This window comes from Coregonus lavaretus (assembly GCF_964263955.1).
Source record: "Coregonus lavaretus genome assembly, chromosome: 15".
Classification (NCBI taxonomy): domain Eukaryota; kingdom Metazoa; phylum Chordata; class Actinopteri; order Salmoniformes; family Salmonidae; genus Coregonus; species Coregonus lavaretus.
In genome coordinates, this window is record NC_140002.1 from 27,955,226 (window position 1) to 28,077,121 (window position 121,896).

Genomic DNA, 121,896 nt, shown 5'->3' on the forward strand with positions numbered 1-121,896 from the left:
CCCCTCCAGCCTACCTCCATCACTGGATCAGAGCACACAGCAAGAGCAGAACAACGCACACACACAAACACACACACACACACACACACACACACACACACACACACACACAAACACACACACACACAAACACACACAACACCTGATGTATTGGATGATGCATCCTGGCTGGGAGACTTATTTTAAGTTCAACTTCATAATATATAAAAGCATAGAGCAAAGGGAAAAAAGCAAGGATTAAAAAAATCCCTGTCTCTTATTGTCCAGAACGGGATGGAAAATTATATAATGTACTATTGGTGTTTTGCTGATTGTCCTCTCAATAATTTATTCAGGTCATCAACCATGTCAAAGATTGCGTGGAAACGGTGACGATGTGCTCTGCTTGTCTCATGGAGGGGCTATAGCGCTGGGCTCCAGCTGGCCTGTACGGCAGTAAACAAACAGAATGGAGCAAAGCAAAAAGCACTCCACTATGATAACATCGCAGAGTGATTTGGTTATAAGTAAGCTGGGCGCTAGCTAATTGCGTTCATATAAAACGGTAAATGAGTTGTTGCGCTGAGCGCCTGGCTGGAGTTACGCTCTTCTCCTCCATCTCTGCGCTTTTTTTCCTCTCTCTCTTTCAAAGCAGACCAGGCTCAATCCACACGCGCCTTAGCGACACGCGCACAGAAAGAAGAGAGAGAGAGAGAAGAGGAGAGAGCGAAAGAGCTGCTGCTTCTCAGAAATATTTGTTGCTGCGCATCGCTGGCACACTGTGAGCCTTTTCTATTTAGAAGCCAATCAGGATGCCAGGCTTATTGCTCTTAATCTTCCCTCCTGGTAAGGAGCACAGGGAGGACAGACAGACTCATTAGGACTCATCATCAAGAGGCTCCTTTCCTCTGTTTATATAAATCATTGAGTGTAGCTAATGGTTATACTAGCATAGGCTACCACAATTCATGCCCCCAATACATACTGTAGCTTCATTTGAGTAAATAGCCGATTGCCAGTGTAGATATTAGAACACAGCAATAATGTATGGACTGTGACAGTGTACTTTCTGTGACAGTTTTACTGTAAACAATGTTGATATTGTACTTTTTCTTCTATGATATTGATATGCAGTGACAAACTGGGATTTATGCCTTCCATTCTTCTTCTGTGATACTGATACACAGTGATAAAGTGATATTGTATATTTGTCTCCATCTGGTTCCCTTCAGTCCCTCCCTGCCTGGCAACCTGTAGGCCAGTCTGTCTGCTGTATTTACACTGGGGTAATCACACAGGGATCTCAAACAGATTGGGTGTCTTATCTACAAGGGTGCTCGCTCTTGCCTGGATCAAAAAGCTGCCTACCAAAGACATGAGCCAAGTCTGATAAAATCCTCCCATTTATACAAACATGTCAAACCTAATCAAAGGAAAAACACCCAAAAAAGGCAACAAAAAAGTTAGTTGAAGTCATGAAAAAAAAGTCAAATGGAGCTGTGGAGTTTTGTGGTGAGAGAGTTACAAAACACAAATGGAATAAGGCCTGTGGTTTTTATCTGTTGTTTGGATAGTGTCTTGATGGCCCAAACTGTGTGGATCCTAACCAGGGTTTGGAACCGAAATAACTTTCCAATCGTTTCATTCTGAACAGAACCATTATTTGTTTCGTTCCGTTTCACTGTCCCGACCAGCAAAACAAAGTTCTGAACCGGTTTGAACCCCAAAAAGGACTGGTTTATATCGTTCCTTTCAAACCTCAGATTATATATATATATTTTTAAATTTAGCTCAACATTAAATTACTCCACCAATCAGTGCGGATAGAGCAGCTTGCTATGTAGCGGGCAGGCTATAGGCCTAGTTGTTTACATGCATTGGACAGACTAGTGTAGGGCGTGAGATGCGAGAGAGGGCGGAGGAGGAGGCTTGAAGAGCTGGGAATCTTGTTATGACATGCATTATCTGAATTAGGCCCACAGAATTATACCTACAGAGGAGTGGCTTCTATGAAGGAACTTTGAATGTCTTTGAACTTCCGAGAGTTGGCGTAACGTTGGACCAGAGCTAGCTAGATAGCTAGCTAACATGCTTGTGTGTGCAGAGCGGCACCAGAATTAAAATAAAAACACGTCTTACTCCACTGTGAAACATAATAACTATAGTATCCTTAACTAGCATTGAAAAAGTTAATCCATTCTTCTCTAATTAAAAACGTTTCTGAATCATGCTTGTAGGCTACTTGCCTATACTTCGGAGGGGGAGGGGTAGGTAGCCTACACACACACAGGCAAATATTTTTAGCTGGCAGGCAGACACTGGAATACGTCTCTGAATGACAGAGTAAGGGCTTTGCGTAGGCACTCTGTTGCGTTTTTTTGTGGGACTGAAAAAAAATGCCCGGAATGTAAAATAACGTTATTAACCGGTTCCCATGCTTTTAAAATATTCTGATTCTGTTCCTCTAAAAATGTAATTGTTTTCAGGTTTTCTGTTCTGTTCCCTGAACCGGTTCCAACCCCAGGTCCTAACTGAGTCATACAGTAACTGCTGCTGCGGCCCTCTGTAGGCAGCTCTTCCTCCTGCCTCTTCTCCGCTCTGCCAGCTAGACAAACACTGAGAGAGAACATGACATCATCCCTCAGTCATCCCAAAGATACGCTCAAGGCTTACAGTTCAGCAGGTTCAAACTCTGGCTACGAGCATGAAGGCTAATGTTAAGTCACTGAGACAACAGATCCCTCATACTGTACGCGGCACTTTTTCCCCAGTCGTCCCACCACCGTCCCGCTCAAACAGACCTTGGCAGTCATCACAAGGAGATCATGTTACTGCTTGGTCTGAGGCTTTTGACCCCCCTTCCCCCCTCCCCTAAGCCGCCATATGTCTGGTGACAGGGAGCGTTAGACGGCTCACCCCTGCTGCAGTCTGACCAGGCTGGACTGTAAGTGAGCAGTGAGCGAGCACAGTCTGTCTGTCTGTCTCCCTCTTTTCTGTCTGTCTGCCTCTGTGGACCCAGGGAGTAGGGCAGATGTTCTGTCTTTCTGCCTACCCCTCTGTCTAAATGACTGGGGCAAATATTCTTTCCAGGCTGGCTGGCTCGCTGGGCTGGGCCCTGCACTTTACTTTAAGTGAGACCAATCACAGCATGGGTAAACAGAGACAAAAATCTCTCTCCCCATGGAGAGCGAGGCCTTCTACGCCAGCCTTTCTTAAAGTATGGGTCGCGACCTAAAGTGGGTCGCGGACCTGTTAATGGTGGGTCGCGACGTGTCAGAGTAAATGTATAATTATTTCATTAATTACTGGAATTGATTTGGCCAAGTGCAACTTCGCTCTCTGTTCAGTGCGCTCTCTGCTTAGCAGCGGTGTCTCTGCTCAGTTTGGCAGCTGCGCAAGTGGGAGGGAGATGCCCGTGTGCTTTGCGGTTTAGCAGATTTTTTTTCTGCTGTTTTCTTGAATATCACTCCGCGACCCACACGCTGCAGCACTGTAGTTCAGCAGCAGATGATGCGCTGTCAGCCACTGATTTGTCATTCACACTCGCCAACACTCACTGGTGTCATCAAGTGACTCAAGCTAGCCACAAGTTCTGACTGAGCTCAATCGTCATGAAACGCAAATACAGCGATGAGTTTCTCTCTCCAACGAGGAGCGCCCACAATGTGTTTTGTGCGGGGGAGTGCTTAGTAATGAGTGTCTCAAAACGAATAAACTAAAATGACACGTCCTGACCAAACATCCACAGCATGATGGTAAACCCAGGGAGTTCTTTCAGAACAGGGCAGAATGCTTCAGGGAATAGTGCTTCAACAGTGGACGAGTAAGTCAACTAGCAAGGCATTGTTGTCATTTTATAACAGGTGATGATAAGCATAAATAAGGTAGTACTAGCTCTCATAGTAGTAGGTGTGAGTTTCTCTTGCAAACAATTCCCTTGTACACTGCTAATAGCTAGCTAGCTAACATTAGCCAAAGCAAGCTAGTAACCCTAAGCAACAGTACATTTGAAGATGAAAAATGATCAGGCCTTACTGTATAAATTATTGTTGAAAATAAGTCTAGGTTGGAAAATAGGCATGAATGATCAGTTCCCGAGGGAGATTGCAGAACGGCGCAAAGTGCTGTACCCAATCTTCAAGGAGAATAGATTAAAAGGGAAGCGTGTAGCTCTCGTAGTTGATAAACTGTATATTGACAACCAAATGTTCCGAGACACAAAGACTACTCCATGGCTATTCTCATAGGGGAGTCGAATAATGGAACACCCAATACTAGCCATGGTAGGGATTGTAATAATTAAACAATATATAGATAGAAAAGCAATAAAATAAAACAATTGTTAAATATAGTACAACTACACTGTATCTTTCAAGATAGGGAATTATGTAAAATAATTAGTATTCCATTTTCCATTTATAGTATTTCATAAATGGATAAGACGCATTAGAAGAAAGGATAACTAGCAAAATAATACATCTTCAAATATAACTAATTGGAACACAAAAGTACTCAATGAACATGGTGGAGATAAAAACACAGCAAACAGAAGACATAGAAGGCACAGTATGTGGGTATGTGTGGATGTATTGTGATGGAAGATGTAGTGTGTGTTTTTGTGTTTGGAAAAGTGTGGCATTAAGTGAGTGAGAAAGGAAATGGTTGCATATCCCAGAACCAATGTGTGTCTGTGAGCAGGGGTTGTGAGAGAGAGCTTTCAATTTTGTGCAGATGAGGGATATACATTTTAAAATAAAGTATACCTAGAATGTTTTTATTTATTGTCCTATCATGATGGAACGGTCCCCAACCCTATACCCTAGACACCCACCTGAGCAACCAATACACCAAAGAGAAGTCCCTATCTGTTTAATGGGCCTGCTGTAAGTTGCCTATATGCAACCAAAACAGAGACCTACTAAAGCAGCACCGCCCCCTCAAGACTCTGAGCCTGCCTGGCAGGGTTGGTCCTACAAAGCCAGAGCCCCCTGATGGGAGAGCAAAGCTGCTAATGAGAACCTTGATGACCTTGTACCTAGCCCACCCAGGTAGTGGCAGTGCTGGCAACACTGGCTGCAGTAACCCATGAGGAGGGGGTCACACTCGGACAATCAGAGAGGGAGCATATTATTGTGGCCCTGGTGGTACAAAATAATCAAAGGTCTGACTGAACAGAGATGCTTGGGAAAATGGGCACAACGGGGGACCAGAGTGTGTGTTTTTAAGGGGAAGAGGGTGGATCTGATCTCCATCACCTAGGACTTGACATTGGTTAATCAAATCTCAAATTGTTGACAATTTTTGCTCAATCTTGCATGCTTTCTCAAACAGCTGTAACTGTATTTGTACTCATAAATCAGGTTCTTTCTTGAGTTGGGCTCTGGGATGTAACAACCGTTGAGCATCTGAGCTTATGGTTGATTGTGGGGGAAAGGGATTGAGTGTGTAAGAGTGTGTGTGTGTGTATGTATCCCTATCTGTTGCAAGGGGGTAACGGGGGTGGTCTGCCGGTAACTGGGATGACAACACAACTTGGGATGGGGAACGGATTTAGCGGTTCGAATAGTGGAGAACAATTGGAGGGTTACTTAGTAGCAATGCAAATATCATGGTACAGATATATGGACACTCAATCACTATGGTACTTTTTAATGGTACATTTACAAACATATATTATGATAAATACATTTTAAACTTGTATCTCATTATAGTAAATGGTGAAATAAGTATAGCCAGTTATAATTGTAATGGCTTAGCAGATAATAAGAAAATAATAACTATGTTTACCTGGCTCAAAGAGAAGGAATATAATATGTATTGTTTACTGGAAACTCATTCAACAATTTTACAAATATATATTCTCCCATGGGCAAAGAAACTCAAATGGAGTGATGATATTAATTAACAGTCATTTTGATCCGAATGTGCAAATTGTCCAACAGATCCGCAAGGTAGATGGTTTTAAATATATTATTGGACCATAAACAGATATGGCTCATTAACCTTTACGGACCAAATAATGATGATCCATGCTTCTTTGAAAATATATTTAATAAATTATCAACTCTGCAAGCAATACAAGATTATAATACTGTGTTAAATTCCTCAATGGACCGTAAAGGAAATCACACTACAAACTATCACTCTCATGCTCTTAAGGAAATCATGAATGTCATGGATATATTGGAACTAGTGGATATATGGAGGCTTAAATATCCTGACCTAGTGAGATATACATGGGGGAGGCTCAATCAAGCTAGTCGTCTTGACTTTTTTCTTATGTCATTCTCGTTGGCACCAAATGTGTTCATAGGGGACAGAATGCGATCGGACCATCAGATAATTGGCATATACATTACTCTTACTGAATTTCCACGTGGGCGAGGATATTGGAAATTCAATCAAAGCATATTGGATGATAACTAGTTTTTAACTAGGACAGAGGAATTTATAACAGAATATTTCCGACATAACATACGTACAGCAAATCCCCTTATTGTATGGGACACTTTTAAATGTGCCTTTAGATGCCATGCAATTCAGTACTCATATCTAAAACAAAAGCAATTTAGGTCAAAAGAGTTCATACTAACAAAGGAAATAGAAGGTCTAACAGAACTGATAGATAGCAATAAAAACTGTACCATAGAGGCATAGAATAAGTTAGAGGAAAAACAAAAAGAAATGGAGGAACTTTTTCAAGAAAGATAAAGTGTAATATATTATAAAAATTAAGCAAACTGGATGGAATATGGGGAAAAATGTACCAAATTATTTTAAAATATTCAACATAGAAATGCTACCAAAAATAATTTACTGAAAGTGGTTACAAATGACGGAGTCACCCATGATTCACCAAATTATATTTAGAAAGAGGAAGCAAAGTACTTTAAGCATATGTTTTCATTTCAGTCTCCTCCATCTCCTCTAACCGAAGCTAATTGTATGGATTTTTTTTCTACTTATAATTTAAAATTAACAGCCGTACAGAAAGATTCATGTGAAGGCGAAATTACAGAGGAGGAACTTCTTGATGCAATTAATTTAAGTCTGGGAAAACTACAGTGCTGGATGGCATACCAGTTGAGGTATACCAAACCTTTTTTGATATACTCAGAGGACTGTTATTAGCATGTTTTAACCACTCCTATGTAAATGGTAGATTATCAGACACTCAAGAAGAAGGTCTGATTTAATTATGACTGAAACAGGATACAAGTGGGAAATATAAAGATCCAGTCCATCAAAAAAATTGGAGGCCCCTTACACTTCAGTGTTTTCTAGCAAAATGTATAGCACATAGAATTAAAAAGGTATTGTCGGACATTATTCATTCTAATCAGACAGGTTTTTTACATGGACGATACATTGGAGATAATATAAGGCAAGTACTGGAAACAATAGAACACTATGAAAAATCTGGGAAACCAGGCATGCTATTCATAGCTGACTTTGAAAAGGCTTTTGATAAAGTACGACTGGAGTTTATATATAAATGCCTGGAACATTTCAATTTTGGAGAATCTCTTATAAAAATGGGTTAAAATCATGTATAGTAACCCTAGGTGTAAAATAGTCAATAATGGCTACTTCTCCGAAACTGTCAAGAGGAGTAAAACAAGGTTGTCCACTATTGGCATATCTATTTATTATGGCCATCAAAATGTTAGCTATTAAAATCAGATCCAACAATAATATCAAGGGATTAGAAATCCAGGGCTTAAAAACAAAGGTGTCATTGTACGCTGATGATTCATGTTTTCTTTTAAATCCACAACTTGGATCCCTCCAAAGCCTCATAGAGGATCTAGATAGTTTTTCCAACCTCTCTGGATTACAACCAAATTAAGATAAGTGTACTATTTTACGTATTGGATCACTAGCTTTTACATTACCGTGTAGTTTACCAATAAAAATGTCTGATGGTGATGTGGTATACATATCCCGAAAGAAAGAAATGATCTCACTCCAATACATTTTAATAGAAAGTTAGCAAAAAAAGATAAGATCTTGCTACCATGGAAAGGTAAATACCTGTCTATTTGTGGGAAATCATCCTGATTAACTCTTTAGTAATATCCCAGTTTACCTATTTGTATATGGTCTTGCCTAAAATTAGCGAACAGTTTTTTTAATTATATGAGAAAAAAAGATTCCATTTTATTTGGAACAGCAAGCCAGACAAAATTAAATGGGCCTATTTATATAATGAATATGAATTCGGAGGGCAAAAATTATTAAATGTTAAAGCATTAGACCTCTCCCAAAAGGCTTCAGTCATACAAAAGTTATACTTAAATCCAAACTGGTTCTCTAGCAAATTAGTAAGAATGTCTCACCCTATGTTCAAGAATGGCCTTTTTCCCTTTATTCAGATTACAACCTCTCACTTTCAGTTATTTGAAAAGGAAATAATCTCCCAAATATCGCTATTTTTAAAACAAGCCATAGAAAGTTGGTTGCAATTTCAATTTAATCCACCAGAATGGACAGAACAAATAACGCAACACATATTGTGGTTAAACAAATATACTAACTGACAAAAAAACATTATTATTTGAAAAAATGTTTAAAAAAGGTATAATCTTCTTAAATGATATCATAGGTAGGACTGGTAGAGTTATTTCGCACATGCAGCTAACAAAAACATATGGAAATGTCTGCTCTCTCCAAAATTACAACCAACTAATTGCAGCATTACCACAAAAATGGAAGAGGAAAGTGGAAGGGGGGGAAAAGTAAGGAACTTGTCTGTCACCCTGCATTAAAAGACCATAACTGGTTAAAGAAAATTGTGATAAATAAAAAAGTATACCAGTTTCATTTAAGGACAAAATTGACAGCCATGCCATTTGATTGATTAATAGTTGGGAAGAGATTTTTGACGTACCGATTCCATGGCGCATGGTTTATGAACTAATATGCAAAACTAGGCCGGATTCAAAACTTATAATTTTTCTATTTAAATTATTATACAAAATTCTTGCAACCAATATAACGTTATTTGTATGGGGGATACAACCTTCCCAGCTCTGCAGATTTTGCTGCGAAGAGACAGAATCATTAGATAATTTGTTTTGGTACTGTCCATATGTAGCTTGTTTTTGGTCCAGGTCCAGGAATGGCTGAAGAATTGCAATATTTACCTGGAGCTAACCCTGCAGATAGCACTACTAGGTGATCTGAAAAGTCATAGTCAATCGATCAATGATATAAAATGTTTATTTTCAATTTACAATCTGTAGAAACAATGAGAATAGAAAAGTTCAGAACTTTTGTGAAACATCACAGCACAGTTGAAAAATATATGGCAAATAGAAATCCAATATGCATGGTGTAAAGAGATAGATGGGAGGGGTTGAATGGAGCTGAAGGTTGGGACTAATAACAACAAGATAACTAATGTAAAACATACTGTGTCCGTAAAACGTATATAGGTTATAGGTTAAGAACTTTTGTGAAAGAGCACAGTTTGAAAGATATGGCAAATAGCAATCAAACCAGATGGACATCAGAAATAGATGGGCGAGGTTGAGGGTAGAGAAAGGACAGGAGTAAAAACAAAAAACAAAACTATTGTAGAACTATTGTAAAATAGACTGTGTCCATAAAATGTATATAGTATGTATAAGCTGGAAGTAGAGGCCTAAGCGTTGTTGTTCACTAGTTTACTCCAATTAGGGCAGGGGTGGTAGGGTTAGAAAGTAATAAAGGAAAATATATTTACTGCTTTTACTGCTAACCTACAAAGCATTACATGGGCTTGCTCCTACCTATCTCTCCGATTTGGTCCTGCCGTACATACCTACACGTACGCTACGGTCACAAGACGCAGGCCTCCTTATTGTCCCTAGAATTTCTAAGCAAACAGCTGGAGGCAGGGCTTTCTTCTATAGAGCTCAATTTTTATGGAATGGTCTGCCTATCCATGTGAGAGACGCAGACTCGGTCTGGACCTTTAAGTCTTTACTGAAGACTCATCTCTACAGTAGGTCCTATGATTGAGTGTAGTCTGGCCCAGGGGTGCGAAGGTGAACGGAAAGGCACTGGAGCGACACACCGCCCTTGCGGTCTCTGCCTGGCCGGTTCCTGTCTCTCCATTGGGATTCTCTGCATCTGACCCTATTACGGGGGCTGAGTCACTGGCGCTTTACATGCCGTCCCTAGGAGGGGTGCGTCATTTGAGTGGGTATAAACTCCCAGTAATTTATCGGGTAAAATACCAACGTTTCGGCATCATTGTGCCTTCTAAATTACTGGGAGTTTGTAAATATAGAGTGTGCGACTCTATTTATTTATTTTGATAGATTACAGTTAATTCGCAGATAGTCAGCACCTCTACACAAAATAATTTCTCATGTGTGCTCCAGCTCATGCTTTTTATTATTCACTCATCTTAAAATAGAGTTTTCACCAGGTTTCTGGTTTTGACAGTCTTCCATTTGGCCCTCCATCTAGCCTATTCATTGGCTCTGTTTAATTTGGCTCTGCATAATCCTTTCACTTTCAATGGCAAATGTAACAGTCCCCAAGACCTACACACCAGACTGGTCAATAGAAAACCAGACAACTAATTACAGCGCGCACCACACCCTTTCTCTCTCTCTCTACCCTTCTCTCCCTACATCTCTCTTTACCTCTCTTTACCCCTCTCTATCTCTCTTTACCTCTCTCTCAACCTCTCTCTTAACCCCTCTCTTAACCCCTCTCTTAACCTCTCTCTTAACCTCTCTCTTAACCTCTCTCTTAACCTCTCTCTTAACCTCTCTCTCAACCTCTCTCTTAACCTCTCTCTCAACCTCTCTCTTAACCTCTCTCTCAACCTCTCTCTTAACCTCCCTCTCTCACTTTTCCACTCGCTCTCTCCGGCAGCTATAGGGTTCATGTACACAGAGCAGCAGCCAAGCAGTATTAGGTTTCCACTTCCCAGATCTCCCTTAAAAGCCTCTAAACCTGTCCCATAACATCACTTCAGTCACACAAACATACGTAGAATAACACACACAGACCATCACAAACGTTTCAAAAATAGAAAATATTATTTTTTTGTTCTGTGTTCTGTCTCTGAAATGAAAATGTCCCCAAAACGTATAAGATGCTTAAAATTAACCCCAATTACCCATTGAGTAGTATTACATTTAGTAGTACCTACTAGCTAGACAATAGTTGAGGGGATAATCTAGAAACAATAGCAATAATGTTTTTATCCTCTAGCTTTACTACCATAAAATAATCACGTAATTTAGAGCTCATTGTAATAAATGGTGGTATACAAGTCATTACTGAACAAATTGTTACTACTGTTTTTGTAAACACTCAACTAAACTAGCATCATTATGGGGCAAACACCGGTAATTATGTCAGAAGCATATTTTTTGAGAACTGTAGCCTTTAAAAACTATTCTAAATGCAACTGCGTGATATTTTGTCTTACCAAAAACAAATGAAACCACCACTTTTTACTCAACAACTGACATCCATACTTCATCAGATAGATGGGAAGGGATGGGAATGCTTTCCCCCTGGCCTCCCCTGGTCTGAGTAAATAGCCTGGCTGTGATAATACCATAGTGAGGATCCAGGCTCTGTGCTAACCCAACCCCATGTTGTGTGGTGTTTGACGGACTGCTAGTGATGGGGTGAAAAAATCAATAGTTACATATCGCAATTATTTTGGACGACATTATATAGATACTTTGACTCCAAGTATCGATTTGTAATTTAATAATCTCTGGTATTTTTCATTCTATAGCTTGTTCTCCATCTTCTTCTTAGCCAGCATGTTTTCAGCACTTTTATTTCCATGTGATCAAAACTCATTTTCTCATGCTCTCTCTTGTCGTTCTGCAGCAGACATATAGTGAGCAATATGTTTGGAACACCAAATCTCAATATCGAATCGCATTACATATCGTATTGGCACCCAAGTATCATAATAATATAATATTGTGAGGTCTCTGGCAATTCCAAGCCCTACTGACTGCTGTCCTAACTTTACAGCCTTCCTTCCTTTCTATCCGCCAGGCTTTGACCATGACCCTACCCTACCTCCCAGTGTCTCAGCACTCAGTAGCAGACTTCCTAATTTGCCAGAGGGGTTTAAAACCTCCCTTAATTAAGATAACTTTTATCAGACAATGGGACGAGTCAGCCTCCCGGTGACCTGCAAGGGGCAGTCCTTTGTCTCACAGCTAATGTTGGCCTTAGCATATTGTGCCGGCATTATCCTCCACCTCTACCCCACCCCCTCCATACACACACACACACACACTGACTGCATCCCCCAAGATGGAGACAAAAAATATATATATGGAAGCCATTTCCGAATGTAGCCCCTGACCACAACACGTCCACCCCTCCCCCCACAGTCTCCTCCAACCCACCCCTACTTCTGTATGTCTGTCTGTATGGCTGGCCCATCAAAAGGCTGGCCTGGCGCTGAGGTGGTTAAAGAACCCCAGCCGGTTTAAAGTGGTCCAGAGGCTAGCATCACGTGGCTCACACCATTCAGCCCAATGAGACAAGCTCCTCTTAGCTTGCAAACAAGGAGGACGAGCTCCTGTCGGCTCCAAAGGCAAGGAGACAAATTGCTCCATGATCTCTTGACCCTCAACAGCACCAGTCCAAAACAAACTGATGAAAATGTAGTTTATCTGCCAATTGGAGAATATGTAAATCGGCAAGCATACAGCCACAGAAAAAAGATCAGCACTTTTCATAAATAAGGTGTTGGAATCGTTAGTCTCTTAGTCTGGCCCCAATCTCTTTTATTAGTGGTGAATGGCTGAATAAAAAAGAGATACATTTGCTTGAGAAAAATACACCCCCACCTCCCCCTCTGTCTCTCTCCCTTTCTTTCTCTGTTTTGTGTCAGGAGAGCTGAATTATTTTATTTTATTTCACCTTTATTTAACCAGGTAGGCCAGTTGAGAACAAGTTCTCATTTACAACTGCCAAGATAAAGCAAAGCAGTGCAATAAAAACAACAACAACTACACAGAGTTACATATGGAATAAACAAAAACGTACAGTCAATAACACAATAGAAAATATAAAATATATATACAGTGTGTGCAAATGTAGTAAGTTATGGAGGTAAGGCAATAAATAGGCCATAGTGCAAAATAATTACAATTTAGTATTAACACTGGAGTGATAGATGTGCAGAAGATGATGTGCAAATTGAGATACTGGGGTGCAAATGAGCAAAATAATATGGGGATGAGGTAGTTGGGTGGGCTAATTACAGATGGGCTGTGTACAGGTACAGTGATCGGTAAGCTGCTCTGACAACTGATGCTTAAAGTTAATGAGGGAGATAAGTGTCTCCAGCTTCAGAGATTTTTGTAGTTCGTTCCAGTCATTTGCAGCAGAGAACTGGAAAGAATGGCGGCCAAAGGAGGTGTTGGCTTTGGGGATGACCAGTGAGATATACCTGCTGGAGCAAATACTACGGGTGGGTGTTGCTATGGTGACCAATGAGCTAAGATAAGGCGGGGATTTGCCTAGAAGTGATTTATAGATGACCTGGATACAGTGGGTTTGGCGATGAATATGTAGTGAGGGCCAGCCAACGAGAGCATACAGGTCACAATGGTGGGTAGTATATGGGGCTTTGGTGACAAAACGGATGGCACTGTGATAGACTACATCCAATTTGCTGAGTTGAGTGTTGGAAGTTATTTTGTAAAGGACAGTCCGTTTTACGAGGGCCTGTTTAGCAGCTTGAGTTGCGAAACAGGAAGCCGATTCTAGATTTAACTTTGGATTGGAGATCCTTTTAATGTGAGTCTGGAAGGAGAGTTTACGGTCTAACCAGACACCTAGGTATTTGTAGTTGTCCACATATTCTAAGTCAGACCCGCCGAGAGTAGTGATTCTAGTCGGGCGGGCGGGTGCAAGCAGCGTTCGATTGAAGAGCATGCATTTAGTTTTACTAGCGTTTAAGAGCAGTTGGAGGCCACAGAAGGAGTGTTGTATGGCATTGAAGAAGGGCCAGATGTATATAAAATGGTGTCGTCTGCATAGAGGTGGATCTGAGAGTCACCAGCGGGGGGGGGGGGGGCATGGGCAAGTTGCAGCGGAGGGTGCAGAGCTGGTGGCCGGGGTAGGGGTAGCCAGGTGGAAAGCATGGCCAGCCGTAGCAAAATGCTTATTGAAATTCTCGATTATCGTAGATTTATTGGTGGTGACAGTGTTTCCTAGCCTCAGTGCAGTGGGTAGCTGGGAGGAAGTGCTTTTATTGCAGTGATAGAGTTTACAGTGTCCCAAAACTTTTTGGAGTTAGTGCTACAGGATGCAAATTTCTGTTTGAAAAAGCTAGCCTTTGCTTTCCTAACTGATTGTGTATATTGGTTCCTGACTTCGCTTGAAAAGTTGCATATCGCGGGGGCTGTTCGATGCTAATGCAGTACGCCACAGGATGTTTTTGTGCTGGTCAAGGGCAGTCAAGTCTGGGGTGAACCAGGGGCTATATCTGTTCTTAGTTCTGAATTTTTTGAATGGGGCATGCTTATTTAAGATGGAGAGGAAAGCACTTTTGAAGAACATCCAGGCATCCTCTACTGACGGAATGAGGTCAATATCCATCCAGGATACCCGGGCCAGGTCAATTAGAAAGGCCTGCTCGCTGAAGTGTTTTACGGAGTGTTTGACTGTGATGAGGGGTGGTCGTTTGACCGCGGACCCATTACGGACGCAGGCAATGAGGCAGTGATCGCTGAGATCCTGGTTGAAGACAGCAGAGGTATATTTAGAGGGTAAATTAGTCAGGATAATATCTATGAGGGTGCCCATGTTTACGGATTTAGGGTTGTACCTGGTAGGTTCCTTGATCATTTGTGTGAGATTGTGGGCATCTAGTTTAGATTGTAGGACGACCGGGGAGTTAAGCATATCCCAGTTTAGGTCACCAAGCAGTACGAACTCTGAGGATAAATGGGGGGCAAGCAATTCACATATGGTGTCCAGGGCACAACTAGGGGCTGAGGGGGGTCTGTAGCAAGCGGCAACAGTGAGAGACTTATTTCAGATTTTTAGAAGTAGAAGCTTAAACTGTTTGGGCACAGACCTGGATAGTATGATAGAGTTCTGCAGGCTATCTCTACAATAGATTGCAACTCCGCCCCTTTGGCAGTTCTATCTAGACGGAAAATGTTGTAGTTCGGGATGGAAATGTGTGAATTTTTGGTGGCCTTCCTAAGCCAGGATTCAGACACTGCTAGAACATCAGGGTTGGCAGAGTGTGCTAACACAGTGAATAACTCAAATTTGGGGAGGAGGCTTCTGATGTTAACATGCAAAAAAACAAGGCTTTTACGGTTACAGAAGTCAACAAATGATAGCGCCTGGGGAGTAGGAGTGATACTGTGGGCTACAGGGCCTGGGTTAACCTCTACATCACCAGAGGAACAGAGGAGGAATAGAATAAGTATACGGCTAAAGGCTTTAAGAACTGGTCTTCTAGTGCGTTGGGTACAGAGAATAAACAGGGAAGATTTCTGGGCGTTGTAGAATAGATTCAGGGCATTATATACAGACAAGGATATGTAAGGATATGAGTACAGTGGAGGTACACCTAAGCATTGGGTAACGATGAAAGAGATAGCATCACTGGAGGTACCGATTGAGCCGGTCTCCACGTGTATGGGGGGGTGGGACAAAGAAGTTATCTGACGCAGGTTGAGTGGGACTGGGGGCTTTACAGTGAAATAATACAATAACAACTAACCCAAACAGCAATAGACAAGGCATATTGACATGGGAGAGAGGCATAACGCAATCACAGGTATTATTCGAGAGGGCTTAAACAACAACTGGTAATGGCGACGAAAGTTTGGGCTGAGGCTAAACAGATAGACAGGATGGGGTACCGTGTAAATGAACAGTACAGCGGGCATCAGATGTGTAGCTGAGTGATCATAAGGTCCAGTGAACAGCAATAGGTACATCCGGGAGCAGTTCGTAGGCTGCTACAGCACAGGCGAGCAGGAGGCACGGCTGTTGATTGCGCGTGCTAGCGGGCCGGTGCTAGCAGATGGATCTTCGTGGTCGTTGCCTGTTGAAACCACATCAGACGATTACGACGGCAGACCAGTCGTGATGGATCGGCGGGGCTCCGTGTCGACACTAGGAGGTCCCGTCCGGTTGACAGAGAGGTGGATAGCCAGGAGATGGGCCTGGCTCGAGGCTAGCTCAAGGCTAACTGGTGCTAGCTTTGGGACAAGTGGTGATTAGTGGTGATTAGCCAACAACAACATCCATTCGGTTGCAGCTAGCTAGTTGTGATGATCCGGTGTTAAGGTCCAGAGATTCAGTGATTCCGGCCGAAAATCCGAAATGCTCTGGGTCGATAGCACGCTGTGCAGACTGGCCGATAATTGTCCAGGCTAGAGCTGGCTGGTAGGTAGTGCAGGCCACGGACAGTGGTGAAGACCGCGAACGGTGGCTAAAAGCAATAGCTAATAGCAAGTAGCTAGTTAGCTGGCTAGCTGGCTAGTTTCAGCCGTGGGTTCTTGATAAAAGGTATGAAGAAATAATAGAATCTGTTCCACATTGGGTGAGGCGGGTTGCAGGAAAGTATATTCAGTTAAGGATGGAAAGTGAGATAGAGAAATATATACAAAAAATAAAATAAAATATAAAATAACAGGCTATTTACACGAGGACACAACATAATACACAACCACAGTGCTATGCCATCTTGGAATGTTCTTTCTCTTTTTTCTCTCAAAACAATCACAATGTTTCAATATATAATGATAATAATTAATATGAACCATAACAGATTACAGTCAGGTCCTGCTCTGGCCGCCTGCGGCTGGAAAAGGACCCTGGTATAGAGGTTGCTCATAGACACAGCTCTAGGATCAGCTTACCCTTACCATTTGGGTGGAAAAATAAGAGACGGTTCAGTGGTGAAGGGACACACAGTTGTCATCGCAGACATGACATCATTCTCTTTAGGACCAACCCGATGGGGGCCGTTAGTGGGAGAGCTCTATCCTGTGCAGGTCCAATAATACAAACGCATGCACGCGCGTGTTGGTCTGCACATTTGACAAGTGTATTGCATATATTTGATGGATTTGGATGCCCTATTTTTCTATACAATTGACAGACCTACAGCACCAATTACTTGCAGTAAGATATGGAATATGGGCTTATAACATATATCTGATATGTACAAGGTCAAATCAATGAGGGTAATGATGATATCAACATTCACATTTGGTCATGTGTTTAAACCCCCCTAACTTTGGCTCATTGGACCTGCTTCAAAGATGACATTAATAAAAATCAGTCCATACACAAAATAACTCATAACACCTTCAAACCATGGCAACATACAGTATACTACACAACTCTCTCTCTCTTTTACCTGCTGTTCTGAGAAAAGCCTCTTTGGGCCTTAGTACCTGTTAGGGTCTCGGGGTGGTGTTTTCATCCTGAATGGCACCTCTGTCAGTAACGTAGCACTGGGGCTAATTGAGATTTTCCTTCCATTCCCCGCTAACATCAATGGGGCTAATTTACTGCCGGATCAAATCAAATCAAATCAAATGTATTGGTCACATACACATGGTTAGCAGATGTTATTGCGAGTGTAGCGAAATGCTTGTGCTTCTAGTTCCGACAGTGTAGCAAGATCTAGCAAGTAATATCTAACAGTTCTACAACAAAAACCTAATACACACAAATCTAAGTAAAGGAATGGAATAAGGCTGAGACTGAGTAATTGGTCACAGACAGACGGACAGGGGCGAGACAACATTATAGACAGACAGATGCCTAGCTATGGCATAAAAGCAGACATTACCTGGCACAGATAACATTTTTTTCACAAAGACAGGAACATAGACAAACCTGCCACAAGCTCAAGGTTCAACGCTTATGTGTATTTTTGAAGAGCAAAACTTAATGTGGAAGGTACTACACAGCGCACAGACCCCTTTGCGCACTCAACGTTGTCGAGATATATCGAGTTTCCCTGTAGGTGTGGCTATTTGGCGGGGAAACTGTGAAGCCAGCTGTATAGCCTATTGCCTGTTTCTGTTTGAGTCTTTTATTAAAGAATGTGAAATAATGTTGTATCTGTTTGCTACTTTTCATTAAATCATGAATAGCTGTTCTTTATATGGCCTAAAATAAATGTGTTCATATGGGCAGAATATTATCTATAGCATACCGAATTTTGATTAGTTATGAAAATAGAATAGATGCGAAACAAATGTATCTGGTAAAAGGTCGACATTTGGACTGTCACATGACTATAGAAATTGAAACATTGTGATTTTAGAGACACAAAGTAACAGCCTATGATTAAAGGGTTAGGCTATACTGGGCTCTCAACATCATCATCATTATCATTATTCACATCATTCCAATTTAATCAAGTCACAATTATTAGCTTTGGTATTGACATCAGTGAGCAGGCTTTCCGAGTGAGGAGAGACACATGGGTAGGCCTAGCAAAGGAAAACATCTGAAAAAGAAAATGATTATGAAATTCGAGCCACAGAAATCCAATGTTTATATAAAATGACTGCCTTTCCCCCTACATTTTAACAGTCTAATAAGTCCATTTAATATAGGAAAACATCACCAAATCAATTTGGCCTATGTCGCTTCATTTAGTCTCATTATGATATGGAAGATTTAGGCTATTTCAAAAGAACTAAATACCATATTTTGAGTTTACTCTATAGGCTATTATACTAAAGATCTACCTGAGGTTCAACTTTAAGGCAAGGGCATCTTTTAAAACTATTTTGATACTCACCTCATGTCTTGATAATATGAATGAGAATGTAGTCCATTTTGTTTTGAAATCAGTATTTGTCCATCTCTCCCATTGTTCCCATTTTCAATCAAAAAATATGTCTGAGATTCATAAGAGTATAACATTGGAATGCTGTAAAGTTCTGCCCTACCCTGGCTGGCAAGGACACTTAGGTGAATACTAATAGGCACACAAACTAAAGAAGACTACTTTAGTATTTTATTAACTCACCAAGACAGACAGACAGTCCAGACAGACAAACAGTACAGTAGGCTATACATTGCACAAGAAGAGAATAGGCTATTTTAAGAGCTTTAAGAGAATTAATGCAAATGTATGCTGCTAACGAACAATAACTAGGCCCAGTCCATTACCTTTGAAACTATCCTATTTGAACTGCCAGATCTGGATAAATGGGTTGGATGGATGGCTTCGATTGTCCAGCAATCAAATTGCAAGTCCTTCATATTCTAATAATCCAAATATTCTGCTTAAAAAGACCTTGCACTGCTACCCTCAGGATTAATTATTCTTACAGGTTAGAACAAGCAACAGGGACATCACCAGAGTTTCATAACCAGGGGCTCAGCCCTGAAAAGCAGGGACTGACAGGGGACCCCCAAATAATCGTATTTGCAGGTTTGAGAAAAACATAACCTTTTCTAAAATAAAAAATCCTGCTATTCTAGGTCATTTTACATGACTGGAGACATTACAGGAATATTTACATTTTACATTTACATTTTAGTCATTTAGCAGACGCTCTTATCCAGAGCGACTTACAGGAGCAATTAGGGTTAAGTGCCTTGCTCAAGGGCACATTAACGTCATTTAGCAGACGCTCTTAGCCAGAGCGACTCACAAATTGGTGCGTTCACCCTATAGCCAGTGGGATAACCACTTTACAATTGGGGGGGGGGGGGGGGTAGAAGGATTCCTTTATCCTATCCCAGGTATTCCTTAAAGAGTTGGGGTTTCAAATGTCTCCGGAAGGTGGTGAGTGACTCCGCTGTCCTGGGATAGCGGAGTCACTCACCACACAAATGACCAAAATGACAAGATACTCTGACATTGACATACTGAGATCAATAAAACGAACAATCCCATGTCTTAAATTCAACCAATAGCATAGGCCACAATATGTGGAGGAAATTTTAGTCCACCAACTTTCCCGTGGCACTCACTTATCCAAGGTCCTGGTGACGTCCCTGACAAGCAATGGAAACCGAATGTATCCTCTCTGTGCTTAAAAAAATATATAATGGCGCTTGAAGGCTACACCTACAGACAGGTACGACAGACTGCAAATAAGTTATTCTGGAAGTGTACCAAATATGATGCTTTCGAATGCCGAGGTCGCATAATGCTCACTGACGGGGTTATCTCCAAGTTATGCTGGATACGAGGTTATTTTAGCGCCCGGACATCAACTGGAGGAGCTCGTGACATACTTTCAGGCAACATGGGTTGGGGAGTAGGTCAGACACATTGGAAGAAATACAATGTTTCCCTTAGTCTTGTTTAATATAATAATGGCTTTATTATTCTTATTCTTGATGACATCATGCCCAAGGCCAATAACATGGTTGCTAATCTGTTTCCCTTTTTTTATTTTCAGAATTTTGGAACTGCTACGATGCTGTCCTTCAAGACTTGGCGAAGACCAACAACGGAGTGGAGGGCTGGCATTCCAACATTTTTGGCAAATCCTGGCGCTACCCACCCCACCATTTGGAAGTTCATTGAGGCATTGCAATGACAGCATCAAAGAGGTGAAATGAGAATGGAGCAGCAACTTGCTGGCGTTTCTCCGCAATGCAAAGACCCCGCTACCGCAAGCAACAGAATGATCTGAAGTCACTGGTTCAGAATTGTAGGTGTTAATTAATGCTGTAAAAACTAGATAAAATGAAAATACATTATTTAAAATTAAAATACATTGTAGAAACTAGATATTGGCTTCAGCCTTTATATAACCATATGAACGAATTTATGTACAACATTCTGCCCATATGAATGAATTTACAGTATACGTCACACCCTGATCTGTTTCACCTGTCTAGTGCTTGTCGCCCATTTTCCCCCATTATCCCCTATGCATTTATACCTGTGTTTTCTGTTTGTCTGTTGCCAGGTCGTCTTGTCTTGTCAAGCATAACAGAGTGTTTTTCCCGGTACTCGTGTTTCTCACTAGACCCTGTTTTTCTAGTTTTTCCGGTTTTGACCACTCTTCCTGCCCTGACCCTGAGCCTGCCTGTCGTTCTGTACCTGTTTGACACTGCCCTGGTTTACTGACCTCTGCCTGCCCTGATCAAATCAAATCAAATGTTATTGGCCACATGCACCGAATACAACAGGTGCAGACATTACAGTGAAATGCTTACTTACAGCCCTTAACCAACAGTGCATTTATTTTTTATTAAAAAGTAGAATAAAACAACAGCCTGCCTGCCGTTTGGTACCTTACTGACTCTGCCCTGGATTACCGACCTCTTCCTGCCCTTGACCTGTCGTCTGCCTGCCCCGTTTTGTTAATAAACATCTGTGATTCGAACTGTCTGCATCTGGGTCTTATCTTGAGTTCTGATAGTATATAGGCCTAGGCTTCAATATTTGTAGCCATACATGATTTCATGAAAAGCAGTAAACATACACATTTAATAACAGACTCATGAACACAATCAGGCAATAGTTAACATACACAACATTGTTTCACATTCTTTAATAACCGACTCATAAACACAATCACGCAATAGACTACAGCTGGCTTCACAGCTTCCCCGGCGCTTCCCCGGCGCTTCCCCGGCGCTTCCCCGGCACTTCACAGCTTTCCGGGGAAACTACTTTATTGCAGCCTCACACGGAGGAAAGAGTAGCGGAGGAAGGAGTTTGCTTCGGGTACAACACAGGTTAATAAGACACCCCTACCGGATCCAGGTAAAAGACACAAGATTTCTATCTACACCAAAACAGCCAGAAAGAAATCAATCTTCCTTCACAAGTCTTGTGGTTATTGCCACTGTGTTTCCAGAACTTAGATGAAGCCATTCTTATAATAGAAACTCTCCTGCTTTATAATAGAAGCGTTACTTTCCCACCCAGAATAGCTGGTAGGGGGGAGGAGGACAGATTGAAAGCAGAAAGCCATGCGATGAGAGAGAGTAAGGGAGAGAGAAAGAGAAAGCGAGAGAGAAAGAAAGAGAGAGTGAGAGAGAGAGCAATAGAAGGTAGAGTAGAGGTGTATGACTGAAGGGCCTGTAATGACTTCATCATCAGGACTCGTTAGGGACGGTGTGTGATTCTGCTACTTCAGGAGATAGTGACCTACATGCCCAAAATAGAGAACTAGATTCTGTAGAGGTCATACTTTGTGTGTATTTATAAAGTGCAGGGATAACAGACAGTCAATGCCCCTGATGTATCTCCTTGCTTTATACGAACACTGGAAAAAAAAAATCTATAACTTCCACAGTGACAACGTAAAAAGCGGAGGCCAAAATAAAATAATGCTAGCACTACTCTATGCTACTCGCCAGTTTTTTTTGTGTGTGTTTTGTTATGCCGGGGGCCATGTTCTGAAATACCAACTTCCACTGGCGAAAGCAGTCCATTAATGGCTGTCAAAACACTTCATTCCTGTGTCACGGGGACGTTGGATGGACAGACACTCAGAAGAGAGAAAGGGGAGAGGGATAGAGAGAAAGAGAAAGGCAGAGAGAGGGGGAAAGATGCAGAGAGAGGCAGAGAGAAAGAAAGAGAGAGAGGCAGAGAGAGGCAGAGAGAGAGAGGCAAAGAGAGAGAGAGGCAGAGAGAGGGAGGCAGAGAGAGCGAGGCAGAGAGAGAGGCAGAGAGAGACAGACAGAGACAGACAGAGAGAGAGAAGTGAGTGAGCTAAAACACCCAAACATCCCAGAGACAGACCTTCAAAGTGAGACCCAAACGTCAAAGCAGTGAACTCCAACCCGTACCTGGGTAGCTTGGGGCAGTTCAGTCACTCACATACGGTTGTGCTATTTCACCACAGTAGCATCGAAGAGACCTCCCTCAAGGAGGCTAGTTATTCTGTGTACATGCTAAAAGAAAATCGCTGTGTCATTCAGAGTAAAATCTACTATAATTCCTGGAGTATTGCTAGTATTTCACATTAAAAAGCCTGTGTCTACATATCAAATTAGTTTTGAATGGTAATAGTACCCTTGTTATAGTCTAATGAGAAGTGGGAAGAGCCAACTCAACCCGTTTCATATGTCAAATCAGTCAAACAAATCAGATTTATTGATCCCTTTGAGAGAGGATAGAGTAATGTGATAGATATTCTAAGAATCAAACCCTGTTATAATATTGGGAAGTTAAACAATGTCACAAGCTAGATTTCCATTCAATTGGCGACAGATTTTCATGCGAATATTCTAAAATCTGCATTAAGAAAATATGCGCATTTTCCCACCAGTGGCATGTTTCCACCAAATGGACAGATAAAAATCACATGATGACGCAGTGCACACAAAATGTACTTTTTCGCTTAAGTTTTCATATAACTAATAAAAATCAAAAGTTCAATGTGTTTCCATCGTATTTTCAACTCTACCAATAGTTTTGTCCCAAAAACTGTTGCGTTAAATAGCAAATGTGCCTACTCTGGTCTTGGCACCTGTGCTCTAGCCAACAGATCGCAGATACAGTGCGGTTTGGCTAGTCTACATGATGAAATTATTATGGATAAGAGAGAGAATATTTGTAATTGTCAAACGGCAGTCAAGCATCGATCATCATCGTCACCAGAATAAGACCCACGATATTTATTGGAAAGCAGCATCAAGTTCATCACCGTGCACTTGCACCACCTTGTGAACTTATTTCATCTGTGGCCTAATAAACTGCATCGTTTCCCGAGTCGTAGTGGGAGGACCACACACCATATCATCGCGTGACTCCAAATTTACTTCAATATCATGGTTTTTTAATCAATATTTGCGCATAAAGGAGATTCCATCGCCATTTCCCGCATTATACATTTTACAGACACAAAAAGATCCCACTATGTCGAACGAACAAATGATCTGTCAGCATTTATAAAATTACACGGAAACGTCCTGTCTCCATCACAGCTGTCATGATTTTTTTTTTTTATACGATATTACTTTACTCGTGGTTAATATCAACTTATAAGTTACAATATTTAAAAATATCTTTATAAGGCTATTTTATCCTTCAGTAGTTGAATTCTCAGACTTCTATGATATAATGTTAAAATATAATCCTTTAATGACAAAATAGCCAAGTTCCTCTGAACAGTTGCACAACAACCCATATTTTCTCATGATAACCAGTTAAGAGATGCTACTATAAAGAGATCAGGGTTTTTTCTGGATAACAAAAGGTGGCTTGGGTGGTGGGCATGGCAATAGGCGCAGTCAGCCCACATTCATTTTAGAGAACATTTTAGAGGCCTCATCTTGCCGGTGTAGAGACATTTTTGAATTTTTAAGCCAATTCTAAATTTTCTAAAATAAGCCAATTCTAAAATTTTCTCCATGGAGCTAAGTGAAATCTTGCTGTACGAGATCTTCAGTTTCTTGGCAATTTCTCGCATGGAATAGCCTTCATTTCTCAGAACAAGAATAGACTGACGAGTTTCAGAAAGAAAGTTATTTGTTTCTGGCTATTTTGAACCTGTAATCGAACCCACAATTGCTGATGCTCCAGATACTCAACTAGTGTCAAGAAGGCCAGTTTTATTGCTTCTTTAATCAACACAACAGTTTTCAGCTGTGCTAACATAATTGCAAAATAGTTTTCTAATGATCAATTAGCCTTTTAAAATGATAAACTTGGATTAGCAAACACAACGTGCCATTGGAACACAGGACTGATGGTTGCTGATAATGGGCCTCTGTACGCCTATGTAGATATTCCATTAAAAATCAGCCGTTTCCAGCTACAATAGCCATTTACAACATTAACAATGTCTACACTGTATTTCAGATCAATTTGATGTTATTTTAATGGACAAAATAATTGCTTTTCTTTCAAAAACAAGGACATTTCTAAGTGACCCCAAACTTTTGAACAGTAGTGTATATATACTTTTATTGTAAATAAGAATATCATTTTTCTAAACACTTCTACATTAATGTGGATGCTACCACGATTACGGATAATCCTGAATGAATCGTGAATAATGATGACTGAGAAAGTTACAGAGGCATAAATATCATACCACCCCAAAAATGCTAACCTACTGTTATTGTAATGGTGAAAGGTTAGTTAGCGTGTCTTGGGGGTATGATATTTGTGTGTATGTAACTTTCTCACTCATCATTATTCATGATTCATTCAGGATTATCCGTAATCATGGTAGCATCCACATTAATGTAGAAGTGTTTAGAAACATTATATTCCTATTTACAATAAAAGTGACTCCATTGTGTGCTATGAATATGGGACCAAATACTTAGCTTTTTTACTACTTTAATACACATAAGTGAAATTGTCCCCAATACTTTTGGTCCCCTAAAATGGGGGGACTATGTACAAAAAGTGCTGTAATTCCTAAATGGTTCACCTGATATGGATGGAAATACCCTAAACTTAAAGCTGACAGTCTTTACTTTAACCTCATTGTATCAAATCCAAATTGCTGGAGTACAGAGCTAAAACAACATAAAATGTGTCACTGTCCCCAATACTTTTGGAGCTCACTGTATATTACACTGCATAGGCGGTCCGACCAAGCGGCCCGACAATGGCAGAAAAATCCCTGGAGATGAACCACAAACAAACTGCCAAAAAGCAGCCTTTCAGCAACTTTTTCATTGAATCAGGATTTATGGGGCATACTAGCGGTGCAGAGCCTGACAAAGTCTGAATTCTGCCTCTGTCTGTGGACAAACAGTGAAACCACACACTGAAAACTGCACACTATCAATTAGCTCAACGAGCTACCACCACAATGACCTACAGTTGAGGCTCACAGTCATTTCCAAGTTTAAGTCAGGCACATGCTTCACTAGAACAAGCAAAGTCCCACACGAAGAAGACAAGCAGCACTTTTGCTGAGTTTATGCCATTGTTCTTCACCTGACAATTATGAATTTGGTTTGTTTAAACACACAACCCCGCCACACACATTCCCTTCCTACCCCATCCTTGTACCCCCCCCACCTTCTACCTTGACCCTCCATCACCATTCAAAAGCACAAAACCCTCTTTTCATTTTAACACTGCATTTGAAATGCATTGATGCCCACTAGAGACAGAGAAATGCTCACCAAATGTAGTCAACATAGAAATGGAAAAGATTGAAAAGTATGATTAAAAAATAAAGATAATAAACAAGTACAACATAAAGAACCAAATAATAATGAACAACAAGAATACGAAGCATCAGTTCGTAACCCGCGCATTCCTAAGAGCACAATTAGGCATGTAGGTAACTTTTCCAAAGAGTAAGAGAAAGAAGGAGAAGGAGAGAGACAAACACTCACCACCACGCAGAGCAGAGCACGACATCCAGCGCCAGGAGTGAAAAGATTCCTCTCTCTCTCCCTCCTCAGATCCACTCCATGTTTCTGAGCTCCCATATGGCGGCCACTCCTTGGAGAGAGAGAGAGGGAGAGAGAGGCGGTAGTCCCGTTGTGGGGATGGGGAGGTGCAGAGGGAGAGGGGGAACCTGCTTCTGCTCCCTCCGCACAGCTGTGCAACCCCATCAGTATCTTCACAAATCCAATCCTCTCCACCGTGTGTGTCTGCGGCACCGCGGAAAAAGCCAACGGAAACAAAGTGATCCCCTTACACACACACACACCCAACACACACAACAGCAGCCCAGAGAGAGCGGGAGAGAGAGAGGAAGAAAGAAATCAAGTGTCAGTGAGAAGGCTGTGGCAGCTGGAGAATAAACGCAGGTTTAAGTTTTCGCTGTTTCCTTAAGTTTGTGGAAGAACGAGGCAAGAGCTTCCAGGCAAGGAAACAGCACATAATCCCTGACGGCAGAGACTTCCTTCTCTCCCTCTCTGTTAATAAGCCTGGCTGCGACCCCCTCCTCAGGGCACTGGAATGTAAAGGCCAGAGTTTCAAGAGGCCCAGTTAGACAAGCCTCAGAGTCACTGCACCGTGACCCAGGGGTCAGACACAGCCAGCAAGTGTGTGTGTGTGTGTGTGTGTGTGTGTGTGTGTGTGTGTGTGTGAGTGAGGCAGGGTGGGAGAGGAGGGGGTTGAAGTGTGTGTGTATTGGGGGGGAGGGGGGCAGTTTTGCCCCATGAGATCACATAACCAGACCAAGAGCCACTTAACAAAGATAAAGCTGTATAATTACTCTCACAGCTGCAGCGGTAAATACTAGTAGCATCAATCACATGGTTATAGCATGGTTACTGCAAGATAGTCATTGTAACAACACTGTGATTCACAATTCAACTTCACTTCCTATTACTAAGATTTGCACAAACTCCTTATGACCATTGCTTTCCATTGAGCAGTTACGGAGGGAGCATAGATACAACAGAACAGAGTAGTCTGGAGTTTGTAGCCATCTCCACAAAACTAGGCGTTTACTTTACGAACTCTCTGAACTGGGGTGAGGGAGGCTCCTCAGTCCTGCCTTTCTTCAGTCTGATCTATCAAAGTCATACACAAGACAGAAACACACATGCTTCCAGCCAAGAAGAAATGTGTTGCTGATAGACTAATAACACAGCTCACTGGGTATGAAGGAATGACGCAGACACAGGGCTCAGGCTGCATCCAAACCTTCTGATGAAAATAAGGGACATTACAAATGGCTGCTTGACTGAGCTCAGCTAACTCACTAACCCCATAGTCTCTGTGCTGTTTGGATGACATGTCAACTGCAAATTAGGGAGAGGAATGATGGCAAACTTCTTTCTCCATTTGGCCACAACTGCAGTTCCTTTGCAGTTCAAGTTGGCTGTACTACAGTATGTAGAGTTATTTTATAATATAAATCATACATCTGATTGGCAAATACTTTAATTATATGCTACTTAAAAGACAGATAGACCACCAATATATAAAACAGACAAATTGTAAACAAATAAGTCATGATTTAAAGCAGTGATTCTCAACTGGTGGGTCAACTGGTGGGATGTCTGTGTAAATGTTTTTTTTAAATGTACATAACAATATACTCTAGTCTGAACTTAAACAACTAAAAGCAGGTAGAAAGTGGTGGAAAGTGAATAAATAATTTAAATCGCTGAACATTATTTCTTCAAACACAGTATTTTCAATATAGATCTAATAGCAGCGCTATTTAGAGGATTTGGTTGATTTAGTGGTCTCAAACCAGTGATCTTATTAACATTATTCATCAAGAATATGGGCTGAATTGAATTGTTGACAATGAAAAAAAGGTGTCTTTGTCATATATAATTGCTACATTTGCTATCAATAAAGCATTCAAAATAGTTTTCCAGATTGCACTTTGGATTTTTTTATTTTTTGATGCGAATATTGGGTCACAACTGAGACAACCTGGTTCAATTTGGATACCGAGGCAAAACCGGTTGAGAACCACTGATTTATGATATGCTACAAATAATATGTCCAAAGTTCAATATGTATCATTCATTTTACAACTTTTCCCCTCACAGACAAAAAGCTTAAAGTCACTCAACCACAATATAGTTATTTTCAATATTCTCTGCTTTGAATTCTATTACATTTCACGATGACATTATTCCAGGGCAAATCAACGCTCAAGGCAAGGGAGAGACATAATCAAATCGAATATATATTTTGATTTAATTAAAACTTGGTTGGGAATTGTAATACATAAGAGTGTGGGCAGAACCACTAGGGTTCTGTTTGTCTTGTTTGTTGTATGATGATGTGTTAGATGGAGTGAGTCACCATGGCTGTGTTTGCACGGGTGGCCCGGTTCTGATCTTTTGACACTAATTGGTCTTTTGACCAGTCAGATCAGATATTTTGCCAGTGATTGGCCGGGGGATCGGAGTCAGGCTGCCTGTGTAGAGGCAGCCTATTATCACCAGGTTAGATACAAAACATATGTTTGATATTAATAAAATAATTTGATATTATATATTACATGTATCATATTTAGTATTGTATTGTTGTGGTATGATTTTTGAACATGTGTTTTGATATCTCATGTGTTTTAGTAATTCTATTTCAAGGTACAACTAAATAACAACTTGAAATTGTTATGACATTGTTATGCCTGTCCAACTACTGCTGTAATCCTGCTATAAGAACCTGTGTGACATTTTTGTGTGGGAAAATTTAATCAAATACATATAATTTTAAAAAAAAGAGTGTGGGCAGTGAAGAAGACGGCAATCATTGATTTATTCGATTTATTTAATGGAGAACGCATCTGTTTGAAAATGTATCTTAATTAAGACATTTTGGTTTGGCACAGACACAACTGACATCACTCACCGGGGACAAGTTCTTTAAAACCATCTCCAAAATATGGTTCACTGTCACATAGATCAGTCAAACGGTTGATATAAAGAAAGGTTTCTTGAGGACAACCTCATAAATACCTTTAACGCAAGTTAGGCTATTCGCTCTTCCTGCCAAATCGCTCAGGGGTTATACATAAAACTAGATAGGCCTATGCCAAGGGATTTGGCAGGGGAAACAATGCTCTTAGTGAGTCCCTCTATGATCTAGGGCAGGAGCTAGAGGAGTGCGAATTAAAGGAGTTGAAAAGAAAACACATTGAAGGGGCTTAAGATTTATATTTTACAATTTATAACCCTGCAGTTTGAAATAAATGTTTCTTCATATGTTAAATACATCTCTTGTTTGCTGGATTGACTTGAAGCAGCAGATCGAGGCACTTCTGCTGAATATGACTGGCTTTGGATGCATGGTTAATGGCATGCCTGAGGTCTGGAGCAGCCCTCTGCTCTCTGCCTGCAGCCTACCATGACAGAGCCTCTCTATTACACCTATCAAACCAAGACGTTTTGCCGCCAACTTTTTTGCTGACATTTATTTCTGTCTTAAAGGTATTCCCTACAACAAAACCTGTATTTTTATTTCCGCCAACAGACCTATTCATGATTGCAGTAATATGTTTAAAAGTCCCGGCAAGCCCTCAGTATAAACGTCCCCTATCATCTTACCGGCTTTGGCACGGATTAAATCATGAACATTCTATTAAAGATTTGTATATCTAACCCATTGTTCTATCTGTGATTTTACTGTTGTTGTCCGACATCAAACTTGTCCTTGTCATTATGAAAAAGTTTAAACAAAACAGCTGTCTGCATAAAGCAGCCTGGTCCAAATAGCAACATGACCTGCTCTATTTTCTGCACAAAAAAAACCATCCGTTTAAAAATTTATGCGGGATATGTAAATCTAGCAAGTCAGGCAACTGAAAGCAACTTTCTAGACAATATTTTGGTTTGTTGCTAGCTAGCTTGTTTGTTAGCTATCTAGCTGGCTAGCAATTAATATTATTATGTTTTATTATTATTATTATTATTATTATTATTATTATTCAAAATTATCAACAACTTACATCCCTACATCAAACATGTCTAACAAAACAAAATACAGGTATAAACAAGAAAATACTAAATACAGTGGGGGGAAAAAAGTATTTAGTCAGCCACCAATTGTGCAAGTTCTCCCACTTAAAAAGATGAGAGAGGCCTGTAATTTTCATCATAGGTACACGTCAACTATGACAGACAAAATGAGAAAAAAAATCCAGAAAATCACATTGTAGGATTTTTAATGAATGTATTTGCAAATTATGATGGAAAATAAGTATTTGGTCAATAACAAAAGTTTCTCAATACTTTGTTATATACCCTTTGTTGGCAATGACACAGGTCAAACGTTTTATGTAAGTCTTCACAAGGTTTTCACACACTGTTGCTGGTATTTTGGCCCATTCCTCCATGCAGATCTCCTCTAGAGCAGTGATGTTTTGGGGCTGTCGCTGGGCAACACAGACTTTCAACTCCCTCCAAAGATTTTCTATGGGGTTGAGATCTTGAGACTGGCTAGGCCACTCCAGGACCTTGAAATGCTTCTTACGAAGCCACTCCTTCGTTGCCTGGGCGGTGTGTTTGGGATCATTGTCATGCTGAAAGACCCAGCCACGTTTCATCTTCAATGCCCTTGCTGATGGAAGGAGGTTTTCACTCAAAATCTCACGATACATGGCCCCATTCATTCTTTCCTTTACACGGATCAGTCGTCCTGGTCCCTTTGCAGAAAAACAGCCCCAAAGCATGATGTTTCCACCCCCATGCTTCACAGTAGGTATGGTGTTCTTTGGATGCAACTCAGCATTCTTTGTCCTCCAAACACGACGAGTTGAGTTTTTACCAAAAAGTTCTATTTTGGTTTCATCTGACCATATGACATTCTCCCAATCCTCTTCTGGATCATCCAAATGCACTCTAGCAAACTTCAGACGGGCCTGGACATGTACTGGCTTAAGCAGGGGGACACGTCTGGCACTGCAGGATTTGAGTCCCTGGCGGCGTAGTGTGTTACTGTTGGTAGGCTTTGTTACTTTGGTCCCAGCTCTCTGCAGGTCATTCATTAGGTCCCCCCGTGTGGTTCGTTTCTGGTGTCCTTTGACACCTCTTTGGTCTTGGCCATAGTGGAGTTTGGAGTGTGACTGTTTGAGGTTGTGGACAGGTGTCTTTTATACTGATAACAAGTTCAAACAGGTGCCATTAATACAGGTAACGAGTGGAGGACAGAGGAGCCTCTTAAAGAAGAAGTTACAGGTCTGTGAGAGCCAGAAATCTTGCTTGTTTGTAGGTGACCAAATACTTATTTTCCACCATAATTTGCAAATAAATTCATTAAAAATCCTACAATGTGATTTTTTGGATTTTTCTTTCTCAATTTGTCTGTCATAGTTGACGTGTATATATGATGAAAATTACAGGCCTCTCATCTTTTTAAGTGGGAGAACTTGCACAATTGGTGGCTGACTAAATACTTTTTTTCCCCACTGTATATAATATTTTTTTTTTTTAAGGGTGTTATTGTACAAACCATAGGCAGCTCATGAGTTTCATGGTTGGGGAAGCTTACAGTTTATCCTACCATTTCTACCTATGTGCATGAAAGTTATGATTTTTTTATGTGCATTTTCGTGGAACAGTTTCATTTCAATAATAACGTTTTTGTTTCTCAAAATCATTGTCACCTGGTTAATCATAAAAATCTTAAATCAAATTATAATCTTAAAGGCGAGAGCACCAGCCTCTGCCATATGGACACATTGATACACTGTGGTCCATTGGCAGCTAAAGAAATTAGTGCATAGAACTCAGAGAGCCTATATGCCAATGCAGCAGTAGGCCTATAACTTCCATCGTCAACTAAGTAATATACATAGGCCTAAACCCGACAAATAAAAACAGTAGATCATATCCTGATGAAAATTGTTTATTTCAATCACATTCATCTCTCTACTCCGTCTGTCTGCTACCCTTTCTATCTGCCTTGACTTGAGCTGTTGCTATTGAAGTGCAACATTGTATCAAATCATCAACTGGATCCAGAGCTGAAGCTGTCACTAGCAAACTTGCAACATTGTATCTACTAGCCTATTCCGGGCCCTCAGTTTCCAGCGCCAGTGAGCTCGGGACAGACAGCTGTTTTATGACGTTTCCACTGGATATATGGGATCATCAGATCATGATATTTTGCTCTTTCACACCGAGGCTTGGTGATTATCGAAGCCGGGTGTGTTGCGAAGATTTTTCAAATACTGAGAAACTATAATTTGCAATGTATGTTTAAAAAACCAGACTTTGTTTACAATGTGTGAGGTGAAGAAAAAATGACTGCTCAGCTTATTAGTGGTGGACGTGGTGAGTTAAGACATTCAGAAATCAGACTGGCAAATGGGCACTTTCCTACAGTTGCATGCAGCAGGCCAGGTAGGTCTACTTCTATGCGTGCTCAGGCATGCACAGTCCCTCAATGTTATCAGGACAGAGACACCAGACACATGCTTATTGCTCAAGGAGCACTCCAAACAAAAGACGATGAAAAGATTGAAAAAACTCGGAATGGTTATGAAATAAATCAAAACTTTTTAAGTGGGAGAACTTGCACAATTGGTGGCTGACTAAATACTTTTTTCCCCACTGTACATACAACATATATATATAATATTTTAGATTCTTCAAAGTAGCCACCCTTTGCCTTGATGACAGCTTTGCACACTCTTGGCATTCTCTCAACCAGCTTCACCTGGAATGCTTTTCCAACAGTCTTGAAGGAGTTCCCACATACGCTGAGCACTTGTTGGCTGCTTTTCCTTCACTCTGCGGTCCAACTCATCCCAAACCATCTCAATTGGGTTGAGGTCAGGAGATTCTGGAGGCCACGTCATCTGATGCAGCACTCCATCACTCTCCTTCTTGGTCAAATAGCCCTTACACAGCCTGGAGGTGTGTTGGGTCATTGTCCTGTTGAAAAACAAATGATAGTCCCACTAAGCCCAAACCAGATGTGATGGCGTATCTCTGCAGAATGCTGTGGTAGCCATGCTGGTTAAGTATGCCTTGAATTCTAAATAAATCACAGACAGTGTCACCAGCAAAGCACCCCCACACCATAACACCTCCTCCTCCATACTTTACGGTGGGAAATACACATGCAGAGATCATCCGTTCAACCACACCACGTCTCACAAAGACACGGCGGTTGGGACACATTTCCACCGGTCTAATGTCCATTGCTCGTGTTTCTTGGCCAAAGCAAGTCTCTTCTTCTTATTGGTGTCCTTTAGTAGTGGTTTCTTTGCAGCAATTCGACCATGAAGGCGTGATTCACACAGTCTCCTCTGAACAGTTGATGTTGAGATGTGTCTGTTACTTGAACTACGTGAAGCATTAATTTGGTCTGCAATTTCTGAGCCTGGTAACTCTAATGAACTTATCCTCTGCAGCAGAGTTAACTATGGGTCTTCCATTCCTGTGGCGGTCCTCATGAGAGCCAGTTTTAAAGTAACGATGGACTGTCATTTCTCTTTGCTTATTTGAGCTGTTCTTGCCATAATATGGGTTTGGTCTTTTACCAAATAGGGCTAACTTCTGTATACCAACCCTACCTTGTCACAACACAACTGATTGGCTCAAACACATTAAGAAGGAAAGAAATTCCACAAATTAACTTTTAAGAAGGCACACCTGTTAATTGAAATGAATTCCAGGTGACTACCTCATGAAGGTATGCCAAGAGTGTGCAAAGCTGTCATCAAGGTAAAGGGTCTAAAATCTGAAAGATATTTGGATTTGTTTAACACTTTTTTGGTTACTACATGATTCCATGTGTTATTTCATAGTTTTGATGTATTCACTATTATTCTACAGTGTAAGAAATAGTAAAAATAAAGAAAAACCCTTGAATGAGAAGGTGTGTCCAAACTTTTGACTCATACTGTATATAAAAAATTAATAACAATATGACAATTCTAATGTAATTGTATTCACTCAGAAAAAAACTCATTATAATGATTCAGGAAGATGTTATTCTTTATGTTATTCACTATGGATAATGTCTTAACAAGATGATTAAATTCAATCAAATATATTTGTAAATTTGATATAGAATTCTGAAATTTTTGTTTGTGTATAACGTATTTGGCAACAAGAATAAAAAAAAATCACAATCATTTCAATGGTCTTGTTATCATTGCAATAGTAAAATATTATATTATTCATGTCAAAAACATGGGTAGTGTTCAAAATGGTAAATAAGTATTCTGTAAGGTTTTTCAGTGAGTCAGATTTTCACATTTTCTGCATAAAACGCAGATATCATCAATATCAACAAATTTGGACAACATAGAATTACATGGATATATCTTATGTAGGATCTTAAAGTGCACTTCCTTAAATTTGTTTGGTATACAACATTTGTAAGGCATCAACCAAGCTTTTTTTCCAGACAATGGTAGGAATAAGCATGTTCCAGAAAAATGTTCCTCTAGGCGTAAGTTGGTTCCGTGAATGGAAAATGTGTCTTATGTATTTGTTACAACAAGATTTCTCAAGTAAGCCCATGCCTTCATGGCTGAGTTCTGGATAAGCTCTGATCTTCACCAAAGCTACAGTCCCCTGTAACTCAGTTGGTTGAGCATGGCGCTTGCAACGCCAGGGTTGTGGGTTCGTTTCCCACAGGGGGCCAGTATGAAAACAATGTATGCACTCACAAACTGTAAGTCGCTCTGGATAAGAGCGTCTGCTAAATGACTAAAATGTAAATGTAAAGCTAAGATGAGTTATCATTAGTATAGTTATACCACTGGAAATGGCTTTGATCACAGAAATAAACTCTCTGAAAGGTATTGGAAACTAATTCATATGTTAGAAATTGTTCATATGAAAGAATATTACCCCTGTTGCTGAAAACATCAAGAACAAAGTCAATATTCCTCTCATGCCAGCTAGGGTAGAACAATGACTTATTCCTTACAGTTATGACTGAATTATTTCACAAAACAGCTTTATGTGGGGATAAATTGTGCAGGAAACATATTTTCCAGGACATTAAAGCTTGTTGGTTAAACCTAGCCAATTTAGCGGGTAATCTTTCAGGAATATAATTACATTTCAGTAAAAGTTGAAGACCTCCAAACTTATTAAACACATAGTTTAGAATGAAATACCAAATTGATTCTGTATTGAACAAGCATCTTACCAACTAATTGATCTTGAAAGTGTTATTTATGTCAACAAAATCCAATACTTCCAGACCTTTCATTTGAGAGGACTGACTTTTTTAGTTTGTGAGACGTATTATTCCAGATGAAGTCAAGAAAGGTCTTGTTGATCCAGAGGCGGCACTCGTAGTGGCCGGGGACTTCTGACCATAATTCTATCCTACTGATTCCTGCTTACAAGCAAAAACTAAAGCAGGAAGCACCAGTGACTCGGTCAATAAAAAAGTGGTCAGATGAAGCAGATGCTAAGCTACAGGACTGTTTTGCTAGCACAGACTGGAATATGTTCCGGGATTCTTCCGATGGCATTGAGGAGTACACCACATCAGTCACTGGCTTCATCAACAAGTGCATCGACGACGTCGTCCCCACAGTGACTGTACGTACATACCCCAACCAGAAGCCATGGATTACAGGCAACATCCGCACTGAGCTAAAGGGTAGAGCTGCCGCTTTCAAAGAGCGGGACTCTAACCCGGAAGCTTATAGGAAATCCTGCTATGCCCTCCGACGAACCATCAAACAGGCAAAGCGTCAATACAGGACTAAGATCGAATCGTACTACACCGGCTCCGACGCTCGTCGGATGTGTCAGGGCTTGCAAACTATTACAGACTACAAAGGGAAGCACAGCCGCGAGCTGCCCTGCGACACGAGCCTACCAGACAAGCTAATTTACTTCTATGCTCGCTTCGAGGCAAGTAACACTGAAAAATGAATGAGAGCATCAGCTGTTCCGGACGACTGTGTGATCACGCTCTCCATAGCCGATGTAGGTAAGACCTTTAAACAGGTCAATATTCACAAGGCTGCAGGGCCAGACGGATTACCAAGACGTGTACTCCGAGCATGCGCTGACCAACTGGCAAGTGTCTTCATTGACATTTTCAACCACTCCCCGTCTGAGTCTGTAATACCAACAAAACCTATTGTCTCTCAGGAGACTGAAAAGATTTGGCATGGGTCCTCAGATCCTCAAAAGATTCTACAGTGGCACCATCGAGAGCATCCTGACTGGTTGCATCACTGCCTGGTATGGCAACTGCTCGGCCTTCGACCGCAAGCCACTACAGATGGTAATGCGTACGGCCCAGTACATCACTGTGGCCAAGCTTCCTGCCATCCAGGACCTCTATACCAGGCGGTGTTAGAGGAAGGCCCTAAAAATGGTCAAAGACTCCAGCCACCCTAGTCATAGACTGTTCTCTCTGCTACCGCACGGCAAGCGGTACCGGAGCGCCAAGTCTAGGTCCAAGAGGCTTCTAAACAGCTTCTACGCCCAAGCCATAAGACTCCTGAACATCTAATCAAATGGCTACCCAGACTATTTGCATTGCCCCCACCCCCCCTCTTTTACGCTGCTGCTGCTCTCTGTTAATTATTTATTTGCATAGTCACTTTAATAACTCTACCTACATGTACATATTACCTCGACGAACTGGTGCCCCTGCACATTGACTCTGTGCCGGTACCCCCTGTATATAGCCTCGCTATGGTTATTTTACTATTATTATTTTACTGCTGCTCTTTAATTAGATGTTACTTTTATTTCTTATTTTTTTTAGGGTATTCTTTCTCAAAACTGCATTGTTGGTTTAGGGCTTGTAAGTAAGCATTTCACTGTTGTATTCGGCGCATGTGACAAATAACATTTGCAAATGAATTCATCCTCCTTGGCGTTTTCCCCATTTTTTTGCATTACAACCTGTAATTGAAATTGATTTTTATTTGGATTTCATGTAATGGACATACACAAAATAGTCCAAATTGGTGAAGTGAAATGGAAAAAAATAACTTGTTTCAAAAAAGTATAAAAAATAAATAACGGAAAAGTGGTGCGTGCATATGTATTCTCCCCCTTTGCTATGAAGCCCCTAAATAAGATATGGTGCAACCAATTACCTTTAGAAGTCACATAATTAGTTAAATAAAGTCCACCTGTGTGCACTCTAAGTGTCACATGATCTGTCACATGATTTCAGTATATATATACACACCTGTTCTGAAAGGCCCAAGAGTCTGCAACACCACCAAGCAAGTGAAGACCAAGAAGCTCTCCAAACAGGTCAGGGACAAAGTTGTGGAGAAGCACAGATCAGGGTTGGATTATTTAAAAAAATATCAGAAACTTTGAACATCCCACGGAGCACCATTAAATCCATTATTAAAAAATTGAAAGAATATGGCACCACAACAAACCTGCCATGTGGGCCACCCACCAAAACTCACGGACCAGGCAAGGAGGGCATTAATCAGAGAGGCAACAAAGAGACCAAAGATAACCCTGAAGGAGCTGCAAAGCTCCACAGCGGAGATTGGAGTATCTGTCCATAGAACCACTTTAAGCCGGACACTCCACAGAGCTGGGCTTTATGGAAGAGTGGCCAGATAAAAGCCATTGCTTAAAGAAAAAAATAAGCAAACACGTTTGATGTTCGCATGTGGGAGACTCCCCAAACATATGGAAGAAGGTACTCTGGTCAGATGAGACAAACATTTAGCTTTTTGGCCATCAAGGAAAATGCTATGTCTGGTGCAAACCCAACTCCTCTCATCACCCGAGAACACCATCCCCACAGTGAAGCACGGTGGTGGCAGCATCATGCAGTGGGGATGTTTTTCATCGGCAGGGACTGGGAAACTGGTCAGAATTGAAGGAATGATGGATGGCGCTAAATACAGGGAAATTCTTGAGGGAACCCTGTTTCAGTCTTCCAGAGATTTGAGACTGGGACGGAGGTTCACCTTCCAGCAGGACAATGACCCTAAGCATACTGCTAAAGCAACACTCGAGTGGTTTAAGGGGAAACATTTAAATGTCTTGGAATGGCCTTGTCAAAGCCCAGACCTCAATCCAATTGAGAATCTGTGGTATGACTTAAAGATTGCTGTACACCAGCGGAATCCATCCAACTTGAAGGAGCTGGAGCAGTTTTGCCTTGAAGAATGGGCAAAAATCCCAGTGGCTAGATGTGCCAAGCTTATAGAGACATACCCCAAGAGACTTGCAGCTGTAATTGCTGCAAAAAGTGGCTCTACAAAGTATTGACTTTGAGGGGGGGGGGGAATAGTAAACCCCCCAAAAATCCATTTTAATTCCAGGTTGTAAGGCAACAAAATAGGAAAAATGCCAAGGGGGGTTAATACTTTCACAAGCCTCTTTAGATTATCTTTCTTTAGAAAACTGTCAAGCTTGCTCATCAAATCTTTTTCTCTAAGGTTATTCAGGTGCTTCAGCTCTTTGGCATGTTTAATGGCTACAACTCTGACTTTATTTTTGAAGAATTCCCATCTACTTCCATGACCCAAGTATTTTCTTGCTAAAATATCTTTGTCTAACGATTTGATGTTTCCAATGAATATAGGATCTTTAAGAAGTGTGTTTTTTTAGTAGCTTGTCAATTCATGGAAATCAAATGACGATCAGAATAGGGAGCCCACTGATGATCTACATCTATAACACATTGTAACAAAAAGAGGGAAATGTAGTAATGTGAACAATAAAACAAACAGTAAACCTTGAGAGGGTTACTCTGACGGAAAACTACGCTCAGCTGAGGTAGCAGTGGTTAACATTGTAACAAATCCCTTTTATTTTTTTCGTTGGCAAGTATTCATAAATTGTAGTTCCAATGGTACATTTACTTGTGGCAGTACAGCAAATGTACTCTTGGCAGTACTCACAGTTCAAGTGTGGATCATGTCATCAGAGTTAACCAGTAATCTTTCTTCCTTCGATGAACGCGTGTGGGCCCTTGAACCCAGCCTTCTTTCCCTCTTGTCGTGCCTTCTGTATAAGTGGCCACAGTTTCTCCCTGGCAGTCTGATCCTGCGGTATCAAAGCCTGTTTGATGCAGCGCTTCTTCTCGTCCATAAACTTGATCCCCTTGGCCATTTTCCAGATGATGTCCCTGTAGTGGCGCATAGTGAAGCGCAGGATGACATTGCGAGGGGGTCCATCAGATCTTCGTTTCCCAAGTCGATGTACCACGTCGATCACGTCTCTTAGCTTGTCTTTGATGCACAGAGCCACCTTTCCCAGGATATTGATCACTGCTTCCCTAATGTCCTCTCCCTCTCTTACACCTTGGATTTTCAGATTCCACCTGCGAGAGTTCTTTTGAAGTTCAGCTACATTCTCACACAGCTCATTATTTTGGGATTTAAGTTTCTTCAGTTTCTTCTCTAGGAACGTTATCTTTTCCTTGTTCTCGCTCACAACTGTGTGAAGCTGACGGACAGTCTCTGACAAATTATACATCTTCTTTGATCTTTCTTCGGTAGCCCACTCTATGATGGACACTTTGGAGAACGTGGTGTCTTGTTTAGTAGTCAGGGTCTGGATTGCAGAGAGAAGTTCAGACATGGAAATGTCCTCTTTCACTTTTGTCTCCGGTGGATTTTTAATTGGGGTCTGAGGTAAAAATGTTGCAAGGATCTCGTCCTGGTCCGTCTTGTTCTTTCTCTTGCTTGAGCCCGCGGCATCTTGTGTATCCATGCTGCTCTGGCTCTCGTCGTAGCTAGCTAGCATGCCTGCCGTCTTCTGTGAGGCTTGGATATTCCGTCTTCTGTTGTCTTTCTGTCGTGTTCTTCCCATTCAACTTGACAAAAACAAACTCTAAACTTGCCATATGTAGCTAAAACAAGTTATAGTTTCTTGCTACATTGATAGCCAATATCAGACTGTTAACCACCTAACCCTCAAAATTGCTTGGACAAGTGAGGAAACACTCCCTCTCACAGCTGGCTAGCTCGAGTCATATTCATGGTTGCACGTTGTGTCACAATATTGATTTGGATGTTCATTTTAGGACTGACGCCCAACTGAGCATTCTACTCAATGCATCCTCATTGGACACTGATGAAGACTGTGGCTTGAAAATACGATGACATTTCTAAAGGCGACAAATAATTAGTAGGAATACTTTTTGTCATCATTTCTATGTTGCCATATTGACTTTAGTTGTTAGAGTTAGCTAGCTAAGATTGAGGGGAGACCTACAGATTTTAGCTAGCTACTTTAACGTTAGCATTGCTAGCCATTTTTGACGAACATTGATATGTAGCTAATGACAACATTGCCATCTGTCTAAAGTAAATTTGACAACATGATGATGATGGCAAAGTTGTTTCCTACTAAATCTGTGCAGACTTTAGCAATGTCATCGTATTCCCAAGCCCGTATAGTGTAATTTAGACAAAACAGTAATTAACCCCGGGTTAAAGTTATTAGCTAGCCCATTCTACTTTTGAGCATCAATATTCTGTGGCATCGCATTCTGTCCTATCTGAGGAATTTACAACTTGATCAATGCTGCTTGCTGCTTCAGGTTACCATGACAACTGTCGCAACATCAGGGTAAAAGTTGAATGTTTCTTGCTCAGTCACCGCCTAAGTAATGGCTATATAAAAGGTGAAAGAAGAGGTAAAGATGGGGCTGTTTGAAAGGTGATCATATAAACATTGCCCAATTGTTTTTACAGGTGAATCCTGTGTGAAAGAAGTATAAATCGCTCCCTTTCCCCTCTCCTTTTCTCTCTTTATCTCGGTCAATACTCATGAGCAGGGTGAAAGCTGAGAACACTGGAAGCAGCACATAAAGACACCAGTGCCCTTGTCGTCACAAGGTCGGGAAACATGCACATCTAGATAAAAGAACACAACAATACAAAACCAAAAAGATGGTGCAGATGGTGCCTAAACCACATAATTACTGCCAGTAGAATGGTCCTAGTCAGTTAAAATGTCAGTTTTCAAAGGCAAGTACAAATACTGCACTTAACAAAAATATAAATGCAAAGTGTTGGTGCCAAGTTTCATGAGCTGAAATAAAAAATCCCGCAAAATTTCCATACCCATAAAAAGCTTATTTCTCTCAAATTCTGTGCACAAATTTGTTTACATCCTTGTTAGTGAGTATTTCTCCTTTGCCAAGATAATCCATCCACCTGACAGGTGTTGCATATCAAGAAACTGATTAAACAGTATGATCATTACACAGGTGCACCTTGTGATGGGGACAATAAAAGGCCACTCTAAAATGTCCAGTTTTGTCACACAATGCCACAGATGTCTCAAGTTTTGTGGGAGCATGCAATTGGCATGCTGACTGCAGCAATGGCCAACAGAGCTGTTGCCAGATAATTGAATGTTCATTGTTCTACCATAATCCACCTCCAATGTCGTTTTAGAGAATTTGGCAGTACGTCCAACCAGCCTCACAACCGCAGACCACGTGTAACCACGCCAGCCCAGGACCTCCACATCCGGCTTCTTCACCTGTGGGATTGTCTGAGACCAGCCACCCAGACAGCTGATGAAACTGTGGGTTTGCACAACTGAAGAACTTCGGCACAAACTGTCAGAAACCGTCTCAGGGAAGCGCCTCTGCATGCTCGTTATCCTCACCAGGGTCTTGACCTGACTACAGTTTGGCATCGTAACCGACTTCAGTGGGTAAATGCTAACCTTTGATGGCCACTGGCACGCTGGAGAAGTGTTCTTCACGGCTTAATCTCGGTTTCAACTGTACCAGGCAGATGGCAGTACAGTTTCATCAGTGTGGGTGAGCGGTTTGCTGATGTCAACATTGTGAACAGTGCTCCATGGTGGAGGTGGGGTTATGGTATGGGCAGGCATAAGCTACGGACAACCAACTAGGGCTGTCCCCAACAACAACAAAAATCTTGGTCAACCAAGAGTCAGTCGTCTGTTCTTCCGACCAAGTGATTGCTCAAACGTGTATTTTTCCAGACTTGCTCCGCTGTGTGACTAGCATCCGTTGTCTCTCTCTCCTCCCTACAGCAGCGACCACCACAGAACATTAACAATGTGTATCGCGCTGTCCGTATTGCTGAAGCTGCAACATAATTACAGCCATTTCTGACTGAAAAGTTATGTTACCGAAATCCCTAATTTGTTTAGCAAAAACATTCCCCATTCCCGCAATCCTTACTCTCTTTACATGACACATGTACAGTGAGAGAAAAAAGTATTTGATCGCCTGCTGATTTTGTATGTTTGCCCACTGACAAAGAAAAGTATCAGTCTATAATTTTAATGGTAGGTTTATTTGAACAGTGAGAGACAAAATAACAACAAAAAAATCCAGAAAAACGCATGTCTAAAATGTTATAAATTGAAATAAGTATTTGACCCCCTCTCAATCAGAAAGATTTCTGGCTCCCAGGTGTCTTTTATACAGGTAACGAGCTGAGATTAGGAGCACACTCTTAAAGGGAGTGCTCCTAATCTCAGTTTTTTACCTGTATAAAAGACACCTGTCCACAGAAGCAATCAATCAATCAGATTCCAAACTCTCCACCATGGCCAAGACCAAAGAGCTCTCCAAGGATGTCAGGGACAAGATTGTAGACCTACACAAGGCTGGAATGGGCTGAAAGACCCTAGCCAAGCAGCTTGGTGAGAAGGTGACAACAGTTGGTGCGATTATTCGCAAATGGAAGAAACACAAAATAACTGTCAATATCCCTCGGCCTGGGGCTCCATGCAAGATCTCACCTCGTGGAGTTGCAATGATCATGAGAACGGTGAGGAATCAGCCCAGAACTACACGGGAGGCTCTTGTCAATGATCTCAAGGCAGCTGGGACCATAGTCACCAATAAAACAATTGGTAACACACTACGCCGTGAAGGACTGAAATCCTGCAGCGCCTGCAAGGTCCCCCTGCTCAAGAAAGCACATATACAGGGCCATCTGAAGTTTGCCAATGAACATCTGAATGATTCAGAGGAGAACTGGGTGAAAGTGTTGTGGTCAGATGAGACCAAAATGGAGCTCTTTGGCATCAACTCAACTCGCCGTGTTTGGAGGAGGAGGAATGCTGTCTATGACCCCAAGAACACCATCCCCACTGTCAAACATGGAGGTGGAAACATTATGCTTTGGGGGTGTTTTTCTGCTACGGGGACAGGACAACTTCACCGCATCAAAGGAACGATGGACGGGGCCATGTACTGTCAAATCTTGGGTGAGAACCTCCTTCCTTCTCTCAGCCAGGGCATTGAAAATGGGTTGTGGATGGGTATTTCAGCATGACAATGACCCAAAACACACGGCCAAGGCAACAAAGGAGTGGCTCAAGAAGAAGCACATTAAGGTCCTGGAGTGGCCTAGCCAGTCTCCAGGCCTTAATCCCATAGAAAATCTGTGGAGGGAGCTGAAGGTTCGAGTTGCCAAACGTCAGCCTTGAAACCTTAATGACTTGGAGAAGATCTGCAAAGAGGAGTGGAACAAAATCCCTCCTGAGATGTGTGCAAACCTGGTGGCCAACTACAAGAAACGTCTGACCTCTGTGATTGCCAAAAAGTGTTTTGCCACCAAGTAGTAAGTCATGTTTTGCAGAGGGGTCAAATACTTATTTCCCTCATTAAAATGCAAATGAATTTATAACATTTTTGACATGCGTTTTTCTGGATTTTTCACTGTTCAAATAAACCTACCAATAAAATTATAGACGGATCATGTCTTTGTCAGTGGGCAAACTTACAAAATCAGCAGGGGATCAAATACTTTTCCCCCTCACTGTATGCATCGCATGCACGTGACCAATAGGGCCTGACCTATAGCATATCATAATCAGTAAATTGGTTATAACAAACTCTGAACACCGTAACACGTGACAGCAAAATAGATGCAGAGGACGTGACAATAAACTCGAAATGGGGGAATGTTTACTGTTTGCGCAGGAGGTAAAGGGGAAGTAAGGTATGGAGCAAGCGTTGCGTGCATATTATGTGTGCCAAACAGGTGCTGTTAGATTACAATATCATTTTTTTGACCATTTGGAACAATGTAAACAACACTCAATAAATTATAAGCGTACCAGATAGTTTGTTGTGACATTTTTTCGGAAAGCCTATATTACAGCAAAGACTAAAAACAGTCGCATTCATTTGTGAATGCAATTTCCAAAATGGAACGGTTTATGCCTATTTATTGTTTACGCTAATTATTCAATGCTCACTTTATTTTATTTTAAAACTAAAATGCTTGATTACATTTCACATCATGAATGACTCACATGTTGTGTGATGACATGAACGAATAAATGATTGATTGATACAGTAGTCTATATAAGTATTGAAATATAAGCCTAAGTAAGTTACGGTATTAAGACTAAACAGGATGCGCTCTTAGGCCTACAGCTCGATGGTGGTTATACAAGGCTGCTATATTAAGCCTACTAATGATAATGACATTACTTATTATTATAATGATGATCATAATAATAATAGTAACAATAACAATAAGGAGATCAAGGAAAAGATAGGGTTATTATTATTATTAGAAATATACTTTTTTGAAACAGTGTAAACAACACTAAACAAATTTTAAATAATACCAGAGAGGCTGGTCTAAAGAAAAAAAGTGTAAAGCCGTTATTACAGCATAGCAAAGATTAAAAACAGCCATATTTATAGAATTGTTGAGGCCTGGTGCTCACGGAATCAGTAGGCTATTAAACAAACACTCAAGGCAACAGGCAACAGAAGCAGGATCTGTCTTATTTCTATAGATGCATATGGATGATTTATAAAGCCAGGCACATTTAACAGTTAGGCTGTTGATTATAGACCTAATTAAGTTGGGGTTTCCTCTCACTTTTCTTAGACGATTAAGGCAAGAGCTGTTTTCTTGTCTCCTAACTCTGCTGCTGCCTCCGCCGCATTGTTCTCAACACCAATATGCTGGTCAACTTTGCTATTATGCACATAGCAACTTGGTCTAGGAAAAGGTGCCAATTCAACAGCGTACTAATGTGTTTCAGAATCGCGGACAGCGACCACTATCCAATGCGGTAGAAAGCGCATTTGTTATAAAATAATATTATTTTTATTTGTGTTGCACCATGGTTATTACATCATCTAACCATATACAATTTCAGTAGCACGTCTTAGACTGATGGACTGTGCCATCCCCACAGCCTCCACAATGGATGAGTCCACTCAGACAGGCGTGAATCAGAGAGGTGTCATTTATTTTTTTTTGCTACTGCTCGACTAGAGAAATCTCGGTTGACCAACAGCCTACTGACCAAACAATCGACCAGTCGACTAAATGGGGTCAGCCCTACAATGAACCCAATTGCATTTTATCAATGGCAATTTGAATGCATAGAGATACTGTGACGAGATCCTGAGGCCAATTGTCATGCCATTCATCTGCCACCATCACCGCATGTTTCAGCATGATAATGCACAGCCCCCTGTCGGAAGGATCTGTACACAATTCCTGGAAGATGAAAATGTCCCAGTTCTTCCATGGCCTGAATACTCACCAGACATGTCACTCATTGAGCATGTTTGGGATGCTCTGGATCGACGCGTACGACAGCGTGTTACAGTTTCTGCCAATATCCGGCAACTTCGCACAGCCATTGAAGAGGAGAGGGACAATATTTCACAGGCCACAATCAACAGCCTGATCAACTCTATGCGAAGGAGATGAGTCGCGCTGCATGAGGCAAATTATGGTCACACCAGATACTGACTGGTTTTCTGATCCACGCCACTATTTTTGTTTTTACGGTATCTGTGACCAACAGATGCATATCTGTATTCCCAGTCATGTGAAATCCATAGATTAGGGCCTATCAATTGACTGATTTCCTTATATGAACTGTAACTCAGTAAAATCTTTGAAATTGTTGCATGTTGCGTTTATTTTTGTTCAGCATGTTTTGTTTAACATTGGCTCAAACTCTTCAAATAGTTGCCTAACATGTTTCTATCTATGAGATCAAATACATGGAAAGGAGTACACAACACAGTGTGAAGATACTGATGGACTCCCCATTAGACTAGAGGTGACTGACTATCAAACATAGGAGCCCCTGACCATCCACTGGTGTCAGTGCTGCATCCTGTGGCTAGGGGCCCCTGACCATCCTCTGGTGTCAGTGCTGCATCCTGTTGCTAGGAGCCCCTGACCATCCTCTGGTGTCAGTGCTGCATCCTGTTGCTAGGAGCCCCTGACCATCCTCTGGTGTCAGTGCTTCATCCTGTTGCAGACTTATTTGGAGGACCACCTGCTGCCTCTCTTTCTATATAGACTGATTGCATGCAGAGCATGAACAGTGTATAGGCAAGCATCCCTGGTGGCACTTTTATACTCTTTCTTTTTTAAAGCAAGCTCCCATAGTCCAGACAGAGAGAGAGAGAGAGAGAGAGATGGTGGAGGAGAGAGAGAGAGAGTGAAAGAGAGAGGGGAGAGAGGAGAGAGAAAGAAAGAGAGGGAGAGAGAGAGAGAGAGAGAGTGAAAGAGAGAGGGGAGAGAGGAGAGAGAAAGAAAGAGAGGGAGAGAGAGAGAGAGAGAAAGAAAGAGAGGGAGAGAGAGAGAGAGAGAGAGAGAGAGATGGTGGAGAAGAGAGAGAGAGAGAGTGAAAGAGAGAGGGGAGAGAGGAGAGAGAAAGAAAGAGAGGGAGAGAGCGAGTGAGCGAGCGAGAGCAAGACCTCAAAGTGCCACTCATTTCCCTCCTTCCTGAAACTGAGAAATAAGGTTATTGTCATTAAAAGTTCACCAACTATGCTGATACTATGTTGAGACTGAGCCATTGAGAGGAGAAAATTAATTCTAAATGTCAATGTAGCAAGAAACAAATCAAAACAAAACCAGGGGGCACATTAGAGGCTGCTGCTGCCTATTGAAATCCCTGGCCACTTTAAGAAACGCACACCTATTTAGGCGAGGTGCTGGCTAACGGAGTAGAACACTTGAAAAATAAAAGGAGAGCCGCACACTCTAGGAGCTCAGATGCAATAATTTAATATCCTAATAACCAACGTTTCGACAGACAAGCTGTCTTCATCAGGGTATAATGACAAACACTGTGGGTCACTAGTTTATATAGTGTCAAAGGACACACGCAGGTGTCTGTAATAATGGCCGGGTGTGGCCTAATAGCATTGGTTAATTCACAGATAAACAGAACATACAAAAAACATGGATAGCATACGATCATAGATACAACTTGGCTACATAGGCCCACAAACATTTACAATGAATAGCAAAATCACAATAATCACAAGAATGGCTTGAAATCAAAGTCTACGTTGAGACCGAAGGGAGCAAGGGCCTTTAAATTAAAGATCCAGGTAGCCTCTCATTTTAACAATAAGTTGTCGAGGTCATCCCCTCTCCTAGGGAGGGTGAAATTGAGTGGTTTGCTTCCAAAAAGTGGGCAGCGGCTTTGATTTGAAGCCATTGTGATTATTGTGATTTTGCTATTCATTGTAAATGTTTGTGGGCCTATGTAGCCAAGTTGTATCTATGATCGTATGCTATCCATGTTTTTTGTATGTTCTGTTTATCTGTGAATTAACCAATGCTATTAGGCCACACCGGCCATGATTACAGACACCTGCGTGTGTCCTTTGACACTATATAAACTAGTGACCCACAGTCAGTGGCGGTTCTAGACACATTTTACTAGGGGGGCCAAGGAGGGGCCAGTGTTTAATCAGGGGGGCACACATAAAAAAACTGGCAACACATGATATTCAAAGATTATAAACGTTATTTTACTTTAAAATCATATGACATTTATTATAACACGTATTTTGTACAAGAGTGCAGATGCAAGAGAGATAGTGCCATAAAAATGCATTGTGTAGACCTAGCAAGGATAGCCTACTAACATTTGGATATTTGCTTCTGCTTCGATGAGTTTGCTTAGATATGATTACATTTCTAAACAAATCGAGACCAGACATTTAAAAACTTGATTTGATTTATGTGTGAGGAACAAAAGGAACATGTAGGCTATGTGCAAGAACAACAAGTCACTTATGATATTAAATCGTTTTTCTTACCTTCGACTCCTGCAAATCGTAGCTCCTCTCGCAAATAGTAGTTGCTGAGCTCTCATTCACCGAAGCAGCACCACACGTGGCAGGCAGGCAGATGGCAGGATACAGTTTTTGGGTGCGCCACTCTAATTTACCCGTGTAGAACATTGCCGTGTAGAGCGTTGCATTAGTTCTGCTTTTGGCGCTCGCGTGTAAAATAGTTATAAATTCATAATTTTTTATTTGGTCAGCACGGGGGGGCCACAGGGGTGGCCAGGGACATTTCCAGGGAGGCACGGGCCTCCCCCGGCCTCCGTGTAAAACCGCCACTGCCCACAGTGTTTGTCATTATACCCTGATGAAGACAGCTTGTCTGTCGAAACGTTGGTTATTTGGTTATTAAATTATTGCATCTGAGCTCCTAGAGTGTGCGGCTCTCCTTTTCTTTTTCAAGCACTTTAAGAAATGGAACACTAGTCACTTTAATAATGTTTACATATCTTGCACTACTCATCTCATATGTATATACTGTATTTTATTCTATAATATTCTACTGTATCAGTCTATGCCGCTCTGTCATTGCTTGTCCATATATGTATACATTCTTAAATTCCATTCCTTACTAGATTTGTGTGTATTGTATGTTGTGAAATTGTTAGATATTACTTGTTAGATATTACTGCACTGTCGGAGCTAGAAGCACAAGCATTTCGCTACACCCGCAATAACATCTGCTAAACACGTGTATGTAACAAATAACATTTGATTTGATTTGAGTGATAAAAAAGTACAACAGACAATTATCGGTTTCGAGACTGATGCAAACAACAGTCATGATAGAGCGAGAGACAGACAGAATAGACAGTGCAGACCACTGCTTTGAAGAATGACAATGCTGGTTTCCCAGACCAGCAGGATAACTAATAGACACAGAGTGTAATCTACATGAGCAAGGCAATATGCTGAACATAATTAATTACCGCTAGATGTAAATGAGCTTGCTCCTCAGTGACGTCAGTGATTGGCTGGGATGGACGCGGAGCAGCGCGTTGGGTTGGAGCAGGGTGCCGGCCCGTGTAGCTAGATTGGTTGCCACCAGACTCCCAGTAACGGGGTAGCTATAGACAGTGCCGCCTCGCCTCCTGTTTGTCCACTGAAGAGAGTCTTGTTCAGCCCAGCTGCGTCTCCATGGAAGTGGCACCTTGAGAGGCTCCACCGCTCCCCCCCCAAATCCCCCCTTTGCCCATGCAGCTTCCCAGCACACCCTGGTGCGAGGCAGTGTTTGTCAAGATACACCAGCCCCTGGCACAAAGCCCAGATGGCATTTTTCCCCATGTGCAACTTCTATCCAACGTAAAACAGAAGCCAATGAGGGTGGGGCTCTTAGAAAGCATCATTAAGCACCAAGTGAACAGACAGCAATTTGAGCTCCCTTTTCCCTCCTCGTCTTTTTTTTGGTTGGGTTCTTTTCTTAAGCTTTATACCGACTAAAGAGGTGTCTGTTGATTGATATTCAGTTCACGGAAGTAAAAGACGTCTGTGAACAAAAAAGGGAAAATATCGGTGCTGAATGGTTTTGAAAAGAATGTCCTCTGCTGCTTTCTATTTATACAATCTCTGCAGATTGCAAGCAGCGTGAACCCAGAGTTGCCAATATTAGCCTTTTGCTCCTACAAAAGAGACCACCACTACTGGTGCTGCTAAGGGCTGAATTCATAAATCTCATTATTTGCTAACTTTTCAGCTAGGCGTTGGACAAGATGGAGGGTGACTCATGCACAAATAAATGCATTAATAAAAAACAATTTTGAATCCTTGTTGAGCGGTTCTGTTTTTTTGGAACTTGAGTGAATGAATAGGAAGAAGAAGTGGTATCACATTTTCAGACAGACAATAGAATAGAACACCTAAACTGTTTTTTCCTGTAATCTATCAGCAACATGAACCATCTGCCTCTGTATCCTCCATTCTCTGGCCAATCAGTGCTTGGCTCACTGCGTTAGGAAGCAGCACAATAGGTAGGTTAGGTGGCAGCCATGATGCAGCCTGTCTGGTGGCCAATGTTTTGGAGCAGGTGGGCAACAGACCAGGGTTTATTTACTGCTCATTTACTCAAACACGAAGTGGCCATTAAAGGCCCAATGCAGCCATTTTTATATTCTGGAAGTACCTTACTGTAATACAATTACATTAAAATGGGCAAAAATAGTGTTTTAGCAAAAAACTATTTATTGAGCAAGATTTTTGCTAGGACTGTCTGAGAGTGGTCTGAGTGGGGAAGGGAAAATGGAAAACAAGCTGTTATTGGCAGAGAGGTTTGGAACTCTGTTATTGGTCTATTAACCAATTTACCACATGGTGACGTCGCCATGCAAACCTGCTGATTAGAAGGTACTGCTTAGATTGTATTTTCAACCAGCAACTATCAGGAAATAACACTTTTCAAATTTGTTCACACTTTTACAGTGTTAGTTTCATCAGCTGTTGAACAATGATATAAAACACAGGAAAAACTGCATTTTGACTACACTGGGCCTTTAAACCATATCGTGATACTCTCGTGGCAAGGAAACAAAACACAAAGCGGATTTAACTTCATTAGGAAAACAGCCCTAATGTTGGACACAAACATAATTATGTTGTCATCCAGTCACATGTATTTATATTCCAAGCTATAGTACACAATATTTTACATACAGCAGGTTTTTAAAGGACCAAAGAGGTATGCTTCGTGTTTTCCATTAAAAAAAATATTGCGATACTGCCAAGTCACTGTCTGTCTGACTGAGGGAGGGTCCTGTTTCATTGCAGCAGATTAATTACAACGTGAACTATTCACTCTGGAAAATAAACAGAGAAACAAGTGGCAGCCAGGCAGCATGCACCATCCTCCTCCTCCTCCCACACAGTAGGTATTATTATGCAAAAACTCAGCCAGTAATGCAAACCAAATGTGTAAATGATAACAAAACCGTCAACAACAGGAAGTGTTCCAGGAAGTGTGGTTAATCCCAGACCCCATAAACGCAACACAAAATCACTAGCGGCAACAGTGCAATATTTATCTTTATATAAAATAGAGTAATAATAATGTCAATGTTTAACCACACACATAAAAGCACAACTGTTTCATTAATGAATTGAGATCAAAATAATGAATGTTTTTCACTGAAACGAATTATCATTAAATTCACAAAAGGAAAGATGTAGAACCAGCCATTTAGGCTGTTCAGAGAGCAGATAACATCCCTTTCTTAGGCGGTTACTTAAATACGCTCCTAGTGTAGACAAAAGTAAATCACGAGATAATTATGTGGGTAACGTGAGTGCTTGGATGGGAGTAGTTTATAGATCCAATAAATATTCGGAGGATTAAGACAAGAATGTGTGCGATGCACGCTGAAATAAGATGAATGATGATTACATCATTATGTCCCTCAACAAATATACATGGACTTGTGAACGAACACACACACTTACAGAGTAAGTACGTGTGTAGGTTATTGTTTGAGAGCAGAGGGTAAAATAACAGACTGACAGCTTGCATCTCCACCTCATATCAGTGTTGGGTCTTATGACAACGGTCGCTGCAAATCAGAGCCAGAGCCAGAGCAGTAGCTCATTGATTTTGAGACAGATGCGATCAACCTCGACTATGGGATGGAACAGCGTGTCAGGTGTCACAGGACGTCTAGACGGTCAGAACAATAGAAGCATCGCCATGGAAATGGCTTTCTTATCAGCGGAGTGTGACGGTCAACAATAGAGAGAAGTCATTTTTAACTGATACATTCTGGCTGGCCCTTTGAAAGCCAGACCAATTTTAAAGAAAGTGCCCAAAAGGGATTAAAAGGCAATAATTCACTGAATGGAGTGATGGATGCTTCCGTTAACCTAATAGAGTTTACGCAAGGTTATCCTTTCAGGATTATTTATGTATTCAATTTTATTTGAGAAAAAGGAAAATGTGACTTTGTAAGCTAGGCCTACCTCATGGAGTTGTCATTACAGTAGCCTAGCTTTTTGGTGTTCATTTAAGGTCAGGCATAAGGTTAACAGTGTGGTTAATGTTAATGTGGTCCTCTGTAGCTCAGCTGGTAGAGCACGGCGCTTGTAACGCCAAGGTAGTGGGTTCGATCCCCGGGACCACCCATACACAAAAAAAAATTATGCACGCATGACTGTAAGTCGCTTTGGATAAAAGCGTCTGCTAAATGGCTTATTATTATTAATGTTAGGTTTAAAAATCACATTTTAAGAAGAGACATTGTAGAAATAGGCGGGCTTCATGACTTTGTAGCTGTGCTAACTAGTGACGACCCTAATTGTAAATACTTAACTTATAATTTTTCCCAAATATAGATCAGCTTGATAGGTAGGAATCAAATATTTTGTCCTTCCAAACTTCAAATATCCAAGCACTTCTACATAAAAAGACATGACTTGAGAAATATGGCAGTGCAGCTTGCCCAGTGGCCACAATTGCTAAGCCTAGCTAGCCAGGATATCATTACATTACATTACATTACATTATTTAGCAGACACTCTTATCCAGAGCGACTTACAGTTAGTGAATGCATACATGTTTTTTTTTTTTTTATACAGGCCCCCTGTGGGAAACGAACCCACATCCCTGCCGGCCAAACCCTCCCCTACCTTGGACGATGCTGTACCAATTGTGCACCGCCCATGGGTCTCCCGGTCGCGGCCAGCTGCGACAGAGCCTGGACTCGAACCAGGATCTCTAGTGGCACAGCTAGCACTGCGATGCAGTGCCTTAGACCACTGCGCCACTCAGTTACCTTGGTTAGCCTGGGCTGGGTTTCCTAAAAGCATCATAGCACTAAGATCATCTTTCGTCCATTTAGTTTTAATGGAATTAAGATGATCTTCGTGTTACAATGCTTTTGAGAAACCCAGCCCAGGTATGTATTGGAGGTCTGTTTAGGCACACTTAAGATAAAGTGCATTCGGAAAGTATTCAAATTTTTGCAAATGTATTAAAAAACAACAACTGAAATATCACATTTACATTAGTATTCAGACCCTTTACTCAGTACTTTGTTGAAGCACCTTTGGCAGCGATTACTGCCTCTTCTTGGGTATGACGCTACAAGCTTGGCACACCTGTGTTTGGGGAGTTTCTCCCATTCTTCTCTGCAGTTCCTCTCAAGCTCTGTCAGGTTGGATGGGAAGCGTTGCTGCATAGCTATTTTCAGGTCTCTGCAGAGATGTTTGATCGGGTTCAAGTCGGGGCTCTGGCTGGGCCACTCAAATCTGAGGTCCTGAGCGCTCTGGAGCAGGTTTTCATCAAGGATCTCTCTGTACTTCTCTCCGTTCATCTTTACCTCGATCCTGACTAGTCTCCCAGTCCATGCATCTGTAAAACATCCCAACAGCATGATGCTGCCACCACCATGCTTCACTGTAGGGATTGTGCCAGGTTTCCTCCAGACGTGACGCTTGGCATTCAGGCCAAAGAGTTCAATCTTGGTTTCATCAGACCAGAGAATCTTGTTTCTCATGGTCTGAGAGTCTTTAGGTGCCTTTTGGCAAACTCCAAGCGGGCTGTCATGTTCCTTTTACTTAGGAGTGGCTTCCGTCTGGCCACTCTACCATAAAGGCCTGATTGGTGAAGTGCTGTAGAGATGGTTGTCCTTCTGGAAGGTTCTCCAGGCTCTGTCGTAGCCGGCCACGACCGGGAGACCCATGGGGCGGCGCACAATTGGCCCAGCGTCGTCCAGGGTAGGGGAGGGAATGGCCGGCAGGGATGTAGAGCATGGCGTTTGCAACGCCAGGGTTGTGGGTTCAATTCCCACGGGGGGCCAGTATGAAAAATAAAAAGATAATGTAAGTCGCTCTGGATAAGAGCGTCTGCTAAATGACTAAAATGTAAATGTAAATGTTCTCCCATCTCCACAGAGGAACTCTGGAGCTCTGTCAGAGTGACCATCGGGTTCTTGGTCACCTCCCTGACCAAGGCCCTTCTCCTCTGATTGCTCAGTTTGGTCGGGTGGCCAGCTCTGGGAAAAGAGTGTGGTTCCAAACTTCTTCCATTTAAGAATGATGGAGGCCACTTGGAGACCTTCAATACTGCAGACATTTTCTGGAACCCTTCCCCAGATTTGTGCCTCAACACAATCCTGTCTCAGAGCTCTACGGATAATTCCTTCGACCTCATGGCTTGGTTTTTGCTCTGACATGCACTGTCAACTGTGGGACCTTATAAAGACAGGTGTGTGCCTTTCCAAATCATGTCAAATCAATTGCATTTACCACAGGTGGACTCCAATCAAGTTGTAGAAACATCTCAAGGATGATCAATGGAAACAGGATGCACCTGAGCTCCACTTCGAGTCTCATAGCAAAGGGTCTGAATACTTATGTAAATAAGGTGTCTGTTTCACATTTTTAAGACAAAATTGTCCTTATGGGTTATTGTGTGTAGATTGATGAGGGAAAAACATAATTTAATCCCTTTTAGAATAAGGCTGTAATGTAACAACATGTGGAAAAAGTCAAGTGGTCTGAAAACTTTCCGAATGCACTGTATGTAGCCTATTTCTTCCCTAAACGTTGTTATGAGTCTAAACATTTTACCACCAATTCAAACCAAGCCTAAAGTAAACTGCCCATAAAAAAGTATGTTGTGTGCAGCCAGTGCTGTTTACCTTACTCATGACTGTGCTCATGGCATCTCGTGCCATCTCATCCTCTCCACGTGTTCCCACACCTGCACACCAACAACTATTTTTCAAACACTAACCTTCTTTCATGAGAAAATATTTTTAGCTGTCTCATAATTATGTTTAAACTATCGTTAAAGCTGTCGGCTTCATGCAAACTTACAGTGACCAATGGTCAGGAAAACATCTCTCATCCCTGTTTTAGACCCGGCTGATCAGTACATTGTAGCCACGAGGTGATCTGAAACCCCCACCAAAGAAATCAGTATCATATACAGTACCATAGCTTTGGGACACAATATCGGGAGATATACAGACTCCCAATGTTGTGTCCCATAGCTAACAGTACCACTGATGCTAGCTTGACATTTGTGATTACGAAAGTTTGTGTCACATTACCTTCCGAATTCTTTGTCAGACAGGCAGTGCTTGACTTGGACTGAAATAGGTGCTGGTAGGCTACTCATTTTGGTGCCTGTACTGTTTACATTTAACATTAGGTACAGAAGTGTCACAAGACTTTTGAGCTAATATTCTATAAGAGGAACAGGAGCTTAAGCAGTAGAACATTATAGGTGCTGGTATTCAGCTCCGGTGAGCTCCTGCCCAAGTCAAGCACTGCAGACAGGTAGCCTAAAGCAGACGATGTTCTTCATGGTTAGCCCATGAATGAAGGACTTAGCTTATTATAGCTCAGTGTTCCCCGTAGGGAGAAATAATCACCCGGAAACTTCACTCCCCTTGCATACTGATGTGCATGGATATGAATGTCCAACATCACGAAAATGATGTGTGACAATCGGTGGAGGCCGGGCCAAAGCCGTTCTTTGTTATGATTCTGAACCGTCAGATAGCTTTCAAATAGGCAGGTTTAATCGACAAAAACAATGTCACAAATTTTTTTTGGGGAAACGGGCAGATAAAGGAAAACATTTCTAAACATCAACCACATTTTTATCCATTTGACAGGGGTGGATTTTTATTTTGTAGAACTTTCTTTATTGCGACAAATTATGGAAACAAATTATGGAAACATTTTGAAGGTATGCAGGGCACGTGATGTCACCGCAAAACTATAAAGCTCCACTCCACAATTAATTCTAAATGTCTGCTGCTGACAATTTTTTATATTTTTTTATATATAATAATAATAATAATGTTTCTTTGTTGGACAAGGATTGTCCTGACTTTCAAGAATGCCTGAATTGCTTCACCTTGCTTTTCTGGTTGGCTGGCAAGTTTCACCATCCAATTATTTCAGATCTACAGGAGTGCAAGTTTCAACATGGCACGGACCATGGTGATATATTGGCACATGAGAATTATTAGAATATGGCAAATATTAGTCAATTATTACATTTTATACCATGGCTTTGTTGAATACTCGTTTCTGATTGGCTTGAAGGGCATTCTAGAGAGTGCATTATTTAAGCAATAAGGCCCGAGGGGGTATTGTATATGGCCAATATACCATATACAAGGGCTGATCTTAGCACGACGCAACGCGGAGTGCGTGGACACAGACCTTAGCCATGGTATATTGGCCATATACCATGACGCAACACGGAGTGCATGGACACAGCCCTTAGCCGTGGTATATTGGCCGTATACCACAAACCCCTGAGGTGCTTTTTGCTATTACCGTAATTTTCGGACTATAAGCCGCGCCTTTTTTCCCATTTTTCGACCCTGCGGCTTATATAACGGTGCGGCTAATCTATGGATTTTTACAGATAACGGCCACTAGAAGACCTCCTAAATCTATGGATTTTACAGGTTACAGTCCACCAACTTTAACTCTATGGGCTCGATGACCGGTCCGCGCCCCCCACCTTTAAGCGGCGGGCTCCAGCAGGAAAAGCTGGAGGCCTGGAAAAGAGTGAGACAGGTAGCGCGCAAAAGTAAAAGTGGAACCGAGAGTGGTACGAGAGACAGAACGAGAGCAAGACAGACAGACATTACGAGAGCGAGACAGTTTGTCTCTTTCCCGACAATCCCCTCTGTGCACGAACCCTTACATATGGTAATTATACATTAAAACACCTGCGGCTTATAGTCCAGTGCGGCTTATATATGTACACATCATTCAATATCATTCAATTTAGCTGCTGCGGCTTATACTCCGGTGCGCCTTATAGTGCGGAAAATACGGTATTAACTGGTTACAAATGTAATTAGAGCAGTAAAAACAAATGTTTCTCATACCCGTGGTATAAGGTCTCATATACATTTACATTTTAGTCATTTAGCAGACGCTCTTATCCAGAGCAACTTACAGTTAGTGAGTGCATACATTTTTCATACTGGCCCCCCGTGGGAATCGAACCCACAACCCTGGCATTGCAAGCACCATGCTCTACCAACTGAGCTACACGGGGCCATACCACGGCTTTCAGCCAATCAGTATTCTGAGCTCGAACCACCCAGTTTATAATCCACAAATTACCACCGGCTAAACCTATGACGTTGAAATGCCTATTTACTGTGTTCCATCTCACTCTGCAATCCACTGTCTCATCAGCCCTGCCAGGCAATTTATAAACTCGATCTCCACTATAAAAAGCACCTAGACATGATCTCCCATTTCTTTTAGACTAGCATTAGGTTTTCTACAGCGGAGATTTGTATAAACCTTTCTGTCTGTCTCTCCAACATTTGCAACATTGTTTCAATATTGAAATTCGATCTCCAGCTGTCCCATAGTAATAAAGCATTGGGAGTCTGGACCAGACAGGCAGGCAGCTTTTCTCAGCCAGTCGAAATCATGAATCAGCTGGCATAATTTGTATGGACATATACAAAGAAACGTCAATAGAAAACAGGTAAAAAAGGAAACAAAATGCAGCTAGTTTGCGGTCTTTCCAGCTTCAGTTTGAAGTGATTATGTTAGCTGTGTTGTTGGCTAGCTCCTCTGAACAATAGTGTCCTGACGAGAGCTCACTTTTCTATGCCAGGCGAAATCGCGCATCATTAGCTCATGGATGTATCCAAATAAATGTCACTAGAAAACAGCTTAAACTAACGCAAATGCAGCTACTTTGCTGTTATTCTGTCTGTACTGTTTGACGTGACTGTAAGTTAGCCGTAGTTGGCTAGATAGCAAGCAAGATATAAGAACGTTGCCAGCCAGTACGGCAATGGAACATTTAGAACAAACGACTGGGTCGTGTCCATAGATACAGAAGAAAAAGACAACGACTGGGTCACGTCTCTGGCAACTGAACCGATACATTTTACATTTACATTTTAGTCATTTAGCAGACACTCTTATCCAGAGCGACTTACAGTTAGTGAATGCATACATGTTTTTTTTTTCTCATTCTGGCCCCACGTGGGAAACAAACCCACATCCCTGCCGGCCAAACCCTCCCCTACCTTGGACGACGCTGGACCAATTGTGCGCCGCCCATGGGTCTCCCGGTCGCGGCCGGCTGCGACAGAGCCTGCACTCGAACCAGGATCTCTAGTGGCACAGCTAGCACTGCGATGCAGTGCCTTAGACCACTGCACCACTCGGGAGTCGGATATATGCTGTCCATTCCACTCACCAGCTCTCCCCCGGGCAGATTGACAGAGGACAGCAGCAACACAGAGTCCAGTCTGGAGAACGAACGAACGACCAGCCGGCTTGGGTAACATTAGCAACCTCAGATTTGTATCAGGACAATATCTTGTGGAAGGATTAAATAGTATGAATAAATTAACTAAAATAACATTATTTGAATATGTTGGTAACCCGTTATATAAAACCAGTGTTTGGGGCATATATTGGCACAGTTTGCTGGCCCTCGACTTAGTCTCCAGCCTAACACCGTGCCAATATCCTCCAAACACTGGCTTCTCTGGCATTATCACTTAAATAACGCACAGCATATCATCACAGTAGAATTCAATGGCTATAGTTCATTCTTACATGTTTTGTTTGAGCTGCTTTTGAAAGCAAAAGTCGAATTGCTTTTGAAAGCCTCAGCTGTTACGGACGACTGTGTGATCACGATCTCCGTAGACGATGTGAGTAAGACCTTTAAACAGGTCAACATTGAAGGCCGCAGGGCCAGACAGATTACCAGGACGTGTACTTCGAGCATGCGCTGACCAACTTGCAAGCGTCTTCACTGACATTTTCAACCTGTCCCTGACTGAGTCTGTAATACCAACATCTTTCAAGCAGACCTAGCAGAACTTAGTGCCCAAGAACACTAAGTTAACCTGCCTAAATGACTACAGACCTGTAGCCATGAAGGGCTTTGAAAGGCTGGTCATGGCTCACATCAACACCATTATCCCAGAAACCCTAGACCCACTCCAATTTGCATACCGCCCAAACAGATCCACAGATGATGCAATCTCTATTGCACTCCACACTGCCCTTTCCCACCTGGACAAAAGGAACACCTACTACAGCTCAGCGCTCAACACCATAGTGCCCTCAAAGCTCATCACTAAGCTAAGGACCCTGGGACTAAACACCTCCCTCTGCAACTGGATCCTGGACTTCCTGACGGGACGCCCCCAGGTGGTAAGGGTAGGTAACAACACATCTGCCACGCTGATCCTCAACACGGGTGCCCCTCAGGGGTGTGTGCTCAGTCCCCTCCTGTACTCCCTGTTCACACATGACTGCATGGCCAGGCATGACTCAAACGCCATCATTAAGTTTGCCGACGACACAACAACGGTAGGCCTGATCACCGACAATGATGAGAGCGCCTATAGGGAGGAGGTCAGAGACCTGGTCGTGTGGTACCAGGATAACAACCTTTCCCTCAACGTGATCAAGACAAAAAAGGAAGACGGGGCTGTAGTGGAGCAGGTTGAGAGCTTCAAGTTCCTTGGTGTCCACATCACCAACAAACTATCATGGTCCAAACACACCAAGACAGTCGTGAAGAGGGCACGACCAAGCCTATTCCCCCTCAGGAGACTGAAAAGATTTGGCATGGGTCCCCAGTTCCTCAAAAAATTATACAGCTGCACCATCGAGAGCATCCTGACTGGTTGTATCACTACCTGGTATGGCAACTGCTCAGCCTCCAACCGCAAGGCACTACAGAGGGTAGTGCGTATGGCCCAGTACATCACTGGGGCCAAGCTTCCTGCCATCCAGGACCTCTATACCAGGCGGTGTCAGAGGAAGGCCCTAAAAATGGTCAAAGACTCCAGCCACCCTAGTCATAAACTGTTCTCTCTGCTACCGCACGGCCAGCGGTACCAGAGCGCCAAGTCTAGGACTACTTGCATTGTCACTCTGTTTATTATCTATGCATAGTCACTTTACCTACATGTACATATTACCTCAATTACCTCGACTAACCTGTCAAGGTAATTCAATACAATTTGATTTGAAAACATTCTTGGCATTGTTGAATTCGATTTTCATAATAGCAAGCTAGAACTGATGGTTTGGTTAGCTAAACTAGCAAGTATGTTTGTTTGGTTACCAAGGCAACTACTGTAGCTATCTAGTAAACTTATTTGCGAGCTACTTCAGTGGATGTTGAACACATTTCTAGTGGCAAATGTGTTAAAATATAGCCATGGTATAAAAGGGATAATCAACTCTGGGTGCTATGCTTTCTCTGGAAAATAACACAACTACATGGAAGGTCAGTTTCACTCCACTAGTGGGTCGTGGAACACACCTTCCATGTCATTTTCCATAGAACGCATATCCCTTACCTCTCCATGCTGGCTTTCGCGGGCTACCTGAGATAAGAAACAGCTGGTGGGAGGTCATACAGGCTGTTGCCAATTTATTAATGCGCAACTTGCCTAAATTGGTAATGGAAACACCTTTCTATGCAATCTTTCTAAATGTTGAGAAAACATTTTTAAAATCACTGGACAAGTTAATGGAAACATAGCTACTGACAAGAAGCTACAATGTGGGGAATCGTTGGTGGCTTGTTTCAGCAAGTTTGTTCTTGATACCATGTCTAGTTGTGATTTTTTAAACTGATTTCATGTCAACGCTAATATGGTTAAAATTCACTAGCTAACCAACAACTGTACCGATGTATTTGAAAGACAATTGCTCATTGTGTAAATGTATTTATGTTTTCAATAAACATTTGGAGACTAAATATTGTTTACATGTTGTCAACAATCTAAGGCAACCTTGTCTGTTTTGCCCCACAGTTCCCAAGCTTCGGTATTGTTGCTAAATGACCGACCCGTCTATAGGCTATCCTTGGTGCTCTGCACTGCATAGTTTCTGATGTATGCAAGTCATGATCCGAGGAACCAAAACACAATGGCTGACAAAACATAAAGTGCATCTAAAAACAAAATCATGGAGATACGTAGTTGACAGAGGTGTAATACATGATTGCATCGTGATTGCATTATGTCACCTCAGGAATAATGGAGGACATTGTGGTGTTTAGTGTTAGTGCAGAAATAAAGACATGGGACATCAGACAAAGAAAATATGTATTTGGCGTAAAAGGGCCATAAATAAAATGGTATTCTCTCGATTTATTAACAAGCCACAGTGTCCATGGATGTCTACCATAGCACTCAAAACTTCTAATTCTGGTACAGTCCACAGACCCACTCGAGGTTCTCATTTCGTCACTTCTTTTAGAAAAAAAAACGAAACAATGTGATAATACTGTACCAAACTGGTGGCAAAGCAGCAGGGCGATCCTTCTCACACAGAGAAGGGGTGCTTTAAGAAAGGAGTGGGGGTGGGCAACAAAAGATAACTACAAAAAACAACAACCTCAACCTCGTTTAACAAAGCTTGGAGCAGCATGCGCTGGCTTTCAATCACTGCAGGATCACCATTTTCACTACTTCCCCCACTCCACTTTTTCCTTCTCCAACTGTCCGTTCATTCATGAATTTTTCTGTTGCGTTTTGCTTAAAAAATAATTAAAATAATTATTATTATAATGATAAAACCTTTAGCAGCAAAAGAGAAACAGAGGAGTAACGGCGAGCGACCCCTGGTTTATAAGGAAGGCATGGGTTAAAAGAGACATCCATGGGTGAGTGCCCTGGGGGGCCGTATAGGGCCGTGGGGCTGCTGCCCCCTCAGCTCATCTCCCGTCTGCAGGCACCCGGCTCAGGGAGGCCATGACACGGCCGTAGCGCTCAACCAGCTCCAGGGTGGAGTAGGTGGGCAGCTTGGGAGGGTCGCGGAAGCTTTTGATCTCTGTCGAGCAGTCGAGTAACTTGGGGAGGAAGTCCGTCAGCTTCTCCTGAAGGTTGGCTGCAGCAGGAGGGGGAAAACAATGACGGAGAGATGTCAGACAGAAAATTTTTGATTATTTCAATGTCCTTGCTTGTGTCACTCTCCAGAGTCACATCCAGTTACCAAACAGAAATCATAAGCTAAATATTTTCACTGTGATAGCACAAGCTCTTGGTAAGCATGCTCCTCTAGGAAAACACAGATTGAGAAAATAAAATGAAAGAGGCCCTAGTTGGTTGTTGTTCTAAGAAGATGCTGCTTGGTCAGTTTTCTGAACCCAATCTAACTTTTTCCTGGAGCAGAGGCTAGGACTCAACTGAACCATTTCTCTGAACTAACAATTTGGGTCAAATTCTGCCAACACAAAGTGGGTATTTCCTTGGTTGTTATGGCTTGGCTGGTCTGACTGCTAATATCAACTATTTTGACCATGTCCCTGACCACGTTTCATGTACCTTCCAAATTAAACTAGAGCAGAAAAACAACCAAACATCCAGTAGATCTCCAGTACCACAAATCTATCCCCCCTGGCCCTCTAGGCTCTTGTACCCCTTTCACACTATTGTGCCAACCCAAACAATACTGTGCTGCCTCGGATATGTTATTTTCATATTGCAGCATGATTCAAGCAACTACGGAGGCTGCCTAACCAGGTCAGCACAGTACACAGCTCGGCTCAGTAGTGTGAAAATGCTCTTAGTTCCCTCGGTCATTGGACTTTTATGGACTCTTGGAAGATCAGCCCCTTAAGCGTTTAACATGGGCTAAAAGAGATGCAAATAAACAAACACACTAGAGCTGTCCCCGACCTAGAGTTGTCGGTTCTTTTGACCAATCCATGTTAAAACGTGTATTTTTCCCTATATAGACACACCCTATGTGTTTGAATAAAATCAACTATATGTAGGCTACTGAGCTTGTCTCATGCTTTAAGCACAATGTGAATAAATAATTAAGAAACACAAATGACTTGAGGGAGCCAGAGATCAAGAAAGCAGAAGAAAATCCTGTTCCCGACGCTCTTCCTCCCACTGCTGCTGGCCTTCGCAGATTCTGCTGTTACGTTCCTAATACTGTAGGCTACACCAGGGGTCGGCAACCTTTTCCATTTGGAGTGCCAATTTATCTTACCATTTCTACCGATCTGTGTGCCAGTTATGATTTTTATTTGCACATTTTCGTGGAACAGTTTCATTTAATTTATAATAAAGGTTTCGTATCTCAAAATCATTATCATATGGTTAATCAAAATTGTAAAAGTAACTTCTATTGCTATTGCCAACTATGTAAAAAATAGCCTACATAAAGCCAACAAATAAAAACATTGCAGCCTGCAGGTAAAAAATATCCTGATAAAATAAATATCCTATAAATCTGGGGCGGCAGGTGGCTTAGTGGTTAAGAGCGTTGTGCCAGTAACCGAAAGGTCGCTGGTTCTAATCCCCGAGCCGACTAGGTGAAAAATCTGTCGATGTGCCCTTGAGCAAGGCACTTAACCCTAATTGCTCCTGTAAGTCGCTCTGGATAAGAGCGTCTGCTAAATGACTAAAATGTAAAATGTAAATGTAAATCACATTGACTACGCATGGCCTGTCTGCAAGGAACTTGAAACATTGTATCAACCAGAGGCGCAACGTTCACTGGGGACGGGGGGGACATGTCCTCCCCACATTCTGAAATTACATTTTTGTCTGCCCCAGTTTTATCATTGGAATGTGATACAAAACGAGGCAACGGTGTGCTTTAGGACCGTGCGGACGTCTTTGAGCAGTCGGGTAGGCAGTTTGGAGTGATTATCCGACTGGATATTTTTTCTTAAATAATAATAACTATGTCCCCCCCCCACTTCTAAAACCAAAGTTGCGCCCCTGGTATCAACTATTAACTTGGGTCCGGCCTGAAGCTAGTGCTAGCAAACTTGCAACATTGTATAAAATATTCTGGGCCCCCAGAGTTTCCCAATACACTGAGCTCTGGACAGACATATGGCCTTTCCACTGGATCAGAGCATGACAATTTTTTTCCCCATTTCACGCTGAGTGGTTATCGAAAGAGAGCTGGAAAGATTTTTCAAATAGGCTTTGTTGAGGAACTATTGTCATTCTCAATGGATGTAAAACAGATTTTGTTAACTTGCTGTTTGAGGTGGGGGGAAAAATTGTTTGAGAAGTTCCACAGTGGTGGTGGGTTAAGACAATCTGAAATACTATCAGATCCCCAAATGGGCACATGTATAGGCCTGCATTTGTATAGGCCTACTTCTACGTATAATCAGTGTGTGTATCCTTAAATCAACATTAAACAGGAGCGTTACAAACAAACGACAATTAATAAACTGACAGAGATCAAGAAAGCCAAGAAACTAAATGGAATGAAATAAACATTTACATTTCAGTCATTTAGCAGACGCTCTTATCCAGAGCGACTTACAGTAGTGAGTGCATACATGTTCATATTTGTTCGTACTGGTCCCCCACGGGAATCGAACCCACAACCCTGGCGTTGCAAGTGCCATGCTCTACCAGCTGAGCCACACAGGACCACACACTTGTCCCAAAACTTGTTCCTCACAAGTGTTTTTACCGCAAACAACGTGTCCACTCCGACAATGAGAACGGTAAAAGTGATAATTATATATTGAATACATTAACAGAAATGACTGTAACCAAACATTATAGATTAGAAATTATGTGAATTAACGGAAATTGTACTACTGGTGTGCCATCCCCGCGGCCTCCGAATGGATTAGTCCATTGAGACAGGAGTGAATCAGAGTCTCATGTGCCATAAAAAATATATATACACTACCGTTCAAAAGTTTGGGGTCACTTGGAAATGTCCTTGTTTTCAAAATAAAAGCAATTTTTTTGTCCATTAAAATAACATCAAATTGATCAGAAATACAGTGTAGACATTGTTAATGTTGTAAATGGCTATTGTAGCTGGAAACGACTGATTTCTAATGGAATATCTACATAGCCGTACAGAGGCCCATTATCAGCAACCATCAGTCCTGTGTTCCAATGGCACGTTGTGTTTGCTAATCCAAGTTTATCATTTTAAAAGGCTAATTGATCATCAGAAAACCCTTTTGCAATTATGTTAGCACAGCTGAAAACTGTTGTGCTGATTAAAGAAGCAATAAAACTATGCTGACCTTCTAGGCAGAGTTGCAAAGAAAAATCCATATCTCAGACTGGCCAATAAAAAGAAAAGATTAAGATGAGCATGAGATATGGCTTTTTCTTTGCAACTCTGCCTAGAAGGTCAGCATCCCGGAGTTGCCTCTTCACTGTTGACGTTGAGACTGGTGTCTTGCAGGTACTATTTAAATGAAGCTGCCAGTTGAGGACCTGTGAGGCATCTGTTTCTCAAACTAGTTGTGCACCGGGGCCTCCCACTCCTCTTTCTATTGTGTTAGAGCCAGTTTGTGCTGTTCTGTGAAGGGAGTAGTACACAGCGTTGTACAAGATCTTCAGTTTCTTGGCAATTTCTCGCATGGAATAGCCTTCATTTCTCAGAACAAGAATAGACTGACGAGTTTCAGAAGAAAGTTATTTGTTTCTGGCCATTTTGAGCCTGTAATCGAACCCACAATTGCTGATGCTCCAGATACTCAACTAGTCTCAAGAAGGCCAGTTTTATTGCTTCTTTAAATCAGCACAACAGTTTTCAGCTGTGCTAACATAATTGCAAAAGGGTTTTCTAATGATCAATTAGCCTTTTAAAATGATAAACTTGGATTAGCAAACACAACGTGCCATTGGAACACAGGACTGATGGTTGCTGATAAATGGGCCTCTGTACGGCTATGTAGATATTCCATTAAAGATCAGCCGTTTCCAGCTACAATAACCATTTACAACATTAACAACGTCTACACTGTATTTCTGATCAATTTGATGTTATTTTAATGGACAAAAAAATTTGCTTTTCTTTCAAAAACAAGGACATTTCTAAGTGACCCCAAACTTTTGAACGGTAGTGTATATTTTAGACTGCTCGACAAAAAAAAAATCTCAGTTGACCAACAGTCTATCCACCAAACAATTGACTAAATGGGGTCAGCCCTAAAACAAACAAACTCACGCTCCATCTCTTGTCCCAGGTAGGAGCACCAGCGGTTCCTCATGTCCTCCACAGACAGCAGGTCCTTCTCTGTGTCGTGGACCAGCAGTAGGGGGATGCACGGCACGACCAGTTCATTCATGATGCTCAAGCCGTTGCTCACCTCCGGCTCCTCACCAGACTCAAACATCCCCGCCGCATTCTCATTCAGTTTCTATAGGCAAAGCACATACATATAGATCGATGACTTAGGGATTAGCTTCAAGTGGTATTCTAACAAATTTACCAGTATTAGCTACTCTGTCAAAACAGACTTACAGGACAGCCAGGTATTACTTTTCATATATTGCTATTGTATATGTCTTTACATTAGAGACCACCTCTGTATGAAAGGCTGCAGCCCAGGTAAGTCTCAGACCATTTGCATTACCACTATCTGGTAGTCATCTATTAACACTGTCAACGTCAGAGGATGTTTTCAAGGCCTGTGTTACTGACGTGGGCAGTGACGTACAAGATGATGCAGACACTTCGCTCTGTTCTCCTTAGCTAAGTCCTGCTCTGCTGCAGACACAAACTCCCTGACCTTAGCTGTGGAAAATACCTTACACAGACGCAGGCGGCCACTCCGGACTAGGTGGGGATTCACAAACAACATCCCAGTACATTAACTGTGTCAATGTTAGCAGTGTTTTCAATTAAAACAGGGCAGAAGGTAAACAGCGGGGCTGGAGAGAGTGGGACCGAGCAGGGAGCCAGCGGTTTGTTCTGGCCAGAGATCTGAGATGGTGGCTATAACTCTAACTGTAACAGAGCCCTGACGGAGCAGAGCAGAGGTTAGCTCAGGACACGGCCGTGTCTCACGGTAATGTGTTTACACTCGCTGGGCCTCCTGCTTCCTATTCCCACTCGGATGATTACATTAGGAGCACAATGCTGGTGTAAGGTTACTGAGTGCAGGAGCAGCAACAGGGCCGACGAGGAGGAACAGGGTTCCTCTCCCTCTCTCGGTTCAGACAAGACCAGTCACAGCCTGATCCGACCGACCGGGGAATCATTCCCTCTATGCCCTAACAGATAGAACCAGAGCACAGCTTGGAGATGGGATAGTAAACAAAATGAAACTGTGGTCTGATCAGAATATTGAATGGATTTTTCCTCCAAACAAATACAGTGGCTTCAGAAAGTATTCATACCCCTTGACTTGTTACAGCCTGAATTCAAAATGGATTAAATATATTTATTTTCTCACATCTACACACAATACCCCATAATGACAAAGTGAAAATATGTTTTTAGACATTTCTGCACATTTATTGAAAATGAAATACAGAAATATGTCATTTACTTAAGTCAATACATGTTAGAATCACCTTTGGCAGCGATTACATCTGGGAGTCTTTTTGGGTAGGTCTCTAAGAGCTTTGCACACCTGGAATGTACAATATTTGTACATTATCCTTTTAAAAACTTTTTTAAACTCTTCAAGCTTTGGCTGTTGATCATTTTGAAGTCTTGCCATATATTTTCAAGCCGATTTAAGTCAAAACTGTAACTAAGCCACTAAGGAACATTCAATGTCGTCCTGGTAAGCAACACCAGTGTATATTTGGCCTTGTGTTTTAGGTTATTGTTCTGCTGAAAGGTGTATTTGTCTCCCAGTGTCTGTTGGAAAGCAGACAGAACCAGGTTTTCCTCTAGGAGTTTGTCTGAGCTTAGCTCTATTCTGTTTTCTTTATATCCTAAAAAACTCCCTAGTCCTTGCCGATGACAAGCATACCCATAACATGATGCAGCCACCACCATGCTTGAAAATATTAAGAGTGGTACTCATGATGTGTTGTGTTGGATTTTCCCAAACATAACACTTTGTATTCTGGACATAAAGTGAATTTCTTTGCCACATTTTTTGCAGTTTTACTTTAGTGCCTTATTGCAAACAGGATGCAGGCTCCCTTCTTTTCACTCTGTAATTTAGGTTAGTATTGTGGAGTAACTACAATGTTGTTGATCCATTCTCAGTTTTCTCCTATCACAGCCATTACATTCTGTAACTGTTTTAAAGTCACCATTGGCCTTATAGTGAAATTCCTGAGCGGTTTCCTTCCTCTCCGGCAACTGAGTTAGGAAGGACACCTGTATCTTTATAGTGACTGGACGTATTGATACACCAGCCAAAGGGTAATTAATAACATCACTATGCCCAAAGGGATATTCAATGTCTGCTTTATTTTTTAACACATCTACCAATAGGTGCCCTTCTTTGCGAGGCATTGGAAAAGGTCAAGGGGTGTGAATACTTTCTGAAGACACTGTAGCATCTGCTGAGAAAAATTATGTTGGATCTTTATGGGCAATAAAAAAGGCAATGTAATATCTCAGCTAGAACAGGAACAAGCCCTGCATCAATTCTAGAGATTATGGGGTGGAGGGATGGTCTCGTTCAACATTAGTCACTGTGAATAGCAGGACGGCATAGATGAGTTAGGAGGTCAGAGACCGAGAGACTTGCTGATGATGAGACAGAGGATAGTGGTATTAATTCTTCAAAGAGAATGACTTGAACTACTTCCACTGTGACCTATTGATTTGATTGGAAACACGTGATGATCTTTGAAACACAATGGACTAACTTTGATCACTTTCTTTACATTTAGGCTGAAACTTTGTTATGTACCAAATGCTAAATCTGCTGTAGCATAAGAAAATCATACCGCATCTTACATGAACTAACTACATAAGGTCAATTGACAGACACTTCCAATAGTACAGTGGTTCAGTTGTTGTATGATTGTGAGTGATGTCAGGGGAGGGTTGTCTCACCAGCAGGCACTCTCTCCGGTAGAGCCCTATGAGCTCATCGTCGTGACCTCGGTACAGCCCTTTGACCAACAGCTCTCTGTTGTACTGGTATGAATAGATCAGGTACATCAAGGCCTCCACAAAGCTACAGAGAAACAGACACAGTCAGATACATTATAGTAGCATCAGGGTGCAACAAACTTAACCACAAGGGCTGCGTTTACACAGGCAGCCCAATACTGATTGTTTCCACTAATTGGTCTTTTGACCAATCACATCACATCTTTTCACATCTTTTTCAGAGCTGATCTGATTGGTCAAAAAAGTGGAACAAAAAGTCAAAATTGGGCTGCCTGTGTAAATGCTACCATAGAGAGGCAGAGGAGATCTAAAATCAGGTTTAGCTGTGTCTACAAGGGATAGTAGAGTAGGAACAGTCAGGCCTTTTTCATTAAGAGGATTTAAAACAGATGTATTGGAGGGAGAATTAACAGAAGAAACTGAGGAAATAACCAAGTACATGAACAACCATCTTGATCTATGCCAGACTGACTGAGATCCAGACATAAGGATAGGGGGATGTTAAAGGACCTGCTTCCCTCTACAGGTGACTTTAGGAAGTTCACATGCTTAACAAAGCTGCACTATCAGGTGCTTCTACTAATAATGCAATAATCTAGAGAGTATTTTAATCTAGATTTTAAATGTATTCTATACTGAAATGGTTGGGCAATGTGAGTTCCCATTTGTTTGCAGTAAGATTGGAAATAAAAGCTCTGGGTCGTGAAGAGAAGAACGTGACAACAGTCCAGCCAATTGGCAGTCTCACCTTCTCTTCTGGAACAGCTCCAAACCAATCATCAGGAAGATTGTTGTCTCGCGGAAATTCCTGTAGTCCTGATGCCACATCTGTGAACATTGTAGGGAACAGAGTTCACGAGAAAGAGCTTGAAAGGATTTTAAGGAAAGATCTATAACATTTGGATCTAACTGTTAGTACATAAAAGCGTAATTACATCTTCCCCATTGGATTATCCATAGCAGAGGTTAGTTGGGTCAGTTACAATTTAGAGATTGTAATGATTTAAACCTTATACTCAAATGTAAACAATTCTAATACTAGTTTATTCTGTTTCATTTCAACTGTCAAAACATCCTGAATAAGATGTTCCAGACAAAACATTGTAAATCAGTCAAAACCAGAGTGTTTCAGAATGCTGACCTCATACTCCTCCATGTTGATCTCCTCTGGCTTAATGAGATCTAGTTTGGCACGGGCCACCTTCATAATGCTCTTACACCTGAGAGAGAGATGGGGGGGGGGGGGGGGGGGGAATGGAAAGAAAGGGAAAGTGAAAGAGAGAGGAGAGTAAGGTAGAGAGAGTGCTGTTGGTATGATGAATCATACTGGTGAGTTACTAGCTACTCCAGGAGATGAACCAGTACACAGTGGTCCTGGGGCTGCGACACACAGGCCCCATGAATCACTGCTTACTGCAGAGAAACACTACTACTGAACCACACACTCCTCTCCAGAGCTTCTTATTGAGGCCACATGCAACACAGAAATCGTATTAAAACCGGGTAGTTTGACTCCTGGATGCTGATTGGCTGAAAGCTGTGGTATATCAGACATTATAAGACTGTATACTATGGGTATGACAAAACATTTATTTTTACTGTTCAAATTACGTTGGTAACCAGTTTATAATAGCAATTAGGCACCTCGGGTTTGTGGTGTATGGCCAATATACCACAGCTAAGTGATGTATCCAGGCACTCAGTGTTGTACCTAAGAACAGCCCTAAACTGTGGTATATTGGCCATATACCACACCCCCTCAGGCTTTATTGCTTAATTATACCTGCTCAGAATAGAGGAAAATCAATTCACTGATGAAAATGGATTATGACTACCCTCTGCTGGTGAATTTGTGAAGTTCAGAGGTAATAAACTGGTGTTTTCCTTTTTATCAAAGAAAGATGAGACAAACTCATCATTCAAATAGGAGTTACAGGAAACACGTTTTGGTGGTGTAACCCATAAATACCGTTCGTCAAAGCCCAGGTTTCTGTCGGCAAACTGCATGAGGAGGGTTCTCTCCAGGATCTTCTTGGGGGCCTGGTTCTGGATGAAGTAGACGATGACGTGCTGCAGTCGGTAGTCGTTCTCCGGGGCTGTGTCCTCCTGGGCAAACCTCAGCAGACGGGTGTACTCCACCTTAATGGCCTGAGACACACAGATAGAGCATGCGGTGAATGGACTTTGATAGACCAAGCTAACATTAGCACTTCAGAGTGTAGGCCTAGATTAGAACACTGATAAACATCTGCAGCAGCAGGAGACAAAACCATCCTCTTCCACGTAAGAGTTGTCAAGATCATCCTCCTTATCCTTGTAAACAAAACTCAAAGAGTTGATTCAAGTTCTCTTTCTTCAAATGAACCTCATTGTCTATGTGACACCAAGTCCCATTTCTGGAGGATGCTTTTGATGAGAACAACTGACTCAAAAAGAGAACACAGAACTGAGGAATGCCAGGTAAAACGGGATGGGAGGATGGTTGTTGAGAGGAATGCAGTAGAAGTACAGCATCAGAGAAGGAGTGAATAAAGGTGTGAGAGAGAAAGAGAAAAGAGATGAGATCGGGATGTACCTTGAAGAAGGCCGCTTCAGGCCCAAGCTCTTCAAACACAGTCCTTGCTTTGCCAATGGACATTATAATACCCTGCATGTTTGGAGTCATCATGGCCTGCAGTACCCAAGGAGTGGAAGCATGTTACAACAGTAGAAAATAAATCCCCTTCGAATGGAACGAGCCCAGCAAGCCCCCAAAATAATACACCTTTCTGGTACAGCCCTATGTGAGCTGTCCTGGGCATAGCGTATAACAGTCAGCAGACCATGCATATGTTAGAGTCACTCCACTACTGTGAGGTACACACACAACCCGTCATGTGAAGGACACAATGGATGCTTTAAAATACATTGTCATGTGAAGGACAGTCTCTGTGAAAGGCAGCCCTGTGAAGGTAGAGGTCCTTATTGTAAAGACAGTCCCTACAGACAGCCTTGTAGAAAGTCCTAGTGTGGTACAGCAAGCAGACAGTCTTTGGTCTATTTAAGGGCATATAAACTAAACAACATTGATTCTACTACAGCACTTTGACAACATTATTACAAAACCAACTAATTTATTGATAGGATCAGTGAGACGATGCAGTTACATTCAGCTTGTATTTTTCCCCTCCCAATGGGTTTTTATATGATACATATTTGTATGAATCAAAAAGGATGTTATAAATAGTAAGACATAACTGTGCAAATCACATTTACTTTTCACATTTGCTGCTGAGCTGCAGTTTATTTCTCTGCAGCAAAAATAAACACTCTAGACAACTGAGTCGATGTTTAGGTGAAGTTTCTGTACAAATATCTCTGATGAGAACCGAAGGCTTCTGTGTAGAGTAGAGTGCTTCTGTTGCAAGATGCAAGTAGGCTTGACAGGGATAGGCTTTTCACACACTATGTTTTTAAAGCTAGCCCAAGGCTAGTTTCATCTTCTAGGATAGTACACTGGCTGTAGTATAATATAGCACCCTATCTTAGTCTGCCAAGACGTTTGGTTGAAAATGCCAACTGTCCTGAGCTAACCATGACTCTTGTTTGAAAACTACTCTGAATTAAGATTTACTCAGGTGTGAAAAGCCTATAGTAGAGACAAGAGGATTAATCTCCTCATCCTAATCACCAAACAGGCAAGATACTTTTTAGCACACCAAAGAAGAGTCAGCTGGGTGAGCCGAGTGTCGAGCGCTACCTCGTCATCGTACCCCCCCTCCTCTGACTCGATGACAAAGGTTTCCACCTGGGGGATGGCCACCTTTAACATATGGTGGGCAGGGGGCTCATCCTCCACAGGGGGGTCAGTGTCAGAGGGAGGGGTGAGAGAGGTTTCATGGTTCACCTTTATCTCAGGCTGAGGCTGGGGGGGAGGGCATGGGGAGACACTCTCTCCACTGGACTGTGGAGAGAGCTGGTGAGAGTGAACAAGCAAGAGAGAAAGAGCAAGAAACATAGCACAAAGTTAAACAGAAATAAAAAAGGAAAAAGGGTGAAAATAACTTTACTGGGGTTGAGTGGTAGGCCTAAGTGGTTCTTTGAAGTGAGCGTAGTAGAAGCAGTTGTATGGTGTGTGTCAGAGGTGGATTATGTGTGTGTGTGTTACAGTGAGGGAAAAAAGTATTTGATCCCCTGCTGATTTTGTAAGTTTGCCCACTGACAAAGAAATGATCAGTCTATAATTTTAATGGTAGGTTTATTTGAACAGTGAGAGACAGAATAACAACAACAAAATCCAGAAAAACGCATGTCAAAAATGTTATAAATTGATTTGCATTTTAAAATGAGGGAAATAAGTATTTGACCCCCTCTCAATCAGAAAGATGTCTGGCTCCCAGGTGTCTTTTATACAGGTAACGAGCTGAGATTAGGAGCACACTCTTAAAGGGAGTGCTCCTAATCTCAGCTTGTTACCTGTATAAAAGAGTCCTGTCCACAGAAGCAATCAATGAATCAGATTACAAACTTTCCACCATGGCCAAGACCAAAGAGCTCTCCAAGGATGTCAGGGACAAGATTGTAGACCTACACAAGGCTGGAATGGGCTATAAGACCATCGCCAAGCAGCTTGGTAAGAAGGTGACAACAGTTGGTGCGATTATTCGCAAATGGAAGAAACACAAAATAACTGTCAATCTCCTTCGGCCTGGGGCTCCATGCAAGATCTCACCTCGTGGAGTTGCAATGATCATGAGAACGGTGAGGAATCAGCCCAGAACTACACGGGAGGATCTTGTCAATGATCTCAAGGCAGCTGGGACCATAGTCACCAAGAAAACAATTGGTAACACACTACGCCGTGAAGGACTGAAATCCTGCAGCGCTCGCAAGGTCCCCCTGCTCAAGAAAGCACATATACAGGGCCGTCTGAAGTTTGCCAATGAACATCTGAATGATTCAGAGGAGAACTGGGTGAAAGTGTTGTGGTCAGATGAGACCAAAATCAAGCTCTTTGGCATCAACTCAACTCGCCGTGTTTGGAGGAGGAGGAATGCTGCCTATGACCCCAAGAACACCATCCCCACCGTCAAACATGGAGGTGGAAACATTATGCTTTGGGGGTGTTTTTCTGCTAAGGGGACAGGACAACTTCACCGCATCAAAGGGACGATGGACGGGGCCATGTACCGTCAAATCTTGGGTGAGAACCACCTTCCCTCAGCCAGGGCATTGAAAATGGGTCGTGGTTGGGTATTCCAGCATGACAATGACCCAAAACACACGGCCAAGGCAACAAAGGAGTGGCTCAAGAAGAAGCACATTAAGGTCCTGGAGTGGCCTAGCCAGTCTCCAGACCTTAATCCCATAGAAAATCTGTGGAGGGAGCTGAAGGTTAGAGTTGCCAAACGTCAGCCTCGAAACCTTAATGACTTGGAGAAGATCTGCAAAGAGGAGTGGAACAAAATCCCTCCTGAGATGTGTGCAAACCTGGTGGCCAACTACAAGAAACGTCTGACCTCTGTGATTGCCAACAAGGGTTTTGCCACCAAGTACTAAGTAATGTTTTGCAGAGGGGTCAAATACTTATTTCCCTCATTAAAATGCAAATTAATTTATAACATTTTTGACATGCATTTTTCTGGACTTTTTTGTTGTTATTCTGTCTCTCAATGTTCAAATAAACCTACCATTAAAATTATAGACTGATCATGTCTTTGTCAGTGGGCAAACGTACAAAATCAGCAGAGGATCAAATACTTTTTTCCCTCACTGTATGTGCTGTGCTGTATGGTCTTACTGCAGTAAGCAGTCCCTCAGGGCTCCTCTCCTGCTGCTGCTGTTCGGCTGCAGCCTTGGAGATGGCCCTCTCTGTGTCCTCCTGCAGGTGCTTGGAGTCGTCTGTGGGGGACGGCTGCTCCATGTACTCTGGGTCCTGCTGTGGAGCTGGAGGAACCACACACAGACAAACACATAAACTAACAAAGCATAAATGTCATAAGTCTACCTGTCTAATATAATTTTTGCCCAAACTCTGCTGGCCTGGAAATGTTATTTTTACACTTCCAGCAACTATGGTGGATGCATATCCAGGTCAGCACTAGTGATGTTCAGTTCGCAAATTATTTGTTGTTTTTGAACTACTCTTTTTACTGACTCGACAGTCATGGCCACCCAGACTATTTACATTGACCCCCCCCTTTTGTTTTACACTGCTGCTACTCGCTGTTCACTATCTATGCATAATCACTTTACCCCTAACTACATGTACAAATAACCTCGACTAACCTGTACCGCCGCACATTGACTCGGTACCGGTACCCCCTGTATATAGCCTCGTTACTGTTATTTTATTGTGTTACTTTTATTTTATTTAGTAAATATTTTCTTAACTCTATTTTCTTAAAACTGCATTGTTGGTTAAGGGCTCATAAGTAAGCATTTCACGGTAAGGTCTACACATGTTGTATTCGGCGCATGTGACAAATACAATTTCATTTGATTTAGCTGAGACTCATCTCTAATTATTTTCACCTGACTTACAACAATGTATCTGATGCTGTCTGGACCAAAAGAGTATGGCATGTCATACTATTTATGTCCAGACAGCATCAGATACATAGGCTACATAAAGTAAGACAGAGGGGTGCTGTTTCGCTCACTCGGATGCTTTCTCCGGTGAGAGAGTTTCAGCAGAGAGGAAGAGGCGACGCGAGAGGGCTCATTCTCGCCACAATCTGTCCAGAATAAGCCCAATGCGTTTCTATGGGCAAAATATGCAGACCTAAGCTTGTCTTCCTGCTTTAGGGACAATGACTCCCATTGTTAGGGCGGCGACATGAGCATCTCGTCATTATAAAGCTCTCTGGTTTCAGCCGCTTGCGAATTGGAAAGGAAAGTTGGCGGGTGCACTGTTAGGATGCTGGCTTCCTTACAAGTAAATTTATGTTTTGCCAAAATTATATAATATACAGTGGGGAAAAAAAGTATTTAGTCAGCCACCAATTGTGCAAGTTCTCCCACTTAAAAAGATTAGAGAGGCCTGTAATTTTCATCATAGGTACACGTCAACTATGACAGACAAAATGAGATTTTTTTTCTCCAGAAAATCACATTGTAGGATTTTTCATGAATTTATTTGCAAATTATGGTGGAAAATAAGTATTTGGTCAATAACAAAAAAGTTTCTCAATACTTTGTTATATACCCTTTGTTGGCAATGACACAGGTCAAAAGTTTTCTGTAAGTCTTCACAAGGTTTTCACACACTGTTGCTAGTATTTTGGCCCATTCCTCCATGCAGATCTCCTCTAGAGCAGTGATGTTTTGGGGCTGTCGCTGGGCAACACAGACTTTCAACTCCCTCCAAAGATTTTCTATGGGGTTGAGATCTGGAGACTGGCTAGGCCACTCCAGGACCTTGAAATGCTTCTTACGAAGCCACTCCTTCGTTGCCCGGGCGGTGTGTTTGGGATCATTGTCATGCTGAAAGACCCAGCCACGTTTCATCTTCAATGCCCTTGCTGATGGAAGGAGGTTTTCACTCAAAATCTCACGATACATGGCCCCATTCATTCTTTCCTTTACACGGATCAGTCGTTCTGGTCCCTTTGCAGAAAAACAGCCCCAAAGCATGATGTTTCCACCCCCATGCTTGACAGTGGGTATGGTGTTCTTTGGATGCAACTCAGCATTCTTTGTCCTCCAAACACGACGAGTTGAGTTTTTACCAAAAAGTTATATTTTGGTTTCATCTGACCATATGACATTCTCCCAATCCTCTTCTGGATCATCCAAATGCACTCTAGCAAACTTCAGACAGGCCTGGACATGTACTGGCTTAAGCAGGGGGACACGTCTGGCACTGCAGGATTTGAGTCCCTGGCGGCGTAGTGTGTTACTGATGGTAGGCTTTGTTACTTTGGTCCCAGCTCTCTGCAGGTCATTCACTAGGTCCCCCCGTGTGGTTCTGGGATTTTTGCTCACCGTTCTTGTGATCATTTTGACCCCACGGGGTAAGATCTTGCGTGGAGCCCCAGATCGAGGGAGATTATCAGTGGTCTTGTATGTCTTCCATTTCCTAATAATTGCTTCCACAGTTGATTTCTTCAAACCAAGCTGCTTACCTATTGCAGATTCAGTCTTCCCAGCCTGGTGCAGGTCTACAATTTTGTTTCTGGTGTCCTTTGACAGCTCTTTGGTCTTGGCCATAGTGGAGTTTGGAGTGTGACTGTTTGAGGTTGTGGACAGGTGTCTTTTATACTGATAACAAGTTCAAACAGGTGCCATTAATACAGGTAACGAGTGGAGGACAGAGGAGCCTCTTAAAGAAGAAGTTACAGGTCTGTGAGAGACAGAAATCTTGCTTGTTTGTAGGTGACCAAATACTTATTTTCCACCATAATTTGCAAATAAATTCATTAAAAATCCTACAATGTGATTTTCAGGATTTTTTTTTCTCAATTTGTCTGTTATAGTTGACGTGTACCTATGATGAAAATTACAGGCCTCTCTCATCTTTTTAAGTGGGAGAACCTGCACAATTGGTGGCTGACTAAATACTTTTTTTCCCCACTGTATATAAAAACATTCAAAATACCTCACCAGAGAGCATGACTTAGCCACAGAGAATCATTAGCTTATTATTTTTGTGTTGCTGTGGATTGTTTCATATCACAAGTGTGTAGGCCTATGCCTATTTGGGAATCCCGCAATTTGGGCAGCGCACGTGGCAATATGTCTAGCTGATTGAGTTGCGGCTGTCAGTGAAAAGCATCTAAAATATGTGTGATGATAATGTGTCTTGAGCAGGGGCGCAACTTTCACTGAGGACATATCCCCCCACATTCTGAAATTGCATTTTTGCCCATCATTGGAATGTGATACAAAATGAGGCAACTGTGTGCTTTAGGACCATGCGGACACGGCTGTTTGGAGTGTTTATCCGACTGGATAAAACATATTTTTTTATAATGTCCCCCCCACTTCTAAAACCAAAGTTGCGCCCCTGGTCTTGAGTATAATTTAAAAATGTTGCAACAAGAAGGGGAGGGGGTACGGAACGGAGGGGGTGGCGAAGATACGGAGTGTCTCTCTCCAGAATGGACTCAGCTCTCCAGAATGTGATCAGCTCTCTCCCGCCAATTCATTGTTTCATTGTGTCAACCGTTTGTCCTTTGATGATTTATTTTTTATCAATTACCCATTAAATACAGCATGTCACCAGTAGGCCTAGTAAATGTACCATTAATACATTTCTGTTAATGCATATATTAATTACAGTAATTTACCATTCTCAGAGTGGAAACGTTGTTTGCAGAGCTCACAACCTACTACAAGTTTTGATTTATTTCATAACCATTCCGAGTTTTTTCAATCTTTTCATCGTCTTTTGTTTGGAGTGCTCCTTGAGCAATAAGCATGTGTCTGGTTTCTCTGTCCTGATAACATTGAGGGACTGTGCATGCCTGAGCACGCATAGAAGTAGACCTACCTGGCCTGCTGCATGCAACTGTAGGAAAGTGCCCATTTGCCAGTCTGATTTCTGAATGTCTTAACTCCCCACATCCACCACTAATAAGCTGAGCAGTCATTTTTTCTTCACCTCACACATTGTAAACAAAGTCTGGTTTTTTAAACATCCATTGCAAATTATAGTTTCTCAGTATTTGAAAAATCTTCGCAACACACCCGGCTTCGATAATCACCAAGCCTCGGTGTGAAAGAGCAAAATATCATGATCTGATGATCCCATATATCCAGTGGAAACGTCATATAAAACAGCTGTCTGTCCCGAGCTCACTGGCGCTGGAAACTGAGGGCCCGGAATAGGCTAGTAGATACAATGTTGCAAGTTTGCTAGTGACAGCTTCAGCCCTGGATCCAGTTGAGGATTTGATACAATGTTGCACTTCAATAGCAACAGCTCAAGTCAAGGCAGATAGAAAGGGTAGCAGACAGACGGAGTAGAGAGATGAATGTGATTGAAAGAAACATAATTTTCATCAGGATATGATCTACTGTTTTTATTTGTCGGGTTTAGGCCTATGTATTTTACTTAGTTGACGATGGAAGTTATAGGCCTACTGCTGCATTGGCATATTGGCTCTCTGAGTTCTATGCACTAATTTATTTAGCTGCCAATGGACCACAGTGTATCAATGTGTCCATATGGCAGAGGCTGGTGCTCTCGCCTTTAAGATTATAATTTGACTTAAGATTTTTATGATTAACCAGGTGACAATGATTTTGAGAAACAAAAACATTATTATTGAAATGAAACTGTTCCACGAAAATGCACATAAAAAAATCATAACTTTCATGCACATAGGTAGAAATGGTAGGATAAATTGTAAGCTTCCCCAACCATGAAACTCATGAGCTGCCTATGGTCTTTACAATAACACCCTTAAAAAAAAAAAAAAAGTATTTAGTCAGCCACCAATTGTGCAAGTTCTCCCACTTAAAAATATGAGAGGCCTGTAATTTTCATCATAGATACACGTCAACTATGACAGACAAATTGAGAAAGAAAATCCAGAAAATCACATTGTAGGATTTTTAATGAATTTATTTGCAAATTATGGTGGAAAATAAGTATTTGGTCACCTACAAACAAGCAAGATTTCTGGCTCTCACAGACCTGTAACTTCTTCTTTAAGAGGCTCCTCTGTCCTCCACTCGTTACCTGTATTAATGGCACCTGTTTGAACTTGTTATCAGTATAAAAGACACCTGTCCACAACCTCAAACAGTCACACTCCAAACTCCACTATGGCCAAGACCAAAGAGCTGTCAAAGGACACCAGAAACAAAATTGTAGACCTGCACCAGGCTGGGAAGACTGAATCTGCAATAGGTAAGCAGCTTGGTTTGAAGAAATCAACTGTGGGAGCAATTATTAGGAAATGGAAGACATACAAGACCACTGATAATCTCCCTCGATCTGGGGCTCCACGCAAGATCTCACCCCGTTGGGTCAAAATGATCACAAGAACGGTGAGCAAAAATCCCAGAACCACACGGGGGGACCTAGTGAATGACCTGCAGAGAGCTGGAACCAAAGTAACAAAGCCTACCATCAGTAACACACTACGCCGCCAGGGACTCAAATCCTGCAGTGCCAGACGTGTCCCCCTGCTTAAGCCAGTACATGTCCAGGCCCGTCTGAAGTTTGCTAGAGTGCATTTGGATGATCCAGAAGAGGATTGGGAGAATGTCATATGGTCAGATGAAACCAAAATATAACTTTTTGGTAAAAACTCAACTCGTCGTGTTTGGAGGACAAAGAATGATGAGTTGCATCCAAAGAACACCATACCTACTGTGAAGCATGGGGGTGGAAACATCATGCTTTGGGGCTGTTTTTCTGCAAAGGGACCAGGACGACTGATCCGTGTAAAGGAAAGAATGAATGGGGCCATGTATCGTGAGATTTTGAGTGAAAACCTCCTTCCATCAGCAAGGGCATTGAAGAAGAAACGTGGCTGGGTCTTTTAGCATGACAATGATCCCAAACACACCGCCCGGGCAACGAAGGAGTGGCTTCGTAAGAAGCATTTCAAGGTCCTGGAGTGGCCTAGCCAGTCTCCAGATCTCAACCCCATAGAAAATCTTTGGAGGGAGTTGTAAGTCCGTGTTGCCCAGCGACAGCCCCAAAACATCACTGCTCTAGAGGAGATCTGCATGGAGGAATGGGCCAAAATACCAGCAACAGTGTGTGAAAACCTTGTGAAGACTTACAGAAAAGTTTGACCTGTGTCATTGCCAACAAAGGGTATATAACAAAGTATTGAGAAACTTTTGTTATTGACCAAATACTTATTTTCCACCACAATTTGCAAATAAATTCATAAAAAATCCTACAATGTGATTTTCTGGATTCTTTTTTTCTCATTTTGTCTGTCATTAGTTGACGTGTACCTATGATGAAAATTACAGGCCTCTCTCATCTTTTTAAGTGGGAGAACTTGCACAATTGGTGGCTGACTAAATACTTTTTTCCGCCACTGTGTGTGTGTGTGTGTATATATATATATATATATATATATATATATATATATATATATATATATATATGAACGCGCAAGCACGTGCACACATGGGGTCCCGTTAAAAGGCCCGTCCAACTGATTATTACTTATGTGTGAACACTGGACTGGTGCCAAAGTGAACACCGGCTCATCCTTGATACAAAAATAACACTGTTACAGTCTGGGCCTATTATGTTAGTGGGCTTATTTACACTGAACAAAATTATAAACGTAACATGCAACAATGTCACAGATTTTACTGAGTTACAGTTCATATGAGGAAATCCGTCAATTGAAGTGAATTCATTAGGCCCTAATCTATGAATTTCACATGACTGGGTATATAGATATGCATCGGTTGGTCACAGATATCTTAAAAATAAAGAAAGAAAGGTAGGGGTGTGGATCAGAAAACCAGTCAGTATCTGGTGTGACCGCCATTTGCCTCATGCAGCGCGACATCTCCTTCACATAGAGTTGATCAGGCTGTTGATTGTGGCCTATGGAATGTTGTCCCACTCGTCTTCAATGGCTGTGCGAAGTTGCTGGATATTGGCGGGAACTGGAACATGCTGTCGTACACGTCGATCCAGAGCATCCCAAACATGCTCAATGGGTGACATGTCTGGTGAGTATGCAGGTCATGGAAGAACTGGGACATTTTCAAATTCAAGGAATTGCGTACAGATCCTTGCGACATGGGGCCGTGCATTATCATGCTGAAACATGAGGTAATGGCAGAGGATGAATGGCACGACAATGTGCCTCAGGATCTCGTCACGGTATCTCTGTGCATTCAAATTGTCATTGATAAAATGCAATTGTGTTCGTTGTCCGTAGCTTATGCCTGCCATAACCCCACCGCCACCATGGGGCACTCTGTTCACAACGTTGACTTCAGCAAACCACTCGCCCACACAATGCCATACACAAGGTCTACGGTTGTGAGGTCGGTTGGACGTTCTGCCAAATTCTCTAAAACGACGTTGGAGGCAGCTTATGGTAGAGAAATTAACATTGAATTCTCTGGCAACAGCCCTGGTGGACATTCCTACAGTCAGCATGCCAATTGTGCCCTCCCTCAAAACTTGAGATATCTGTGGCACTGTGTTGTGTGAAAAAACAGCACATTTTAGAGTGGCCTTTTATTGTCCCCAGCACAAGATGCACCTATGTAATGATCATGCTGTTTAATAAACTTCTTGATATGCCACACCTGTCACATGGATGGATTATCTTGGCAAAGGAGAAACGCTCAATAACAGGGATGTAAACAAATGTGAGCACAACATTTTAGATATATAAGCTTTTGTGCCTATGGAACATTTCTGGGATATTTTATTTCAGTTCATAAAAAATATGGGACCATGAAGCTGGTTGAGAGAATGCCAAGAGTGTTGCAAAGCTGTCATCAAAGCAAAGGGTGGCTACTTTGAAGAATCTCAAATGTAAAATATATTTTGATTTGTTTAACACTTTTTTGGTTACTACATGATTCCATATGTGTTATTTCATAGTTTTGATGTCTTCACTATTATTCTAGGATGTAGAAAATAGTAAAAATAAAGAAAAACCCTTGAATGAGTAGGTGCGTCCAAACTTTTGACTGGTACTGTATATCGTAATCGGTGACTGTTGCCTCCCTAAAATTGGTACCGGACCCATCAATTCTATATCGGTCGGGCTCTATGTAGAATCTTGATTCTTTCGAGTTTTTAGTTAATCGTTCGCTGGTAGGGGGTCCTGCGTGCTCTGAGCATTACTGAATCCAATTAACAAACTTAGTTGAACGATTCGCTCTTTTGATTGAAGAGTTGAAAAGATCTGACTCAAAGAGCCAACCTTCCCATCACCAGTCAGCACTGCTCAGCCGTGTTTAAATGGAATAGGTGACCATGCCTTGGCCCTCACCTGAGTTGTCTGGTGTACTGGGCTCTGTGCTCATAGGCTGAGGGGATGTTGTTGTTTCTGCGGTTTCTGCTGCTGCAGCTGTTGCGGCAGCGGCCACAGCCAGGGCCAGCTTCTCCTGCTGGGCCTTACGTGCCTGCAGTGTGTCCCATTCCTCCATCTCCTTGTCAAACAGGCCGTTGTCCTCATTCACGTAGGCCTTCAGGTCCGGGGGGAGCTTATCCAGACCACTCAGCATCTGGCCCGTCTCCTTATCAAACTCCTCTGCACACACAACCAGGCAATCAGATAGTAAATATGGGTATATATACACACATGCTTACATTTTACATTTACATTTTAGTCATTTAGCAGATGCTCTTATCCAGAGCGACTTACAGTTAGTGAGTGCATACATTATATATTTTTTTCCATAGTGGCCCCCCGTGGGAATCGAACCCACAACCCTGGCGTTGCAAACGCCATGCTCTACCAATATCCCTGCCGGCCATTCCCTCCACTACCCTGGACGACGCTGGGCCAATTGTGCGCCGCCCCATGGGTCTCCCGGTCGCGGCCGGCTACGACAGAGCCTGGATTCTAACCAGGATCTCTAGTGGCACAGCTAGCACTGCGATGCAGTGCCTTAGACCACTGCGCCACTCGGATGACGCTTAGTAGTGGAACATCCTGTCCAAGTGCAGCACAAACAGATCTTAACAATAACCAACTACCTTGCACATGGCATGTCCTCATCACATACTCTGAGGACAGTGGTCATGGTTAATGATGATCACATGAAAGAAGAAAACAAAGCTCCAGTATACCATAAGAAAGGCAAGGTCAAAATAAAGCTATGGGATAATAATGCTGATTCTACCTTCTATGAGGAAGGGCTTCTTGTCGTTGATGTACATGAGGCAGTAGGCGCTGGCGTTGCGGTAGCCTCCGAAAGAGTCCCTGACCAGCTCCTCCCAGGAGGACTTGGTGACCGAGATGTCGTTGTATTTCATCCAGCGCCGCTGGTGGGGGTTGTAGATGTAAGCCCAGTAGTGGCCCGCATTGGCCTGGCCCTCGTGCACCAACACCGCATGCAGCCGGTACGGAACCTGGGAGACAGCAGGAGACAATGAATGACCATCCCCTGAGTTAACACTGGTCATGGAAAAATGTGAGTGCTCTCAAATCAAGATGATAGTGCATCATTCATTTGATGATTTGTATTACAGCCAATGACAATGTATGGTATTTGTGTGAAGGTGTATCGTCAGGTTTAGGCAGGGCATCTTTTACCTGCATCATGGACTTGTCAGAGTACATCATCTCGATGGTTCTGTGGATTCTGGATATACTGCCCTGAAGATCTGTAGAAGCAAAATCAACCCATCATTAGAATTCATATTTTTTTGTGCGTGAGAGCATAAGAGACATACAGAGGTAAACCCAAGATGCTGTATTATACAAGGCTGTATGAGGTCAGAGGTGCCATACGAACCGCTGGTGTCGTTTTCCACCTCACTCCTCCAGCGGTGCAGGCAGACCTCCAGCACCCTGAGCTCCTCCTCAGTGATGTGGCGTGGGGCCGGGTGCATGGGCAGGTCAGGGGGCAGTCGGGACTGGGTGAAGGGCTTGTGGATAGGCACTCTCTGCTGGGTGGAGGGGGCTGGGGTGGGACCCGAGGCGGGGGCCAAACCCTCTGAAGGGGTAGAGGAGGGACTCTGTTCGGCTGTGCTGTAATGTCAGGCGAGTGTGAAGAAGTCAAAACCACAACTCGGTACTTCTGAATCACACTCATTCAACAGCTCAATCAGACAGATTTGCAGACAAAAGAAAAATCAGAAACATGCACACATGAACACTTAAATCCTGACACAGGGAGACAGAGTGTGGCATGCCCTGTGTTTTATGACTTGCCTTGGAGCGGGCAGCAGCTGCCCTGTTGTGCCACCAGGGGGTGCTGATGTGTCTATGTCCCCCACAGGAGAGGTGCAGACTGGCTTACTGGAGGCAAACTCCATGGCGTACTGCAGGACATCTGCCAGAGGAAACCTCTTGGGGCCGGAGCCATAGCTCAGATACCTGGGGGACACACACACAGAGAGACAGAGAGAGACAGAGAGTGCAGAACAAAGAGAGGATGACAAACCATACTGAGAATGAGAACGCATCTTTCAGTGAAAGAGTAGAGCAAAAGCAAAGCGAGATACTTGGTTAGAAGAAGAACAGATATGGTATATATGAACACCATCCCTTTGATAGTTGATCAACCTAAGAGAGTAAACAGAGGTGTGTGTGTAGCAGCCCAGCCCACCTCTCCAGACGCTGTTGGAGTAGAGTCAGGTGCTCTTTCAGTCTCCTGATCTCCTCCCGTTTAATCCTGGTGATCTCTCGATTCCTGTCCATATACCTGTCAAAACACAACAGAAATCAGATAAATTCCTTGGAAAACTATGGGCGGGTATCCCAGATTAAGGACCACAACCCATGCTCAATGTAAACTATCAATTGAAAGTATTTTTTATCAAGCCCCTTAAATTTGGAAGGAGCCCAGGAAACCCAAAAATCTAAATAATATGTTATTTAAGCTACAGTGCCTTGCAAAAGTATTCATCCACCTTGGCGTTTTTCCTATTTTGTTGCATTACAACCTGTAATATAAATGGATTTTTATTTGGATTTCATGTAATGGACATACACAAAATAGTCCAAATTCGTGAAATGAAATAAATTACTTGTTTCAAAAAATTCAAAAAAATAAATAACGGAAAAGTGGTGCGTGCATATGTATTCACTTTGCTATGAAGCCCCTAAATAAGATCTGATGCAACCAATTACCATCAGAAGTCACATAATTAGTTAAATAAAGTCTACCTGTGTGCAATCTAAGTGTCACATGATCTGCCACATGATCTCAGTATATACACACACCTGTTCTGAAAGGCCCCAGAGTCTGCAACACCACTAAGAAAGGGGCACCACCAAGCAAACGGCACCATGAAGACCAAGGAGCTCTCCAAACAAGTCAGGGACAAAGTTGTGGAGAAGTACAGATCAGGGTTGGGTTATACAAAAATATCAGAAACTTTGAACATCCCATGGAGTACCATTAAATCCATTATTAAAAAATGGAAAGAATATGGCACCACAACAAACCTGCCAAGAGAGGGCCGCCCACCAAAACTCACAGACCAGGCAAGGAGGGCATTAATCAGAGGGGCAACAGAGACCAAAGATAACCCTGAAGGAGCTGATTGGAGTATCTGTCCATAGGGCCACTTTAAGCCGTACACTCCACAGAGCTGGGCTTTATGGAAGAGTGGCCAGAAAAAAGCCACTGCTTAAAGAAAAAAATAAGCAAACACGTTTGGTGTTCGCCAAAAGGCATGTGGGAGACTCCCCAAACACATGGAAGAAGGTACTCTGGTCAGATGAGACTAAAATTGAGCTTTTTGGCCATCAAGGAAAACGCTACAGTTGAAGTCGGAAGTTTACATACACTTAGGTTTAAGTCATTAAAACTTGTTTTTCAACCACTCCACAAATTTCTTGTTAACAAACTATAGTTTTGGCAAGTTGGTTATCTACTTTGTGCATGACAAGTAATTTTTCCAACAATTGTTTACAGACAGATTATTTCACTTATAATTCACCGTATCACAATTCCAGTGGGTCAAAAGTTTATACACTAAGTTGACTGTGCCTTTAAACAGCCTGGAAAATTCCAGAAAATGATGTCATGGCTTTAGAAGCTTCTCATAGGCTAACTGACATCATTTGAGTCAATTGGAGGTGTACCTGTGGATGTATTTCAAGGCCTACCTTCAAACTCAGTGCCTCTTTGCTTGACATCATGGGAAAATCAAAAGAAAATCAGCCAAGTAGACCTCCACAAGTCTGGTTCATCCTTGGGAGCAATTTCCAAATGCCTGAAGGTACCACGTTCATCTGTACAAACAATAGTATGCAAGTATAAACACCATGGGACCACGCAGCCCTCATACCGCTCAGGAAGGAGACGCATTCTGTCTCCTAGAGATGAACATACTTTGGTGAGAAAAGTGCAAATCAATCCCAGAACAGCAAAAGGACCTTGTGAAGATGCTGGAGGAAACAGGTACAAAAGTATCTATATCCACAGTAAAACGAGTACTATATCGACATAACCTGAAAGGCCGCTCAGCAAGGAAGAAGCCACTGCGCCAACATCGCCATACAAAAGCCAGACTATGGTTTGCAACTGCACATGGGGACAAAGATTGTTCTTTTTGGAGAAATGTCCTCTGGTCTGATGAAACAAAAATAGAACTGTTTGGCCATAATGACCATCGTTATGTTTGTAGGAAAAAGGGGGTTGCTTGCAAGCCGAAGAACACCATCCCAACCATGAAGCACGGGGGTGGCAGCATCATGCTGTGGGGGTGCTTTGCTGCAGGAGGGACTGGTGCACTTCACAAAATAGATGGCATCATGAGGAAGGAAAAATATGTGGAAATATTGAAGCAACATCACAAGACATCAGTCAGGAAATTAAAGCTTGGTCGCAAATGGGTCTTCCAAATGGACAATGACCCCAAGCATACCTCCAAAGTTGTGCCAAAATGGCTTAAGGACAACAAAGTCAAGGTATTGGATTGGCCATCACAAAAGCCCTGACCTCAATCCTATTGAAAATTTGTGGGCAGAACTGAAAAAGCGTGTGCGAGCAAGGAGGCCTACAAACCTGACTCAGTTACACCAGCTCTGTCAGGAGGAATGGGCCAAAATTCCCCCAACTTATTGTGGGAAGCTTGTGGAAGGCTACCCGAAATGTTTGACCCAAGTTAAACAATTTAAAGGCAATGCTACCAAATACTAATTGAGTGTATGTAAACTTCTGACCCACTGGGAATGTGCTGAAATAAATAAAAGCTGAAAGAAATAATTCTCTCTACTATTATTCTGACATTTCACATTCTTAAAATAAAGTGGTAAACCTAACTTACCTAAGACAGGGAATTTTTACTAGGATTAAATGTCAGGAATTGTGAAAAACTGAGTTTAAATGTATTTGGCTAAGGTGTATGTAAACGTCCGACTTCAACTGTATGTCTGGCGCAAACCCAACACCTCTCATCACCCCAAGAACACCATCCCCACAGTGAATCACGGTGGTGGCAGCATCATGCAGTGGGGATGTTTTTCCATCGGCAGGGACTGGGAAACTGGTCAGAATTGAAGGATTGATGGATGGTGCTAAATACTGGGAAATTCTTGAGGGAAACCTGTTTCAGTCTTCCAGAGATTTGAGACTGGGACAGAGGTTCACCTTCCAGCAGGACAATGACCCTAAGCATACTGCTAAAGCAACACTTGAGTGGTTTAAGGGGAAACATGTAAATGTCTTGGAATGGCCTAGTCAAAGCCCAGACCTCAATTGAGAATCTGTGGTATGACTTAAAGATTGCTGTACACCAGCGGAACCCATCCAACTTGAAGGAGCTGGAGCAGTTTTGCCTTGAAGAACGGGCAAAAATCCCAGTGGCTAGATGTGTCAAGCTTACAGAGACATACCCCAAGAGACTTGCAGCTGTAATTGTTGCAAAAGGTGGCTCTACAAAGTATTGACTTTGGGCGGGGTGAATAGTTATGCACGCTCAAGTTCTGATTTTTTGTCTTATTTCTTGTTTGTTTCACCCCCAAAAATATTTTGCATCTTCAAAGTGGTAGGCATGTTGTGTAAATCAAATGATACAAACCCACCAAAAATACATTTTAATTCCAGGTTGTACGGCAACAAAATAGGAAAAATGCCAAGGGGGGTGAATACTTTCACAAGCCACTCTATGTGATGTGAATAAGAGTTAATCTTAGCTGCTTACACCTGTTAAATCTATACATTTTCCCTTAGGTACAGCTGGACTGGTAGGTGTGTTGGAGGTTTCCTTACCTGTCCATGTACAGCATGGAGTGGAACTCCAGCTTGTTGTGGATCTTCTCAGGTCGACCCAAAGCTTGGTTGAACTCAAATCTTGACAGTTCAAATGTCAAGACAGGAGGGAGTTCGGTAAACCAGTGCTGAAAGAAATTCCAAAATTGGCTTTCAATTTAGTTTGTTTTCTAATTGGTCATATGAGTCATGTGGTTTCCATAAACAAATTTTTAATTTCGCCATCTATGGAATTAGTAGTTTTGTGTAGCGTGTTTTGAAATAATTCCTACATGACTCACGCCTGTTCCACTAAAATTGTTGTGCTTCTAGTAGTGCTGAGTTATTAAATCGAAATGTAAGCTATTTTTAATTTTTTTAAACAACTAATTGACCAATGTCGGTTCAATTATTTGAATTCCATTTAGTTCTGTTTTTTTTTTCTGTGAGCTCAATGCACACATTGAGCAGTTTCCCTAGAGATAAATCAGATCAAGCTTGAACTGTGCGATGTAGTAAGGAGTTGTACTTTCCAGCAGGCCAATATTCTACATAATTAGCACGTTTTCTGCGCTATAATGATCATAATCCATTGAGAGCCTACATGTCCGGTCTGTGTTTCTTTTACTCCTGCTATGTTAGGTTAGTGTGAAGCAGACACCGAGGAGAGAAGAATGCGCAATCGAGACGGATAGAGCGCAGTTGCTTCATGAGGTATCTCTACCTGAAATGTCAGAATAATAGTAGAGAGAATTATTTCTAAGTGATTGATAGTTGGTATTCAGCAGTCATAAAAGTATGTTATTTACTTTGAAGAACTAGGCCTACTAAAATAGTGAGTGTCACACAGCATAGGCAACAGCTCTATAGAGATGAGATGACTTGTAATGAAATAAAGTAATAAAAAAAAGTAATATACACAACTGAAATATTTTTTTTAAAATAATGTGAATAAATGGTTAATAAGTGATAAGCAGTAAAATCGGCAGGCACTACAATTCATGGGACTTTTATTAATTGTTTTACTCTGTGTTGTTACAGCAGTCAACCCACATAATGCATAGTGCATTTAATGTTGAAGAAAAATGATCAAAACTGATTATTTTTAAAGAATTGAACAGACCTCAAAAATCACTAAATCGCTCAGCACTAGCCTCTATCCAATATTATTTATGTCATTATTCCAAGCAGGCATTGATGGTGTGTGTGTGTGTATGTATACATATACAGTACCAGTCAAAAGTTTGGGACACCTACTCATTCAAGAGTTATTCTTTATTTTTACTATTTTCTACATTGAAGAATAATAGTGAAGACATCAAAACTATGAAATAACACATATGGAATCATGTAGTAACCAAAAAAGTGTTAAACAAATCCAAATGTATTTTATATTTGAGATTCTTAAAATAGCCACCCTTTAACTTGGTGACAGCTTTGCACACTCTTGGCATTCTCAGTGCAAATCAATCCCAGAACAACAGCAAATGACCTTGTGAAGATGCTGGAGGAAACAGGTACAGAAGTATCTATATCCACAGTAAAACGAGTCCTATATCGACATAACCTGAAAGGCCGCTCAGCAAGGAAGAAGCCACGGCTACCCGGATAAAGCACTAAATAAACTTCAGTTAGTGCTAAATACGGCTGCTAGAATCCTGACTAGAACCAAGAAATTTGATCATATTACTCCAGTGCTAGCTTCCCTACACTGGCTTCCTGTTAAGGCAAGGGCTGATTTCAAGGTTTTACTGTTAACCTATAAAGCGTTACATGGGCTTGCTCCTACCTATCTTTCCGAGTTGGTCCTGCCGTACATACCAATACGTACGCTACGGTCACAAGATGCAGGCCTCCTAATTGTCCCTAGAATTTCTAAGCAAACAGCGGGAGGCAGGGCTTTCTCCTATAGATCTCCATTTTTATGGAACAGTCTGCCTACCCATGTGAGAGACGCAGACTCGGTCTCAACCTTTAAGTCTTTACTGAAGACTTATCTCTTCAGTAGGTCATATGATTGAGTGTAGTCTGGCCCAGGAGTGTGAAGGTGAACGGAAAGGCTCTGGAGCAACGAACAGCCCTTGCTGTCTCTGCCGGGCCGGTTCCCCTCTCTCCACTGGGGTTCTCTGCCTCTAACCCTGTTACAGGGGCTGAGTCACTGGCTTGCTGGTGCTCTTTCATGCCGTCCCTAGGAGGGGTGCGTCACTTGAGTGGGTTGAGTTACTGACGTGATCTTCCTGTCTGGGTTGGCGCCCCCCCTTGGTTTGTGCTGTGGTAGAGACCTCTGTGGGCTATACTCGGCCTTGTCTCAGGATTGTAAGTTGGTGGTTGAGGATATCCCTCTAGTGGTGCGGGGGCTGTGCTTTGGCAGAGTGGGTGGGGTTATATCCTTCCTGTTTGGCCCTGTCCGGGGGTTTCTTCGGATGGGGCCACAGTGTCTCCGGACCGCTCCTGTCTCAGCCTCCAGTATTTATGCTGCAGTAGTTTATGTGTCGGGGGGCTGGGGTTAGTTGGTTATACCTGGAGTACTTCTCCTGTCTTATCCAGTGTCCTGTGTGAATTTAAGTATGCTCTCTCTAATTCTCTCGTTCTCTCTTTCTCTCTGAGAACCTGAGCCCTAGGACCATACGTCAGGACTACCGGGCATGCTGACACCTTGCTGTCCCCAGTCCGCCTGGCCTTGCTGCTATTCCAGTTTCAACTGTTCTGCCTGCGGTTACGAAACCCCTACCTGTCCCAGACCTGCTGTTTTCAACTCTTAATGATCGGCTATGAAAAGCCAACTGAGAGACCTGAGCCCTAGGACCATACGTCGGGACTACCGGCCGTGGTGACTCCTTGCTGTCCCCAGTCCGCCTGGCCTTGCTGCTATTCCAGTTTCAACTGTTCTGCCTGCGGTTATGGAACCCCTACCTGTCCCAGACCTGCTGTTTTCAACTCTTAATGATCGGCTATGAAAAGCCAACTGAGATTTATTCCTGATTATTATTTGACCATGCTTGTCACTTATGAACATTTTTGAACATCTTGGCATGGTTCTGTTATAATCTCCACCCGGCACAGCCAGAAGAGGACTGGCCACCCCTCATAGCCTGGTTCCTCTCTAGGTTTCTTCCTAGGTTTTGGCCTTTCTAGGGAGTTTTTCCTAGCCACCGTGCTTCTACACCTGCATTACTAGCTGTTTGGGGTTTTAGGCTGGGTTTCTGTACAGCACTTCGAGATATTAGCTGATGTACGAAGGGCTATATAAAATAAAATTGATTGATTGATTGACTGCTCCAAAACCGGCATAAAAAAGCCAGACTACGGTTTGCAACTGCACATGGGGACAAAGATCGTACTTTTTGGAGAAATGTCCTCTGGTCTGATGAAACACAAATAGAACTGTTTGGCCATAATGACCATCGTTATGTTTGGAGGAAAAAGGGGGAAGCTTGCAAGCCAAAGAACACCATCCCAACGGTGAAGCACGGGGGTGGCAGCATCATGCTGTGGGGGTGCTTTGCTGCAGGAGGGACTGGTGCACTTCACAAAATAGATGGCATCATGAGGAAGGAAAATTATGTGGAAATATTGAAGCAACATCTCAAGACATCAGTCAGGAAGTTAAAGCTTGGTCGCAAATGGGTCTTCCAAATGGACAATGACCCCAATCATACTTCCAAAGTTGTGGCAAAATGGCTTAAGGACAACAAAGTCAAGGTATTGGAGTGGCCAACAATGCCCTGACCTCAATCCTATAGAAAATTTGTGGGCAGAACTGAAAAGGCGTGTGCGAGCAAGGAGGCCTACAAACCAGACTCAGTCACACCAGCTCTGTCAGGAGGAATGGGCCAAAATTCACCCAACTTATTGTGGGAAGCTTGTGGAAGGCTACCCGAAATGTTTGACCCAAGTTAAACAATTTAAAGGCAACGCTACCAAATACTAATTGAGTGTATGTAAACTTCTGACCCACTGGGAATGCAATGAAAGAAATAAAAGCTTAAATAAATCACTCTACTATTATTCTGACATTTAAAAAAAAAGCGGTTATCCTAACTGACCTAAAACAGGGAATTTTTACTAGGATTAAATGTCAGGAAATGTGAAATACTGAGTTTAAATGTATTTGGCTAAGGTGTATGTAAACTTCCGACTTCAACTGTATATACATATACACACACACACACGGTCAAAAGTTTTAGAACACCTACTCATTCAAGGGTTTTTCTTTATTTTTACTATTTTCTACATTGTAGAATAATAGTGAAGACATCAAAACTATGAAATAACACATATGGAATCATGTAGTAACCAAAAAAGTGTTACACAAAACAAAATATACTTTATTCTTCAAATAGCCACCCTTTGCCTTGATGACAGCTCTGCACACTCTTGGTATTCTCTCAACCAGCTTCCTGAGGTAGTCACCTGAAATGCATTTCAATTAACTGGTTTGCCTTCTAAAAAGTTAATTTGTGTAATTTCTTTCCTTCTTAATGCGTTTGAGCCAATCAGTTGTGTTGTGGCAAGGTAGGGTGACCCGATCCTGTAGGATCATGCTCTACAACATTCGCAGAGTACGACCCTACCTTACACAGGAAGCGGTACAGGTCCTAATCCAGGCACTTGTCATCTTCCGTCTGGATTACTGCAACTCGCTGTTGGCTGGGCTCCCTGCCTGTGCCATTAAACCCCCACAACTCATCCAGAACGCTGCAGCCCGTCTGGTGTTCAACCTTCCCAAGTTCTCTCACGTCACCCCGCTCCTCCGCACACTCCACTGGCTTCCAGTTGAAGCCCGCATCTGCTACAAGACCATGGTGCTTGCCTACGGAGCAGTGAGGGGAACGGCACCTCCGTCCCTTCAGGCTCTGATCAGTCCCTACACCCAAACAAGGGCATTGCGTTCATCCACCTCTGGCCTGCTGGCCCCCCTACCTCTGCGGAAGCACAGTTCCCGCTCAGCCCAGTCAAAACTGTTCGCTGCTCTGGCACCCCAATGGTGGAACAAGCTCCCTCACGACACCAGGACAGCGGAGTCACTCACCACCTTCCGGAGACACTTGAAACCCCACCTCTTCAAGGAATACCTGGGATAGGATAAAAGTAATCCTTCTACCCTCCCCCCAAATTTGTTTTGATATATTGTAAAGTGGTTGTCCCACTGGCTATCATAAGGTGAATGCACCAATTTGTAAGTCGCTCTGGATAAGAGCGTCTGCTAAATGACGAAAATGTAAAATGTAACGTAGGGGGGTATACAGAAGATGGCTCTATTTGGTAAAAGACCAAGTCCATATTATGACAAGAACAGCTCAAATAAGCGAAGAGAAACGACAGTCCATCATTACTTTAAGACATGAAGGTCAGTAAATACGGACAATTTCAAGAACTTTGAACATTTCTTCAAGTGCAGTCGCAAAAACCATCAAGCGCTATGATGAAACTGGCTCTCATGAGGACCGCCACAGGAATGGAAGACCCAGAGTTACCTCTGCTGCAGAGGATAAGTTCATTAGAGTTACCAGCCTCAGAAATTGCAGCCCAAATAAATTCTTCACAGAGTTTAAGTAACAGACACATCTCAACATCAACTGTTCAGAGGAGACTGTGAATCAGGCCTTCATGGTCAAATTGCTGCAAAGAAACTACTACTAAAAAGGACACCAATAAGACGACGAGACTTGCTTGGGCCAAGAAACACGAGCAATGGACATTAGACCAGTGGAAATTTGTCCTTTGGTCTGGAGTCCAAATTTGAGATTTTTGTTTCCGTCCAAATTGTCGATTTTTGGTTCCAACCGCCGTGTCTGGGCTTAGTGGGACTATAGTTTGTTTTTCAAAATATATTTTGATTTGTTTAACACTTTTTTTGTTACTACATGATTCCATATGTATTATATCATAGTTTTGATGTCTTCACTATTATTCTACAATGTAGAAAATAGTAAAAATAAAGAAAAAACCCTTGAATGAGTAGGTGTTCTAAAACTTTTGACCGGTACTGTATGTATGTATGTATGTATGTATGTATGTATGTATGTATGTATGTATGTACAGTGAGGGAAAAAAGTATTTGATCCCCTGCTGATTTTGTACGTTTGTCCACTGACAAAGAAATGATCAGTCTATAATTTGAATGGTAGGTTTATTTGAACAGTGAGAGACAGAATAACAACAAAAAAATCCAGAAAAACGCATGTCAAAAATGTTATAAATTGATTTGCATTTTAAAATGAGGGAAATAAGTATTTGACCCACTCTCAATCAGAAAGATGTATGGCTCCCAGGTGTCTTTTATACAGGTAACGAGCTGAGATTAGGAGCACACTCTTAAAGGGAGTGCTCCTAATCTCAGCTTGTTACCCGTATAAAAGAGTCCTGTCCACAGAAGCAATCAATTAATCAGATTACAAACTTTCCACCATGGCCAAGACCAAAGAGCTCTCCAAGGATGTCAGGGACAAGATTGTAGACCTACACAAGGCTGGAATGGGCTATAAGACCATCGCCAAGCAGCTTGGTAAGAAGGTGACAACAGTTGGTGCGATTATTCGCAAATGGAAGAAACACAAAATAACTGTCAATCTCCTTCGGCCTGGGGCTCCATGCAAGATCTCACCTCGTGGAGTTGCAATGATCATGAGAACGGTGAGGAATCAGCCCAGAACTACACGGGAGGATCTTGTCAATGATCTCAAGGCAGCTGGGACCATAGTCACCAAGAAAACAATTGGTAACACACTACGCCGTGAAGGACTGAAATCCTGCAGCGCTCGCAAGGTCCCCCTGCTCAAGAAAGCACATATACATGGCCATCTGAAGTGAACTGGGTGAAAGTGTTGTGGTCAGATGAGACCAAAATCGAGCTCTTTGGCATCAACTCAACTCACCGTGTTTGGAGGAGGAGGAATACTGCCTATGACCCCAAGAACACCATCCCCACCGTCAAACATGGAGGTGGAAACATTATGCTTTGGGGGTGTTTTTCTGCTAAGGGGACAGGACAACTTCACCGCATCAAAGGGACGATGGACGGCGCCATGTACCGTCAAATCTTGGGTGAGAACCTCCTTCCCTCAGCCTGGGCATTGAAAATGGGTCGTGGATGGGTATTCCAGCATGACAATGACCCAAAACACACGGCCAAGGCAACAAAGGAGTGGCTCAAGAAGAAGCACATTAAGGTCCTGAAGTGGCCTAGCCAGTCTCCAGACCTTAATCCCATAGAAAATCTGTGGAGGGAGCTGAAGGTTAGAGTTGCCAAACGTCAGCCTCAAAACCTTAATGACTTGGAGAAGATCTGCAAATAAGAGTGGAACAAAATCCCTCCTGAGATGTGTGCAAACCTGGTGGCCAACTACAAGAAACGTCTGACCTCTGTGATTGCCAACAAGGGTTTTGCCACCAAGTACTAAGTCATGTTTTGCAGAGGGGTCAAATACTTATTTCCCTCATTAAAATGCAAATCAATTTATAACATTTTTGACATGCGTTTTTATTGATTTTTTTGTTGTTATTCTGTCTCTCACTGTTCAAATAAACCTACCATTAAAATTATAGACTGATCATTTCTTTGTCAGTGGGCAAACGTACAAAATCAGCAGGGGATCAAATACTTTTTCCCCTCACTGTATGTGTGTGTGTATATATATATATATACACACACATACATATATATATATATATATACACACACATACACACACACATAATATAATCTTTGAGAACTAAAAATCACCAAATTAAAGCTAGACAGTCAGGGAGAATTGAAAAATTCCCAAAACAATTAATTTAACAGTATAGTTAAAACACAGCTTTAGACTTCGTCAAACGCATAGAATTGTAGGAAAGTAGCTTTAAAACTGCAAGAAGTTCTCTCAGCTCCATGGAAAAATTTGTAGAATTGCAGGAAATTGGCTTAAAGATGCTAAGAAGATTGACCACAAAGATTGCCATTTGCCCATTCGCTAAAATGGGGGATCCTGTTTTCTGCAAACAATGCCTGCAGTTCCGTAGTCAGCCTTGAACTTCGTGGCTTCAATGACAGGGGCAGTCGTTCTCCCATGTGCTGCACCCACACAGGGACATCACATACAGCTTTCCTGTTTCATTAAATCCCAGGTAGCTCTCATGCTCACTCTCACTTCCCCCCTCTCATTCTCCATCCACCCCCAGTCTCTCCTTCTCTCTCCCTGACCCGTTTCTCCCTCTAACCCTTTCTCTCTACTCAGTGTCCCCTCCTGCCAGTAGCTGGGTCTAGTCCAGAGGGCTCAGTCCCAGGTCCATCTGTGATGTGAGGGGGACTAGTAATTAGCTAGTACCAGCTGCTATGCTGTGGGGCTGGCTGCCCAGGCTGAGGTGGGGCTAACCCTGGCCAGGGGTCAATGCAAGGCTAGCTGGGTCAAAGAAGAGGTCAGGGGTCACAGGCTAGGCCAACGCTGTGGGAGTCAGTCCCACTCATCTCCTGAATTATTCAAGCACCCGTCTATTTTTAAATAGGCCTAGATGGGCTGTTTTAGTGGGCTACTGGTAACATTTAGTTGTTGAACAGAAATGTAATGGTACTTCCTATAATTTCTTTGCCTGTACATTTTGTGTGTGTCTAACTATAGGTTCGGAACATGCTTTGGAGTTTCATTTTCCCTATTACACATCTATTACAGTTAAAACTCCAGTGTTAGTTGCTGTTATTTTTTTATAAGCAGCAGCACTGACCTCCTGTCCAGACTTGGCAGAGTTCTCTGCAGATGAGTGCAGGGACTCGATCTCCCCCTCGATCATGGCCGCCTCCAGACACTCATGCAGGTCCTTAAAGCCGTTCACCTGCAGCGGGTACTGCCCAAACATCTCGGTGTTCTCAAACTTCTTTCCTGTGAGGAAAGGGAGCAGAAGCACAGAAATGTAAACAACATTTGTACACCAACACAAGCATTCCTCACACCCACACATAACCACAGTTGGGGCCTCATTACCAACAACTAACTGAAAAAGCACTGGGATTTGGTAGAGGCAGTTGTGCCCTATTATGCAGTACTATTCCTCAGAGGTGCGGCCCTAGCCTGTGTGTGTGTGTGTGTGTGTACCATATGGCGAGGCCAGGGAGGAAGTGGGTCAAGTGTGTGTGAGAGAAGACCCATTTCACACTAATTTACAGCCAGGCTGAGTTCAGCATCAGTCATCATAGCCAGGCCTAAATTCAAATATGCTTTTTTGGATTGAACCTATTCGGTATGCCAGATGGGCAGGTTTTATACTTTCTAGGACTTTATCATTGGTTCCATTGAGCCAGGCAAGCTCAATGAAAATCAGAAAACAAGTAGTACTTGAACCCAGGTGGCGATCACATCCACTAATTGACTGTAAATACAGCACAGCCTGCTGCCCTGCAGAGCCTTAAGGCTGCTGCATGCTTCAGTTCGGCTGGCACCTAGCCAAACTTGGCTAAGCGAACCGAACGAGTGTGCTCGCATAACTTCGACCTTCGCTTGAAAAAAGCGGCAATAGTACGGTTTGCCCATCTTGAGATGCCTTAGCCAGTATACACTTCCTCAAAATAGTCAGAATGAATCTAAAATAACTCAAGAAATCTGTCATAAATGTTTACGTTTTGGCCGATGAGATCTTAGTCGCACAGTTTTACATCTAACTAGGATTTGTGGAGCAGTATTTCTCAAGTCAAGAAATGTGCATGAAAACTAGTCGTCTATAGCTGAATGACAAACACTTCATTGAAGATTCCCTACTGTTGACCAATCACCAACAAAGAGGCTTAGACTTCAGCTTCTGAACTTCGGTTTGCCTCAAGAAAAAAATGTGCGCACACATCATAATCACAATATATGCACGAACTGTTCCGGATGGGAAGCATGCGGACGCCTTTAGCCAACCCACTGCACTGACTACAGCAGCTGAGTACTGACTGACAACAACAAAAAACACATCCTAGAAAGGGGAAGTTAGCGGACATGCAAATGTGGCATTAAGGTCATTTAAGAAGGAGCAGAAGCTGCCTTGCTGGCCCAGCTTTGTGTCTGGCGGCTCTGGGCCAGTATTGTCATGCATAATAAGCAAAATTCCAATCAGACGTCAAGGTCCTCCAGGATCAATGCTCTGCAGCCATGTGCTTTTACATGTGCCACATCTCATTAAAACAAGGTCACCTTTCATTACCAGGGGCAAGGACTCTCCCTCCCTCTCCTTGCTGCTACTTCGAAGCAGGGAACTGACGGCTGAGCCTTATCTCTCTCCCGTCACCTCTTCTCCTACCCAGGGTCGTTCTAACATGCTTGCTTCCCTCTCTTACCTTCTAGAACACCAACAGCCAGGAACCGGCCGTAGAACAGCTCCACCATCGGGTTTTTGGGCTTCTCACCCTCTCTGGGAACGGAAAGAGATCAGAGTCAAAACACACACATTCATTGGGGTGAGTCACAGTGTGCGCACATACACAACGGGTAGAAGAGGACGCTTTAGCCTCTAAGCCATGTGAATAATGCTCCTAGCCTCTTTTTTACATGGACCTTCAAAAAATGCTTACTAAATTCACTACGATACATATACTGTATGGAAACACAGAGAAGGCATGATGTGTCCAGTCTCCTAGGGGGATGAATCACACCGTTTGTGTGTGTGTGTTGACGTTAGCAAGGCGTGTTGTCGTACCTGTCCTCCTCTGCCTTCATCTGGAAAGCATCCTCCAGCCAGTCCAGCAGCTTGTGTGTGAACTCACTAACATCCTGCTGTTCAGGCAACACACAGCAAAACAGACCAATTACAACACTACTTACAGGCAGCAGACAGATCAATTAGAACGTTGCTTTCACTGTAGAATTGAAGACCTAGATCTCAGACCTACAGAACATAACCAAGATTTAAAACATGGAAAGGAGGTTAAGTGGGCTTATACTGAGGGACTTGGTAATTGTTGAGGTAGATTTGTATACACCAGTGTCAGGTCAAATGTAATTGTTAGGCTTCAAAAGCAACCATTAGGCCCAGAGGGTGGCTTACAGAAGTCAGTTGTGCCCTCTAATTGGGGTCAACCAGAGTAGAGTGGACTATGGCCATGACTAATGAGTACAGTGGTCAGACGGCCGACCTCGCAGGACCTTAACAGAAATGGTGGGGGGGGGGCAGGGACTCTGCTGTCCTAGAATCATGGGGAAGCTGGTTCCCCCATTGGGGTGCCAGGACAGAGAAAAGCTTTGACTGACTTCCCGTAGGGGTGGGACGGCCAAGAGACCAGAGGTGGCAGAACGGAGTGCTCTGGTTGGGATGTAGGTTTTGAGTATAGCCTGAAGGTAGGGAGGGGCAGTTCCCCTTGCTGCTCCGCAGGCAAGCACACCATGCTCTTGTAGTGCAGGGTTTCCCAAACGTTAAGAATCATTTTGAATTTGTATTTCCACTCTGCTGTTTGCTTGCTTTTTTGGGGGGTCTAGACCGGACTAATGTAAAGCCCTTTGTGATAACTGTTGTAAAAAGGGCTTTATAAGTACATTTCATGGACAGATCGATTGGTTTACCTTAGCAGGTTTTACAGAGTGATAGCTAGGATGTTTACCTGCTGAGACTCGCTGGACTTGAAGGCGTCCTTGAGGATCTCCACGGCACACGACGGGTCCACGTACTTCCTCTTAGAACCCACCATGAGGGAGAACAGATTCCTAAGCTCCTGCATGAAGGGCAGGTTTCTGTGCTCCTACGGAACGACAACCGGGAACCACACACACACACACACACACACAGGGACATTAGTTATCATGACAACCCGCCTTCTAGAGCAAGGGAATACGGGTTTCCAAATCTCTGTCAAATTCCAGGGTTTTTATGTCAACCATCTTTCAGACCATGGTGACTGAATTAAGAAGTAATACTATAATACCCATTATAATTTTTTCAAATTCTATGCTTTATGATGGTGATGGTGTGCCCATCAATATATGAAAGAGGAGTATTTCCCCAGTTTATGCAAGGGAATGTGCTTTTCTATTGGAGCCTAGTAATGCTGCGCTGACCCAGTAAATCTGTGAGCTGGAGCTGGCGTGAGATGTGATAACCAGAGGGAGTCCTCCACTGCTCTACATACAGCAGGACTGGCTGGCTGCACCACAACTACTACCAATGAATGAATAAGTTCTAAATTACACATCAAGCCTATGGTGCGTGTTGAGAACACAGAGGACTCATTGCTCAAGCCCATATCTGTGACAAAAAGAAATGGACACTTATGTGACACCGGCAAAGGAAAAGCCTTACTTCGAAGTCGAGCGTCATTGACAAACAGAGCAATTAAAAGAAAACCTTGCATTAGTGCCCTCTTTGTGCGCGATTAGAGCCTAAGCCCTAGAAGTGTCCCTCCTCCGTTGGTTCAGGAGTGGGTCAGTGATATTAGGCAGAGGGACTAGAGACTAAGACCCCAAGATGACTGGCGCAACATAGCAACAGCAGCAGAGGCTTTGCCCAGATTAGCGGATGTGCGCTACCCACAAACCATGGGAAGCGGTTGGGAGAAACATGCTGTGCAGCAGTGTATCCTCTGGAAAAATGTGTAGCAGTGGGGGGAATGGGTCGCGGAGGGGGTTGAAGGGGGGAGGGGGGTCCCTCCTATAATTCTTATCTAGAAGGACTGAGGAGCTCAGTTCTGGTGACTTTTTAAAAGGACATTCTACTCCAAAATGAATGAAAATAAGTATGCTGACATCATCTAAAATAGAATTTCACCTCCAGAAATTAACCCAATAACACATTGCTAAAATGATTAACATATTGGGCCATGTACAGTATATAGCCTATGCATGGTCCATATTATCAGATATGCTATTAGCAATAAACATTATAACCTTTAGCCCAACTGATGCAGCAAAGTGCAAATAAATAGGCTGAAGCATGGGGTTGCCTATCTGCATTTACCCTATTGGGCTAATCATTAGCCATCTCAAATGTGATCTTTTAACTAGTTATTATCATATTGATGAATTTTATGTCCCAAAAAAACTTGCATAAACACTGAATATAATGTAGGCCTACCTGTTAGGGTAACTCGCCACACTTTTTTAAGTCATTCTAAATAAATTATTTTGTCACCCTACAATTGACCGGTGTTACATTTAGCCCCACTCTCTCCTATGCACTCACTGCAAATTGCAGCTCGGTAACATGCTAAAAACCCTGGGTTTAAAATGGCGCAATTCGCGCATATTTAGGAGTGGAGAAATAAATAAAGTAGGAATGGAAAGCTGGGATTCCCCTCTTTTTAACAAAAGCCATTAAAACTCCTGTTTTCACGATTGCAAGAATTGTTGTGCATAGTCAGAATGCATGTTTCTCTCCCTATGGCGCTTATAACATGAATGCGCCACGAGAGGAATATTTATCTAGCATAGAACACAATAAGCCTACTAGGTAAAAATGTAAACTTTTCTACTATGGGGTTGTTAGATTTTTCTATTATTTACTCGTTTTGTTTGCAGATGAAAAGTAGATGTGGAATGTTCTAGCATCTTCAAAATGCGCCTCAGCGTGGCGGGAATGATTTTGCAGTGGCGCAGCACCACAGCAAAATGAGTGCAGTGGAAACACTGCTGTGCAGACAACAAGGGGGGGGGGGGGGCTGAGCTGGTGTGAGTCACGGGTTATGGTCACTGTTGGGTGTGTCAGAGAGGGAACCGCTAGGGCTACAGCGTGCTTCATCAAATCCTCTCCATCCACCCTCCCTGTGGCTGGGTCTAGAGCAGGGGTGTCAAACGTACGGCCCGCGGGCCAGATCAGGCCCGCAAACGGGTTTAATCCGGCCCGCGAGATGATAAAAATAAAAAATAAAAATAAATAATTGTAAAGTATAAAAATGCGCTGCAATTTTTCAATAAAATAAACTGCTGTTCCAATTGCGTCCACTGGATGGCGCAATAGCAATTGTGTTAAGCAAGCAAACTGTTTATACCGGGGCAGAGCAAGTAGGTCAAGCACGTGCAGCCAATGAGCTACTTTGTTTTGCCCGCGATATTTATTACGGCTTCTACTTTTAACATTATGTGCTTTGGAACCCTCATTGCCCCAATATGTCTCTGTCAAAAAATAGAAAAGTGGACGCAGAGTGCAGAGTGTTCCAAGAAAAATTGTCATCCTATTTAATCACGGAATTGAATGGGAAAGCTGTATGTTTGGTGTGTTCAGAGCATGTTGCAGTGCTGAAAGAATATAACCTTTGTCGCCACTATGTGAGTCTTCATGCCGACAAATATGACAACTTTCAAGGACAGTGGAGATGAGAGAAGGTGAATGAACTGTTGGCGGGTCTGAAGAAACAGCAGTCTGTGTTTACTCACAGCCGAGACATCAGTGACGCTGCAGTGAAAGATAGCTACCTCATTGCTAATGAAATCGCAGTGGCTTCAAAACCATTTAGTGAGGGTGAATTTGTAAAAACATGCATGATGAAGGCAGCGGAGATTGTGTGCCCTGAAAAGCGGCAGTCTTTTGCAAATATCAGCCTGACAAGAAACACAGTTGCAATCTGCAAATGGAGGACGTGATTTTTTGACTTTTCACTGTATTTTGCACCAGGAGGCTTTGTGTTGCAAGTCATTAAAGATGGATAACGTCATGAAGGTGGTCATCCAAACTGTTAATTTCATCCGATCCAGAAGCCTGAATCACCGTCAGTTTGACAGCCTTCTCAGAGAGAAAGACCACATCTATGGCCTGCCATACCACACTGAGGTAAGATGGTTAAGCCGAGGTGCTGTGCTGAGGCGTTTCTTTGATTTACGAGAAGAAATTGAACAGTTCATGGAAGAAAAGGGCAAACCAGTGTTAGAATTTCATTCCGCAGAATGGATGCCGGACCTTGCATTTATGGTGGATGTTACAGAGCACCTGAATAACTTGAACAAACAGCTGCAAGGGCACAACAAAGTTGTCACGCAGTATTATGACAGCATACGTTCTTTCAAGTTGAAGCTGTCATTGTGGGAGACGCAACTTGCCGGTGGTGATGCAGCTCACTTCCCCTGTCTGAAAAATGTGTGCGCGACCCAACATGTGGCAGACATGAAGCGGTTCAAAGATAAAATAACGGGACTGTTACGGGAGTTTGAGCAACGCTTTCAGATTTATGTTTATATGTTTTTATGTTGATGTGCTATTGTTTTTAATTGATTTTATTTGTATATTTAACCTATTCTTGACTCTGTGGTTCTTGCACTTGTTTGGTGAACAGGATTTCATTCTTTTTATCTACATTTCTGCCTGAGAAATGACACCCTGATATAGTTATGTGATCTGTGAAACAGTTCTGTTAATCACTGAGGCATTGTGTGTTTGTGTGTTTTTTGTCCTCAGAACTTTCAAATAACTTGAGGTGTTTTATGATTAATAATGATGTTGTGCTTTTGGACACTGTCCTCAGGCTCCAGCTTTATGTTTATATGTTGATGTGCTATTGTTTTTAATTGTTTTTATTTTATTTGTATATTTAACCTATTCTTGACTCTGTGGTTCTTGCACTTGTTTGGTGAACAGGATTTCATTATTTTTATCTACATTTCTGCCTGAGAAATGACACCCTGATATAGTTATGTGATCTGTGAAACAGTTCTGTTAATCACTGAGGCATTGTGTGTTTGTGTGTTCTTTTTCTTTAGAATTTTCAAATAAACTTGACGTGTTTTATGATTAATAGTGATGTTGTGCTTGTACTATTTTGGACACACTGTCCTCAGGCTCCAGCTTTATGTTGTATGTTGATCGTATTAAAACAAAGAAAACAATCTGAAGTTGTTGTTTTTAAGTTATATATACCATGATTTTTCCGGTCCGGCCCACTTGGGAATAGATTTTCCTCCATGTGGCCCCTGAGCTAAAATGAGTTTGACACCCCTGGTCTAGAGGTAGTGAATCAACTGGGCAGTCAGTGGGCAGTGTGAACCACTGGAACCTGAGGCAAGATCAGCTCACACTGCAACCAAATAGAGCTGTTGCTCAGTGAGGGCATTGATTTACAACCCAGAAGGTCGAGTCTCTCATCACAGGGCCAGGACCTCAGTGCCAGAGCCCAGCTCAGAGGCTAACAGGAGGGATAGCTGTCCAGCTGAGGAGCCATGGGTCTCAAAGGACACAAGTCTAGTACTCGGGGGAGAGAGCTAACCGGACCTTTCCCTGGCTGTCGCCTATAAGGTTTAACCTGTGTTCCAGTGCCACTATCTCTGCAACATATTGGTCAGGGGTTTTTGGGCCTAAGCCTCACTGCTGAGTGTTGATATGGGTTGTTTGGGTGGGTGGTGGTGGTTCACCTTCTGGTTGCGAGGAAGGTCCTGGACTCTGGCAGGAGGAGAATAGTGCAGCACCAGCCTCTGGAACTCCAGCAGGTTGAACAGGGACTGGAAACAAGCAGACAAAGAGAAAATAGTCAGTTTTACTGAGTGACATTCATTTAGCTTTCAACCAGCATTAAACATTTTTGCAATATCAAAAGAGATCATGGAAGTTCCTATATAGTGAGGTGGTCAACATCGGTTTTTACTATGGATGTTATCACCCTGTTACTGCTAGCTGTTGAAATGCTGTATTGGTATGATAAATTACAAAAGGATGTTAGCGGAGTGATGTGACCAAGTTTGAAGTTACAAACCAAACTTCCAATCCTTTTGATAAAAGGATTAAATAATTAGGAAATAAGTAAGATTAGTGGAGTTATCACTTCATTTCATCATCTGATTTCAGTAAATCTCTAATTCTGGGAACAGAAGGAGCTGAAACGTGTGACTGTGCTGTCTCCTTTAAGAGTCCCATTACACATAGGGGCAGGGACCATGTGAAGCTGTATCCAGTACTCATCCAGCATATTTCTGCTCACTTTGCCCTCTACCAGGGGTTCTTTAGAGTAACAACATAATCCATACCTTATGACAGGCAGGGCTGGAAAGAGCTCTAGTACACTAATGTAATTGTAAATAGAGGGTCTATATCTAATGAATAACATTGATATAGGATGCTTTGCGTTGTATGAAGGGTGTGTGTTTGGGTTGTGTCTCCACCTGGATGACGGCACTGAACCAGCAGGTGTTGCCCACGTTCTTGAGACCCACAGGGCAGTTCTCCATTCTCTTCCTGTCATGGGGATTGGGCGAGTCACTCCACACTTCCGTGTGTGTCCGCTTCAGGCTTGCCTTGTTCTCTGCTATACTGGCCTCCAGAACTCTGCAAAGAGTACAACACAACCAGTCTAAAAATACCCCCACTTTAATCAAATAACATTTATTATGTGCAAAACCCCAACAAAGCATAATGTTGACATTTAGCAACTCTACAAAACAAAGATAAGCAAATCTGCACAGTGCCTTGTTCAATCTGATTCGAATGCGCATAATGTTGACCTTTCACCATTCAAACAAACATTCCAACTCCCAGTATGCTCCTCCTCTCCGCTCAGCCCAGCCAATAGCATGGTGGTGGTGTTGAGCCCAGTCTACCTGCTGATGGCCTGCTCCTCGTCGGTGATGCCCGTCTCCCTGAAGGCCCGGCTGGACTCCTCCAGGCTGAGAGCGATGGCCCTCTGGAGGTCATCCTTGTCATCGCCTGTCAGGTCAATAACATCTGAAACAACACACGCGTAGTCCTTTAATACATACATCAAATCAAATTGTATTTGTCACATGTGCCGAATACAACAGGTGTAGACCTTACAGTGAAATGCTTACTTACAAGCCCTTAACCAACAATGCAGATGACACGTGTCATAATTCTATGCTGAAATTGAGTTAAGTACACAGATTACAAGTTAAGATTCAGGCCTTACTGACTTTATAATCCCTCTCACATAAGTGTCAGGGGAAAGGGCAAACCGACCATATCCTTTTTATCACAGCGTAAAACGACACAAAGGGAAGAGGAGAGCTTAGTAGTGTACAGTAGCTTTTAATATTAGAAAAGCCTATAAAAAGACAAAAGGTTAGTCATCATCAGAGTAGTAAATGGAGCAACATGGTTTTCCCCTCCCTCCAGACTACTCTATACTCCATAAACTGGGTTAGCTAGGTTGTTTTCCTTATTTGACATGTATCCAAGGAAGCGTGTAAGTTCATTAAATCAGGCCACTCATGCATTAAAGTCAAAGGGGCGTGTCAGGATATATGACCTTCTCCGGTGTTCCTGAACAGAAAAGGATATGCCTCTGCAGGACTTCTCGTACCCATCTCAGAAAATTCCCCAGAGATGACACCATGTAATTTCAACAAAATAACCCCCTGTCTTGCATGAGAGCCAGGAGGCATCCTGCTAACAGCCATCCCACTCAGACCTTCATGCAATGTTAACTGCTCACTTAGAGCTTCAATACCAAAATGAATGGGAACGATTGGCAAAATATGATAGAAATGGAATCAGGGGAGACAGTAGTGTTAATCATTCACATACAGTATATTCAGGATTGAGGCCTACAGATTTTTTCTTATGCATACACATGAGATGAGGTAGGTAGTGGTACTCACTAGTATCTCCCTGGCTAGGGCCTGCCCCAGGCAGTGCTGGGTGAGGTAGGTACTCACTGGTGTCTGCCTGGCTGCCAACGCTGATGTATCTGTCGTTGCCCACCTGGGTGGTTTGGTAGTAGGTGTCCTCATCCTGCTGGGGCACCTTGGCGTTCTTCTCCGTCAGAAAGGCCACCGCTTCCGCCAGGTCTCCATGACTGACCTGCAGGGACAGCAGTGTTAGAGCTAGACAGTCAGAGACTGGTTGAGATGTAGACTGTCAACACACACTTATTCTGGGAGATCAATAAAGCTTATGGGCTGATTAATTGGTGGAAAATAAATAATTTACAGAACTCTCACTGGAGATTTTAGAACATAAACACTAAACAGTAACATTTTAAACTGTGTCAAATAAATGAAATGCATCCCTGAAAACCAGTATCAGCAAGAGGGAAAGATTGACTATTTTAAACAACCTTGTGTCGGACTAAATATCAACACGATCAGACATTGCAAATTGAGAGATCTAAAAAGAGGGGAATTAGATAGGGGAATTGGGGAGATGTGTGAGTCATTCTAACATCACTGCAGCCGCACCACAGGGCCTCTGTGTTTGTGTGTGTGTTACCTGCAGGGCCTGCTGGAGCAGCTGCACGTCTGTGGTGCCTGTGACCTCCCTCAGCTGGTTCAGTAGAGTCTGCTGATGCTGTCAGGAGACACACAGGTCATCAGAGAGACAGGCAGAGAGAGAGAAGGACATGACAGGACACACATCACTCTCCATCAATTCACTAGCAGAACAACACAATCAGCAAGAGCACAAAATGTCTGACAATCATAATTGAACCAAGCTAGCTAGGCTGCAGAGGGTGATGCATTGCAAGTAGGCTACAATGTTTTACCGAATCCATGCAAGCCTTATCTGGACCACTGACCACTGCTCTCATCACCTGACAGACAGGCTTTAGCTGGTGGAGAGGACGAGACTGCACTGTGCACTCATGTCTGCCCTGCTGTCGCATGTCAACCCCAGCTGGGGTGCAAGGGCTTACCACCACACAATGGCCGTGTCCACTAAACAATGAGCCAGTGCATTACACACCCTGGTCGAGTGCGCTCCAATGCTCCAAACAATGACGGAGAGCACTTACTGTCAGGATCTGAGGCTCAGCCCACTATTCTAGGTCCTAGGATAGCAGCCATAGAGGCTAGTACAGTAAGTACACTGTTACAAGTGGCTGTGTGCTGCAAAGATGCCATCATGGACAGCCCATGTTTACCACAAAATAAATATGGGCGTGTAGTGCTTACTACTGCTCCACTTGTGCCCACTTTCCCACAGCTCCTTTGTGACTACCTCCAGATATTTCACAGGGGGTTAAAATTGAAAGTGTTTCGCCCTGGCTATGACTGGGGCACCTGTGTTTCACAGGGCCATTAGAGAGAGGGAATTCACAGTTCACTTCACACCTCTGTTAGAGTAACTGAAGATAAATAATACACCAACCAACCAAGCCCGCTCTGTCTGTCTCTCCCTCTCTGGCCCGGCTCCCATTCAGGATAGGCGTCAACAATACTAGGCAGTGTTCTTAGGACGGTGAGTCAAACCCAGAAACAGCTACTATGCCAAGTTCTCCCTGACTGAGCCAAACCAACACACTCCTCCCCAGACTGGAATTTAAAAGAACCTCACTATTATTGGGCGTCTCTTAATTCCAAACAGAACATGATCTATCATTTATTGCTTTGCTCTATTAGCTAAGGTCATTTCCATTCAAAAGGACCCATGAGCACCAACATGTGAAGGAGCATGTCAAATTGGGTATAAAATCAAAGCTAAGAGTCTATATATTGCAGAAATTAAGGCATATATACATTTAAACAATTTTCCATCCTAAAAAGATGGAATAAGCAAAGGCTTAGGTTTCTGGTCAAACAGATGGAAAACATCTACCAGGAAAAAGTATTAAAAAGGTATTAGAAATACATCAAAACACAATAATGTTGAAGTAAAGACACCTGCCAACTTATAATCAACACTAGGGATGTTAATGGTTAACTGTTAGTCGGTTACTGGTAGCTGCTGAAAATAAATCTGACCAGTCATGCTTATAAATCTATAGGTTAATTTGCATAATTTTGTGGAATTAAATTGATGTCAGAATTTAACAAAATCGTCAGTCATAAAACAGGAAGCATCTTGGTCGACCGGAATTATTATTTTGCCGAAAATAGTAATGTACATTTAGTTTATGGAGTTAGAAAGTAGCTTTCTTACGTCAACTATATGGCTGTCTAGTCAGTGAGCTGCGAGCAAGCCAGAGCGGAGAGACTTGTTGCTAGGCAACTCAAAAGACAGGCTGCAGGGAGCAATGGAAGAGGGACGAGCAGCACGAAGCAGCTAACATACAACAGCTAAGATAGCAACCAAAAACGTTTCAGCCTTTTCCTCCTGTTCTACTGGTTTTAATATCAACTTTCTTTCGTTGTCCAGAAGCTAAAAGGCATTTTCCCTCTAAATTTCTAACGGAGATGTTAATCTCTGTCACATGAAATGGCTCGCATCAGGTTCATCTTTTAGAACAGCGTTGTCCCGCAAATTGCATTTTGGCAAATGTTTGAAAATTATGTATTTCATTCTCTGCTTCATTACAGTAGTTGCATGTTCAATAACATGACAGGATAGGATTGCTATTGTTTTTTTTAAAGTGGAACTGACAGCGTTTTAACTACTTTGCAGATATATAACAGACCATCATAATCAGTAAAAGAATATATCAAATTCCCAGTTTATGCTACAAAACCAACTTTATAAGAAGTTTTTAAAATAGTGTACGTCATGCAATGTGGAGTCAAATAGAACCTAAGGCATTGTTGGCAGACTAGATGGATGCAGTTCACTGCATGAGTAATATAATTTCACCAATACATTTCTTGGTAGGCCCAAAAATATTGCTATCAGGTTGTAAATCACAGCTGGCCTTGTACATTGTTTGCTGCCTCCATTCAGGATGCACGGTTTCAGTTTCAATGACTAAATATTTTTGACAAAAACAACGAATGTAATCAAGGCTGGGAATGTCAATACAATCAAACTATACTGAACAAAAATATAAAACGCAACATGCAACAATTTCAAAGATTTTACTGAGTTACAGTTCATATAAGGAAATCAGTCAATTGAAATAAATAAATTAGGCCCTAATCTATGGATTTCACATGACTGGGAATACAGATATGCATCTGTTGGTCACAGATACCTTAAAAAAAAAAAGTAGGCGCGTGGATCAGAAAAACCAGTCAGTATCTGGAGTGACCACCATTTCCCTCATGCAGCGCGACATCCCCTTCGCATAGAGTTGATCAGGCTTTTGATTGTGGCCTGTGGAATGTTGTCCCACTCCTCTTCAATGGCTGTGCGAAGTTGCTGGATATTGGCGGAAACTGGAACACGCTGTCGTACACGTCGATCCAGAGCATCCAAAACACACTCAATGTGTGACATGTCTGGTGAGTATGCAGGCCATGGAAGAACTGGGACATGTTCAGCTTCCAGGAATTGTGTATAGACCCTTGTGACGTGGAGCATTGTATTTTCATGCTGAAACATGAGGTGATGGCGGCGAATGAATGGCACGACAATGGGCCTCAGGATCTCGTCATGTATCGCTGCATTCAAATTGCCATCGATAAAATGCAATTGTCTTCGTTGTCCGTAGCTAATGCCTGCCCATACCATAACCCCACCGCCACCATGGGGCACTCTGTTCACAACGTTGACATGAGCAAACCGCTAGCCCACATGACGCCATATCTTGGCAAATGAGAAATGCTCACTAACATGGATGTAAACAAAGGGATGTAAACAAATGTGTGCACAACATTTGAGAGAAATAAGCTTTTTGTGCATATGGAACATTTCTGGGATATTTTATTGCAGCTCATGAAACATGGCACCAACACTTTATATATTGCGTTTATATTTTTGTTCAGTATAGCAAGGGCAATGATCAAAAGTCAGTCATAATGTGGCTAATAGGCTAGCGTATCTATTTATGTAGCAAGCTAAAAACACAGAGCCTAACGTTGCAAAGTATGTGGACACCTGCTCATCAAAGATCGTATTCCAAAATCATGGGAATTAAAATGGAGTTGGTCCCTCCTTTGCTGCTATAACAGCTTCCACTCGTCTGGGAAGGCTTTCCGCTAGATGTTGGAACATTGCTGCAGGGACTTACTACCATTTAGCCACAAGAGCATTAGTGAGGTCAGGGTTCTGTGCAGGTCAGGGCTCTGTGCAGGCCAGGGAAGTTCTTCCACACAGATCTCAATAAACCATTTCTGTATGGACCTCGCTTTGTCCACAGGGGCATTGTCATGCTGAAACAGGAAAAGGGCCTTCCCAAACTAATGCCACATCTGGAAGCACAAAATCGTCTAGAATGTAATTATATGGTGTAACGTTAAGATTTCCCTTCACTGGAACAAAGGGGCCTAGCTGAACCATGAAAAACAGTCCCAGACCATTATTCCTCCTCCACCAAACTTTACGGTTGGAGCTATGCATTCGGGCAGGTAGCGTTGTCCTGGCCTCCGCCAAACCCAGATTCGTCCGTCGGACTGCCTGATGGTGAAGCGTGATTCATCACTCCAGAGAACGAGTTTCCACTGCTCCAGAGTCCAATGGCGGCAAGCTTTACACCACTCCAGCCGACGCTTGGCATTGCACATGGTGATCTTAGGCTTGTGTGTGGCTGCTTGGCCATGGAAACCCATTTCATGAAGCTCCTGATGAACAGTTATTGTGCTGACGTTGCTTCCAGAGGCAGTTTGGAACTCTGTAGTGAGTGTTGCAACCAAGGACAGACGATTTCTACACGCAAAGCGCTTCAGCACTCGGCGATCCCGTTCTGTGAGCTTGTGTGGCCTACCACTTTGCGGCTGAGCCGTTGTTGCTCCTAGACGTTTCCACTTCACAATAACAGCACTTACAGTTGACCGGGGCAGCTCTAGCAGGGCAGAAATTTGACGAACTGACTTGTTGGAAAGGTGGCATCTGAGCACTTCGGTACGGGCCATTCTACTGCCAATGTTTGTCTATGGAGATTGCATGGCTGGGTGCTCGATTTTATACACCAGTCAGCAACGGGTGTGGCTGAAATAGCCAAATTCACTAATTTGAAGGGGTGTCCACGTACTTTTGCCATGTAGTGTAGATGGCTAGCTGCTAGGAGGATGTCATGTAAAGTCATTGGAGGAGTGGGTGAGTGACTGACTTTTTCCCCCTCATATCGTTTTTCGGTGGCTATACACATCTAGAGATGCAGGTGTCATTTGGTTAGCTAACAAGAACGACTGTTATCCAGTTAGCATCTCTTCCGTTCGAAAATTCACTCTTGCTATCGACTCCGATTTCAGAGAGCAGAATAACGGATGAATTTACGAATGCACAACACCCGCTAGATATGACCTGTGTCAGTAAACGTAGGCAAAATAAATGTAATAGTTAGTCACGAATGCTCTAGATAACATGTAAACAGCCTAACCAACTCTGCTATGGCGAGTAAAATGGTCAGAGTGAGATGTTCTCTCATTTGTGTCTTGAAGTAGCTAGCTAGCAAGCTAGCCAACTTTATCCAGTTAGCTTGGGTGCTTGGTTGGGACAAGAATTCATGCATTGGCAGGCAAGCTGCAGAAGGACGAGTTGGCTACAATTCCCCATAGATTATCAGTGCAATTTTGATGTGCAACTAGCAGAAAAGGTTTGAGAGGGTTTAAATCAAATCAAATGTTATTTGTCACATACACGTTTAACAGATGTTATATCAGGTGTAGTGAAATGCTTGTTTATCTAATGTTCCTTGGTTAGATTTGAGCTCATCTTGCTCTGGCTAGCAGTAGTTGTTGGGCTGTCCCCTGTAGCTCAGTTGGTAGAGCATGGTGCTTGCAACGCCAGGGTAGTGGGTTCGTTTCCCACGGGGGGCCAGTATGAAAATGTATGCATTAACTGTAAGTCGCTCTGGATAAGAGCGTCTGCTAAATGACTAAAAAAAGAATTAAAATCTTGGTCGACCGAGAGTCATCCTGTTCTTTCGACCAATCGAAATGTTTGTGGAATTGCCCCTAATAAACCTCAACTGATTGGTGTGTTGTGGTTTTCGTGATTCAAAGTATTAGCCAACGACTTTAGCAGACTGAAGCACTTCACTGAGAGATTGTTGAGAAAGAGCAACTGTCCTGTAGAAATTGCATTTTAGTTTGGTCACGTTTATGAACGTACTAGCTATAGGCTAGCTACAAGCAGGCAGAACCCAACAGAGGGTGAGAGGGGAGATAGAGTTCAGGCCCCTTTTGCCCTGACAGTTGTCTGGAAGCTGACCCACACACCTCAACTCATCCTCATGTGGCAAGTCTAGAGCGTCTGTCTGTCGCACAAAGTTTCCCCTTACCAGGAGGTCAGTGCCAGTGAATGACACCAGCACAGCGGGCCTGGCCTGGCTGCCTGCGAGAGAGTCCACTCTGAGGCTTTACGACATGTTAAAGGAATGAGCATTCTGCATTCCCAAGTGTTACAACACCAAGGAGTTTACATATCCTGTATCCAATGTGAGTGAACTTAGGCTTACATGCAACCAGGCATGACAGCATTCAAAACATTGATACATTGCCTCCTGTGTGTTACTACCTAGGTGTATTGCAATTTCACAGGGCAGCAATACATACAGTGCCTTCTGAAAGTTTTCAGACCCCTTGACTTTTCCCACATTGTTACGTTACAGCCTTATTCTAAAATTGATTAAATTGTATTTTTTCTTCATCAATCTACACACATTACCCCATAATGACAAAGCAAAAAGAGGTTTATAGAAATTCTCGCAAATGTATTACAAATAAAAAAACAGAAATATCACATTTACATAAGTACTCAGACCCTGCCTCCCAAGTGGCGCAGCAGTCTAAGGCACTGCAGTGCTTGAGGCATCACTACAGATCCGGGTTCGATCCCGGGCTGTGTGGCAGCCGGCCGCGACCGGGAGACCCATGAGGCGATGGCACAGTGTCGTCCAGGTTAGGGGAGGGTTTAGCCGGCCGGGATGTCCTTGTCCCATCGCGCTCTAGCGACTCCTGTGGCGGGCCGGGCCCATGCACGCTGATGCGGTCGCCAGTTGTACGGTGTTTCCTCTGACACATTGATGCGGCTGGCTTCCGGGTTAAGTTAAGTGAGCAGTGTGTCAAGAAGCAGTGCGGCTTGGCAGGGTGGTGTTTCGGAGGACGCATGGCTCTCGACCTTCACCCCTCCCGAGTCCGTACGGGAGTTGCAGAGATGGGACAAGACTAACTACCAATTGGATATCACGAAATTGGGGCGAAAAGGGGTACATTTACATTTACGTCATTTAGCAGACGCTGTTATCCAGAGCGACTTACAAATTAAAAAGTAAAAAAAATATTCAGACCCTTTACTCAGTACTTTGTTGAAGCACCTTTGGCAGCGATTACAGCAGAGTCTTCATGGGTATGACGCTACAAGCTTGGCACACCTGTATTTGGGGAGTTTCTCCCATTCTTCTCAGCAGATCCTCTCAAGCTCTGTCAGGTTGGATGGGGAGCATTGCTACACAGCTATTTTCAGGTCTCTCCAGACACGTTCGATCGGGTTCAAGTCCAGGCTCTGGCTGGGCCACTCAAGGACATTCAGAGACTTGTCCTGAAGCCACTCCTGAGTTGTCTTGCCTGTGCTTAGGGTCGTTGTCCTGTTGGAAGGTGAACCTTCACCCCAGTCTGAGGTCCTGAGCAATCTGGAGCAGGTTTTCATCAAGGATCTCTGTACTTTGCTCTGTTAATCTTTTCCTCAATCCTGACTAGTCTCCCAGTCCATGCCGCTGAAAAACATCCCCACAGCATGATGCTGCCACCACCATGCTTCACCGTTGGGATTGTGCCAGGTTTTCTCCAGATGTGACACTTGGCAATTAGGCCAAAGAGTTCAATCTTGGTTTCATGAGAGTCACTAGGTGCCTTTTGGCAAACTCCAAGCGGCCTGTCATGTGCCTTTTACTGAGGAGTGGTTTCCGTCTGGCCCCTCTCCCACAAAGGCCTGATTGGTGGAGTGCTGCAGAGATGGTTGTCCTTCTGGAAGTTTCTCCCATCTCCACAGAGGAACTCTAGAGCTCTATCAGTGTGACCATCGGGTTCTTGGTTACCTCCCTGACCAAGGCCCTTCTCCCTCGATTGCTCAGTTTGGCCGGGCAGCCAGCTCTAGGAAGAACCTGGGTGGTTCCAAACTTCTTCCATTTAAGAATGATGGAGGCCATTGTGTTCTTGGGGACCTTCAATGTTGCAGAAATGTTTTGGTACCCTTCCCCAGATCTGTGCCTCGACACAATCCTGTCTCGGAGCTCTAAGGACAATTCCTTCGACCTCATGGCTTGGTTTTTGCTCTGACATGCACTGTCAACTATGGGACCTTATATAGACAGGTTTGTGCCTTTCCAAATCAAGTCCAGTCAATTGAATTTACCACAGGTGGACTCCAATCAAGTTGTAGAAACATCAAGGATGATCAATGGAAACAAGATGCACCTGAGCTCAATTTCGAGTCTCATAGCAAAGGGTCTGAATACTTACGTAAATAAATGTGTTAAAATAATAAATAAAATAAATCGAACATTTCTAAAAACCTATTTTCACTTTGTCATTATGGGGTACTGTGTGTAAATTGATGAGGGGGGAAAATAATTTAATCCATTTTAGAATAAGGCTGTAACTTAACAAAATGTGGAAAAGGGAAGGAGTCTGAATACTTTCTGAATGCACTGTATATGGCCTTATTTAACAAAATGTGGAAAAGGGAAGGAGTCTGAATACTTTCCAAATGCACTGTATATGGCCTTATTTAACCAAATAACATGACCATAACATACCTCCTGCTGTTCTGAACTAAGTCAATAGAGAGTATGGTCTCTAATGTTGCCAAATCATATAATCATCAACACTAATCAAAGGATGTGGTGCTGGATGGTAATCTGAGGGATAGTAACACCCTCAGATAAATCTCATGACTGTGTAATACGGCAGCTAGGTAGCCATTTTACCTAAAGAGTTGAGTTAAGTAAACAGCTGCTATGGTGTGAGGACTATGCTGTCAGCAGCTAGCTCACTAGATCGTTTGCTTCGTATAGCTAATGTTAGTGAACAACCGAACTATGGCTCATTCTGACCTCTAATAACCTAACAAAAATTAGGAAATAATGTTGGACTTCTTCTTCCAAATCCGATTGTTATGTGGCTATGATTTTTTTCCATCTTAAAATCTCAAGAATGATGCATAGTTATCTGCATAGTTGTACTTGATACGTGTTTGTCAAATATATATTCTCTAATGTAACCGATCAAAATTAGCCAACCCACTGCCTCTCTCAGCAAGCTTGCAGTAATGCAGTTGCATTCAGACTCATCGTTGCCACTCCTGCCTGGCAGTCACTGCACGTAAACAAACATATCACAACACTAATTTTAGTAACATTAGCAAACCAGCTCAGGCACAGAGACAGATCATGTGCTGGGTCAAGTGTGGCTGACTTGTATGGTGAAAGCAACAGTGACTTGCTATCTTATAACCCGTCAACAGTCAATTAACCCAATGATTTCTAATAAGCTGTTTCTAACTTCTTAGCTGTTTAACGTCAGCTAGCTACCTAACAATACGAGAAGATCACACTGGCCTAAAACTGTCTGAACTTGACCTAGCTAACATTTAGGCACCCAGTAACGACATTGGTTATGTTAAATTGACGACATTAGCTAGCTAGCTCCCAGCAAGCTAGCTGTTCCCCTCAAATAGGCGTGCCACTGTTTGTAAACGTACGTTAGCGGGGCTATCTGTAACGTTTACACGCTAACTAACTTGTTGGCAATGTAGCTACCAAGGTAGCTAACGTTAGCTAGTTAGATACATTAGCAATCTGCCCTCATGATTTGTTTGACAAGGGGATTCTTTAACGATAACGATACATGTTGGTAAATACTTTAAGAGATCGTGCACTCGATTAAGAAAATATCCAACGATCTGACGCCACACTTGGAAAATAACAATTCACTTTAATAATGTTTACATACTGTTTTACCCACTTCATAAGTTATATACTGTATTCTATTCGAGGCCTATCCTAGTTATATAACTATTGCTGTACACACCTTTTCTATTAATATAAATACTGCCCATAACGTGTCTACACACCATCATATGCATCAGTATATAATTTATATCCCGGACTCTGACATTACTCGTTCTAATACTTATATATTTCATAATTCCTTTCGTTTTACTTTTGGGATTTGCGGGTATTGTCAGGTTTTACTGCATTGTTGGCGCTAGGAACATCGCTACACCCGCGATAAGATCTGCTAAATATGTGTACGCGACCAATTACATTTGATTTGCCAGTTTTGCTAACGTTAGCTAGCAAGCAGGCGGAGAACGGAAATATTGCCACACTACGATGTAGACCTACCTTCTGAGAATGCTGTTGGAGGACATTCTGCTCCACGGTCATGGCCGGTTGAGAATGCAACGAAAATAAATTCAAACCAAAGCTAAAAACACCTAGTTATAGCCAAGTAAAATAACAGTTAAGATGTCCCCCAGTTAATCAGCGCGATAGCGGGCGCCATGGGAAATGCAGGCATGGAGGAACACATAGGCAAAGACAGTGAAAAAACCTATGGAGCTGCAACCACGCGATGGTTTTTCTGTTTTCGATTTGTACTGCCTTGTTGGACGGCATTTCCTTCACGGATCTAGCTTTAGAATGACGTAATGAACAACTTTCAGTTCTGTAATGTTGAATACTTTCCCTTTCCATTTCTTCCAATTCTAAACCAATAATTTTAAACCAACTGTTTTGATTTTGGCAACATGTCAGCTTCACTATTAAAGGTTTTAACATATTTGTGTCTTGTGTATTACAAATTACTATAAATAGGGGTAATCCTATGTGTGTTATAAATGAATATAGCAGAATATAATAATTATATTTTCCCAGAGAGAGAAAGACAGCCGTGATAAGATTTGTGTATTTGTTAGAATACATTTTAATGCCTTAAATGTATGGTGTAAGGTTAGGGACCAAACTCATAGACCGTTTCTAATAACAATTGATTAACAATTAAACAGAGCCCACATTTAATATATTTGCAGATCACAACAAATACAAAGACAGAATGTTGTTAACAAAATCACTGGTATGTAAATTATATTCATTTACATGAAGAAAAATAGTATCTCCGTTCAATTGGTTGGGTCATACTTTTCTTGCTTTGAATGGAGTTTGAGTTTATCAGCAAGTAGGAAGGGGTTCTAAGGCGGCAGTCCCGCAATGGAATATATTATTTTTGTTTTGTTTCAATACCCCATACAGTAGGTGGCGGCAATACACCAATAGGTGTAGTCTGCCATAAAACTTTAAAGAAGAAGAAGCATAGCGAGAGGTTTTCATTGGCGGTGAGAAGTGCAGCGAAATTGAGAAAAAGTTGGTGAAGCAACAGCTGTGCTGGAATGTGAACAATATGAGTGTCAGTTTTGATGGTATGGAGCGGGAGGATAAGGGTCAAGGACCGGAATGGTCAGTAGTGGAAAGACGTAGGAAGAAGAGAGTTCACGATACAGAAAGCAGTGGAGCATCTAGTAAAGAAAGCATAAAGAAGGCCAAGGTAGCAAGCAATAGTAATGATGTGTTGGAGTGGAAAGTGGTGATAGTGTTTGATGAGACCACAGGGCCTCACTTACACCCTATCCGACTAACTGGCTCCAGGTCATCTATAAATCACTGCTAGGCAAATCCCCGCCTTATCTTAGCTCATTGGTCACCATAGCAACACCCACCTGTAGTATGCGCTCCAGCAGGTATATCTCACTGGTCATCCCCAAAGCCAACACCTCCTTTGGCCGCCATTCCTTCCAGTTCTCTGCTGCCAATGACTGGAACGAACTGCAAACATTTCTGAAGCTGGAGACACTTATCTCCCTCATTAACTTTAAGCATCAGTTGTCAGAGCACCTTACCGATCACTGCACCTGTACACAGCCCATCTGAAATTAGCACACCCAACTACCTCATTCCCATATTGTTATTAATTTTGCTAATTTGCACCCTAGTATCTCTATTTGCACATCATCTCTTGCACATCTATCATTCCAGTGTTAATACTAAATTGTAATTATTTTGCACTATGGCCTATTTATTGCCTTACCTCCATAACTTGCTACATTTGCACACACTGTATATATATTTTCTGTTGTATTTTTAACTTTATGTTTTGTTTACCCCATATGTAACTCTGTTGTTGTTGTTTTTATCGCACTGCTTTGCTTTATCTTGGCCAGGTCGCAGTTGTAAATGAGAACTTGTTCTCAACTGGTTTACCTGGTTAAATAAAGGTGAAATAAAATAATAAGAAATAAAAAAAACTAATGCTATAGAGAAAGAGGTAGGTGAAGTGAAATTAGCTCGATTCATTGGAAATGGTAGATTGTTAATTATTTGTGGTAGCCAGGCTCAGCAAGAGAAGATTCTGAAAATGGAAAAGATTAAAAGCCATGTCCCTGGTGCTTATGCTAGATTGAGGGGAGTCATCACTGGGGGGTCCCAATATCTATGTCCATAGATTATATTAAAGAAAATGTGAAGGGAGGAAGAGTGATTGAGGCCAAAAGGTTGATCAGTAGGAAAGAAGGTCAAAGTAGTGAAAGCCTATCAGTGCTACTGAGGTTTGAGAAGGTTATGCCTGGGAAAGTACAGATAGGGTGCATTCGGAAAGTATTCAGACACCTTGACTTTTTCCACAGGTTGTTATGTTACAGCCTTATTCAAAAATTTATTAAATTGTTGTTGTTTTTCTCATCAATCTACACACAATACCCCATAATGACAAAGCAAAAACAGGTTTAGAAATGTTTTGCAAATGTATAACAAATATAAAACTGAAATATGACATTTACATTCAGACCCTTTACTCAGTACTTGGTTGAAGCACTTTTGGCAGCGATTACAGCCTCAAGTCTTCATGGGTATGATGCTACAAGCTTGGCACACCTGTATAAGTGGAGTTTCTCCCATTCTTCTTTGCAGATCCTCTCAAGCTCTGTCAGGTTGGATGGGGAGCGTTGCTGCACAGCTATTTTTAGGTCTCTCCAGAGATGTTTGATCTGGTTCAAGTCCGGGCTCTGGCTGGGCCACTCAAGGACATTCAGAGACTTGTCCCGAAGCCACTCCTGCATTGTCTTGGCTGTGTGTTTAGGGTCGTTGTCCTGTTGGAAGGTGAATCTTCGCCCCAGTCTGAGGTCCTGAGCGCTCTGGAGCAGGTTTTCATCAAGGATCTCTCTGTACTTTGCTCTGTTCATCTTTCGCTCAATCCTGACTAGTCTCCCAGTCCCTGCCGCTGAACAACATCCCCACAGCATGATGCTGCCACCACCATGCTTCACCGTAGGTATGGTGCCAGGTTTCTTCCAGACATGACACATGGCATTCAGGCCCAAGAGTTCAATCTTGGTTTCAATCTTGGTTTCAATCGTGGTCCTCTGTAGCTCAATTGGTAGAGCACAGCGCTTGTAACGCCAGGGTAGTGGGTTTGATCCCCGGGACCACCCATACTTAAAAATGTATGCACACATGACTGTAAGTCGCTTTGGATAAAAGTGTCTGCTAAATGGCATATTATTATCAGACCAGAGAATCTTGTTCTAAGTCGCTCTGGATAAGAGCGTCTGCTAAATGGCATATTATTATCAGACCAGAGAATCTTGTTCTAAATCGCTCTGGATAAGAGCGTCTGCTAAATGATGTAAATGTAAATATTTCTCTTGGTCTGAGAGTACTTTAGGTGCCTTTTGGCAAACTCCAAGCGGGCTGTCGTGCCTTTTACTGAGGAGAGGCTTCCGTCTGGCCACTCTACCATAAATGACTGATTGGTGGAGTCTGCCAGAGTGACCATCAGGTTCTTGTTCACCTCCCTGACCAATGCCCTCCACCGATTGCTTAGTTTGGCCAGGCGGCCAGCTCTAGGAAGAGTCTTGGTGGTTCCAAACTTCTTCCATTTAAGAATGATGGAGGCCATTGTGTTCTTGGGGACCTTCGATGCTGCAGACATTTTTTGGTACCTTTCCCCATATCTGTGCCTCGACACAAACCTGTCTCTGAGCTCTAAGGACAATTCCTTCGACCTCATGGCTTGGTTTTTGCTCTGACATGCACTGTCAACTGTGGGACCTTATAAGACAGGTGTATGCCTTTCCAAATAATGTCCAATCAATTGAATTTACCACAGGTGGACTCCAATCAAGTTGTAGAAACATCTCAAGGATGATCAATAGAAACAGGATTCACCTGAGCTCAATTTCGAGTCTCATAGCAAACGGTCTGAATACTTATGTAAATAAGGTATTTCTGTTTTTTATTTTGAATAAATGTGCAAAAATGTCTAGAAACCTGTTTTCACTTTGTCATTATGGGGTATTGTGTG

The 121,896-nt window shown here is 42.4% G+C and overlaps 1 protein-coding gene across 7 annotated transcripts; it reads right to left on the minus strand.

Annotated features, from left to right (window-relative positions):
• Positions 1-61,381: 61,381 nt before the first annotated feature.
• Positions 61,382-118,143, minus strand: LOC311142745 (ubiquitin carboxyl-terminal hydrolase 25-like). Of its 7 annotated transcripts, none has more exons than XM_084178412.1 (26): positions 117,888-118,023; positions 108,002-108,079; positions 107,449-107,593; positions 106,375-106,498; positions 105,940-106,102; positions 105,196-105,282; positions 100,467-100,604; positions 99,569-99,645; positions 99,210-99,283; positions 97,622-97,776; positions 88,940-89,067; positions 85,325-85,420; positions 84,928-85,092; positions 84,509-84,744; positions 84,307-84,377; positions 83,894-84,122; positions 83,038-83,298; positions 74,868-75,040; positions 72,855-73,019; positions 71,691-71,786; positions 71,085-71,263; positions 70,257-70,335; positions 69,864-69,943; positions 69,056-69,179; positions 66,254-66,446; positions 61,385-62,182 (listed from the first exon to the last, which is right to left on the minus strand). In XM_084178412.1, exons 1-26 carry the CDS (start codon positions 117,927-117,929, stop codon positions 62,010-62,012), a joined length of 3,531 nt encoding a protein of 1,176 aa, XP_084034538.1. In that variant the 5' UTR covers positions 117,930-118,023; the 3' UTR covers positions 61,385-62,009. The 7 variants fall into 7 exon arrangements, with proteins under 7 accessions (XP_084034534.1, XP_084034533.1, XP_084034532.1 ...); XM_084178411.1 differs by having other exon boundaries at positions 72,903-73,070; positions 74,895-75,040; positions 107,392-107,593; XM_084178408.1 differs by lacking the exon at positions 72,855-73,019 and having other exon boundaries at positions 61,382-62,182; positions 74,895-75,040.
• Between the last annotated feature and the right edge of the window lie 3,753 nt (positions 118,144-121,896).

Bases quoted from the DNA above. Each gene is read 5' to 3' on its own strand.
- LOC311142745 (XM_084178411.1), bottom strand. From the start codon at position 117,929: ATGACCGTGGAGCAGAATGTCCTCCAACAGCATTCTCAGAAG. The intron at 97,777-99,209 runs GTAAGAGAGGGA...CTTTCCTCACAG, and splicing joins GGCTGTTGGTGTTCTAGAAG to GAAAGAAGTTTGAGAACACC. The intron at 71,787-72,902 runs GTGGAAACCTTT...TGGGTACTGCAG, and splicing joins TAAAGGTGGCCATCCCCCAG to GCCATGATGACTCCAAACAT.